The 143,803-nt window shown below is 42.1% G+C and overlaps 7 protein-coding genes across 7 annotated transcripts in view; 4 read left to right on the top strand and 3 right to left on the bottom strand.

Moving 5' to 3' along the window:
- The window catches only part of STAB2 (stabilin 2), a gene marked incomplete at both ends in the record, with an annotated part of 41,744 nt that extends 21,062 nt beyond the window's left edge, over nt 1–20,682 (top strand). Inside the window, 22 exons of the mRNA XM_081996739.1 lie at nt 3–149; nt 552–677; nt 1,021–1,080; nt 1,619–1,795; nt 1,879–1,968; nt 2,801–2,947; nt 4,153–4,209; nt 4,682–4,805; nt 5,836–5,985; nt 7,801–7,905; nt 8,273–8,380; nt 9,063–9,256; nt 10,303–10,444; nt 10,788–10,921; nt 12,059–12,224; nt 12,449–12,555; nt 13,194–13,313; nt 14,093–14,251; nt 16,088–16,195; nt 18,664–18,792; nt 19,912–20,031; nt 20,632–20,682. Coding sequence (XP_081852865.1) covers nt 3–149; nt 552–677; nt 1,021–1,080; nt 1,619–1,795; nt 1,879–1,968; nt 2,801–2,947; nt 4,153–4,209; nt 4,682–4,805; nt 5,836–5,985; nt 7,801–7,905; nt 8,273–8,380; nt 9,063–9,256; nt 10,303–10,444; nt 10,788–10,921; nt 12,059–12,224; nt 12,449–12,555; nt 13,194–13,313; nt 14,093–14,251; nt 16,088–16,195; nt 18,664–18,792; nt 19,912–20,031; nt 20,632–20,682 — 2,721 coding nt within the window. The remainder of the gene's footprint in view (nt 1–2; nt 150–551; nt 678–1,020; nt 1,081–1,618; nt 1,796–1,878; nt 1,969–2,800; nt 2,948–4,152; nt 4,210–4,681; nt 4,806–5,835; nt 5,986–7,800; nt 7,906–8,272; nt 8,381–9,062; nt 9,257–10,302; nt 10,445–10,787; nt 10,922–12,058; nt 12,225–12,448; nt 12,556–13,193; nt 13,314–14,092; nt 14,252–16,087; nt 16,196–18,663; nt 18,793–19,911; nt 20,032–20,631) is intronic.
- Nucleotides 20,683–23,957: 3,275 nt separating this feature from the next.
- On the bottom strand, nt 23,958–47,273 carry NT5DC3 (5'-nucleotidase domain containing 3; the record flags this gene model as incomplete). Its single annotated transcript, XM_081998532.1, has 14 exons — nt 23,958–24,899; nt 26,014–26,078; nt 26,450–26,590; nt 27,786–27,872; nt 28,221–28,302; nt 29,310–29,411; nt 29,548–29,650; nt 29,884–29,944; nt 31,434–31,571; nt 32,630–32,720; nt 39,374–39,429; nt 39,944–40,018; nt 43,613–43,797; nt 47,069–47,273. 14 exons carry the CDS (start codon nt 47,271–47,273, stop codon nt 24,638–24,640), a joined length of 1,653 nt encoding a protein of 550 aa, XP_081854658.1. The 3' UTR covers nt 23,958–24,637.
- Nucleotides 47,274–70,507: 23,234 nt separating this feature from the next.
- HSP90B1 (heat shock protein 90 beta family member 1) lies at nt 70,508–79,924 on the top strand (the record flags this gene model as incomplete). Its single annotated transcript, XM_081996621.1, has 18 exons — nt 70,508–70,556; nt 71,066–71,165; nt 71,823–71,964; nt 72,044–72,160; nt 72,553–72,884; nt 73,714–73,825; nt 74,483–74,599; nt 75,315–75,431; nt 76,121–76,258; nt 76,348–76,425; nt 76,513–76,578; nt 76,834–77,103; nt 77,318–77,563; nt 77,846–77,982; nt 78,332–78,410; nt 78,511–78,666; nt 79,229–79,327; nt 79,895–79,924. 18 exons carry the CDS (start codon nt 70,508–70,510, stop codon nt 79,922–79,924), a joined length of 2,385 nt encoding a protein of 794 aa, XP_081852747.1.
- Nucleotides 79,925–83,979: 4,055 nt separating this feature from the next.
- UQCC6 (ubiquinol-cytochrome c reductase complex assembly factor 6) lies at nt 83,980–85,404 on the bottom strand (the record flags this gene model as incomplete). The annotated part of the gene is made up of 2 exons (XM_082008189.1): nt 83,980–84,075; nt 85,297–85,404. The coding sequence occupies 2 exons, from the start codon at nt 85,402–85,404 to the stop codon at nt 83,980–83,982; spliced, it is 204 nt and encodes a 67-aa protein (XP_081864315.1).
- A 641-nt stretch (nt 85,405–86,045) lies between these two features.
- TDG (thymine DNA glycosylase) lies at nt 86,046–97,589 on the top strand (the record flags this gene model as incomplete). The annotated part of the gene is made up of 10 exons (XM_082002322.1): nt 86,046–86,068; nt 88,480–88,628; nt 91,214–91,443; nt 91,943–92,012; nt 92,617–92,752; nt 92,833–92,915; nt 92,993–93,087; nt 94,617–94,788; nt 95,091–95,219; nt 96,293–97,589. The coding sequence occupies 10 exons, from the start codon at nt 86,046–86,048 to the stop codon at nt 96,430–96,432; spliced, it is 1,227 nt and encodes a 408-aa protein (XP_081858448.1). The 3' UTR covers nt 96,433–97,589.
- Nucleotides 97,590–99,008: 1,419 nt separating this feature from the next.
- On the bottom strand, nt 99,009–115,578 carry GLT8D2 (glycosyltransferase 8 domain containing 2; the record flags this gene model as incomplete). The annotated part of the gene is made up of 9 exons (XM_082007609.1): nt 113,755–115,578; nt 112,210–112,305; nt 110,893–111,061; nt 109,160–109,277; nt 105,938–106,022; nt 102,458–102,570; nt 101,749–101,915; nt 100,011–100,123; nt 99,009–99,181 (listed from the first exon to the last, which is right to left on the bottom strand). The coding sequence occupies exons 1-9, from the start codon at nt 113,771–113,773 to the stop codon at nt 99,009–99,011; spliced, it is 1,053 nt and encodes a 350-aa protein (XP_081863735.1). The 5' UTR covers nt 113,774–115,578.
- Nucleotides 115,579–117,967: 2,389 nt separating this feature from the next.
- Nucleotides 117,968–134,032, top strand: HCFC2 (host cell factor C2; the record flags this gene model as incomplete). Its single annotated transcript, XM_082014036.1, has 15 exons — nt 117,968–118,133; nt 120,320–120,468; nt 120,841–121,001; nt 122,032–122,240; nt 122,711–122,795; nt 123,853–123,956; nt 124,536–124,724; nt 125,977–126,162; nt 126,583–126,683; nt 127,687–127,849; nt 128,855–129,055; nt 130,278–130,348; nt 131,588–131,725; nt 133,078–133,263; nt 133,718–134,032. The coding sequence occupies 15 exons, from the start codon at nt 117,968–117,970 to the stop codon at nt 134,030–134,032; spliced, it is 2,424 nt and encodes an 807-aa protein (XP_081870162.1).
- Nucleotides 134,033–143,803: the final 9,771 nt, after the last annotated feature.

The following is a 143,803-nucleotide window of genomic DNA, read 5'->3' as shown; positions in this document are numbered from 1 at the left end:
AGGTCAAGGACTGGATTGCCAAAGGAGTGATGGCTCAAGTCCTCCGGTACCACATGGTGGGTTGTGCCGGTCTGTTGTACAATGACCTGACAAGAATCACCAACATCACCTCTCTCCACGGGGACCCGATACACGTTAGCTACTCTCAGGTAACAGAGCAGTAAGAGGCAGGGGACAGAATAATAAATCAGTCTGCTCTCATTCAGCTTTTTTTAAAAAAATTGAATGCTTCACTTTCCTCCTCTGATGCACAAAAATAAATAAATAGCATGAAAAGAAGATTGCCCATTCAGCTGAAGCGTTCAGCACTTATCTGCTATGCAACGAGAGGAGTTGTACAACCCTTGCTTTGACACAACTTATTTTATCCTCAGATTCTGGCTTTATAAGCATGATGAGAGTTCGAAAAAGCAAAGGGAATGTTATTAAAACTGAAGCTACTGTTTGCTGCAAAGAAAGGGTGGTCTGGGCTCACTGTACCAAAGAAATTTGGCATCAGCCTCACACTCCCACAAGGTTCCACAGAAAACATGTTTTTGTTCCCTTTCCAGAACTTGCTGGTTTTGAACAACAAAGCTGAAATTACACTCAGCGATGCTGTAGGCACAAATGGTGTGATCCATATCATAAACCAAATTCTGGTCCCATCACATATGCAGGATTTCCCCCTTAAGAAGGTATGTGCAGGTCATTGCCATTCTCAACATAGGGGCTTCTCCACAGTTACTGTTAGATATATAAATCATGTAAGTTAAAAAAAAAAAAAACCAGTGATGCTAAAAAGACCTTATGCAAACATCGTTTGACACTGCTGAATAAGTTAAATGTTATATTTAAATTTCTTCCAGGAATTACAGTTATACTAAGAACAGTATAAGAGGACTTCTGCACAGGGCTTTTACAGTGGCATTGATTTCATAACAAAGAGTGACTTACAGGGGAAAGCAAGCTAATATCTGCGTTTGACACACTTATATAATGCATTTTTTAGAAAAGTTACTGAAATTTCTTTCTTTGTAGGAAAGCCTTAAAATGGTTGCAGCCAAACATGGATACATCCTGTTCAGCAGTTTGCTAGAGGTAAGGACGCAAGAGACAGCAGCCATTGGGCAAAGGTTTTAAGCACTTGTTTTAAAGGCAAAAGTACAGACATGGCACATGGCATTACTGGCAGGATGGTGTTCACTGGAGCCAAAGGGCTCACAACACAGCACACAACAATGCTGGTCACCATGTGGTCCCTCTCCCACAGAGCAGGGGATGTCAGGCAGACCCATAGCCACCTTTTCCCTCCCCACTCAGCTCTGTCCTACCATATCTCAAATTGCATGACCAAGGTTGGACCCAAGTATGACTTTCTGAGCCCAAAGTTGGGCTGTCAGGCTGGTTTTCACTAGGCAGCCCTGGGTAGTGAAGCACTTCTGAGAATTCGGTCATGTAACTCAACTGGGGCAGCTCAGCTCAGGCATCTGGTTTTTAAAGTCAGGGTGCTTGAAGGCTGGTGACCAGGCAGCCCCCAGACCACTGCATCCCAGTTATACTAGACATTCACTCCATATGGTCAATGTCATTTTAGATGGAGCACTAATCCTCTGCCCCAATTTTTGGTATGTTGCAGAAAAACAACCTGCTTGGGCTGATCAATGATCCTATTCACAAACCCGTCACACTCTTCTGGCCCACAGACACAGCTATCCGTGGGCTGCCGCAGGAGCAGCAGGACTTCCTCTTCAAGAAGTCCAACACTGACAAACTGGTGCAGTACCTCAAATTCCACATTGTCCGTGACGCTGCGGTAAGCCCTTGCTTTTTAGGAGCATTGTCAAGGCCAAAAACGTGCAAAACCAGACATGTGCATTTCCCCTGTTTCCTTCCCAGGTGTTGGCCTACCAGCTCCCACGCTCCACCTCATTGAAGACCCTTCAGGGCTCCAACCTCAGCGTTAGCTGTGGGGATAACAGGGAGATCGTAAGTGTTCATTCTGCCAGCACACTTACCCCTTGCCCCTGCTGCAGGATCCATTCATGCAGACCCCACTGTGCCTGTGCGTAGCCCCCAGAAAGGATCAGTCGCACCAAAACTCAATTGGTCTTTGCCAGTCCATGCCAACAGCCACAAAAGCAGGGCAGGCACCCCAACAGATTCATCAAACTAGACGGTTTGCAAGACTCTTTGGAGCTGTCATTTTCTCTGTTGTATGATGCTGTTTGTTCAAAACAGTTCTCAGCTACCTCAAAACTGAAGTACCAGCACATTTTAACTTCTCCTACAATGAAATATACAATGGAAAACTATTTAGGTGAACGTGGCTTTGGCAGAAACCTCACAGAATCACAGAACCGTGAAGGTTGGAAAAGACCTTTAAGATTATCAAGTCCAACCATCAACCCAACACCACCATGCCCACTAAAACCTGTCCTCAGAAATGCAACATCTGCATGCAAACTCTGGTTCGTAAGCACTTACAAGCTAAGACTGCAGGCATGCATGCAGCCTGTTAAGCCAGAAGAGCACTTTTTTCTTTGCAAATGTATCAGATAGTACCTGGCAAGCACCTGCCTCTGAAAACGTGACTAAGCCTAAACGTGCATAAGGTAAACCTGTGTACATAGGGCTGGCATACTGTCCCCGCAGGAAAGGCTAAAGATCTGCCCATCTGCGATGTTACAGCATTCAGCTATAGGTCCCCAGGGCGAGGTTTATCCCCAGCACCCATGCGGGACCTGGATTCAGCCTGGCCCCAAGTAAGACTGGCTCATGACTTGTCACCCCCACCCTGTCTCCCCATCCCCTTTCTCAGGGTGCCCTTTTCCTGAACGACAGACAGTGCAAGATAGTGCAGCGGCAGCTGGAGTTCGACGGGGGCATCGCCTACGGCATCGACTGCCTGCTGACGGACCCCAGCCTGGGGGGACGCTGCGACAGCTTCTTCACCATGGATTTCATGGTCAGCCCCCTTTTTTGGTCCCCCACCCTGGCAAAGGCATAGCCCAAGGGCCAGACCCTGTCCTCACAGAGACCAGGGCAACCCTCATGGCAGCTTTGGCACTACCGAGATTAAGTCCTACCACTTCGGGCTGGCTTTGTCTGCCACGCTGGTTAGAGGTAAGGTTAGAAAGTGCAGCACAATGCCTGAAAGATACACAACAAAAATCCTGCATCCACACTACGCACACAGGACAAGTGGTTTCAGTTAGGACGAGCTTAGTGAGCCCTGCCCTGTTTTCAATCAGAACAGCACCTTAGAAATGTAAGCATAAATTTGAGGAAGGACAGATCTTCCTGTCATCCTTTTAAATTAACACAGATTAATACTATGAATTTAGTCTTAGCAATTGCATCTACAAAATTCCCAATTACAAAGGAACAGCGGTGCTGTCCCAACTGCGCAGGGTGTTAAGGACACAAGATAAAAAACTGCCTAGTCTGTTAGCCAGGTTCTAGATCTCTCACATTTCTTGCTTTCACAGAAATATCCTGAACAGGCACTGTTAGCGTGGAGGAAGTTTTCTCCATGAATTTTGAACAAACAGGAAGTTTTGAAACCCACTTTGAAATGGTTTCAAGACCAAATTTTCTTCAGTTTAATTTGAATGTATGAAAAAATTACCTAGAAAAAAATCATGTAGTCAGTCTTCAAAAAAGCTTATTGACATTTACATGTCAGTTGTAAAAACAACACTTTCTGTGTATCCCATCTGCTCAAGTTACCTTTTGTTTCATGATTTTGTTAAATAAAATAGATACAAATTTCCCCTATCTAGTCAGCGCTTCCTGAGAAGTAACCGTTTACCTCTACTCCAAATTAGAGACCCAGATCTCATGCAGCCCACATCAATGTTTGTTTGAAGAATATACGCCATTTTTCCCTGCTTGTCTAAATCCAGAGCAAGGTTTCTTCTTCAAGAACTTATATTCTGTATCAAAACCAATTCCTTGCACTTCATGGCATTAAATTAATACAACTATTTTGTTGTCATTTTCCTCTCTTCTTTCTCCAGAGTTCTTATAATCCGTTTCTAGCATAATAAGCCTACACTCTTCTCTGCTCATATTTGCTGCTCTCATAAAACAGGCTTTTTGTCTATTTCAAATAGCTTTTTGTTGCCATTATTTTAATATACTTTTTTTCTTTTCCATTTTGTACAACAGGGGCATTGTGTTAGCTGTTTCAGTAATTCTAAATGCCCTCCAGGGACAAAACCAAAGGTAATACATTGCATTTAAGCAGCCTAACCTGCTCTTCTCTGTACTTCACCGAAGCAAACTACAATAAATCGCTTTGAAAAAAAAAAATTAGAAAGAGAACGCTCAAGAGTGAGGCCACACTGTTAAGCGACGCCATAAAGCTTCCAGGACAAAGCCGTCCCTGGGCAAACAGCCAGGCCCTGGCACTGGGGGACGCTTGTCGGTCTCATGCAGCATCCACGGCAGTGAGCGCTTCAGCTGAGGTCGGAGCAGCCCCTCCATCCTCATTAATGGTGCTTAGCAAGCCGGGACTCAGAGAAGGTGGGGGCCTCACACCTGCACTCTTCACACATCATATTTTGATACAATGTACACCAGAAACTGTGATTTAAAGAGGGGGGAAGAAAAAAAAAAACAAACCCCACACCTCCACATAGCACTCATCTTCCTGTGTTTCCCCCCGCTTCTCTGCGCTTGCACGTGCGATGCCCAGGAAGGGATCGACCGGTGCACCTACGCGTCCTACGGGCTGCAGAGGGACGGCTGCCGTAGGAACTGCTCCGTGGTTGTCCACACGCCCAAGTGCTGCAAGGGCTACTTCGGGCCAGACTGCCAAGGTAGGACCCCCTCCCCGCGGCCGGCCCATGGCCTCCCCACATGGGCTGAACCGAGAGTGCTGGGACGGGGGCATGAGGAGAGGCCATCTGCAAGATGGGGGAACTCTGTTGCAAGAGCTGAAGTACACAGAAACTATTATTGATTTTCCACTCCAAATAATTTCTTTTTCCCCGTTTACAGCAAGTTGTAAACTCCATGCTAGTAGCAAACTAAGTTAATGCTATAGAGAGTAAAAGACTGCTCCTCTGTAACCAAACCTAGCGAGTCTTAATCAGTCAGCAGCTGAAAGTCCTTTCAATGCAAAAGCAGACATCGGGTTCCTGGCAGTGATACCAGGACATGGGGCATGGTTCCTCAGCCACCTGTACGCATGCACACCACTGGTGCAAGCTCAGAAATTGTAGCTTTAACCAGGCATGGGACAGTTTGGGCAGCATTACCCCCGGCTGGCCGTTCGCAGGCGCTAACGAACGGCACGCGCCTTCACCCGCCGGGCCCCACCGGGAGCGGTGTGGAGGCTCTCGCCGGGGCACATAGGTCAGGATCCGGGGTGGGATCTCTGCTGGCCGACGGGTCCAGGGACACGTGGGCCTGCCTGCTTGCTCCGTCCGAATTTCGCAAACGGACGCCTGGGCGTCCTGAGCAATTCCGGCCAGCCCAGCCTGAGCTGCCCTTGGGGCTCACCCCGGCAGCACACAGGCACATGGCTGGGTTTGGGCAGGGGCTGGGCAGTGCCGCCCACGGGTGGGTCTGAACAAGCAAGCACCCAGGTAACAGCACCCAGGCCCAGGGCTGGAAGAGTCCGCAACACCTTTCCGGCAGGAGTAAAAGTGTCTCAAGGAATTTGGAGGACGAGGCTTGCAGGGGCAAGTGTCACAGCTGCTTTTACACGCCCCAACAGAGGTGCATTTACGGGCCTTTCCCTGTTCAAGGATTTTTACAGAACAATGAATAATGAACAGTGACAATGAATAAACACGCACTGCAGCTAAACAGCCTTTTTTTTTTTTTTTTTTTAAAACCTTTCAGCCTGTCCAGGAGGCCCAGAAACCCCATGCAATAGCCACGGCTCCTGCGATGACGGGTACACTGGGACAGGAGAGTGCCATTGCAGCGGCGGCTTCGACGGGACCGCGTGCGAGCTGTGCTTGCCAGGCAGATATGGCCCCAGCTGCAGGCGTACGCTTAAGTTTCCTTTCTGTGCTGTTGCCCATGTCACACCTAAACTATTTTGCCAGTGGCAGGTTAAGTAAACCAAGGAATGCTTCCTCCGTTCAACACCAACACAAGTGTCTTCTACACAGAGGGAAGGCACAAGGTCTCAAAAGCGGGGCGGGGGGGGAGAGGAGCAGAGACTGACTTAGCTTTCTCTGCAAGGCTCCTCCTGTTCTTATATGGTACATAAGGAACAGAGGCAGAGCCTCTGTCAACAAGTGTTTTCAACTACAGCACAGCCTTCTCCCCCATCCCCATAAATAGCAAGGCAGCATTTTAGCAATGTCGTTCCTCAAGACTGCGGGAGACCAAGGCCATGCGCTGCTTTTGCGGAAGTGTAGAAGAAGGACACCGAGATGAAGGCAGTGTGTGAAGAGGGGTGGCAGCCAAGAAACTGCTCACATAATCCATGTTGCTGTGGCTTTAAATGTAAACTAGGTGGAATCAGGATCAATATCGCCCTTTAAACTTAAATGTTTTCCCATCATAAAGCCCTCAGATGGGAAGCTACAACATTAACCCTTCCATCCTAACCACATACACCTGTAGTGCTCACGATGCACATATGGTGTGTTTATAAGCTAGATATCCCGGTGGTGGAGGCAAGACACCAGAGCTTGGATACCAATGCTCAAGAGTATGCTTACCTGCAGTTTATTAATTTTATAGCACAACACAGCATAAACTATGTGAGCTAGTAGTCTGACCCAGAATGTAGTATCTAACAGAAAAGATGTTTTATAGCCCCTTCTCTTTAATGATTATTTATGTCAGCCAAAAATTAGATAACCAGAGGGTGAAACTGCTTTTCAGCAGCACCAGATCTTCACAGAATCAGTTTCCCCAATCCCACATTATTTTCCTTTTTAAACAACAATATTTCAGGAAGAGGGATAGGCAAGAAAAGATGCTACTTCATTACATTATAAAACAGAGACCCACCAATAATTCCTTAAGAAGAACTCAGATTGCAAGGTATTGCAGGGCCCAAAGGTGGGGGGGGGGGGGAAATCACTTGCAGATTAAATCAGTCCCTCATGCTTCGGTTTGTGGGGCACAAGGGGTAACATCCAATTTATAAAAGGAACAAAAGGAATTCAGAAGCATATAGTCATAAAAATGTCTAAAACCTGAAAAAAAAAACCAACCACTGCTAATCCACCCATGTTTTACAGCAAAGATTACTAACCTCATATTTGATTTCCTTACTCAGCCCTTCTCCCAAGCAGCAACCAAACACTCTGTGCACCTTACTTCTCTCTGGCTAAAAGGCTTCCCCACAGCCAGCAGCTGCTGCACATTAGGACAGGATCAGGCTGGGTCTTCAGCTCAGCCATTAGCTCCTTCCCACCCAGTTCTTTGTGGGGTTTGCTACTCTACCACAATGCAGATCAACGCTCATTTTCATATTCAGAGGCACATTGAATGAATGCCAGTTATAAAATCATAGGATCACAGGATCATTCATTCAGGTTGGAAGGGACCTCAGGAGATCTCTAGCCCAACCCGCTGCTCAAAAACAGGGTCAGCTCTCAGATCAAACCAGGTTGCTCAGGTACTTGCAAACCTCCAAGGATAGAAATGGCCCAACCACTCTGGACAGTCTAGCCCAATGCTTGACTGGCCTTGTGGTGAAAAACCATGAGGTTAAATTTATCTAAATAATTGCTAAACAATATTGCATCTAAACTGGCAGTCTAGAAGATGTTTCTCTAGGGAAAGATTTCCACCTTTCCCAAAGGTAGCTCTGTAAGTGATCCCTCTGCCTTCCTTTTGCAGCCTGCGAATGCAAGACCAAAGGGCAGTGTGATGAAGGATATTCAGGAACGGGACGATGTTTCTGTGAAACAGGATGGACTGGCCGACTGTGTGAAACCAAGCTAGGTCTCTGCCTCCTCTCACCAGACTCCGTCGCATGGACCCACCTGCCATTCAACAGAGGGTTTGCGTAGAGAAGAGAGAGAAAGGGTTAATAATGTCAGAAGCCCTCACTGGAGGCTAAGGGACTCTGCTCTGGGCTCTGAACAGATGCCTTCACTTCCCTGTCTCCTCCTTTGTGCAATGAGAATATGAGGGGCTTTGGGCTACATGAGGGAAGATATCACCTGGGAGCTAAGCCATCAAAAAAAAAAAAAATTCTTACATGTTTTCCAGTTAGCAAGACTGATATGAAGGCTTTTCCTTCTGCATGAAACAAGGGCATTGCAGTATAAATAGCATCTTCATCCCAGCTGTTCTGCTTTCCCCACAGCTCTGCAGCCTGTGTGTTCCCTGGGCTGCTCCGCCAACGCCGTCTGCACGGAGAACAACACGTGCCAGTGCAAGCCGTTCTACAACGGGGATGGGCTCACATGCACAGGTGAGCTCCCCTCTGCGCAGCCTGCCACGAGCAAGCAGGTTGTCCCCTCTCGCACAGGCACTTGCACGCAGTTACCGTCCGGTATGAAATGTTGGCTATCAAACCTAAAAACTTCCACAGTGCAGCAAGTGAAACAAATTTAGGGTATATACAGATCAGGTTTTTTTCTGAAGCAAGTGGCTGGCTTCACCAGGCCCTATCAAGCAGGATTATGAGCAAGAAGTGCGCTTCAGGAGGGTTTTGGAGACAGCAGGGTTTTCAGCAGTGTTTCACGTACAGGATTTTCTTTGATGACCTTAGGCGAGGCAGTTCTCCAGTCACACCACTGCAGAAACACTCATTCTTTCTGAGTCAGGTGTCTCGTATCCTCCAAAGTCACCCTGGCCCGAGCAGAGTCCCCAAGAATGCAGCGCTCTCGGGCTGCTGAAAGGCAAAGCAGAATCTCTGGGGGGTGGTGCCATGTCTCTTAAATTGAGGCTATCCTGACAAGGGCTTCAGAGCCCTGAAGGATAGCCTTCGTGCAAGTTCAGGAATGCCTCGGGAAACTCAGACAGTTTTTTCCCCCAAACAAGAGTTCAAGTATTTTTAGTGCACCTTAAAAATCTGGAGGTGGTTTGTCTTCATGAAGAACATCCTCTTTAAAAGCAGACTTTACTCACCTGTTTTCTTTTCCCCTGTGCAGCTGCAGACCTTTGCCAACAAAACAACGGCGGGTGCCATAAGGCAGCCGAATGCACACAACTCGGGGTGAAAGTCTTCTGTAGCTGCCAGAAAGGATACAAAGGCGATGGCTTTACATGCCTTCCAATAAATCCTTGCGCCGATGGGTTCAACGGAGGCTGCCACGAGCATGCCATTTGCATTGTCATAGGACCTGTAAGTCAAATTATTTCAGTCACCGGCAGGGAAGTCTGAGGCATTTCTTCCTGCTGCCGGCAGAAGTCGTTTCTCTGGCTGGGTCACACATGCTCCATACCTCTCAAAGTCCCTGTTTTCCAAAACAACCTTTACATAGCTCCAGCCTGCTTTCCACATTAGTTTGGTATCCTTTCATCTGAGGGGCAAGAAACAGCTTGAAATCTGTCCTCTGGGGCAAGGGGTACTACAGCAGGTGGGATATTTTGCATGTGTAATTTTTCTGTCCCCTTCTTTGCTTTCCCTAACTGGATATCCCTATTTGCAATAGGAGCTTGTTGGACTGCAACTGAGTATGTTTTGGTAGCTAAATCTAGGGACAGTTGGGGGAAGAGTGTCCCTTCTTGGTTGGCCGAACTTAGCTTAAAAAGCTCTGTACCCACGTGATACAAATTCCTTGGCCCCCACAGTCAAAGTTATTGAGGAAAACATGTGCGGTGACTCGATCCAGCATTTGTCCTGGTGCTTTCGGGATCACCTGTCTATTCCATTTTGGTGGCTTGCCTGATGTGTCTTCTAGGAGCTATCTAGAAAAGCCTTGCCACTAATCCGTTCCAGCTGCCAATCATGGCAATCCCTGGATGTCACCAACTCCTCCTTGGTTTATAGTTCTCAATTTATTACTATCAGTGGGCTGCTGAATTCTGTTCATGCTTCCATGCCCAGTCATTTAAATATAATTTTGATAGGTTTGCCATCCACTTTGATTAATTACATGTCATATAATTCTCCAATGCATGTTATTCACTTCGTGGATGGCATTATGCTTTGGTATTAATTCAGTAAAACGCCCAAGTGCATGTGTAAATGTTTTGCTTAGAAGAATAAATGTCAGTGTCAGAGTTTGTGGTCTGTTGAATCACAGTTGTTAGTAACAACTTTCCTGTTTGTCCATTCCTGAATCTATCAAGTGAAATTTTTCCAACAGTTTAGAATGTTGCTTCAATTACCAACATTTATGTCAGCTAAGTACTTGGCTTGGCCTTTTCTATTCTCTCTCTGACCAGGACAAGCGCAAGTGCGAATGTAAAAATAACTACATCGGTGATGGGCTGAACTGCTCGGTGATGCAGCTTCCTCTCGACCGCTGCTTGCAAGACAATGGGCAGTGCCACCCCGACGCTGACTGTGCCGATCTCCACTTCCAAGGTGAGGATGGCACACCGTGCACACCACAGGACAGGGACATCCTCGTCCCTGCGCTGAAGCCAGTGGCCAGGATCATTGTCTCTGTAAGCTCATTCAGCCCTCTACCTATGTCTCCTTGAAACAATGAGAAGATTAAAGCTAGAATGTGTGCTTACATACTTTGCAATACCAGATTTACAAAGCAACAGATGAGGGCATTCCAGGTAGGAATGTTAACCCTAAGGGGTCAATCTGTCCTTACTCCATTTCACAAAATTCATGGGTATTTGTGCGGCACAAGTTGACTCTGCATGCAGACCTGGAAACCCCCTCAGGAAGAGCTGGTTCTTCTCTCTCTTTGCAGATACCACAATTGGGGTTTTCCACTTACGGTCCCCACAAGGGCAGTACAAAATGACTTATGAGAAGGCAAAGGAGGCCTGTGCCAATGAGTCGGCCACCATCGCTACGTATAACCAGCTGCTGTACGCACAGAAGGTGAGGTAGCCTCACTACGGGAGGAGATCCCCAGAGCAGACCAAAATGGGGAGGGATGAGCAAGGGGGCTGCTCTGTGCTAATAAGCTTCATTTTCCCTCCTTCCCTTCGCCCGTGCCCAAGGGTATGTTTGGCCGTGAGCAGATTTCAGGCTGTTTTATTGGTTTCATGACTACTCATACAGCACTGACACCAGCTGCCAAGTTCTTGTTTCCAGTGATACTGGGGTGAGATGGTAGAGTCAGACATACAGAGTATTTTCATGGGGGTTTTAATTACCAGCTCTTCTTAAATAAATGTACACTTCAGAATTATGCTTAGATTATTTTTTTTTTAATGTAAGGATCCAAGAATCTTTTCCGCAAACGCTGTTAAGTTAGCACATTCTTTTCCTTGAGTGTGTTACAGATGATGCATGGCTGACTCCAGTGAGGTGAGCATCGCACCTGGGGTTCGTAAAACTTGTTTTAGAAGAGTGAGTCAGACTGACCATGCCTTTCTGTCTCCTTCCCACCTGCGGAAGGAAGATGCTCACCGTTCAGAGACACCTTTAGCAAAATGTGAGGCTGGACCACAGCCAGCATGTAAACCTCCTTCTGCTGCCCGAGGAGATTCAGATTGCAGCCGAAGCTGCATGTGCCCTGTGCCCCAAAGTCTAAATTTTTTTCCCTCAGAGCAGCAAAGTCAGCAGTGGGGCTGGCTCCAGTGCTCCTGGAGACTTATTTTCTGTGTTGGGCTGGTTTGTCAGCCCTTCCCACGCTGAAAAAAGGTGGGCTGGCACACAACGGGATCGCACATCCCCCCCGGCTTTCACACCCACCTCTGATCCTTCCCGGCTTTGGAAGCTTTTCTGGGGAAAGCCTCCTTTGGTCTGCGTGGGGAGCCACTGGCTTCCCGAGGGGTTCCTGTCTCCACAGCCCTGTGACACTGAGCTCCGCACAGGCAGGCTGCAGGACGGACGGATGGACAGAGCCCCCTCAGACACGCAGAAAGAGGACTGGCGGGTCCGGTGCTGCCCGAGCGCCCGGACAGGAGGGCTGTGTCCGGGGGTGCTGTGTCCATTTTATCCACAGCACCCCAGCCCCACCACCCAGCTCTTCCCCCTGTGTTTTTTCCCTCATGGCTCTGCCGGCTGCAGGCCCGGTACCACCTGTGTGCTGCCGGCTGGCTGGACGGTGAAAGAGTGGGCTACCCGACCGCCTTTTCCTCCCCAAATTGCGGCGCCGGGTATGTTGGCATCGTGGACTATGGGAGAAGAGTCAACCTGAGTGAAACCTGGGACGTCTTCTGCTACAGGGAGAAAGGTAAGAGGGTCCTTTGCTGCTTCCCTCTGTGCCGAGGGGAGCCGCAGCCCGGACTTCAGTCCCTTCGGTCGGCAGCAGCCTGCTAGATAACACGGCAAGAGACTCTGCCTCTGCCTGAAAATAATACTCTTTTGCCTGCAAGTTGTTTTTAAGGGCTAGAGCAGCCTAAAGCCTCCTCGGAAAGGGCGTTTGCCCACGTGGCGCTCTGTGTTTGTACCTTCCAGAGGTGAGCTGCACCTGCAAGCCAGGCTACGTGGGGGACGGCTCCTCCTGCAGCGGGAACTTGCTGCAAGTGCTGACGTCCTTCCCAACGCTGACAAACTTCGTGTCGGTACGGCCCACGGCCGGCGCGCTGCTCGGTTGGGTGAGCGGGGCGAAGCAGGCTCTGCCCCTGGGTTGTATCCCGGTGTTTGCTTTACCAGCGGGTAACACCACCACGCCAGCAAAGCAAGGTGGAGCGGCCTAAATCTGCACCGTCAAAATGAGGGGGGAGGGGGAATCTTTTTAATGACTTTCTCCAAAGAGGTTTTGGGGTTTTGAAAACTCATTTGGAAATTAAATGCTTCTGCAGCTTTAGCTTAAAGAGCATTCTGTGCTCAACTGCTCCGGGCTTTCTAAGCATCACAAGGAGAGCAGTGTTTTTTTGTAATTTTATCAAATTGCTGCTGGGGAAAGGCAAAGCATTAAAAGGGTCGTTTTCTTGCCACTTCTCAGATAAGTGTAAGTAGCCTCAAAGACAACAAGGGCTCAGCTCCCTCCCAGCTTCCTACAAGTTTAAGATATACTTGATGAATCAGCAGCTAAAACTGTGTTTTAATACAAACTTCTTCCCTAATGTCTCTCCAGAGATGCTTCATGGCCAATAACAGAAAGCCTCTTTGTCTTTATTTATACGGTCTCGTCTTTTTGGCTCCCTGCACAGGAGCTTGCAATGGCTCTTCAGTAATGCCAGATTTTGTTTCTGCCTAGGACATCATGGCTTACTCCAACAGCTCTAGGAAGGGGAGAGAGTTCCTGCGGTACCTCATGGACCTGTCGGTGCACGCCACTCTCTTCGCTCCAAACGATAGCGGGTTAAGGGAAAATGAGGTCAGGGTTGGGGTTTTTTTGTTTTCTTTTCTCGTTTAATAACGCTTTTTAAACATTATGGGTTTCTGTATTCCGGTGAAATTTAAGTATAAAAAAAAGAAATCTTAGTATGACATGACTTCTGTGTAGCCCCACGTAGTTTAAACTGTGCTTCTGAAAGAGGCGAGTTCATCGTTTCCATTTCTCTTCCACATTAGGAGTGCAAGGTTATTGAGCGTTCGAGTCACTACAGAGAATTTTCCGTTAGGGATTTTAGTTACGCAGTTACAAAGGAGTCTGCCTGACATGAAGCCTCCTCTGGCTTATTAACATCAAGCACAGTTATTTGAAGAAAGCGGTGCACAGCTTTGGTATTTCCCACAAATACATTAAAGGCATCTGTTCCTAGCTTCACTTCTATGCTTACGCCTTTTTTCCTTCCTTTCCTTCAATCAAACATTGTCTCAAACAATTCACATGGGTTTATGCCCTGGCTTGCATCTTCAAGCTGTCTGGAGTGTCTCTGACACTCATTACTTCAGGTCATCATATGAAAAAGTAAAACCCTTTGTCCAGCCAGAATCAAGGTGCTGCCTGCTGCAGGCAACTGTCAGAGGCCAGCACCGACAGAAGATCCCACTGTTCACATCCAGATTTCCCCAATAGCCTCTACCCCATATTGCACTTGCTGCAGCATTAATAGCAAAGAGGGAAAAAGGTCACAGGAGCTCAGTCTAAGGGTAAATCCAGTGGATTTATGAGATCAGTTAACGTTTGTTGAATTTTGCTCTCATTTGCAGACTCTTTCGGGGCGAGACATCGAGTATCATTTATCTAACGCCAGCATAATGTTTTATGAAGACTTGACCAACGGAACCACTCTTTTAACTCGCCTGGGGGAAAAACTCCTCATTACAAACACCAGGGGCCAGGAACACCATGCCCCCTCCACTGAACAGGTACCTTTCTAATAAATTTCCCATTTTCACGATTTTTCCCCCCATTACGCTATACCCTGTAATCAGGTGACACACTGATCTGGAGAGCACTTCGGTAAGGTTGGAGTGGGCAGCAATGAAAATTCAAAATCCTTTGAAAACACAGCCAGCTTCTCATTTTTTATTAAGAAAACACTCGCTGCCCAAATGACCTCTGTGACAGCAGCCCCCAAAACTGTGGTTGGGACTCTGCTGTGGGAGATGCAGTAGAGCTGAATATGAAAATGAGAAACCCAGACGCCGGTGGGCTTGCAGTTAAAAAGTGCTCTAGAGGATGGCGCCGGACCCAAGGAAAGTTGAGTGCCCAACATGCCAACTGCCGTGGGGAATTTTCAGGGACCCCAACAAGAAGGAAATAGGCGCTGCAGGAAGAGGTGCACAAATGGCTCCTCTGTTGCCTTTGCTCCCTTCCTCCTTTGCCTTTCAGGAGAAACTCCTTTGGCATGAGAATTTTACGCACTTGATTTGTATGTTTAAAACCACCCTATACTGCAAACCAAGCAATCATGTTAATAAGTATATCCTCATGAGAGATCGAGTGCACCAGCACAAGGCTTACCCATATCACTCACTAGCATGCTAGGAGCTCTTTTGGATCGCTTTGATCTGATACTTGAGTTAGAAGAGATTCTCCTTAAAAAAAGTCTTCCTCTCTTCAACAGCCACCAAGGGGAGGCTCTGAGCCCATTAACACAAATCTTGCTCCTGCCCTTCAAAGCTGGTTGGAAATTTGTAGCTTTTCTTCTGGAGGACCTGAGCAAGCCCCCCTGTTGCCCTGGCTGCCGTAATGCACAGCGGGGTGCCAGGGTGGGAAGGAGAGGTGGAAGCTGCTTTCCACGTGTGCTCCAGGTAGCCAAGCACCCATCCCTCCAGCACACCAGGTCGAGGCCCACGAGCTTTCCCCAGGACCTTGGCAAGGCAGCACAGGAGTGAAGGAGAGGGAAGAGGACATGGTGTGACTCCCACACCGCTCTGCGGTGCCACCACAGCTCAGCGCCTTTCTCCCGGTGTGCAGAAAGCCGCTGTGTGCTCCAGCTGGTGCAGTGTGCGTACCACCTTGTGCCGGGGCAAGAGCGGGCAGCAGTGCTGGGTCCTGCGCAGAGGTGAAACCATTTTGCTAGGACGCAATTTAAAGCAGAGCTTGCAGTAGCACAGACTCCCATGCACCCGCCCTCCCATGCACCCGCCCACTAAAATGCGGGAAAGACTCGGGACGGGCTCGGAGCAGTCAAGGACTCCCTTTACCAGCAGAATGTAGAGAAGGGTTAGGGTGGCAATGACTGATTCCATCCCTCACCCTTTTCGCATCCTGATGAGCTGCCAAATGGGACCACCTTCCAGGCCACCAAATAACCTGCGGGCAGCAGCTCCCTGTCAGCGCCAACCCAGCTCCCCTGAGTCAGCAAACCCCACGCAAGCGGTGTCCTGAGCACAGAAAGCAGTTCTCACAGAGGCAGGCTGCAGGCTGCCTGGCACTCAGGAGTAGCAGCACTCCTAGGCAGAGCTTGGCAATTGCAAAAACATCACAAAAACCTTTATCAAAAAAAAAAAAAGGGGGGGGACAAAGAAATGTCTGAAGGCCATATGCAGGTAATGATGATGGCTACTTCATGTGCAGGAGAGCCATGGCCAGCCCCAGCCCATCCCAGGCTGATGCCCAGGGAGGCAGCAGCCCCCCTGTGATTTTTCTCCATGTGTCGGTAACTGAGGTGGGGAAATAATCTCAAGGTTTCAGTCCCCAAGCGAGGAGAGGAAGGAGGGTCACAGCTCAGGTCTCATTGCTCTTTCTCCTGGCAGAGCGAGATCAGGTATGTGGACCAAAGTGCTATTGTTGAGTGGGACATAATCGCTTCCAACGGGATAATCCACGTCATTTCAGAGCCTTTAAAGGCTCCGCCAGCACCTGTAAGTACATAGGGATTTTTTTTTTTTTTTGGGTGGTAGGAGGTGGCTGTGGCTTGTATCATCCCAAACTCATAGCTGACATTCATATATTGCCAGTTTCCCTCCCATATATGCAGTTTCAGTTATTTTGAAGGAAAATTAAAAGTTGAGAACAAAGTGCCAGTGAAGCTTGTTCAAAATGTTTCTGTCTGAACAAGTTCTTTGCACATTTATTTTATCTAAAATAAAAGCTCCGTTTTATAATAGAGTTCATTTTTGTAATGGAGGTTTTCTAAAGCTCCATTTCAGTTCTTCCAAAGAGACCTTTCAAGCTTCTAAGGAAAATTTTCGCTCTTGCTTTGCTTTCATTCCTATCCAAAACAACAAGGTGTTTTGAAAATATGTATTTGCCGCCTACATGAATCCCTGCAACGGTCCCAGTTATCCAGTTCTCTCCCCCATTAGAAAAAAACAAAGCAAACGGTGCATGGCAGAACAGCAGAATTCAGAAGGGGGTGCTATCCTTTCCACGGAGGCAAGTCGAGGTGGCAGCTGCACTGCTTCAAGTTGGAATCAAAATGGTAAAGGGCCCAGCAGCAGGGAGGCAGGAACAGGGTTCTGTTTATTTGCCACCAGAAAAGTTTACTGTGTTGGATGAAAGGGAGGAAAAACATTTTGTCCACCTGCAGTGCAACTGGGATGTTTCTCAAAAGTGATCCCTGCTGCCACTGGGAGCGGTGTGCAGTGAGCACCTGTTTTTCCAGTACAAAATGTTTTCCTTAAAGTAAGTGTTAGGTGCACAGTGTTAGTGCTCCCCAGCCCTGTTCCACCCAGGGTGCTCTGGGATGGCCCAACACAGGCTCAAGCTGACCTTGCAAGAAGACCCACCACTTATTTCATCTGAAGAACTTCCCTTCTGTCGGGGTAACTCACTCTGATCCTTCTCTCCGTGTGCCGGAGGGGCCTCACTCACGTTTACACCCCATCCATCCCAGCTCTGATTTCGGAAGCAGCTAACCAGCTGTTCCTCAGTGCACAAGATTAATCCTGTTGATACCCTGTTTCTCACCTTCATTCTGTCCTGAGCAACCCTTTCTCCTTTACAAACCAGTCTTCTTGTTCCTCGAAGCTCAGTGATGTGCCTGCACAATCTCAGTTCACAAAAATCCCTTGCAGCCTACAATCCTCAGAACTAGGAAATGACACACTTGAGTAAAAGCATAAATTACTGAAAATTATTCAAAATAACAGGCAATTTCTGACTGTCTACAGCAGCATGATATTACAGTCTTTATAAAACCTTTCACATGCTAGAGGGCAACTAAATGTCTTCCAATATCTCACTGTCCAGCTGCACCATGCAAATAACTTTGTTTTCTAAAAAAATTAATGGAGAGCATATTTTTGCCAGGGTAAGTTTAATAATTAGTTTTCTAGGCAGGAGGCCACGGAGCTAAGGCAGCACATGGAAAAGCAAGAGTAAGAGCATACAAAACACCTTCTACTCATTTCCAGACCCCTCCTCGCCTCCTGGCCTGCTAGCAAAGAGCACAGTGCTTTGGGGAGATGGCAGCCTGAGTGGCTGCATGCACTGGGAACCCTCAAACTTATCATTACCCCAAAATTGCTGGCCATCTTCATGATATCAGTCTATCAGGCCACAGAGCTGCAGAAGGCAAACCAAAGTCAGATTCTGGCGGCATTTCTCCCCTTTCGATTAAATCCAGATCACTTGTGAATTTCTCTCAGTCCTTCACCTACACATTTATTCAAATACTTAGAAAATATTATATTTGGGTGGGCACTTCACCTGCTTGACTGAAGAATGATTTCAGGTTAAAGGCACTGCATGCTTTGGGGCAGAATGACCTACAGAAGGCAGGCGTTGGGCCACTGGCGGAGCCCCGCCCTGCGCACCCACCGCACAGGCTGGCGGTCCCTCTAACCAGCGGGAAGATGGGCCTCGTCCTAGACGGGGTTTGGTTCGAGCCCTGGTAAGCGGGGCTCAGAGAGTGGTAGAGCTGCCGATAGCTGGCAATAATCAACACCCCTCCGGTGCACAAAGCAGTGGGGAAGAAGCTTGGACCTAAACACAGCCCTCAAGGGTTTGTAGCACAGGTTTCCAAAGCTGCTGAACAGAATTTGGTAGCCACTTCTCAGGTCAGTGAGGTTTCAGGCTCGTCAGAGCCTCTATTCCTACTTTGAAAAACCTGACCAGAAGAGATCGCTTCGGCATGCTCTGTAACTTCAAAAATCTAAACAAGGTGGAACTGTACTACAGCCAGTGTCCAGTACCCTGAAAAAAAACCTTATTGTAATTACTATCAAAAGGCCATGTTTAACTGTCCTTAGGGCACGCATACCAGGGAAGTCGAGCACAAACACAATTCAGGACTAGGGCGTATCTCAAATGGGCACTGCGTGTGCTCGGGTGCTGGACAGTGACCAGCGCCCGTCCGTAGCGCTCTCATCCTCTCTCTTGCTTCCAGGCTCCTCTCCATGCCAGTGCTGGGACAGGAATATTCTTTGGCATCTGCCTGGTTACTGGAATTGTGGCTTTTATCGGATACTCTTACCTCAGGTTTAGGAAGAGAAACACAGGTTTCCAGCACTTCAAGGTAGGTGACAGATGCGAAGTGGGGCGGGCAGCACTACCCCAGACCCACCACACCCCCCAAACTCGCAGCCTCCAATTTCCCCTTGCATTTTATTATGCTAGAAACATTCCCCATCGCTTCCCACATGAACCATTCAGACTAAGACATGGAGAAAGTGGGGAAGGCTCACAGGCTTGTCTTGACACGAGCTTACATTTGCCTAGTGCTCTCCCAGACCTCTCCCTCTGGGGTGCCTGATGGGCTCTGGCTCTCACAGACACTTCCAACCCCAAGGAGACTGGCCAAAAGCTTGATTGACTGCACAGCATTGGTGTAGAAGTCTTTGCCTCACCAGAAAGCTCACCCTTAGGGAAGCAGGTAATTGCAGACACTAAAAGGGTATCTGTCCTCTTCCCCCCTCCACCATGGCACTGCTAATAGTTTTGCTGCTCTGGAGGTTGAAATGTTTGATAGGAAAAAGGCCAGATTAAAAAGACAAACAAATTTAAATGATTGTCAGGATTGAAAAGTGCGAATTTTTATACTGATGCACTCTCACGCTTGCTTTCTCTTAACTAACTTTGCTAGCCTTGCGTAGTATCATGATGACGCTAAACCAGCCAGCAACAGCCAAGCTACTCAGAGACGAGGGATGACAAAAAAGTGTTACAAAATACACAAAAATCAATCCAAAAGAAAGTCTACCTAGAAGTAACCAAAAATCCCTTCCTATTCTAGACGCTGCATAATGTGAATCATCTTCTAGGAAAAAAAACCAAACAAACAAAAAACACAGGAGTTCTGAGCCAGGGAAAATGCTGTATTTTTATATAGTTGCAACGAGAGTGCTCAGGACCAACCAGCTACCTTTTATCCCAGGCAACGTGTCAGGGCAACACCACTTCTCCTATGCTTTGCTGAGGCTTTAAAATAACAAGGGAAAGGAAAGGAAGGTACCAATGTTAAGTGACTTGGGAGAATGCAACGACCCAGGACACAGTTCATGCCCAGAGACCCTGACTGAGATAAAGCCAGTTCAGTCACAACACTGCACCAGTCGGTAGTGAAGCTTAAGTGACCCACTTAACACACTGTTAGGAGGAAGATGGATTTTAAGCAGGTTTGTGTGATTTTACATAGTCAAAAAGTGACACTGATGGAACGTCGCTGGACAAGTCACAGCCTTCAAATATCACCAATCCCTCATACGAAAGTTCTTCTGCACTGACGCCACCAGAACCTACTTACGATCTTTTCTCGGTAAGTGTTCATTTTTATTTGAGATTGAGACACAATTAAAATAATGGTAAGAGGGAATGACTTTATGAAAGGAAAATGTCTAGTTGGAAAAAAAGAATAATTTGGGAAAACACCATTCAAGTTCCTGGCTTTCCTGTCTCACCACTGCTAGAAATAGGGTCTGTGGTCCACAGCTGTATCTCAAGTCTGTCTTCCAAAAGAACTGAATTAAATTGGACCTCAACTGCCACTGGATGCCAGTGATATGTCTATAGGAACTTAAAACACCTTCCAGTTTTGTCTTCCCTGCTCTTTGCTGCAAACACAGCTGAGTGCCATGCCAGCACTCTGCAAAGAATCTGAAATGCAACAGGAAGGGGGCTGAGAAACGAGGGAAGGAAAAATTGAGTAAAGCCAGAATATCTGAACAGCCGCAATGGTCCAATTTAGCAAGACCCTCATGTACATGGAGAGTCTAAAAACCAAAATACTTTTCCACATCCAGTAAAAAGACTTGTTTGGTGCAAACTCTGCTACCTGTGTGGACAAATTTGCCAAAAAGTGACTTTCATTCCTTAACTCAATGTTCAAGTCTGATTTTCTTTTTCTTCTATTTTATAGGATTTGGATGACCAGCAGCTTGTGATGAGTGGTCCTCATGATCAGAATTAAAGACTGAATTTGGCATTAGTCAATTATAAAACACATTTCTATTTACACTTACTGTAAAAAAACAGCACATATACCATTCAGGGAATAAAATCTCGTTACATATTAAAAACCAAAAGAGCACAGCTTTGAGAAGATGCAGTCTATAGGGTTCACGGAGTTACCAACCTCAGAAGCGGTGGCTGTATCTGAGCAATACCGACTATGAGTGCCAAATGCAAAACGGAGTCTCAGCTAACCCACCCACAAACAGACACTTCTCTGTGAAAAGCATGACTTTCACGAGCCTGCTATTAAACTGCTTTTCTTCTTCTGCAAAGACTTTAAAATGGCCTCAAACACACTGCTAACTTTGCAAATAGCCTACATTTGCTAGTACTCCGGCTCTACACTTTCATTTTGGCTCGGTTACAACTACAACCGGCAAGTGTGAAACAGAACATGTGTTAAACCTGTGTTTTTAAACTTAAGGGATTTTTTTGCTAGTATACTTTCTTGTAAGGATTTCAGCAGCAGGAAACGTAAGCACTGCATCTGCCCCACTCGCTTCCTCCAACTTTTCTGTCTTTCCTCAAACTTGACTGTGTTTTGTTTTGAAAAAACACTACAGAAACCATAAAATATTAAGAAAAGGAAGATTTTCTTGCTGGCAGCAGTAACGTTCCCCTAGGACACGCTTCCTGGTGTCTGCCACGTGTGAGGGGCAGGAGGGAAGGTGTCACTGCAAGAAAGCACGAGTTGCCTCTGAGAACACCCCCAGGATGCCTCCTATCAGAACAAGGTACTGCAGGCAAATCCAGGGTTGTTGATGCAGCAGTCGGTCACAACCGAGGGAATCTAATGTATAAATATGCCTGGATGAGACACAGGCTAAAGTAATTTCCCTAACTCCCTTGCTCCTCTAGACATGCCTGCTTGCTTTTACCTATAAGATATTAAAAAATTTAGAACACACACTTAAACACACACACAGAGTTTTGCAATTAATACAACTCACGTTCTTTCCTTCTCCCCAGTCACCCAAAATATTAAGGCTCATAGGGACCAGAGATAAAGTCCAAGCATTTATTTTTTGTAATAATTAAATATTTTTGTCACAAAAAAGTTCCACAGTTCATTAAACTCTTCTTTTAGTGACATACTAGTCTCTTCCATGTTTTTGATAGAACAGAATGAAAATTTCTTTTTGCTTTGGTGTTCAAAGTAACTATACTCCCAAAATTAATATGAGACGCTGCCCTTTAAACATGTTCAAAAATCTCTTTGAAGTCAGTAACATAACAAGGTTAAAATAAGTAATGCAGAGCGTGCCAGGGTGAAATCATTACAAAAATACAAGACATTTTTAAAAGTTAAGGAAGAGCATTCTAGCACTGAAAAATAAATAGTACACTTTAAAATTCTCACTTAAATTCATATCATATAGTTGGGTTGTTTTAAAGGAGCATAACACTCCCATGTATTTTTTTGTCATGCAATTTAATGTTGTTTATTTCAACAAGTCATGCAACATAAACAAGATTTTACTTCAGCTGGGTGTTGTAACATAGCTTTGTACAGAAGTTTGATTTGTAAGTTAACAGAAAGGAAGGGGGAGAGGAAGAAGTCATCTTGAAACAAAATGTGTATTCCGTGGGTAACATCATCCAACCCAATTAAACTGTTCCTGCTTAATACAGGAAAATCAGGCAAACAAGCTGACTCCTAGCGAGCTTTAAAAAAAGAAACATCACAGAGCTGTAACCAACAAAACGTTAACAAATTCAATAATGCGGAACTGAGTAACACAATATTCTTATTTGCTGGTAATAAGATGGAGAATGTACAGTGGTTTGGGGTTTTGGGTTTTTTTTTTAAACAGTGCATTGAAATCTCTGGAACATGAGAGGTGCTACACACGTGTAACACCAAGTTCAGTTCCAGCTGAGCATTGGGATAAAGGACTGAAGGCAAATCGGGGACATTTCCATCCCCACATTTCATTATCAAGTTATGTTAAATATTTCTTGCACAGCCCCACCAACAAGTGTCCCTCTGATAAAGCCAACATAACTTCCTGCAAAACATTATCTTCTTCTTCCAGCAAAACAGCAGGACTGTCAGATGATTTTACTCATTTCAAGTATATTCATCTGTTTAAATAGACACACACACACTTCAGGAGTGTTGCACGTCAAGTTTGAAACAGGAGCACAAGAAGACCATGAACATAAAACCTATAACCACCTCTGAGGACTTCAGACTGATTTCAGGCATACAGGAAAACTACTTATGAAATTGTGCAGGCTAGATTAGAATACATTCTTTGCAAACATGCTTTTAAAAATATGAAAGATACTGCATACGAAATTCGGTATAGGTACTTGCACATAATACAGGTTAAAAAAAAAACAAACAAGAAAACTTTTGGTCACCAAAAGTTTGTTTACCTGACAATCATGGTAGGAAGCAAATGATACCCCAAAACGAAGTGAAGAATATCAAATGCTATATATTTTGTTAATTATATGCTTTTAAAAACAGACCCCTTAATAACTAAAATTTGAAAATTATTAATCATATTATGCTTTCTAAAATGGCTGGGGTGGGAAGCACCAGTTAAAAAAAAGTTTCCTTTGGATGCAGAGAAAGGAAAGCATCCTTATCTAAAAACAACTATATAGCAGTTCTATAAAGTGCCTGTTTGAGGAAATACATCAACAGACGTTTTCCTTGTGCAAAATAGACATTTTTCAGCTCAAATCTTTGGAACATATATGCTACCCGGAGTCTGGGTTCATGCATTACCTGTAATTTCAATACTTCAGTATAACTTCTAATCTGCACTGCCAAACTTATTTTGATTGATGCAAACTGTCTACCACCCCCAGTTTAGCTTTGAGGGCTTGAGCTAAAAAAAAAAAAGCATCACCAGAAAACTCTGGGTCGTGTTTTCTCATTTCTTAACTTTTCTTTCAAATTCATTTGCCCATTGTGCGTGTTTACTTTTGACTGCAAAAGTCCATTACTGAAGGCTATATAAAATACATTCGCTCCTAGGGAACAGCAAAACCACATTGCACACCACTGTAAGACACTGTTAAAATTTTTAAAAGCAGCATTTAAGATCAATCTAAAGCCTGGCAGAGACTGGTCTCCACTTTGAAATGCAAAATGCAAGACCTCACGAAATGGCTTTATTATCGGAGAGTAGATATTTAAAGCGTTTTGAAACTCAGAAAGAAAGGTGCCTAAAAGGTAACAGAAAGGGAGCTGAAGCAGCCCAGGTTACTGCCACTTTCAGTTTTAGGCTCGGGTCCACCTTCAGCCAAGCACAGACGTTACCAGAACAGAAACTGCAGAGACAGGAGGTAAAGCCTGAGCCCGCGGTGGTCGTGGTCGCCGCGGCGCGGAGCCACGCCGGCGCTACGCAGCTCTTGGTGCAGTTACAGGTAAGGCTCCGGCTATGGCAGCAAGGAGGTTAAAACGTGTACATCATCCCTCTCAGTCTCACCGTAAACTGGCTACGAAGTGTCTATCACTGAACTGCCAATACTGGATTTAAGCTTTTCAGTGCCAAGATCCACCGTTACAGGCTCCAGCTGGAGTTCTGATCAGCGCCCGAACAGAGAGTATAGGTATTTCTTTGTAAACCACAAGGCTGCAGACCGAAGTTTCCAATCAACAAACAAACAAAAACAATCACCCCAGAACACCAACAGTCCTTCTCCTCAAGTTTGATCTCCCTCCCAGCCCACTACTATTTTGGCAGTCCATCATCTCTTCCATGTGTAAAGAGGAGTTTTCACATTTCCGAGCAGGAGTGGAGAAAATGGGTACAATGTTTATGAGAGCAAGTAGGAATTACACCTAAATCAAGATAACAGATTTTAAGTGACTTAAATAAAATACACGTACATTCAAAAAAAAAAAAAAAAAGGGATATATTTGCCCATTTTAGAGAGAAGCAGCCAAGTACTTATTTGATCTGAACTGTGTCTTGTAGGAAAGGTATTCTGAATGTACCAGTGCACAGCTGGTCCGACCAGCCAGGAAGTTCATGCTGCAAAGGAGTCCTCCTTGGATAAAACGTGTAATCAGGCTCATAGTTCAAGAGACAACTCAGTGATGCCATATAGATATCTGCAAATCTAGAGAGACGTCTTAGGAAATAAGTTGGATTCTCATCAGTTCTGAATAAGCTTCCAAACTGTGCGTTGAAGAAATTCCTGTTCATCTCCCTGTCCCCCCCCAAAAAAAAAAAAGAGAATGAAGTGAACATACCCACACACATCTCTTTACAGCTAGCACCCAGAACCTGAAGCAAGCAGTTCCTATAATCTGTTCTATGCATTATTCTCTTGCCATTGCACTTCAAACCACTTAAATGCACCACATAATAAATTTTTGCACCTCTTGCACATACGTAGCCCAGATCTAGAAATCACAGTAGTGAACAGAAGAGCTTCACACTTCTCCCACTAAAACCAGTGACAAGTTGCTTCTTACTTCAGAACCATGACATCTCAAGCTGTCCTTTCTAGACATTGTGAAAGAAGACTTTTGCCTTCATCTAAATCTTAACGCTTGTCCCAAAGATAAAAAACTTTCTAAAAAAATGCAAAGATTTGGCTTAATGTACACAAAAAGCTTAAACACATCTTAGAATTACCTTCTGTTATTAGTCATTGCCAAGTATCAGTCCCATTTTGTTTAATTCCACGCTTGTGGGGAAGGCTGCTGGTGGTACAGGTGCTGGCCTTGCCAACTATGCACTTCACACACCCCGCATTTAGGGATTGCTCCTTCATAATAGTAGATTTTTAGGAGTTTTAGCACTGTTATCTATCTCTGTGATGAGTCTACTGCTAAATCCAGTCTAGTGCAGAGCACAGTTTCTGCATATTCTAAGATGTGTTGTATGTAATCTGAAGAAACCATCTAAAAAAACCTGAAGAAGTGACCTAAGTCTTGATACAGAACACATTTTTAAATCGTGCAGAAGCTAAGCTGCGTGATCAGTAGCAATGGTGACAGCTGAACACAGAGGGACAGAAGAACTAAGATGAGAAGAAAAAGTATTTGATCTGATGTTACCTCTTCATGCAGAAAACTAACATCTGTTCCAAAGAAGGGGAACGGGGAAAAGGGGTTCATATGTGCAAAGGGTCAGAGGGGAGAAGAGCTGCACAGGTCAAATATTGCTTTATGTGGATAATTTTAGAAGGTCTGTAACTACCAGGGAATATAAATCAGGGATGGATAGAAATTCTGAAGAAACCTGTGGAAGATATCACATAGAACACTTGGCTACCATGAAGCATATTGCAAATTCTTCGTCTCCCGACGTCTTACCTCATCTCCTTTCTTTCCTTCTTCCATTCTTCTAAAATCATTTGTGAATCAGGATCACGGTGAACCTGGAATGTAAAGTATGGATGACAGGTAACTAAGGATGCCCTCATAAATGAGCCTTTCCATTAATAAACCCTTATCAGCTAACAGGACAAGAGCAATGCTTCAGAGACCGGTATACAGAAGTTACCCACAGGCATTTTAAACAACTGAAAACAGGAACCAATCCAGTCTGACATGTGGAGAAAGGGAACAAGAACAAGATTTTGGTAAAACTCTTATTAACTAGCCACACAGATAATTGCATTTCTTTCTCTCCAGTCAAACTGGTGAACTTTAATGAGACAAAGCACTTGCAACGTCAATGTCCAGAATTTAGAAACTTGGCTGGATCCCTTCTGCTATACAGAGACAATTACACACACACGGAACAAACCTGCATGTGTTCCAGTAATCCTGTCAAGGTTTGCAGCCAGGTCATGGTTTGAATGTATTTCTCTGTGTTCATGATTTTAATCTCTGATCGTAACTCTGGAATAATTGCACCAGTGCGCCAGCCATGCTTCAGGGTCAAATCCTATTTACCAAGAAGAATTACAAAATACAAGTATTAAGTCTTAGAAAGAACTACTTAAAAGAACCGAAGAATTTGACCATTGTTTATCCCAAAGGGGCACTAATTTAATTGCTTCTTAAGTATAAGCAGAAATATTTAACAGTGGGACTTAACTGTGCCAACAGGCAATAGAATTTCGTTTCAGGGTAAGCTTCAAAACCCACATTTTTAAAGAGAGAGATAAAGAACACATAAGCACTTGCAAATAAGCACTAATTCACTAGGTTTAAAACAAAGAGCAGGAAATTCCTCTTGTGGACGAGTCCTCTGCTGCTTTCAGAAGTATCTGGGGGAAACCACGTGTTGGGTTTGTGGTATTTACCCATACATTCAGCTGACAAAAGGGCCCTATCAGAGCCCCAGCTACTCAAGCTCCTCCTGACAAGCACAGGAGGAGGCAGCTGCCACCTGTGTTCTTTCCTCCATTGCGCCAAAGAACTGAGCTGCCCCGTCCTTCCTTCGGCCCTCAGCCTTCTGAAGCACAAAAATTTACTCTTCTTCTTCTTCAAAGCAGATTGGGGCAAAAATGTTAACATCTGCTGCTGCTGAAACATGCTACCACAGCTTGGCAGCAGAAAGTCATATCCAGGCATTCGTACGCAATCAATTACAAAAGAGACTTAAGTGGTAGTGACTTAAAGTAACAGCCAACAGTACATTTCTTTGTAAGGTAGTAAGAAAACACCTGGACAGTGGGCCTACAGACGAGAGCAAGTTCTCAGGAGGAAAGGAAGTTTACCATTAGTGACAGGAAGATTGCCTCCTGCATTCAAAACTGAAGTTCATTCAGCTCTTATTACACTTGGTAGTAAATGTCATCCAGATCAGCCACATCCTGTACATGTGGATCTCTGCTTACTCTCCATTACATCTGACACAATCAGTATCTGGATCAGGAATACAAACTCACACACTCCTGAGCGCAGCTGGTAAACAAGTTAAATGCTACAAGTCAGGTGGAAAACATGGTCGGCCTTTTACGGCACCAATTTTCTTCACTGCAAGAAAAGCAATATGGCTTAACTACCAACTCAAATTTTCTTGTATTTAGAAATCTCAAATGCAAGCGTGTTATGTTGAATAATTGGGGAGGAAGAGAAGAAAATTAACGAAAAGCGTCATCTTTTACCCTGTTTAGTGAAAGTAAACTACTTACTGCCAAGTCACTGTAAATGTGATCACCAAAGTAGAGAACCTTAGAGCCCCTCCAGCCAGTAAGCTTCAGAAATTCGTACAAGTTACCCTGCAGAAACAATGACACATACATCGTAGAGGCATGAAACTTGCGCCTTCACAGGCATGAAAAAAGGAATTTAGTACACCCCTAAAAACATGTTCGTATCAAGAATCTTGTCCTCAGTTTATGTATTATGAATCTCAAATTTTACAGGCAATTTCAGTAATACTATCACTTCAAGAGACAAGTAAACTGCAGTCATACAATACCAACAATGAATTTGTACCACCATCATTAAAACAACTCTTAAAAAAACATATCTACCTTTTAGAAGCCCTTATGATGTCTAAAGAAGCCTCGGATTCTAGGAAACAGATATTAATTTTGAACTGAAGGAGTTTATTGAAAGCATACCTGTTTGTAAATCTGACCTTTCTGCAGCTTGTGAATTTTGTCCCAAAGCAACACTCCCCTTTCATTCACCTTCCGAAATGGTCTAGAATTGAATTATATACAATTGTTACATTGCTGTAGAAATTATGTCACTTTTTAGGAGGAGATTACAATTTTAAAGATTAAAAATATTTGTCTTTCAAAAGAAAAACACACTCTCTAGCATCTGAACATTCTGTAATAGACAGAAAAAGCAAAGCTCCAAAGCTTCAGCTTTAGCCAGTGAAATGCAACGGATCATTCCAGTATACCCACAATGTTTATAATGGGCATTGAGAATAACTGTTGAGAACTAAGGCAGGGATCCCAGACAGAGGGGAAGAAACAGTGTGAATTGTCTGCCATTAAGGAGGAGAGAAGAGAACACAAAAGAAGTGAAGACGAGTAAAAATCTTGCCCAATACCTCATTTTGTATAACTGAGCAACTGAAGAAAAAGGAGGCACGGGACTGTGGACAAAACGTACAGCAAAATTCTTTTTAAAACTAAATGAAAAAAAGGGAAAAAAAAAAAATCCCACCTCCCTCTATCTCACTTTCAAATCATAAGTACACATAAGGGCATAGGTCTTTTTCAAGTGTAAAAGTAGCGCGTATGCATTACAGATGTGTTTATTTAATTGAACAACTAGTCCAAATACTCCAGTCTGTCAGCCAGTCTGCCCTTTAGATATCACGTGACTGAAAAAAACCCAGAAGCAATGAAAGACGTTTCCAAATCAGGGACTAATTCTGAAAAGCACCAAAATTTCTCAGGTTTATTAAGAAAGGAACACACTTCACCAACTTACAACTAAGATGTTAAAAACAGCTTCTGTGACCCTAACTCAGTCCAGTAGCCCTGAAACTACTGGAACCTTCTTAGGTAAGAAATGGTAAATATTTGGACTTCAGAGTTGGCCGTTGCTGCATTCTGTAACGACCTTAAACAGGATTTCATCAAATACAATTCCATCTTACATTGCATCCAAATTAAAATATTTCATAACACGCTCTATGGCCTTGTATGGAATAAGCTGCTTGAATCATTCTTTACTGATTAAATACCCACCTTCGCTTATCATTGAAAAAGTTCGGCTTATCAGCCTGTACAATAACCACATCAAAGAGGTCCCTCCAGTCCTTGCCGACTATGAACTTCATGCCTTTGTCCCTAAAAAGGACAGCGGGATATTAACAGTGAAGCGTAACAGAAGTGCAGTTATTTGTGCAATATAATGAATTTGAGAACCCCATCCTCCCCACCCTTTGAAAATGTATAGTTGAACAGTAAACAACTGTTCACTTACACAAAGCTGCTGGGACTGTTTGTGATGAGAAACATCTTCTTGCCATGATCAGCCAGCTTTGCTAGCACTGCACGAGTTTGTTCGGCGTAGCAGATGTATTTCTCTGTGAGGATTGGGGAAAACACAGTATTAACTGAAAAAGCTTTTCACAAGAATTTTCTCTGCATTCAACCAAACGTTCAGAACACGACGTTATACTTAAAGGCACCTCAGACAAGTGGAAATAACTCTTTCAAGCTTTAAATTTTCGACTTTGTAATCTTAAATAAGGAATCCAGAAAGATCACTATACCATCAGTGAAAAAAGCTTTGACAGATGATCTCATTAGTACTTACCAATATCTGCTTCAATTGCTCTGTACATTATTCCTTTGATGTGGACATCCCTGATTGAATCCTGTCAGGAAAGCAAGAGAGCACTAAACTGAAAAATCTTTTAAGCTACAAAAACCCTGCTCACTGCATAGCAGTAGTAATTTGTTTTTAAAACAATCCCTTTCTATGAATTACACTTTCAACTTCACAGAAACGCCACGTGATGTTCATTACGTTAGACAAAGAGTAAACCTATCCTACAGGAAACTAACTTCATACTTTTGGGAAGTACAACACTACGTAGCACACGGGCTCTTTTATGTAACAACTGTGAAAGGGTGCTCAGAGGGGTGAAGTGGGGTGAAAGGCCTCCGCAGAAGCAGAGTAATCACAGATTTCTAATGACCTTTGGAGCAGAACACATTCCTTTCCTCTTGCGGGGGGGAACCTTTAAGTCAGATAGATTTTAGACTATGATCAGTCCCAAATCCCCTGGTTATTTAAAAAAGAAATTTACAGCAGATGAAAGAAGCTGAATGCTTAAGCAAAGTACCCGTAAGGAGCTCTGAGGGCATTCAGCCGCTCTCCTGAGTCAGCTCTGCACCAGACCGCTTTGTTTAGGACAGTGCTACTGCCATTTTGGTACTTACCTGGGGTATGTCCTAAAAATCCTCAAAAAATGCCACTGTAAGACTTCCAAAATGTTGGTAATGCTGAGCCGTAAAAAAGTTTCTACAAACACTTCAGCAAACGAAACGACAAGAACTAGCCTTCTGGCTCTAAGTAACCAGAGGCAGAAGGGAAAATTACTCTTGAGGTCAAAAGTTTCTTAAAGCCTATCTGATCTACTTGGGAAAGTGAGAAATTCAACATTCAGGTGCATCGGATACGCTCAACAACTACAGAAGTTTAATACACATCAACAAGGGGCCAGGAAAAGGTTTTGGATAGAGAACTTGTGCAGACAACTACCATCAACTTGAGCACGGCCTCTTCTGTTCTTAAATAACCATGACATAAAACTGCCTCTTCTGCAGGATATATCCTGAGGAATCAAGAAGGTCAAATTACTCTAGCCATTATTACTAGATTTTTTTGGAGACAGAAGAGAGGAAAACAGGCAAAATAGATATGCCAAAAGCAAGAGACAGCAAATGATCATATACCAGCAAAGACACAGAGGCAGTAAAACTGAAAGTTCCAAATTGGAATCCCCTATAGCCTCTTACAGTTCCTGCTAGTGAGAAAAGTATAGCTTTAAAAACAACCCAAAGAAGCTTTATCAATGTACAAGAGCTTCTTCACTTTCCCCCGATCCATCCCTCAAACCCACAGAAAGCAACAGACATAGAATGTCAAATTTAAAACAAAATTTCAAATTATTCTGTGTTTATTTTTCAAGGTCTACCTTCATTTTACTTATGTTTTTACGGTTGTATAGCAATAATTACTCTGTGCAAAACCTAAAGTTGAGGTACTTCACTGGAGCTGACACAACAGATTGTAGCTTCCTGAGGCACTCACAGAGATGCACAAATGTAGTGGTTTACCTAAATCTTCAAAGCTAGTACCTTGACATCTTTGTACAGATGAACAGGCTCATAGTCGATGTTGTTTTTCAGAAAATATTCATTCACACAGGAAAGAAGTGTCATTTCTGGCAAGGAAAATATATCCATGAATTGCTTCATTGTATTTCCTTGTGAGCTCTACAGGGGTGGGAAGGAAAAAGAAGAAAAAAGGTCAGGCATTTCTCAGATAAGAACATTTTCATTCATTCAGTATAAAAACTTCAGCTTAGTTGCAGGTATTCAGCTTTTGCCATGGCTTCTGAATACCTCCAAGGATGGAGACGCCGGAACTTCCCCCGGCAGCAACCTGTTCCAGTGCTCAGTCATCCTCACAGTAAAGGAAGTGTTTCCTGATGTTCAGAGGAAACCTTCTCTGTTTCAGTTTGTGCCCACAGCCTCTTGTCCTGTCACTGTCCTTTCCAAGATCAAAGAAGGCATAGACCTGCAGAGACCAAGGCATCCCACAGGGAGTGCCAGGGTGATAACCAGAACTGCTGCAGAGACCAGATTTGGGAATTCTAAGTTGAGCTCCTTTAAAATAAGAACAAGTGCGAGAACAACAAAAGTCTCCACAGCACAAAGAAGGGCATTTCATGTCAACATGGAATTAACATCCATAAGTAAAAGGGGTAAAATAAACTTGTTTTTTACTAAAAAGACAGCACCGTTCTTCATTTGGGAAAGATGGAGGAACCTACCAGAAAGATCAACTTTCCCAACAAAGGCAAATCCTAAACTTAAATGCTTTATCTTTTATCATTCATCTTTTGTCAAATCCTCTTACCGTCACCCTGCCAGCTTGTATGCAAAAGGCACCTCCATACGTTTACTTGCTGCTACATCAGCTAAGCCATTAGACCACCGGGAAGAAGTACATAGCTGGGGTAAGGCACCAGATATGGTTCATTTCCCAGCCTTTATCAGATTTGCTGTGCAACACTGAGCAAGTCACTTGATTTTTCTATGTTCCCCTTCTCTGTCTGTATGACTGGGCAAGGGAACAGTGAAAGAAGTGGGAGTAAGTGGGAGGAAGAAAAGATATTTGTCACTTTCGAGGGCAAGTCACATCTAGCACTCTAAGTCAATCACATATTGAGAAAGCACAACTGTTGGTAAGAACAAGAACAAAATGCAAACACCACTACCTCCTACCAAAAAGAAAAAAAATATTTTTAAAGAGCAGTTTGTGGTTTTACCTTTCCATAAAAGTCACTCATTTGTTCTAGAGGGACATGGGAACCATCATACATTGCAATGACTTCTTCATCTGGGACAACACTGAGGCCTCTGGAAAACAACATTAGCTTTAGTTCAAAAGGCAGATTAAAATTTTCAAGTAATTACCGAACAGAAGTCTGACAGATTGACACTTGGACCTGGAGCTTATTAAAATACTAATAATGTCATAGGAACACTTTAGTCTGTAAGTTAAAACAGCGTCTTTCCTTACAGAACAAGTAACTTTTTAACAGGCTGACGCACATGGAACACATTCCAATTTTAAGTCCTTTTTACTTTCTTACGGGAAAAGAGCTAATTAGTCTCCATTGAAACTATGCCTGAAGGGTTTGTAAGAAGTACCAGTTTCTTAACACAAAGTAATTCCTCACTCTGCCTTTGTTTCATACAGCACTGATGATGCGATAGTGTTTAAACCAGATTATTCTGCAGCATGACCTTGAAGATTCAAGGCAAAGAAACACATGCACAACCTTTAACTAAGTAAGAATTTATTTTAAACTGTTTCAACAGTTCAGTTTCCCCAAATTTAAGATTACTTGAAGGATTGTTGGCAGGTAATTAAAATATTAAAGTACAACGACAAACGAGGAAGAAGTAGACACCATCTCTCTCCATAGTTTCTTTTTTGTTTTGGTTTGGTTTTGAATATTTACAGTATTAAGCATCTTGCACTAAAGCATCTAAAACACTGCAGGCATGCAAACATCCTCACCAGAAGACACAGAAGTGTTGAGGCTTTGCTTAAATTAAAGAACACAAATGAAAACCAGATTATCTGGTCCCTTTTTTCCAAGCCTGTCTACGGTGTTTTGCAGCCTTGTAACGCAGTCAGTTATTTCAAGTTATATTGTATATATTCAGTTATTCCCTTTCTTGGTCTTACCCAGAAGTGTTGTGGGGCATTAAAAAATAAATTAATTAATTAATAAGCCTAGTACTTTCAGGGTTTAGCATCCACACCAGCTCTGCAGTGGAAGGGCACGATACATGAACTTCCTCAGGGCTGCTGTGGTAGCAGAGTCCCACGTTAACTAGCTCCTTTACCGCACTTCTCAATGCTACATCGACTTGTACATAGTTCTCTGCTCCAGCATTCAAGTCAGTATTGTGCACAAACAGGGCAGATAATAATTTGCTTTTGTAACATAACAGAGTTCAGCGTCACCCACTCCACAGGAGTAAACACAAAGAAACGCAACCAAAATGTTAAACAAACACCAAGTAATACGATCAGAATTGAGGAGGACTGACTCATCTTCTAGTCTGCAGACAACTATGCCGAGTGGTATTTGAATACTTCTAAAGAAAGCGCTTGTGGATGAGGAGCTACTTAAGCACAAATCAAGAGAGGACAACAGACATACATGAAATCCACAAAGGAGAGACGACTGTGTAGGCAAAGCTATAGATTAGTTTTACCAGAAAACCTTGACGAAGTTCACAGTCCAGCTGTGTAATGACAAAGTTTATTTTATTCCACTAGGAGCAGCGACAGACGGCACTAAAAGCATCACAGTTCACCTACAGCACTGCTCCCACTGCTGCCTTCGGAGACCTGCATTCTTAGAGGGATATCAGAATCGCTTACACCTCTCTGTGAAAATAAGGCCGTACGCTTGGGCAAGCCCTGCTAACTATATAACTAGTGGTATAACTGACCTACACACGAACAGAACACACGGAAGGTTAAAACTAAGAGCTACAGATATGCAGCAACTGACAGCAAAGCTCAGCATTGGTACAGAAGAGAAAGGTAATCTTATTTTAAACAAAAGTAAGAGAAAGTATTGAGTGAAATGGTGGCTTTCACTCTCTCCCTCACACACACAAGTACCAAGATGTGTGGCCTAGCAGTCTGTCCAGAATTACTCTGGGTGACACAGAGAACAAGGGACACCAGCTCTTCAACAAATCTCAACACCTCTCTGGTGTTTTCTTCACCAGTCGTCATGTTCTGGCTTTGGATGTGCCTTTTGTACTAGGAGTTGACAGCAGCTGTGACCTTCTGCCTCTTCATTCTGTCCCGCTCTGAGTCACAGAATCACTAGGTTGGAAAGGACCTTCAAGATCATCAAGTCCAACCATTAATCCAGAACCACCATGGCCCCTAAACCATGTCCTGAAGCGCCACATCCACACGTTTTTTGAACACTTCCAGGGATGGCGACTCCACCACCTCCCTGGGCAGCCTGTTCCAATGCCTGACCACCCTCTCAGTGAAGAAATTTTTCCTAATATCCAATCTAAACCTCCCCTGGCGCAACTTGAGGCCATTTCCTCTTGTCCTATCACTAGTTACTTGGGAGAAGAGACCAACACCCTCGTCGCCACAACCCCCTTTCAGGTAGTTGTAGAGAGCAATAAGGTCTCCTCTCAGCCTCCTCTTCTCCAGACTAAACAACCCCAGTTCCCTCAGCCGCTCCTCATAAGACTTGTGCTCCAGACCCCTCACCAGCTTCGTTGCCCTTCTCTGGACACGCTCCAGCACCTCAACATCCTTCTTGTAGTGAGGGGCCCAAAACTGAACACAGTATTCAAGGTGCGGCCTCACCAGTGCCAAGTACAGGGGCACAATCACTTCCCTACTCCTGCTGGCCACACTATTTCTGATACAGGCCAGGACACTGTTGGCCGCCTTGGCCACCTGGGCACACTGCCGGCTCATGTTCAGCCGGCTGTCAACCAGCACCCCCAGGTCCCTTTCCGCCGGGCTGCTCTCCAGCCACTCCTCCCCAAGCCTGTAGCATTGCATGGGGTTGTTGTGGCCAAAGTGCAGGACCCTGCACTTGGCCTTATTAAACCTCATACAGCTGGCCTCTGCCCATCGATCCAGCCTGTCCAGATCCCTCTGCAGAGCCCTCCTACCCTCCAGCAGATCAACACTCCCACCCAACTTGGTGTCATCTGCAAACTTACTGAGGGAGCACTCGATCCCCTCATCCAGATCATCGATAAAGATATTGAACAAGACTGGCCCCAGAACCGAGCCCTGGGGAACACCGCTTGTGACCGGCCGCCAGCCAGATTTAACTCCATTCACCACAACTCTCTGGGCTTGGCCATCCAGCCAGTTCCTCACCCAGTGAAGAGTAAACCCGTCTAAGCCACGAGCCACCAGTTTCTGCAGGAGAATGCTGTGGAAGACGCTGTCAAAGGCTTTACTAAAGTCCAGGTAGGCAACGTCCACTTTCCCTCATCCACTAGGCGGGTCACCTGGTCATAGAAGGAGATCAGGTTGGTCAAGCAGGACCTGCCTTTCATGAACCCATGCTGGCTGGGCCTGAGCCTTTGGTTGTCCTGCAGATGCCCTGTGAGCACTCTCAAGACCAACCGCTCCATAATCTTCCCCGGTACAGAGGTCAGGCTGACAGGCCTGTAGTTCCCAGGATCCTCCTTCCAGCCTTTCTTGTAGACGGGCGTCACATCGGCAAGCCTCCAGTCTTCTGGGACCTCCCCTGTTAACCAGGACTGCTGATAAATGATGGAGAGTGGCTTGGCAAGCTCCTCCACCAGCTCTCTCAGTACTCTCGGGTGGATCCCATCAGGCCCCATAGACTTGTGGGTGTCCAGGTGGCTTAACATGTCCTTAACTGCTTCCTCCTGGATTATGGGCGGGTTATTGTGCTCTCCATCCCCATCTTCCAGCTCAGGGGGCTGAATACCCTGTGGGTACCTGGACTGGCTATTAAAGACTGAGGCAAAGAAGGCATTAAGTACCTCAGCCTTGTCCTCGTCCTTGGAGACAATGTTCCCCGCCATATCCAGTAGGGGATGGAGATTCTCCTTGCCTCTCTTTTTTTGGAGACAATGTTCCCCGCCATATCCAGTAGGGGATGGAGATTCTCCTTGCCTCTCTTTTTGTTGTTAATATATTTGTAAAAACATTTTTTTATTATCCTTTACGACTGTGGCCAGACTGAGCTCTAGCTGGGCTTTTGCCTTTCTAATTTTGTCCCTGCTTGACCTAACGAGATCCTTGTACTCTTTGTGAGTTGCCTGCCCCTTCTTCCAGAGGTGATAAACTCTCCTCTTTTCCCTGAGTCCCAGCAAAATCTCCCTGTTCAGCCAGGCCGGTCGCCTTCCCCGCCAGCTCTTCTTACGGCACATGGGGACCGCCTGCTCCTGCGCCTTTAAGATTTCCTTCTTGAAGACTGTCCAGCCTTCCTGGACCCCTTTGTCCTTCAGGACTGTCTCCCAAGGGACTCTCTCAACCAGTGACCTGAACAGGCCAAAGTCTGCCCTCCGGAAGTCCATGGTAGCAGTTTTGCTGACCCCTCTCCTTACTTCGCTCACAACTGAGAATTCTATCATGTCGTGGTCGCTAAGCCCAAGACGGTCTCCGACCACCACATCTCTCACCAGTCCTTCTCTGTTTGTAAACAGCAGGTCCAGCAAGGCATCTCCCCTGGTGGGCTCACTCACCAGCTGTGTCAGGAAGTTATCCTCCACACACTCCAGGAACCTCCCAGATTGTTTCCTCTCTGCTGTGTTATACTTCCAGCAGATGTCTGGTAGGTTGAAGTCCCCCACAAGAACAAGGGCCAGCGAATGTGAGAGCTCCACCAGTCGCTTATAGAATGTCTCATCCGTCTCTTCATCCTGGTTGGGTGGCCTGTAACAGACTCCCAGCAGGATATCTGCCTCATTGGCCTTCCCCCTCATCCTTACCCACAAGCACTCTACTTGGTCCTCACAATCTTTGATTTCTATGCAATCAAAACACTCCCTAACATACAGAGCCACCCCACCGCCTCTCCTTCCCTGCCTATCCCTTCGGAAGAACTTATAGCCATCTATTGCAGCACTCCAGTCATGAGAAGCATCCCACCATGTTTCTGTGATGGCAACTACGTCATAGCTGTCGCGCTGCACAACGGCTTCCAGCTCCTCCTGTTTGGTGCCCGTGCTGCGTGCATTGGTGTAGATGCACCTGAGCTGGGCTATCGATTTCAACTCTGGCACGTTGAACCTACCCCTAGGTTCAACTCTAGTGAGCCCGGTTTTATCCCCTCCCCCCTCCAAAGGTCATAAGGTAACTCCAAAGTCATAAGGTAACACTGCTGATGGACTCACCACCCATTCATCTTCTCATCTAGGTCACTATACAGTTCCATTCATACCACTGTTCTTCCTGACATCATCTCTCAAAGCCTCTTTTTTGCTCCCCCCATCCCCACATGGGTGTTTGGAGAAACAGCATGCAGATGTGACGATATCTTGATCGCCAGCTGATCCAGGCACCACCAACACATGCCATCCTTTTGTCCCTTCTATCAGCATTTCTTCCGCTGCTCTCACACACACCCGTTCCCATTCATACCAATCTTAGTATTTCTACTACATACTTCTACAGATAAATGTAGCTTTGATTATTTCACCTACCCTAGCCTTTAATCCAGCAAACTAGCATTTTTCACAGTGAAAAATGTAAAAAAAAGTGACAGCCTTTTTAAATGAATCTTACAATCAGCGACCTTCACACCGAGTTCTCTGGCTCCCTCCTAGCCCTGCATAAACGATTCCTTCAAAAACCACAGGAACAGGTTTTGTCAGTTGAAACACACAGCAATTATTCTACATCAGCGTGTATAAAACACACAAATAAATGGTATAACGTTTCAGTCAGACTCTGATTGTACATAGAGAACACATTGTTTTGGCAGCTTTAGATAGCTACTATGTTGACAGTATGAGCCTAAAGCTGGACCATGGCATCTTGTTTCCTCTTTCATTTTCCTTCCATTCCTCTCCCCTCTCCCAAAGGGCATCTGAGACCAAGTCATAAAAGAACAGATCAACGACTTCGGCCGAATCATCTACCTATCTGCCCGACTGGCAAACAAAAAGTAGTAATGAGTACATTATCATCATTTCATACTACCATATACAATCCCCACTAGCAAATCACTTCAGGGTTGCATTATCTTTTGGCTCCAAAACAAAACTTCTTCTCCAATGACATTAAGAAAGGTGCTGAGGCTTCCTGTTTAATTCAAAACCTGGTACCAAGTGCGGTGCTCCTGTCAGTCAAACGCGTACTGCTTCATTACAGCAAACTGAGCCACACCAAAAACCCTCCTGTCAAAGATCACACACAGCATGTCTGTATGGTGTAACAAAGCACAGCACAGAGGCTGACAATTCTACACCAATTCAGTAAACTCAAGAAGTGTCAGGCTGTGCGCACACAAAGCAGTTGCGCTTCGTTCTGCGAGTATGATGTGGCCGATGTGTCCAAACTTAAAAGCTCTGTGCAAACACGGCAAGACCTCTCAAGTGTCTCTACAACCACACCAAAGTCATGCAAACAGGCACTCTGTGACAACTATTTACATAGAAAGCAACAGCGGAGAAGTCATCAGCGTGTTTTTAGATGTCTTTCAGCACAATTTAACAGCCGGAAACAAAGTGAGTCAGCACTATGTGACCAGCCAGCTTGCCAACTTCCCCAGCTCTGAACTGGGGAGGCAGCTGTACTGTATCAGTCAGTAAAGGTGTGTGCGTGGCTGTGTGTGCACACAGTGGTGCAAAGAAACCCCCTTCCAGTAAGACTGCAATGTTCATCTCTGTGCTTTTCAGGGCACTGCTCCTGATAGGAGCCCAAGATATACACTAATAAATGCAACTAAGAGAGTCAAAAAAAAAAAAAAAAAAAAGAGTATATATTTTTATTATACATAGGAAATAATTTTACCCACCTGTAAACTGTCCCCAGTTGAATATAATGAAAAGCATCAATCTTCATTAATAATGCCTTGCGAGGGGAAAAAAAAAATATCAGTTTTTATCACGTCAACTATTTGACATGAAACTATAAAAATCAAAGCAATTTAATCTATAACCTCTCTGTCTCAAGAATGCCTAAGCACCTTCACTTCAACTTCCTTCATAGTTTCCAAAATACTTTTATCAATGGCTCTTGCCTAGGGCTTTCCAAATCACCAAGGAAACATTGTCCAGTGACCTGAGCCAAGTCACGAAGAAGTAACTTTTCCGACTAGCAGATGCCTGCTTCGGTTTATTCTGTTGCACTCTAAGTTGTCTTCCTCCACCCACTATGAGAACGAACACTCAAACTTTTATTTTTTAAATAGCTCTTAAGTAGAAAACAAAGTAAAAATCAAGCTTGCTATGAAAGAGAAAAAGACGAAACAAAATCCTTACACATCAACACAGAGTGAAAAGTTGGAAGACTTAAAAGCCCTATTTATTTTCTTTGGCTAAGTTCTCAGCACTACATAACTCATCACAAAGTTATTTATACATACCCGGTGCACATCATAATGAAGTCCTCTGATTGCAAAATTTGGATCATAATCATATTTTCTTATTTCTGCAGGATACTAAGAAAGACAGCAATGATTTGATTTTAAATTCATAACACAAACAAACAAAAAATTGTTTCTGCACAATTTTAAAAGCCTATGTTTTCTATGCTTCTCATTTTCACTAGTCATTAAGAGGCTTTTTGATAGATTGGTGAGATTTGCAAGAACATATGTATGGTGCAAGACAAGTCAAACATCCGACCAAAATCCAAGGTCAATGTTTTAAATCTAAGTCAAGTACAGCACTTAAAGTTGGACATCCAGGTACTCTGTAGTGATCACCTTTGAACATTAGCCTCTTGTTCAAAACATTGTTTTAATATATGCACCTTTGAAAACAAACTAAATTTCATTAACTTCCTAAAAATTAATAGCTGAGTTACCTTGCATTGTGAAGTCTCCCCATGAAACAGACTACACAAACACAGTTTCCAACTCAACCTGCTAGCTAGAAACCCAAGAACATGGCTTAATTTACAGAGATACCTGAACTTCACTGCTCACTTCTATTGAAAGAAAAAGCAATACCACATCATCAACATTAACAGGAGCAAAAACACCTCTTTGGCATTTTCAAGAAATAAAAACACAGCTATCTGTTTTGACTCCCTCAGTGAGGATCATACTCCTGATCCTAGGTTGTCACATTTGAAATGTAGACCCCAGAGGTGTGTAAAGATACACAGACGGGGAGGACGGAAGAATAGAATTCATAATGGCTAATGTCACCTGGGGAAGCCAGGGTCCCCTAACAGGGACTTTCCCCACGGTACAGTGCCTCACAAAGCTCAGACCCTGAAAGCAAGTGGGGCATTAAACGCCACCAGGGTAAGTCACTGCAGTGACCCAACTAGGTTTACCCTGGACAGCATTTGTAACACCTCGTCGCTTAGAGATGCGCTTGAATTGAATGTCTGTGTCACGCACTCTCTTCTCAGGTTCTTTATAGATAGCACAGGTAGCTCACACCACCTATTAGAGATAGGTGACGTTTTCTAACATTTTTCAGTACGAGCCCAATTTCAGTCGATTGTAAGTTTGTCCTGCTTTAAGCATAGGTTAGCCATGAAAAAAAAAACCCAAACAACATTACACGTGTGCCTTGGGCTAAGGGTTTTGTTCATTTGTTTTTAAAAGGTAAAATGCTTCAGTCATTTCTGACAAGGCCTGAGAAAACTATAATTTCTTCGGTTAACCAACTGAAAGGCAATCCTTCACTTCCCTCCCACAGGCTACAGCAGTCTTAGAACTTGACAAATGCATCTCAGGCATATCTTCCACCTTCTCTACAGCAGTCTCCATACATTATACGGCTAATTTACAAGCCTTTGTGGAAAAAAAAAAGAAGTAAATTATACAGCTTCAGCAGAGGCTTTAGCTAGTCTTACAAAAAAAAAAAAAAAAAATCGCAATTTCTCCACAAAGATTTTACCTATGCTGAAGAGGACTTGCTCTGCAACTGCTGTAGACTGTGCTTATATTGAGCACAGGCATCTACAATTAAAGTCCTTTCTCCTAACTTCTGAACTATTATCCCTACCACCATTTCCAGAAAACATGGGGGAAGCTACTGATCTGAATGAAGAACAGCTTCAAAAGCCTACAGATGCATTGGGAAGATGTATAGGTTTGGCCAAGGAACACGGAGCAGAAAAGGAGACAAGGGAAAACATCAGGGTATGATATAGAATGTGATTAATTAGAACGTACAGTGTACTGCACATGCATCAAAGCAGCCACGTCAAGCATGAACAAGGCAATTTATTTCTGACTTTTTCAAATTTCTGCATGCTCAATTTTTCTTCTTTAATTTATTCTACAAGAAGGCTGTCTTTGCATGCATGGCAGTACATATGAGAAACAGATTGAGCCTATCTTGGCACACAAATCAAAGCTTCCTTACAAGCCAAACAAAATAACGATAAAAATTGCACTGTTTGCTTACCCCGCTCTTGGTAGGGATAGATCTATCTGGACTGAAACAGCAGTTCAGATAAGGTGGTACAAGGCCCGCACATTAGGAAAGAAATAAACCCAAGAGCGAGAGTTTACATTCAATACCTGCTGCCACCTCCAAGATTAACATTAAATTGATGTTTATTCTCTTGGACACACTTCAAAATTCCTTGCTTCCTACACTGTATTTTGCAATTTCTGACGAATTACTTTACACTGCCATGACCAAAATTGGCCATCTTTTAGGTTGACTATGACAGTCATAACGGGCAATACTATCTACAAGCTTTTTCTAATGTTAAAGGCGAGAAAAACATTAGCAGTCCAAGCAGCTATTAATAAAACAATAGCATGAATAAAAACTGTCGTCCTCCAATAAATTCCAATAGGAGAGGATATATTTCAATAAGTTGTCTCAAAAAGTAATTACAGCTTTGCTTACTAGAACTCAAAGATATTTTAAATAAAGACAAACTGGAAAGTTATTTCTGTCTGAATTCATTCAAATAGTAAAGACAGAGCACCATTTTAAATAGTGTCTACAAGAATTAATCTTGACTCCTATGGTACTGTTGATTTTTGCAAGAACCAGATAGCTTTAATAAAGTGTATTTACACATTCTACAGAAATTGCTACCAAGACATGCCAAAATCTTGGGCGGATCGAATTGTGTATGCTTGTAGCACCCACAGAGTTTTGTTTGCTCTTCCAGAGATATTTATAGATGTTTATATATAGCTCCTAACCTTTAGATTCAAATAGGAAAGTAGACTAACACCACCCATTCAGATTTAGGTTGTATACAACACACAAGCAGTTTTATTAATAAAGTTACTCTCTGGACTTTTTGTCTTTTATTTTCCTGCAAGTCCTTCAGTTCAATAAATCTTGCCTCTTTCAGTTCACGTTTTCTTCTATCTTTTTCCCCACAGTGCCTTCAGTTTCCCGAGTCACCCACCTCCCCCCCAGCTTTCTGGCACTCAGTAACTTCTCCCATCCCCAAACCACGCAATAACCAGCTCCAAGCTGCTCGGATGTCAACTGGTCCCCGATGCAAACACACTGCTTGGTGAGGCAACAGGGCAGCGCTCCCTCGTCGGGGACGACGCAGCTGAACACTCACTTGGTTCTCCCTTGTCTCCAGCCTGTGATTAGCGTCACAGCAGGCGCTGCCCCTTCAGCTAACTCGGCTGAAACGCCGGGCGCGTACAGAGCACCTCGCAAGCACACAGTGCGATCAAAGCCCTCGTAAGAAGTCAGGCTAAAAACATTCCATAGGGAAATTAATCACTGCACTCACAGCAATGCATGCAACGGTAACTTTTAAGCTTCTTATCTATTAACTGACGATTCTTATCCAATAACTGGTGATCAGGAAAAAACAAAAAAACGCCCCACCACCACCAAATTAAACAATAAACCAAATAAAACTCTGTTCCTAAACGTTTGTCAGACTGCGCTCTGCTCAAAACTGCAGCTGAGAAAAAACCTGGACTTCCATGGTTCATATTATAACACATTTTGTACAACAGTTACAAGGGAGCCAAGCTAGGACTGAGGCACAAAAAGATAAGTTATGACCCCCTCAGTTAGAAATTATTTGTTACACTCTTTATTCCCAAGTTTATTGTTATTCCATTAATTTTACTTACCCGATGCTCATTAATAAGAAGATCTCGAGCAGCATTGAAGATCAGCGTGTGCAAATGTTTGGAATAAAAGACCAATGTGTAGTCGTAATCAAAACCATAAATTTCAATGTCTGACAGGCTCATTTCATTGTTTGAAAAAATAGCATCTGGATTCAGCATGTTACTCATAATTGAAGGAACCAGCTCTGGGAACCGGGGAGAGAAAAAAAAAAAAGTTACATCAGCCTTGTAGTTTTCTTTAAATGGATACATAGAAATCCATTAACAATTTCTAAATATAGATAAATGAGGATGGAAACTATCAAACTAATTCACACTAATCAGCTAATCCTTAACAATATGATGCTATTGAAAATGCTGTCCCTAACTTGTCTTGGTGACCCATAGTTTTTATTTGAAGCATACTTTTCTCTGTAAAGTTTGAGTAGAAGAGAAGATGCATTTCAGCATCTTGCTCAGCGAACCCCAGACTCAATACACGTAATTTTTTGCTAACTCCATTAACACATTTATTCCTGCTTTTGAAAATGAACTTTGGAGTTGAAGGGAATTATTATTACTATTATTGTTACTACTATGATCATCATCATCATCTTGTCTTCTTCTCCCATTATTTGATTCAGCTTCTGCCCCAGAAACAGAATTGATGTCGTTTTAATTTGAGATTGCTGTGATTTCTTTTGCTTCAACATTTCAAGGTTACCACATCACTCAATTTCAACTCAAATAAGTAAACTTTAAGTGATTGCCATACTTTCCAAACAACAGTTACATACACATTGCTATGCTTATTAACCTTCTAGCAAATCAGGAAACCAAAAATATTCTGCTTGTTCTCTAAACACATGTAGCTAGTGTGTGTAAGTCACTTCCATTTTTAAGGGTATATTTCTCTTGATATTTGTTTGAAAAGTATATTGAGAAGTTAAGACCACTTACATAGAGCCATAACATATTAAGTAACTTTAGGACCAACATCAGTATTAAGGATGTTTGTATTTCTTGTTTAGGAAACTTTGAAGAGCAACATGAGGAGGATAAATGCTACCCTCCTGGAAGCATAAAGCATGAGCATGTTTTCCTGCCTTTCCTTCCCATATACTATCTTTATAATCCAGCCTTCCTTACTAGCAGGAAAAAAGGGGAGATTTCATCTTAAATCCATGCTTGGAAGGGTGAGTTTAAAGGGAATGTGCTGTGTTTGGTTACTTTCTACATACAAGTCTAGAAGGAATTGGTCAAGCTTATCTCAACACCTTCAGCTCTGAGGACAGACACACTATGTGCTCCATCGTGGGAGGAAGCCATCTCAACAAGGCAGGTAGGTGTGGGGACTCCAGATCTGTTAGAAAGATAGTGCTCCATTTTGAAAGTAAGCTGAAACCATTCAAATTCACCAGATGCAGATATCCCAGTCTCTTAATTTTTGAGAGCGACAGAACAGCAATTTCACCGAGTTTAATTCCAAGTTTCAAATCAAGTCCAGCATCTCTTTCACCAAAAAAGATCACAGGAGTTCCCCATGCTTAAGCTGACATGAAAAGCTTTATCTTTCATTTCAGGGGATTTAACAAAATAAGCCTCAACGAAAACATTAGCTCCTTCTACCTCCAGAAACTGCTTCTAGTAAAACAGGAGATAAATGTATGCTCAGTTGAGGTAACAAAATAATCAAATGCAATCTAACACGCTACTGTTAAGGCAAATACTCTTATTCTCTAAAAAGGGCCATGAATCACTCAACTAACCTTAAGTCATAACCATAGTTGTGAGTGAACTTCCAAAATCATGTTACAACACCCATTTCTGTATTATAGTTAAAGTATTTTTTCAAATGTCAATTGTGTACCCTGGTGAGTCACCATTTATTCTAAAAATAAAGATATTTATATATCTGTATATAGATATTTCAGATTAAAAAAAGCTTGACTAGCATCTGCCTGAGAACAGATAGCATAAACACTTTGTTGCTATTAAACGTCCTGGCTGTCAGACAGCATCCCAAATGCTATAAACCTTGGGTCAAAAATCAGGACAGTTACAGCATTAAGATGACAAAGCTAAGTGAAACATCACATACTTGAAGCCATGGGGTGACTTCAGCTGTAATAAAATATTCTGAATTATTCTAGAAACATTTGCCTCATCTTTCACCAACCCACACCCACTTTCTCTTAACACTGCCCTACTCTCTAACATCAGCTCTGAAGTATTATTTGGGTGTGGTTTAGAATAAGAAAAAGTTAATCCCAAAAACAGGAAAAGAAAAAAAAAATTCAAAATAAAAGGGATTTACTCTCATCTTCCTATCCCTTATTCCACTCTCCAAAGTCCATAGTATTCTTCGGAGATCCCCAACACGGCTTATTTCACTTGTGAAATGCTGCCACTATTTTATGTTTGCAAACGCTACGTCTGCACCCAGCACACTCAAGCCCCCATTGACACTCAAGACTAAAGCGTAGGATAAGACCATACTTTTTAAAAAAAAAAAAAAAAAAAGGGGCAAACCATAGAAGACTAAAGCATTACCCACTGCCACCGCAGGATAAGCTTTCCCACTTGATGTTGTGGAACACACGCTGCCTCTTTCAGCTCTCTAAAAAGATCACATACGCAAGCACCTCAGTAATACTCTTCCCACCGGAGCAAGGGCAGCAGCAAGCATGCTCCAAGCAAGCGTTTGGCTCTTTTGGCCCGGCTGGGCTGAAGAACAGGGCTTCCCAGAGTCACGCACGCATTTTGCCCTGGCTTCAACGGTTCACGGTATTTTAACAGAAACGTTGGCAAAAAGAAAAAAAGTCAGCTAAAACTTGGCAGCATTTTAACTTCTTGGAAGAGCTGCCTATCGCAGAAAGCCCCTCGAACGGATGACCAATTCCTGATTTTCTTTTCACACTTGCTTGTCTCCACACAGCTCCGACGCCGGCCCCTTCACCGGGCCCAAGCTACGCTTCCCCAGGGCGCTTCCCAAAAGCCACAGCCCCGCTGGCCCAGGCGGGTGAGGGGCTGCAGGGCTCACCCTCTCTTCAGAGCAGGGGAAGGGGCAGCCGCCCCCACCAGTGGGTGTCCGGCCCTCGGGACCTACCGAGGTGACGGTCTGACCTGCGCTCCCAGTTTGGCGCTGGGAGAGCACTGGTGCCACCAGAAGGGAGAGCGCCTGGACACCAGAGCCGCGGTGACTGCAGGGGCAGACGGCGGCTTCGCCGGGCGCTGCGGGACGGACCCACAGCTGCTGTCCAGAACGACCCACGAGGAGAAAACCCCCGGGTGGGGCCGCGCCTCGCCCCCCCGACCCCTTCACGCGGCTGCAACAGCTCCCACCCGGTTCGCCGTTCCTCCTCTCCCAGCCGCCAACATGCGCCTCTTGGCTTTAAGACCGGCCCGCAGCAGCCGGAGGAGGACGGGCACGGCGGGGGAGCCGTGTCGCTGCCGCCCGTGGGCCCCGCCGCTCACCCTTGGTGACTCTCTTGGCCTCCTTGTAGCGCGACCACAGGTAGCTCTTCATGTCGGGCGGCGGCTGCCGCTGCTGCCGCTGCTGCGGGGCCACGGTGCAGTAGGAAGCAGCCCCCGCGGCGGGCAGGGCCCGGCGGCACCGCCGCCCGCCCGCCCGCGCCCGCCCCGCCGCCAGCAGGGACCGCACCGCCGCCACCGCTGCCATGCCCGGGCCCGGCGCGCCGCGCCGCCGCCGGCTGAAGTCACTTCCTCGGGCCCCGCCCCAGGGCCGCGCGAGGCGGGAGGCGGGGCCCGGTCCGGCAGGTAGCGCCGTCCCGCCGCGCTCCCCAGCCCCGCCGCGACACTGCGGGGGGCGCAGGGAGGCCGGTGTCTGGCTTCACCGGGAAGCGGCTCTCTAACCAGCTGACCTCAGCAGGCATGCCCCGGGGCCGGGGCTAAGCCGGGGTGCCCGGGGCCCCTGTCCTGCCACCCCGGCGCGGGAGAGCAAGCCTCCCCCGCCCCATCGGAAACCGCCGGCAGCGGTCTATCGGCAGCTGCTGAAGGTTTATCAGTTCAAGGTCAAGCGGAGCTGCGTGGGGAACGTACCCCGACTTCACGCCTCTGCTGCGGCTGCTCTGGTCTCTGGCTGTGCGGGGAGCTGCCTGGGATCCTTCCACAACCGCATAAACAGCAACTATTTACTTTTCCAGCCAGCGTGCACTTGAGAAGTGCCATATACCCCTCCTTCCATCCAAGACCAAAATAAGCTCAAAACATAAGCTGGACAGAAAATGTTTGATACAAAGAATACCATGACATCCACAGAAGTCCTAGAGCTGTTTTGAGGCCCCCATCTCCTTGTGAAACAATTGCTGCTGACAGCAGTAGACCGTGGCAGTCTGAGAACTTGAACCCTACTTATTCATACTTGTAAAAATCATTAGACAATGCATGGTGAAGAACAAAGACCAGACCAATTCCACAGCAGCAAAGTTACAAGCTCTACATGCAGAATTCCTGATGTGCTCAGGAGCACATCAGCAAAGGGAACGTATTCTTTTTCCAATAGTGTAAACATCAAACATAGCTTCTTCTTACGCCAAGGAGATCCACATAACCCACTGTCACTTGTACCTGGAAGTTACTCAGCCGTTCCTCCTCATGCATCTCTAAAGCAGCAATCCTATACAAGTCTGAAGGATTTTAGACTAAATACTACTCTGAGCATTCTCTTTTTTACAAAGAATGACATTCACTTCATTTTTACAGGCAAAACCACAACAAACTGAAAGAAAAACAATCCACCTGGAATTTCAAAGTGTCTATCAGCAGGTAGCTGCATGCTCTATTCTTCCCACTGAGGCTGAGGTCTTGATTGACATTACAATTGTGATTGCCTGAAGTCTGATACCCATCAGACTCGCCAGACTTGATTACTTGTGGAGATCAGATACAGTTTTCATCAGAGTTCCTACATTACTATTTACATTACATTGTCATTTCATTATTGCAGTATGCAGTTCTGGTATACATTACTATGAATTCGTCACGATACATTCTGGGAACAAGGGGAGAACAAGATAGTCAATACCTAGAAAATAGACAAGGCAAGAAGAAAGACAACTCCATAGAGAATTCCTGATGAGGTACTTGCTTTCTCTGATCTTTCTAGTCAGGGAAGATTTTTACAGAATGTGGTGGGTTGACCAGGGCTGGATGCCAGGTGCCCACCAAAGCCGCTCTGTCACTCCCCTCCTCTGCTGGACAGGGGAGAGAAAATATAACAAAAGGCTCGTGGGTCACAATAAGGACAGGGAGATCACTCAGCAATTACTGTCACAGACAAAACAGACTTGACTTGGGGAAAAATTAATTTAATTTTTTATGAATCAAATCAGAGCAGAGGTAATGAGAAATAAAATCAAATCTCAAAACACCTTGCCCCCACCCCTTCCTTCTTCCCAGGTTCAACTTTGCTTCCAATTTTTCTCCCCAGGCAGTACAGGGGGACAGGGAACGGGGTATGTGGCCAGTTCATCACGTTGTCTCTGCCACTACTTGCTCCTCATTGGGAGGACTCTTCATACTCCTCCCCTGCTCCAGCGTGGGGTCCCTCCCACAGGAGACAGTCCTCCACAAACTTCTCCAATGCCAGTCCTTCACACAGGCTGCAGTTCTTCACAAACTGCTCCAGCCTGGGTCTCTTCCACAGGGTGCAGTCCTTCAGAACAGACTGCTCCAGCGTAGGTCCCCCATGGGGTCACAAGTCCTGCCAGCAAACCTGCTCCAGCCTGGGCTCCTCTCTCCACAGGGCCACAGGTCCTGCCAGGAGCCTGCTCCAGCATGGGCCTACCACAGGGTCACAGCCTCCTTTGGGCACCCACCTGCTCTGGCATGGGATCCTCCATTGGCTGCAGGTGGAATCTGCTCCACCATGGAGCTTCACAGGCTGCAGGGGAATCTCCACTCCACTGCCTGGAGCACCTCCTGCCCCTCCTTCTGCACTGACCTTGGTGTCTGCAGAGCCATTTCACATATTCTCACTCCTCTCCCAGGCTGCAGTTGCTGTTGCTGTTTCCCCCCCGCTGCCCTCTTAAATCTGTTACCCCAGAGACCCTACCACTGTCTGTGATGGACTCAGCCTTGGCCAGCAGCAGGCCCGTCTTGGAGCCGTCTGGCACTGGCTCTGTTGGACATAGTGGAAGCTTCTACCAGCTTCTCATAGAAGCCACCTCTGCAGCCCACTCACTGCTACCAAAACCTTGCCACACAAACCCAATACACAGAACTCTCTCACTACAACACCCTGAAGCAGAGGAAATGAAAACTCCCGTTTACCTTTCATCATCAGACATTCCATGTACAACTAGAAAAAAAATAGTCCTCTATGAAATTAGGAGACTGTAAAAGTCGTTCTGAATTCACAGCATAGTTCTAGAGTATTGTAGGTTTTCTTATCACCCCAACTCCTAATTAATCAATCACCTTCAACAAAGCAAAAATGCATTAGAACTGGAGAGCTTTTTCACTCCATCATATGGGCTAATGAATCCCATGTGCAATTCAATTGAAGTTAATAGAAAAAGGCGCATTGTTCTTCTCCTGAACACAGCCTAGCCTGGTCTCCAAGTCCCAAGACTATAAATATTGTGAACAATAACCACATTGGTAGGCGAGGCATTCTCAAGGAAGAGTTACAAGAACTGCTCTGAATAATACAAGCCGGAGCAGTAACAGAGAAGCCATTTCCAGCAGTCAATGGAAATATTGCTGTTCTGGCAGAAGCAGTAAGAGAATATTGCATAGCCAGGGATTTATGTTTCCTTACTGTGGCACCAGCATTAAGGTTAGAAAACTTATCACTAATAGAAGTCTGGAAAAAGATAGTACAACGCTGTATAGCACTATCACTCACCCCTTGAAACCTGAAGGCTTTGAACTTTCACATTCTTTTTTTTATTCTTTCAAACTAGAATGACAGTACTTCTATTTCTTTTGCAAGCATGTGCAAGACAGGACTTTGAATGTGAAAGCCATTATAGTGGGTAGAAACCCCCACTTTTGCTACAGTCTGTGGTTAGCTCCCCAGATAGCCAGGACTAGCTTATAAAGAGAGATTTGTGCTTGAGTGTCTAGTCCCACTTCTTTCAAAGATAATTCTCCCTGCATTCCCAACAATAAGCTTTTGTAATGCTAGCATTTGCTTGATGTATGAGATACAAGTAAAAAGTTGTTTCCTTTATGCAATTGTTAGCTAGAGCAACTTTCATGCAGTGTTTGCTTCTGTATGAAGACCTGTTAGGCCAGTGGGTTATTCACACAAATCAAAGTAATGCCTAAGTGTTAGCAGCAAGACTAGAGACAGAACTAAAACATAAGGTATCAGTGTTTAAAAATAAGTTGTTGAACAACTCAACTTCAGACAATCTGTCCTTTCCTTTGTCTGCTGGTCTCTGAGCAATGACTCAAATATTGGAAAATATGTGACAATGTAAACTGGCATGAAGGACCATACATGAAAATTAATTTATCTTTATTTAGGGTTCATAGAAAATAGATGAAGATACATTCCTTATTCCAAAAGTTATCAGTTTTTATTTAAACAGAATGGGGTGTATAGAACCAGAGGAAGTCAACCTACAACTTTTTGCCAAAATTGCACTTAATACAAAAAATAATCCTACAGGTTAATGTAACTTTAAACATCCCTTCTTAATCAGAGCAATCCAAGTGATCCTAGCCGCAAGGTGACTAAGAGATAGGTATTTACAAAATGCACAAAAGAACCCAGACTTTCCCTCATGCTATTGTCAAAATTGACTACACCTATAACACTTACCTGGTACAAACTGAAACGGAAAGGTGTTTGGGCATGGCTGGCAATAAAAAAAAAAAAAAAACAACCAAAACTCATATCCAGCAAAGAGCTTCACAGAAGAATTATCCTTCAAAGAAGAATCCCAGAGGGCTGTCTTACTGCATGGATAGAGCGAGAGATAGTATGGACCTAAAACCAAAAAGGTATGCAGTTGTGTTAAGTATATACCACATAACCTGATTTATATCTGGCATCCTACTACTATTCGGGGCCTGTGGGATTAACTAGGGTCTGAGTGGGGATAATATATACAATTGCTTTCAAGAGAAACAGAATGATTATGAACCAAGTGTTTTACTTTTGGCTGCATTTTGTGACCAGGAGTAATTCAGAGAGGCTACATACTATCCTCAGTTTACCAACACCAGCTCTGTTAATACTGTTGAAGATTTAGGACATAGATGCCGTGTGATCTCCATATGCGCATACATAAAACACCTTTGAGAACCTATGAAGTGTTTCACATATAGTATGTATGACAAATTAGACCTATAATTACACCACTATCCAATTTCTTTGCTTTTCAGAGCTTTGTTCACACAGGAGAAACGTGCAAATTTCCCCACAGCCTGCTCAGCCCTGTCAGCTCCTTCTCACATCTGTGATTACTGAGCCCACTCAACACCTCAGAAGCCATTCGGCTAATAAAGACAATCCTGCACTTAAGTGACTGCAGGATGGATTTCTAATCAGTTAGTACAACCTTCAAAAGCCTAAGATTGGGCTAATAGATACTACAATTCATTAAAGTCCCACTGAACGAAATTAAAATGCAGCTCTAGGAAAGATGACGATGTCTTACTGCAGCTTCCACGGTACAACGTTCCAATTGCTTCGTAAGCAATAAAACCATTTGACAGATTGTATCAGACAGTTGTTTATTACTGAGGTGAATGACCTTGGACTGACAGAGAATGGGCAACAGCAACACAGAAACAGTCTCCTGTGAAGGAATCAGAAGTCTTTCTTACTGCCTTAAAGGATTCTGAGGAATGTTATTTTCTTCATCTTTAATATATTGCATGCTTACATAAACCGCCCTAAATGTGTTTATAAAAATTATTTTGCTTTAAAGGCCACAGAATCATCAGATGCTGGTAACAGTTTTGAACCATTTGAGTCCTCTTTGAAACTGTACCCTGTTACAGCCCCTTTAGCCAGCCAGTACCTCTCCCACCAACAAATGCTTCCGTATGGAAAATTCTTGCATACATTAAATTCTTATGCATTTTTCATTTTGGTGTTAGTATTTAAAAAAAATAAGTGGAAACATGTATATGTGCAACTATTTGGGAAAAGCATCTTTAACTATTTGGAGAAAAAACTTTTTTCCGAGCTACTTATTTGCTTCCTTCGTTCCTGTTGTGATAATACTAACACCATTTGAAATTAATTTGCCACATCCAATATGGAAAAGCAAGAATATAAGCACACACTACCTATGCATATTAATATATGGTTAAAACAAGAGTAGAAAAAGAAAGCAATTTAAATCAGAAACATTAGTCTCTGTACTGTTCCTCACAAACTCCAAGATAAACCAGAGCTGAATACTTTAAATGTTACACTTCCATAGTGGAGCTGGGTAGAGAAGATTCTGACTATTTATTTCTGCCTGCTGAGCATTTGTCAGCCATCCCTCCTCCAAAAGAAAATGTTTAATCCAAACAAGTTGTGAGATTTTCTGGTAGCCCAAGTGGCACAATTTTACCATCCACACACCTTGCTATGTGAATTCTGATACAGTATTCCAGGCATCAGATATCCTAAAAACAAACCAAAACTCTAAACATGTTTTAATACAATTCGAAATGGCACAGAAAATTTGTACTTATGGGTACAGCCTTAAGAAAAAAAAGAAAGAAAAAAGAGGCAGATTCAGTAACATCAAGCCAACCTAAATAGGGATGCAGGTTTTGTAACTGATTTTGCCCAACTTCCTAGCTTTGCAGCCTAATCTTGTATTGAGGGGAAGATTAAATGGCAATAAAAAAAAAACCACCAACTTGCTTTTTGTATGAAAGACATTTTGAACTATATATCCACTTAGGAACAGTCTTACCAGAGGAGTTAGAAGCCCATCATTCTTCTCTGTCAGTGCCATCTGATATAGTATATGATACCTTGTTACATGACAGATGAGCACTTAACCAGCATCTGGTCCAAAGGGAAAAAATAAACCACCTTGAATTACTTTATACCAGATCTCAAAATAATAATGCTGGCAAAGGACACACAGACAAGTGTGTCTCTACCTAAATTCACAGTGGACAGAAAATGCAAAGAAACCCAGTACAGACACAGCCAAACTGTCTGCAAGGAAGATGGGTCACATCCTAGACATCTCTGCTTGGCATTGCGCTCTACTACTCCCACTAGCTCTTGCACAAGCTTGTTTAACCCTCATGAAAAATATCCATAACTAAGACAAGTCCACCAGGCTCTGTTCTATCCCATGAAACTACATCTAACTCAGTTTTTCTTTATAAACATGTCATAAACACCCTGCCAAAGAAGTGTAGGTATAACCTTGTTTTGGCCAGGGCAGTCCCAAAATGCAGCTATCACTCCTATAAGAATCAGGACATGATTTCATCATGCCTTACACCTGGACAGAGGATTTTCTATCCCCACTTTCAGTATCTGCCTGACAGTTCATCCCCAACATGGCAGAAAGGAAAAAAATAAACCAGAAAACTATCGAATTCAGCACTTGCACCAGGTCACAATTTAATGCGGGCATTTTTTCCCCCCTTCAGCAGGAGTTGCTGGAGGGCCATCTCCTGGCTCTGTCACATAATAATGCTAGGGAACAAGCTCTGGTCAAATGACATTCCACAAGAAGCAGAGCCCACATATATCTAGCAAAAAAATTGGTTGCCCTGGCCTCTAGTGCATGGACTGCTTCCAAGTCATCCGAAAACTAATCCAGCTGCAGCAGCCCCGTGTTCCTGTGGGCTAATTTATTCCCCTCCTAGCTAATAATTCAAAATACCTGCCTCTGGACAGAGAAAATTAGCCTATACAGAACCTGGTGCTGTCACACCAAACTGCTTCTGGTCCTAGCAGAAATACAGGAAAGGTAGTTCAGGCATCTCTATATTATACCAATTAGAATAGCTCAACGAGCAAAGAATATTTCATGACTGCACAGATAAGCAGGCATGGGCCAGAGTGTCCTCCAAGTTACACGAGTTGACACTGCCCTTTCACTCTCAAAAAGTGACCACCAAGGAGTTCCAAGCACAGGAGTTAGGAAATTCATTGCCCAAGGGATGCCTCACCTTAGGGCTACAGAAAGAGATGATGTCACAGCATTTGCTATCTTGACTCTCCATCACTAGCACCCCCCCTCTATGCGACTGATTTGATTACCAGAATAACATGCCACGGGACTAAGCAGGACTGGTTTGGTTTCCCCCAGACATACACTATACCCAACGAAGAGCTCAGTAAACACTCATGCTGTGATCTTAGTTTCAATGAGTTTATGAGCAGGCAAGAAACAAGAGGCTGTACGCCATCAGCTGGCAGGATTCCCCCCAAACCTGGGGAATTGGGTTCTTTTCACTCACCCAGCTAGGCAGAGATAACACTGACAATAAGTTTGAAGAGCTTGGGGAAAATGGTGAACAGCTATCAATCTTTAAAGAGACTAATGAAACTTGAATAAGGTTTCAAATTCTTAACATATCATAAAACTTTATTTCCTTTACAGACAAATTTAGGTGAGGTGATCATATAATTATGTCACTTCTTGCACAGCACTTTATATATAGCCCTGACTTTTTACTATTCTTCAGATGACTTAAACTCTGCCAGCTGTCCTTGACCTATGACTAAAAGATTAATCTTGCCATGCAAAGCGTAACTTGCAAAGAAGCAAAAAGGGAAATACCCTTCACCCCCCAAAAAATCTCAAGCCCAAAAAAACTAGCAATAAAAAAACTACACACCACAAGAACCAAATTACTAAAAACATTTTTTTCCTGAACACAAGTAAGCAAAAGGAAATTTTGGCTCTAAAAAAAGGATCGTTTTTATTAAGGCAAACAAACTGTCCATCAAACTTAAGCGAACAAATTGAAACACGATATGAATACAAGCTTTGTATGAAAGTCACACCATAGCCCACTGGGCTCACTGTGGCTTCGCACAGTGGCACCCTCAGAGTGGTTTAGCCAAGTCCCAGTTGAGCACATGAAAACTGCAATTCTACAGAGACTTGCAACAATTTATACTTTTTCCTAGACAATCACTACTTGAAATTTCAAAACAAACAAAAAAAGCCTGTTGTAACAACCCTCAAATCCACATACTGAAACTTTGACAAGGTCAAAGCCATCTGAAAACAGTCTTATTAAGATCATTGTTTGATTAAGACTGATGTTTCCTGTTACTAAAGGCAGGGCCTGTAACTCAAAAAGCCTTTAAAAAGAGTGGATTTGCCTTCTTTTAAAGATCATCAACATCTCAAAGCCAAGAGACAATGTAAGGGTGTACAGTATTGCTTCAAACTGAATATATCATACATAGACTGTAAAAATGCAACCGCTCCTCATAGAGGCTTCCTTGAGAACAGATACTTTATTCAGAGAAAACAAATAGCAAAAGTTTACTCTCTAATGCCAGACCTGTTGGATTTTTTTCCAACCATGCAGTTCTATTACTTTGTCTGGTCTTCTGCATCTCTAAAGCTTTGATTCATACCAGAAAAGACTGGTCAACGTTTCCATCTCCATTGCCCTTTCAAGAATGGACAGAAAAAAGCAAAACAAACAGACCTAAGCACCTTTTAACATATTTTACCACAAATTAAGCTGGAAGCCTCAGCCCTGCAACCAGACCAAATGGTGAATCCTACTCTCCTCAAAGCGTCACTAACATGAGTTGTGCTTTACTCTGGTGGAGAAGTCTGTTCACTGAGCACAAGGATGTGGCAGACACAGACACCCATGTCATTGTTTAGCTGTCGGTTTGTAGAAGAAATAAATACTCCTGACCCGTACCCATCTCTGAGTTAACTCATACTGCTTCTCAGTAAAACTAATGAGTTGAACAACAGCCCACTGATAGCTGTGTGTCTGTTTTGACAAGACAGGTATGAAAAGAGAAATAGATATGATATATACATATCATATCTAATGTATAGAAATATTTCCTTCTTGCTTCTGGAGGCTTTAGAAAACTATAATATAGATCAGTAATATTTTTTACCCCCCTCCAGTTTCTGGCAGCCTCCTCCAGCATCCATTGCTCTTGCTTTGGAAAATCCCTAAGTTATCATCTGGTTACACAACCATTTGCCTGAAAAGCACGACTACTCTCACACGCTAATGCTAACTAGTCAGGAAGAAGAGTATGTTTTAATGTTATAAATAGAATTGCTCATGCTAATAAAAAATAAAGAGGAAAATTTCTGCAAGGAAAACAAATGACATTTTTTACCACTGGATTAGAATAAATGGGCTTCAAAGCAAGCATAAATTGTACTTTACACATTTCAATTTACACCCTGTTAGAGAAACGTACAGGTGATCTCAGGCCTCATTTACTTAGAAAAATTGCACTGGTTTAACTTCATCCAGTTTTCAGATGCTGTAATTAAAGCCATATAAAATTATTATGTTGGTTAAAGAATGTTTTATTGCCATTTACCCTGTATTAAGAAGCTATCTTTTCTGTCCTAAAGCAAAACATGAACTCACATCAAAGCAAGTGTCCACGCTGCTTAGTTACACTTGCGCAACCTTTTCATAGCCTTAGCACAAATGCAAATGAAAATGCACTCATCAGACTGCTGACTCTTCTCTGATCCTTATAATACACCTCATTTGATTACAATAACTAGATTTTGTTCTGTCTAAATCAAATTAACTGTTTGTAGTATCTTCTGCATAGGAAACTCTTGCCCTAACTTTATTCTAATTTGACTGTGTCTGAAACAAATAACCTTCTACACGGCTAGGGAAAAAGAGGCATTTAAAAAAAAAAACAAACCAACAACAATTAAAAAACAGCTCAGTGCTTTGTACCTGACAAGGCACTCTATTGCTGCAATTACAGTGATCTCTCAGATAAAATTGGTACAGCTTCAATCTGCAATCTAAGTAATTTCTGAGCCCTACAATCAGTTTTATTGGAAGAAGGGTTCAGCCTATTTCATTTCACAAAGACAGTTAACTTATAGTGGTTTTCATATTCTCTGCATTTTCTAATATGAAATTAAATACATATGTGCCTTCATTCTCAGTTTTCAGATACATTAAGCAACAGATGCCCAGCCAAGAAATCTCAATAACCTAAAGAACTGAACCATATGTTGTAGAACTTACTGCACAATTGTTGGGTTAATGACAACAGTCTCACAGAAGCACAGTAGAAATACCATCCGTGATGGCAATCACTGCCAGGTCATTCTGTAGTCAGGGAGAAAGCAGCCTGGGCAAACACTATGATGTCCAAATGCATCTGCTGACCAAATATGGCAAGGTGAGTTATATACTCTAATCAGCATAGAGCAAGAGCACCATAAAGCCAATCAGCCTGTTTATTCTGGGAACCTCTTACTAATAAGAATTGTACACAGAAGAAATATGGCATTACAGCCATACAGTGTGCCACTGTGCCATCTGGCAAGCTCATGGTGTGTATCTTGCATGAATTAAACGCTACATTTTTTTGTAAGTCTGCCAGGAAACACCATCACTCTTTAAATCAACGATAATTCACCCCACCTGCAGGGCCTTACTTTCTAGTTTATCCTTAGTTTCCAGTGTGTACAATTCAAGAATTTTTCATGGAAATACATTTTTGGCAAATAACTGAAGGTGTCTTCATGTCTCCTCTAGACCAACCTTTCAAAAATTGGAAGGGATACAAGATTTCTTGTGCAGTTCAGAGTTCAGGAAAATTCAGTATCAACATGCGAACACTTACAGAATAGCATATTAAACTATGACAGATCTCTGTCACTGCAGCATAACATATATTTTTGAGTGACAAAATTATTATGAAATACGATCTTAGAGGCTTGATTATGCACATCTGAAATCAACAAGAGGTTTGCCTCTTATTTCAGTGGGAATGAGCTGAGCCTTAACTACTATAGGCAATGTTTCCAAAACTGTTAAATACTTAGCAGCTCTCACTTAATAACAACAATAATAAGGAATTGCTGGGTGCAGATTGAATTTGAAGTCTGGCTTGAGATCTGCCTCTCACATCCTATTGAGTACTAATATCTTTTGAAAATCTGGATGCCTATTGATAGATCTAAATTCACATAGCGGGTCCCTTTGAAATTCTACTCCAAGATGTATACTTAAATCTGTTACAGCATATTAACATGCCATTCTTAAAACACAAAGTACTCAGAAAACTCTAAAGCCATAGACAGACACATTTGCTCTTAAAAATCTACTGCCAATCCTTTTAAGAGTTCATTAGTTTCATAAGATTGATAACTTCAGCATTCTGCTGCTTCTCTAAAACAATGGTATATTTAGCATTGCCATTAATAAAAACTCACAGCAAGCATTCGCTTCTTTAAAAGTGTCTAGGTCTTGTAGCTGGAGAACTTCTGAATCATTTGGTACAAAACTATTACAACAGATTTCAGCATGTCTCTTTTGACGGTTCCTGTCTTTTGGGAGAATGCAGAAGATTCACTTCCTCTTCTCTCCCCTGTAGCTTTAATGAGCTTAACTCATGCATGACAGCATTTTACCTTACACAGCATCTTGTCAGATGCAAAGTCTACTTTTCTATCCTAAATTTTATTACTGTCTGCTTTTGTTAATGTAATCATTCCTGCAAGTGTTTTCACAACCTCTTACCTGTTGGATACAAGCAGAATGAATAGTGGGGAAAAAAGTCATTACTATATAAAATTCTCAAAACTACTTCTTTATATTCAACCATCCAAATCTGTATTGTAGCTCTTGATAAATAACGTAGAGGTATAATGACTTTATTTTAGCATCCATCAGCATCAGATTGCTGACAATTACCTGTGACTCAAAAACTGCACAGTTTTTCCATCTGTCATAGTAGTTCTCATACACTCTAAAAATCATTTTGCTTTCAGAAGTACTGAGAGTTACAACTGCATGCTGACTTCCTACCTTTCAGACAGAACTGAATAAAAGATACCTTACAAAAACAATCCCCTCATAAACCTTTTTTAGAACTTTTATTCAACACATAGCTATAGTCTAAGCAGCATTGTATCCTATAGCTAGGTTTGCATAGCCAGCTCATCACCTAGCTACGATACTCTCATCCTACCAACACCATTTATCTTAGGAGATACACCCTTTCTCCTATTAAATATCCCTTCCTACTTCACACAAGACACTCAAGAGATAGACAATGCTGGATTAGATCTGCAGAAAGACTCATATGCTGACAAAAAAACAATTTCCAACAGCCGTGCCACCAAATGAAACACACATTTTTCACAAAATTGAAATTTCTCAGCCTTTCACAGAGGCTGAAAAAAGCTCCTAATACATGAGGATAGCGAGGCAGCTACAGATGAAACAAAGAACCAAATTAATTAGCACTTACACTGATTGAGAAATGCCAGGTCTTTTGAGAGATTTCATGCTTTGTCTGCATAGCTAAAACATCTAAAAGCCAGGGTGTCTCACTCCCCCTAACTCAAAGCAAGAAATACTGTTTCAGAGTCAAAACCCTAGGCACACAAATAGGTTCTAACCACCTTGAGCAGTCCGTAACCTTTTTTCTCTACAAAATCCTTCTTATTGTGGTCAATCATCCATCTACCACCCCCACCCCCGCTTCAGCTGCCAGCGTTCAAGCTATGCTCTGACAAGGCACAGCTGTGTAACCTGGACCAGGGTCCCATGAGGACAGCTGTAAGAAGCCTTATCTGTGCCTCCACCCACACACCTCACACCCGTTGGCTCCTGACCTGCATTTAGGCTCAGGCCTATGCCTACTTCTCAGATATCCTGTACTCTAGGTATACCTGGCTTGCTCAAGGTGACTTTCTGGTGATACTCAGCTCCACCTGATCCATATAGACTATGATCATTCAAAGTCTAGTAAGGAGAAAATTGTAGTCTCATCCTTAAAATACATTTCACGGTCCCAATATAAGGATCTTCCTTCTTTTTAAATACATTTGGGCATACAATTAGTACATAGGTTTTACATTATAAACCTGGATTTTGTGAAATTAATTACAAAAGAAAATATTTTGCCTTACCTAAGAAAGCTCAAATACTTTTATCTAATTAGTATTTTTTTACTACCTATATTCCAGGTATGCTAGGTTTGACCTGACTTATAAGAAACAAAAGGCAGAGATAACAAATAAATTATACCTCCAGCTATTCACTGAGATCCTTGCACTCGTTTCTGTACAGTCAACTAGTCTAGAGTTCACAGGCTACAGCAGTTTCCTTATGATGTTTCTGACTGGAGGAATAAGGACTGTTTTTCCTGACACAAATGAATGTTGCTGAAAGGTTGTCCATTAACCTTCTCTGGCAGTACTGCAAAGAGCTGCTTTCTGGGACACAAGAAGAGAGAAATTATGACATATTTGCAAGGGGTGGAAATTTGTATAACCAAAAAAAAAATACTTTCCCTATTAAAAAGTTACATAAATACTTATTTTAAATACATGCATACACACATATGTATGTGCAAAGAACAGTTGAAATATTTGAGAAATGGCTCTTTCCAGTCCTAATGTCTCTTTATGGGGATGAACATATAAAGGCAATGCAAAAAGCAGAATACGGTGGTAAAATATTTCTTAGAAGTAACGGGAACAACAAACGTAACCCAGCCGTTGGCGTTTGCACTTAAGGGCTTGGCAGGGATGATCACCTGAAAGGAAAAGCTCCCTGCAAGCCGCCAGGGCGAGCTCTCGCCCCGCAAATCCAGCCCCAGCTCTGCAGCTCCGCCACTTCGGGCCCTTCCCTCCTCCCGTCCTTTCAAGGCAGGGGAGGAGAAAAAAACCCACACGTTATTTAAAGCTTAATGCTTTCTATTCAAAGCTTTTTGTATCCTCCTGCCTCGGCTCTTGCACAAAACATGAGTGCCAGTGCACAGAAATGGCATTTCCCACGGATAACTAGACAGTCAACCTGGTAGACACGGGTTCTACTCCAAAAACTTTTGACATCCACTTGAGCAGTAAGAAAGCTGGCTAAGCTCGCATGAACAAGCTGGAAGCTATACCGATACGTCTGGGTGACACTATGCAAATAGTAATGCCAGCCAGCAGCTCCTCAGCTGCCCTATGCTCCCTGAGCCCAGCTTAGCCCTGGTGACCTGCACCAGCTGAAGGTCTGACACCTCCTTACCAACAGTGCTTCTGCTGCCAGGGGCCCCCAGTTGTCGTCCTCATGGCAGGAGGAAGCAGAAGTGATACTCTTTACACCACAGGTTTGCTGGGCCCATTTCACTGACAGGCATCGACAAGCTCCTCTTCACTTAACAGAGACGTGCTCTCTTCCACAGCCAGAGTATTTGACCATTTCAGCTTTTCTCTCCTTCACTACACTAACGCTTCAGCCCAGCATAGCACATGAGCATGTGCTTAACTTCAAAGATGTGAATGGTTTCCTTGATTTTTAATTGAAACATCTGCTCTGCCGAAGTTGACCCCCTGCATCCAATCATACACCACAAGGTGGAAGCTGCTGTGGAACCAAAGGGAGCTTGCAGCAGATGCCATCGCTTGAGTACTCGCTGTGGCCAGCCATTTCGACCTAAGACATTCTTTCAAGCCATGGAGAATAGTAATGACATATCAGAGTAAGGCTTAACTTTGTTCAGAAGAGTGATATTCCCTGTGACATGTTTTTTATTCTTAGCCACAGAAATATGTTATGTTGCTGCAGGTGCAGATTTCCAGTGATACTGAAACTTACAGAGGTTTTAGTTGTTTGAAGAGTTGGGAGGGTTTTATAATGACCAAAACATGGTTATTTTATCTGTACAAAGACTCTTGTTACAGTTCTTCACCTTAACAGTTTTTGCGCCTTATGCCAAGCTCCTTAAAACTCATTCCCTTCTGTCAATTCCTCTATTATGAGACTACATACCATTAAACTTCAAGGGATACCTTGCAAACTTCAAAAATATTTGATGGGTGGGGGGACAACCCCACAGATTACTGACTTTTTACTTAATGCCAGCTGCACTGTGATCATGACCTGCTTCATGGATAAGGGAAAGGCTGTGGATGTTGTCTGCCTAGACTTTAATAAAGCCTTTGACACCATTTCCCACAGGATTCTCCTGGAGAAACTGGCTGCTTATGGCTTGGACAGGTGTACTCTTCGCTGCATGACAAACTGGCTGGATGGCCGGGCCCAAAGAGTTGTGGTGAATGGAGTTCAATCCAGTTGGTGGCCAGTTACAAGCGGTGTTCCCCAGGCCTGAGTATTGGGGCCAGTTCTGCTTCTTATCTTTATCAATGATCTGAACGAGAGGATTGAGTGCACCCTCAGTAATTTTGCAGATTCAAGTTGGGCAGGAGTGTTGATCTGCTTGAGAGTAGGGAGGCTCTGCAGAGGGATCTGGACAGGCCGGATCGATGGGCCAAGGCCAACTGTATGAGGTTTAACAAGGCCAAGTGCCGAGTTCTGCACTTGGGTTACAACAATCCCATGCAACACTACAGGCTTGGGGAAGAGTGGCTGGAGAGCTGCCTGGCGGAAAAAGACCTGGAGGTGTTGGTCGACAGCCAGCTGAACATGAGCCAGCAGTGTGCCCAGGTGGCCAAGGCGGCCAACAGCATCCTGGCCTGTATCAGAAATAGTGTGGCCAGCAGGAGCAGGGAAGTGATTGTGCCCCTGTACTCGGCACTGGTGAGGCCACACCTTGAATACTGTATTCAGTTTTGGGCCCCTCACTACAAGAAGGACATTGAGGTGCCGGAGTGTGTCCAAAGAAGGGTAACAAAGCTGGTGAAAGGTCTAGAGCACAAGTCTTCTGAGGAGTGGCTGAGGGAACTGAGGTTGGTTGTTTAGTCTGGAGGAGAGGAGGCTGAGGGGAGACCTTATCACTCTCTACAACTACCTGAAAGGAAGCTGTAGTGAGGTGAGTGTCGGTTTCTTCTCACAAGTAACAAGCAATAGGGCAAGAGGAAATGGCCTCAAGTTACACCAGGGAAGGTTTCGACTGGGTATTAGGAAAAATTTCTTCACTGAAAGGGTTGTCAAACATTGGAACAGGCTGCCCAGGGAAGTGGTTAAGTCACCATCCCTGCAGGTATTTAAAGGACATGTAGACGTGGTGCTTAAGGACATGGTTTAATGGTCAACTTGGTAGTGCTAGGTTAATGGTTGGACTTGATCTTAAAGGTCTTTTCCAACCTAAATGATTCTGTGATTTGACTGAACATTATAGTGCCCAAGGCTCCCTGTGGATCTGGTTCTGACTGTGTCCTACACTCACAGCATTCAGGCCCCTAGGCATTCAAATTATTGAAGCTGATGAAGCTCATATAAAATATATGTAGTTCCTAAGAATGGCCACCTCAGATCACCCAGTATCTTGTCTCCAGCAGTAGCCAACTGTGGATGCCCTGGCAAGAACAAAGGACAAGAGGACAACAAATCAATAAAATCTCAGACTGTTCCTTCTGATGTGTACTTAGCTCACTATTCATCTACTGACTTAATTGGCTTTTTCATAAGTAAATAAAGAGGATCTGTCTCAATACTAATATTGAGACCAAAAAAAAAATTGAAAAATTAAAATAAACCAAAGGGTTTCTCAAATCTTTAAATAAAATGAATGATGCTGTGTCATACTAGAACTCCTCAGGATCTTCTGGTCTGTGGTGGGTACCAATGCTATTTCATACGCTTTGTTATTTTTTCTCCATATTGTTCCTCAGGAAACTAAAAGTAAAATAGGTAAAGCGAGAGCACTGATATTATTGTAACAATTAGAAAGCAACATTCCAATTTAGTGTCTTTGTTTAGAGTGATGTCTGCATTGATAAGCAAGTTTTGGTAGTTGCAGAATACTTTGTCATGCTCAAAGGTTACCAAGGGGGGGGTGGGTGGTGTGTGTATATATATATAAATGAGTGACATCTAATAACATGTCACATTACAGACACTGTATCATAACTGTTACAGTTGCACCAAAGCATGTTGCTTCCGCCTAAAGGATTTCACCCAGCTACTGATCAGAGGTGAATTCTCACTACCATAACCTCCAGATAGTAACAGGATAAACTCGCCTGTTGCTCCAATCTTTAACCTAAAAATGAATGCAATAAGGAATCCAGCTCAGCAGGAAGCACCTGTTCCTGTGCAAGTGGGTGTTTTCATAGTCCCTCTTATCTTGTAGTCAGTCCTGTTGTACCTCATAAAATCTTTCCTTCCACTCCACATCTGACTGTGCCATCTACAAAGGTATCTGTCATATCTATTGCCTATTTAAGTTGAGGTCAAAAATTCAAAAAACTCCAGGAGGGATTTAGAGGAGGGAGAGCTGGAAAGTAGGCTCATGCCTAACTGGAACCAGGACTCCTATGCCCTGCTGCAGCCCAGCAAGCAGCTCCTTAGACAGCAGTCCACCATCATCGTCCATTGCCAGAGTTCAGCGAAGATGTTGCTTCCCTCAAAACTGTCCCTGTTGCCCATGATTGGGTCAACGGATACATAAAAGTATACCTTCACACGGTAAGGAAGGTGCTCGCTACAGCTCATGGTTTGTGGGCCCATGACCAAATATGTTTCATACCACTCTGTGATGGTGAGTATTACTCTCTGGAAAGAGGGTTTACACATTTGCTAACATCATCACATCAAAAAATGATGCATCTGGCAATCTACCATACTACTGATACACTGTGGGAAGAGTCAGATTCACAGCCCCATGGCAAGATTAGCTCTGTGGATCCTTGGCAGCTTTCTGGTAAGATTCACTGATATTCAGCTGCACATGCTGCCAAAGTTCAGAAACCCAGGAAAACAGGAGCAAAAGCAGGAGGTGAAGCTACTATTGCTATTAGAAATCTACTAAACAGCTGTATCAGGGAAGCTGATGGGCCTATATTTACTGAAAAAAAAAAAAGGTTATTAATTTGTCTTTTATGTGAGCATCAGTCAGACACAAGCACTCCAGGCTTACTGTTTTCTTTCACACATGTATAATTGAAAGTACCTCAAGTCTTAAATTCCACTTTGGCTACCTTTCTCATACAGCACTCTGCTGAGTCCTGGAAACACTGAATGTACCTATACCTAGCAAGTTACATTAACTATAACTGAGGAAAAAAATTATTCATAAAATAAACTATATTATCATTTCTTTGCAAAGAATAAAAGATTTGAAGACACAGGTCTAAAGATGTTCATACATGAAGCTGTAGAGTATTTGGCTGCATAGCCTTTGCCAGTACAGGAATCAAAAAGTCAACCTTTTTGTTAGGATTCTTAACTCTTAAAACTAGAGTACAGCTGGAATCCCTCTTTGGTGCAGATTAATAGTTCTGAGACTAAGTAAGTAGGTAGTGGATACAGGATGTATTTCTCCTAACCAGAAAAAGGTTGAAGTCAAAACATAGTATTTTGGTCAATAGAAGTTCTTCATAAAAAGAGAGCAGGTAAGAATAACTTATAGCATGGGCATTTAATAAAGCTATCACTGTTCACAAACAGTAGTATTTTAATCTTGCTTGTATGTAGTTATTGTTAAATTTTTCTAATATTTGGATAATCAGCTTGAAAAGCTCACTAATGGCAGCATTTTTTTGTTTTATATTCACACTGAGTCCCAAAATATTGTAGAGTGTCTTAAATAAGTGGATACATCTTCAGTTTGTGCTGTACGTACAATATTTAGTCCCTGAAGCAGACATTGCAGAGGAAGAGACTACTAACTCTCGATGTATTCTTTTACAAACATACAAATGAAGCTCAAATTACGGAGAATGCAGATAAGTAGTTTTTCATATTTCCAATGCGTTATCCCATAAGAAAGACTTGACTCAATTTGGTGGTACAAACTTCAGACTGCATTAATTATTCTCAAATAAAATCATTTACACTTCTTTATCAAAAACAGTATGACAGTAAATGGCTAGTTAGCGGTGACAGCATTTTTGTTATCCATGAACAAAAATGGAACTTGCGTTAGTTATAGAATTCAACTTAACTGTGTATTAAAAGAGGTGATATTCTGACAATGCAAACTCATTGTTGAGTTTTATGGCTTCCTTACATTTGCACCTATGTACAATGCCTTTGTCCTATGTAATTTACATCCTAGGCTCAGCCTACCACCATCAAAACGAGGATATCACCTTCTCCTAGCCATAAACTTCTGCTCTTTAACATGCTCTAGTCTGGTGCATCCTGGGCCTGATATAAGCTGATTTAACTGCAGAGTATTCTGCTGGACTAGAGAGTTAAATCATCTCAGGAAAGTGTCTGACATATGCCAAGGCTAGTACAGTGAAAGGAGGACTGTCTATTACAGATGGAGCCTAGGCAGATTAGCTGGCTAATTTAGCTGGTTAAGTCAAATACCTACAGTCAGGCCATGTGAACTCCTCTCAGTTTACCTCTACAGCTATTTCTGGCAAAGTAATACTTCTTGCTGGTTACAACCTACAGTTGGAATCATGTGGCATGCTTCAGTGAGTTGACTTCCCCACGGACACCTGGATGAGCTGATAAAGTTGCATTCAGAGGACTGACTGGAGAGGAGTTTGCTCTACGGTTTCCATGGAAATAGGCACTACCTGTGTTCCTGTTTCTCTTACCACCACATGCCCCTGCGCTTTTAGTTTACAGAGCAAATACAGCACTTACATACACTATTTCAATCTTTATGCACACAATCATCAAAGTATATCCAATTGCTTTACAAAAGCCTTTAATGTAGCTAAGCTGCTGAAGAACTATTACCTGAAAGGTGATACTCAGACTTATTTTGAATGGCAGTAGTAGTCAGTGCAACTAGGATTTTGAAAAATCTCTTAAGTTTTTTAACCAGAAATTAAGCTGAAATTAATACATTTTCAGTGGAAATTCTATTCAGATTTGCTTAAAACATTACCAGCAGTATTTGACAGTGGTATGTTCATAGTTTTAAAAGAGATAAAATAAATTCTTTTTAGAAGTTTAATATTCAAAGAAGATATTTTCTTCAATTGCCAACCCCCTTGTTGGTGGGAGATCAAACTTTCTTTGTGAGAGCATAAGTACTCGGCTGCTTCATTGTTGCCTATCAGTTTTGTCCTGGGTAATCCAGCTGGGCTTTCATGAAAGCAAACAGTATAATCTACATAATGCCACTAACTACATTACACTTCTTACTAGTCTGACCTCTAAATTCAAAAGCACAGGTTTATCAGGTTTCATATCTCCTTCAGAAACACTATTCTACTTTGTATAATCATAAGAGCAAAGTAACGAATAAAATTTGGATTCCACCAAACAGTCTAAAATCTCTGTTTGTTTAGTATAGTTAATAACAGAATTGGTTTGCATTCCTACTATTCCAGTTGCCAAGTTCAAAAAGATTGTCACAATGTATTACATTTTCCCACTGCCAGCAAGATGACTGCTGAAACAGAACTGCCACAAAAACCTGTTAATGAAGAATTCTACAAGATGGAGAGAAATTTACTCTGTGAATCCCCGTGTCTCTCAAATGCCTATTCAGTCATACAGCAACATATCTCACTCTGGGAATCATATGGACATAACTAGGAAATAAAAACCTGAAAGCACTTCTAGGTGAGTTCTAGAAAAAGACAAACTTTCTCTGCTTGGACTCCTGAATAAACTGTATTTTCTATTAAGTAAGAGTACTCTTTGGAAAATAATACTCTGAGTTCACACAGGTCTCCACAAAAACCTGATAGACAGTTTTTTACTTACAATCCTGACACTGACCTCTCATACTTACTTTTCATAGTCATTCTCACATAGGGTTTGGGAGAGTAACTTACTTTCTTATTTCTCTTATAATCTGTGATCAGTGAAGCAGGAGCTTCTGAAGAACAGCTATTGAAACTGCAAATCATACAGAAAAGCTTCATGATTATGTTTAAATGTCACAATCAAATCTTGGCTTCATCAAGCAGAACCCAAAGATAAGCATTATTTACTGTAATACAGAGGCTCCTTTCCAATTCTATAAACTTTAATTATCAGTAAAACAAAAAGGTACACATTTAAGTTTTAGGCCAAAAAAATCTATCTATCTGGCCCACTGTATAACTAAAGATGATAAGCCTATTTTTGGCAAGATAAAATTTTAGCTACTGATAGTCTAACTTCAGCATTTGTGAAGTGATAAACACAGCAAAGGGGGTTTTTTGGTGGTTTTTTTAATGTCTCAGATCAATAGCTTTCAAATACATTCCTCTCCAAGTACAGAGTTCATTAAATCATTGCTTGCCAGGTATTTTTTTTTCCCCAATCTAATGTTGAGTATGTGTGAACACATTGAACAGGTGGCTGGCACATGAAATACAGGGCAGACTTTCAGAAAAGTGACGGGGGACCACAAGAAATTTCAAGTAGCTTATTAACATACAAACTAAGTGTATTTTATTTAATCACTTGTCAGCTTTCACGACTTAAAAACCTGAAGTTAAAAGTGATGCACTGCAGAATTTGCATGCAGTGTTTCATTTTACAAACTGCAGTCCCTGAAAGGGACACTGGAAAAGCATGGGAACACCCCACCTCCTGAGCATGAGGCCTACCTTTTACTGTTCCACAAATACTAGTTCCTTTTCACACTGACTCCCTGACAGGGACATTGGAGGAGCTGATTGTGTGCGTGCTCCCCAGTCCCCTCACACCATCCGTGCATGAAGGCAGCTGAGGCAGATGTTACCCACAGGGAGTAAGGAAAGACCACTAATGGATAAATAATGGCCTCAAGGGTCGGCTAGGGAGTGCTAATAAGCTCACTGGAGGATGTTCCCCCTGATTAGCACTAGAAAGCAGGAAAACATGGAGACCTGCTAAGCTCCCAGCTTGCTTTATCCTCCGTCAACACTGATAGTCCCCATAGGGGACGCCACAGGGCAGCTCTGCTGAGGCCAGCCAGTCTCTCTCGCGGCATTAGCATGCTAGAGGGGAGCAGAGAGCCAAGGCCTGGGCGACAAGGGCAACGGAGAGGCCATCTCGGGCCCCAAACACCTGGCGGAGGGGGAGGCCCCTGTAATGGCACCCCCCTCGTCCCGCGCAGCTCCCACATTGCACCGGCCGGGGGCGCCGTGTGCGCTGCCGGTGCGGACTACAGCTCCCGGCATGCAACGCGGCGCAACAGCGCATGCTCACAACGTCGGCCTCGCACTCGTGCCTGCCCTAGGGGGCAGAGGAAGGGATCCCCATCCGCCGGGGCTGAGGGGAGGGACTCGTCAGTGCCGCCCCGCCTCTGCCGGCGGCTGTGGCGGCCCAAGACTCGCGCGGCTCCCGCCGCTCGGCTGCACTGCTTGTGGTCGCCCTACCCGTAACTGTTCGCTCCTCTTTGGTACCCAGGGTGCAGCGGGCCGGCAAGACCGGAAGCGCCCGTTGCCATAGCAACCGTCTCCCCGGTAAACATCCCGGGTGCCCCCGGAACCGGTCGGAGCTTGCCTCCCATGTAGAGATTGTCCTTATCGCTCCTGGACGGCGGCCGCAGCGGCTGCGGCCCACGTGGCCTCGGCGTTAAAGATTAACGGCTTATTCATTAAAACATAACGAGAGGCCATGCCGGTTAAAACCCTCCGCAAAAACGATTGGCCAAGCGCCCCTCCGCCAGGCCAATCGGCGCCAGCCACGCTCCGTCCGCAGGAAACCGCACATGGAAAGCCACGATTGGAGGCGATCGCTGCAGACCCTCTCCCTTCCAGGCTTCCCATTGGCTGTATGTTTGGCGTGGTACGCTCCAATTGGCCAGTGGCGGAGCGGCTTCTCCCCCCCTCCCAGCACCCCGGGTTGATAAGGCGGAGGGGGAGGGCCGCGACCGCGCCAGTGGGCTGAGCGGCGGTGGGAGGAAGGGGCTGCGGCCAGCGGCGGGCTCGGGAGCGCCTGGGGCCGTTCTCTCCTGCGACCGCAGCCCACGTCGCCATGAAGTCGGTGTGGGTGCTTGCTCTGGCGTGCACGCTGCTCCTGGCCGGTGAGTGCCTGCGGGCTTCTAGAAGCTTCTGGGGGTTGGTGGTTGAAGGGGGGTGCCGGGGTCTCGGCCAACAGCCCCCTTTCCCCCCTCTTTACTAGGGTAAGGGGGACGGAGCCCGACGAGAAGGGAGGTGGGGCCCTTGGCGTTTGGGGCACCTCTCACTCTTTCCCCATCGCCGCTTTCCTCCGTGCGGGCGTATTGAGAGGGGGAAGGCGGTGCCCGGCCTCCTGTCTTGCTTTCCCCGGGCTGCTGCTGCCGCTGCCGTCGCCACTCTCCAGGGAGTAGGGGGGAGGGGAACTGTACGCCTAACGCGGCTCATGCGCCGTCACGGGCGGGGGCGGAGGGGAGGGGGTGTCCGTCCCCTTCCCCCTTCTGTGATGTCTCCGGTTGGGCTGAGCTTTCCTCGGGGGGGTGGGGAGGAACAGAACTGAGCCTAAAACTGTGGGGAAGGGTAAACGGAGTATGTAGTGGGGATCAGGCTCTGATCGTCGGATTCCTTGTTTTCCCAGTATCCGTTAAAGCCGATGAAGTGGATGTAGATGGGACCGTGGAAGATGACTTGGGTAAAAGCAGAGAAGGGTCTCGAACAGATGACGAAGTTGTTCAGAGGTTAGTACGTGCGGTTCTGGGTAGGCAACTTTTGAAACGCTCAGGCTTTCCCTTGCTTTTGAAGCGTCAGCTCGAGCATCGGTAATGCCTAAAGCCTCAGAAATAGGGAGGGAACACCATTAGAAAGAGAATTATTCAGCTGAGAGAAGGAAAATATTCATGGAAAATACTGTTCCCTTCTAAATAGAAGTGAGCCTGAGAACTTGGGTTTAGAAATACTCAACTTGTTTTTGTCAAATATCAATAGTTGTATAAATAAAGATACAATAATAGGGGTTTATTCTTGGCATGTGCTAAATGGTGTCAGTTTAGTGTCTACTGATGAGGTAGCTCTATGCCTATGAACCACCTCACCTCCTGTGAGGTATACCACAAGCTGAGGATTACAGTGGATTTAACATAACTCTATTCTTCCCTGAATTTCTCTTTAGGAAAAAAGTCTTACAAGTATGGATCTCCACTCCGGTTTTTAGATTAAGGTTATGCAGTTGAGGATAGCTACTGTTGCACTTACCTCATTTGATCATGGAACGTTTGGGCTCTGTCAGCGATTAAGGGTATCGTTCTAACTAGACTAATAGTGCTGTTGCTAGACGATAAAATTAGTGATACTGTTTGTGGACAAGACTACTTGACAGGTTTTCTTTGTCCTAACAGAGAGGAAGAAGCTATCCAACTAGATGGCCTAAATGCATCCCAGATCAAAGAAATCAGAGAAAAATCTGAGAAGTTTGCATTTCAAGCAGAAGTGAACAGAATGATGAAACTTATCATCAATTCTTTATATAAAAATAAAGAGGTTAGTGCTTTTGTCAGTAGAACGTGTTAGAACTGTTTGTGTGTGTTCTGGAATTCCTGACTACTGGTTTCTATTTCAGATTTTCCTTAGGGAACTTATTTCAAATGCTTCGGATGCTTTAGATAAGATACGGTTAATATCCTTGACTGATGAAAATGCTCTTGCCGGTAATGAGGAACTTACAGTCAAAATCAAGGTAAGAAGCATCAGGTACAATCATCTCTTAGGGAGGAGTGGTGGGAGGAATGTAAAAAGATAGTGCATTGTTAGACCTAAATTTTTTGGCTTAATACTGATGCAAATACAAATTAGGACCATGTCAGGACCCCTGCAGTTAACTATATCAGACTATATCAAAGAATACTCTTCTTTTAATGGTGAAAATATATTTCTGATTCTATAAAGAGAAACTGAAGTATTGAAATACTTCAAAGGTAGGTCTTCCTCATTTCTGTAATTACTGCAAATTCAAATTATTTTAGCCAGGCATGTGTTAATTTGAATAGCTGCTACTCTACTTACTACTTTTTCCATGGCAGAGTATTAAAAGTGAAGTCAGACTCCATCTTTTTCTTTTGTTTTTTTCAGTGTGATAAAGAGAAGAACATGCTTCATGTTACAGATACAGGTATTGGCATGACAAAAGAGGAGTTAGTTAAAAACCTGGGTACCATTGCGAAGTCTGGTACAAGTGAATTCTTAAACAAGATGACTGAAATGCAGGATGATAGCCAGTCAACATCTGAGTTAATTGGCCAGTTTGGTGTTGGCTTTTATTCTGCTTTCTTAGTAGCAGACAGGGTTATTGTCACATCGAAACACAACAACGATACTCAGCATATTTGGGAGTCAGATTCAAATGAATTCTCTGTGATTGATGATCCAAGAGGAAACACTTTAGGACGTGGCACAACCATAACGTAAGTATTTTCTTTGTACCCACACTATTTTTTTATATTTAAACCCACTTTGCTTGTTGGAGTATGTGGATGACTTTAGCATAGTGACTCATTGTTTGATTCCTATAATACAGCTTTTTCCAGTTTAATAGAAACATGCAAACTATTAACTGCATCCAGAATAGATGTGGAGTGATAATGTAGTTCACTTTACGTTCCCGTAGATGAGCTAACAAAACCATGAGCATCTTGACAAGTAACTGTCAGCAAGTAATTCCAGACAGTTCAGCTGCCTGCAGACTCATTCAATTCCTCAACACAGTTGTGGCCTGTCAAAACCTGTACAGGGGCTGTAGAGCTTCCTCTTGGAAACTGACTGCTGTTTATATACCAGTGAGACTGGTCTGATGCAAATCTAAAACTAGAGGTAGTTTGAGAGTCCTATTTGCATTGCTTTCATGAGCAGATAGACTTACTTGATTTGGGCTTAAAGGACTACTTCCTGAAGAAGGTGCTTAGTATGAGAAAGTTTGTCTCAGTGTTGTAGTTCCAAGTAAAGTCAGTGAGAGTGCATCAGGGTCCTGATAAGTATCAATATGGTTTGAGGTTTTCATTTAGATTCCTGGATATTGTGTTCTGCCCCAGTTGTTGAAAACAGTTACCCCTTCTCGTTGGAGCAGTTTAGTAGGGATTGTATTTTTTAATAACTTGCAGCTGAACTAGTAAGAGATCACTTGCATAAATTTGCATCCCTACAGCTGCATCAGTAGGAAAATGCATCTTGTTCTGTAAAACTATTTTGAAATACTTGTCCAGCACTTTGATTGAATGTGTTTTTTATTTTCCTTAGCCTTGTGTTGAAGGAGGAGGCATCTGATTATCTTGAGCTGGATACTGTTAAAAATCTAGTAAAGAAATACTCACAATTCATAAACTTCCCCATATATGTGTGGAGCAGCAAGGTAGGTACATTTAACTGAGCATTGCACAGTGTGAGCTTTGGTTGTGAAAACTGTCTGTCCAGATCTTTTAGGAATGATAAGGGCATACTATAGAACTTGTCTAAATTCTTCTGCTGATGACTCTTACGGACAGTATTCTAGTTACTTGCATTCCAAAAGTTAGTGTGTTGCAAAAATCACAAATTTTCAAGAAACTTTGTTTTATTCTGACTCAACTTTACCAAAGGAGAAAGACTGTGCTAATGATGAAGAAAGCTCTTCTTCCATGGGCTTTGGTAGCTGGAAGCTTTGATAAGCTCTCAAACAGGGACATGGTTATGTTACCTCTGAAAATAGGGCAGTGTCTTAACTTTTAGGCCAGCTGTTCTGAAGTTTTCTTGGTGTAGCACTAAAAATCACCCAAGTCTCTGATCAGCTTTACACATAATGGTAATGTAAAACTAGGAAAAACTTAAATTTGAGTACGGTGACCTTCAGGTACGTTGAAGGAAAGCATGTATTCATGAAAAATGCAATTAAAAAAAACTGTAGCTACCTATAGAGAAATACTTGCAATAGGTAAATAGAGCACTAGTTTAATTTGTGTTGAGAGAATACTAGAACATACCTGTTAGGAAGCCAAGCAGTCCAAGTCTCCACTTTCAGTTGCCTCTTTAGACAGAGACTGTTGAAGAACCCATTGAAGAGGAGGAAGCAAAGGAGAAAGAAGAAGCAGATGATGATGAAGCTGCAGTTGAAGAGGAGGAGGAAGAAAAGAAACCAAAAACTAAGAAGGTAAGCTTTGTTAGACTTGGGGTTTGTAACTCCTGTCAGATAGTTCAGCAGCTTTTGTAGCTTTCCAGAGACACACTCCTGTAGAGTGTGTGTGCTTTCAAACACAATCCTGTTTAAGTGCAGTTAGACCTCTTGTCAGGGAATAAGATTGTAAACAAAGCAGACTTGATTGAAATCAATCTGACAATAGCCTTCTGAGGCAGACCTAGACTTGATTGAAATCAGTCTGACAATAGCCTTCTGAGGCAGACCTATGACCACTTGGTCATAGTTAAAATCCAAAGTTAATGTCTATAATTATATAGAATGTAGTTAAAGACTATTTGGAGTTCTGGTCTCAGAACTAATTGTAAATACTTGAATGAAGTGCTGGAAATGGTAGTTGACTTCAGTCATCTGACACTGACTAGTTTAAATTGAGTATGCTCTGCTGGAAATCTTTTTTCAGAATGGCAGTAGACCAGAAATACTGATACTTGGTGAATGTGTTAAATGTACGTAGGACACACTGTAGTGTAGAATTAAGCTTTGTTCCTATGTGTTACACTACTGTGTAATACTTGAATGAGAAGTAGGCCGTTGCATAATTTTTGTAGATTAGAAAGAGCAAGTATTTTTGACATGCTATTTTATGACTTTAAGACAGTCCACTGAGGCTGACTTAACCTGAAGTAAAGAATGAGTGTTCATTACACTATTGTGCTTACCTACCTAGGTTGAAAAGACTGTCTGGGATTGGGAGCTCATGAATGACATAAAACCAATCTGGCAGAGACCATCTAAAGAAGTTGAAGAAGATGAATACAAAGCTTTTTACAAAACCTTTTCCAAGGTAAGCTCTGACCCTCAAGATTGTTCCAAAGCAAGAAACTTGCTATAGTATCTCTTGCTGTGTAAACAAAACTGAGTGCTTATAGGATAGGCTATTTCTGAAGAAATAATTAATTGCTGTCAGTAGATAGACTGAATTGCAGAGAACTTAGGAAGATAGCATCTCAGTTAGGAGCTTAATCTTTTTCCCAGAGAGAAGATATGTCCACACAAGTGCTGAGTGGCCTAAGTTTGAGAAGTAGTATGTTCCAGCTCATACTTTTTAGTCTGAGAGTGGTGGTGCTTGTGTTGTATGTGGTGTAAGAAAGAGGAAGATCCAGCTTTCTAGAAAAAATATTGTCTATGTGTAAATACAGTGTAATGTATTACTTGGGGGTCTTTTACTGTGCTGTCATGATAACTGTACTGTATTGGTTACTGTCCAATTGGTAACTTTTTAGTAGTTGGCTTGTAAAAATGGGAAAAAATACTTTAAAAAAAATCCTAGTAGGTCTCAAGGAAGGTTACTTCTATGTGAGTAAGTCAGCTGAATCTGGAACTTCTGTCTCCATAATAGATACTGACAAAACATGGTTAGATAGTTTAATTGTAAAATAACTGCACTTATTTGGAAAACCCGTGTAATGACTGGAAACACATTAACTCCCTGATATTTTCCCCATGTGACTTAAAAGAATTCTGTCTTCACAGGAACACGATGACCCAATGGCTTACATCCACTTCACTGCTGAAGGGGAAGTAACTTTCAAATCTATCTTGTTTGTTCCTAATTCTGCTCCACGTGGCCTCTTTGATGAATATGGATCCAAAAAAAGTGATTTCATTAAGGTAGGACAAGCAAGTGTTTAGGTATGATTGTGTGGAAAAAAAACCAAACCACACAAGTAATGTGGCTGCTGTTTTCTCTTGTAACTCAGCTGTATGTTCGAAGAGTGTTCATCACTGATGACTTCCATGACATGATGCCCAAATATCTTAACTTCGTTAAGGGTGTTGTAAGTATTACAAGTCTTACTTGCATTTGAATTTTTTTAATCTTCGAATACTGTTAGTTATACTTAAGAAGTTTCTTCCTCCTTTAGGTGGATTCTGATGATCTTCCTTTGAATGTATCTCGTGAAACACTTCAGCAGCATAAATTGTTAAAGGTAAGCTAATTGATCTTATATTCCTTCATTGTAAACACATGACAGTAGCAAGGTTTAGAAGAATAACTTGATTAATTTTACTTTATATAAGCAGTATGAAACTAAAGTATAGGAACCCAAGCATTGCTGTTTTCAAGCTACCTCTGTTCACTTTAAATCAGAGACATGAAGTGTCTTGAAACCATCCTGTGCAGGGGGGTTGAATTGAGGATTCTTCCAAGTGCTTATTATAACTTGCTATTGCTGCTTTTTTAGGTGATCAGAAAGAAACTTGTTCGCAAAACTCTTGATATGATCAAGAAAATTGCAGAAGAAAAATACAATGACACATTCTGGAAAGAGTTTGGTACTAATGTAAAGCTTGGAGTTATTGAGGATCACTCCAATCGTACACGACTGGCTAAACTTCTTCGCTTCCAGTCTTCTCATCATGAAAGTAACCTCACAAGCCTTGACCAGTATGTGGAAAGAATGAGAGAGAAGCAAGACAAAATTTATTTCATGGCAGGTGCCAGCAGAAAGGAGGTATGTGGGCATGGAAGAAAGAAGGAACAGGAAAACATTAGGCTCCTAGTTAAGGTAGAACCATATTTTTGCTGTAAATGTGGGGACTCCATGCTTATGTTATACCAGAGTTCAGTTTTCCTTGTACCAACACTTGTCAAATAGTTGTGCAGGTTTCAGTAGCTGTTGGTACCAATGTAATTAAAGTGGCATCTTATCTGTTTTGTCATCTTAGGCTGAGTCCTCACCATTTGTTGAACGTCTCCTGAAAAAGGGCTATGAAGTGATCTATCTGACTGAACCTGTAGATGAGTACTGTATTCAGGCTCTGCCAGAGTTTGATGGGAAGAGGTTTCAGAACGTAGCAAAAGAAGGAGTTAAGTTTGAAGAAAGTGAAAAGTCTAAGGAGAGTCGTGAAGCCTTGGAAAAGGAATTTGAACCACTCTTAAATTGGATGAAAGACAAAGCTCTAAAAGACAAGGTAAAATGTTACGCTATATGTAATGCTTATTTGTAAATGCTGTTGTACTCGCTACAACACACCTTCCAGATTCTTTGGGCATAGACTTGACAGTAGCTTCTCTGTCTTTCTATGGATAAACAAACATGTTTAATACCTTTATTACAGGAAGGTAATGAGTTAGAATGTCATCTTAGAGCCTTTAGAAAATAGTAATGTGACAGGAAGTTTCAGAGTTACTTTATTCCCTGTATAAGCTACTAGCTCTGTGAACTAACATTAAGGCTTTCTTTTTTTCTGCAGATTGAAAAAGCTGTGCTATCTCAACGTTTAACCCAGTCTCCATGTGCTCTTGTGGCTAGTCAGTATGGATGGTCTGGTAACATGGAAAGAATCATGAAGGCTCAAGCTTACCAAACTGGGAAGGATATATCTACAAAGTATGCTTTCAGTTATGTAGCAGTAGATGTGAAATGTAGCTGATGTCCTCCCTTCTGTCTGGTTCAGATGATCCTTCATATTTTTAGGTCACTTAGAACCAAGTTGCAGTCTCCATCATAGTCTTCCATTGTTATTTCAAAGCCCAGTGTGTAAAAATGCCTGGTCAGCAAGGCTATCTGTCACTTGGTGACAAGAGGAGATGAACTCTCTTAGTAACTGAAATGCTTTTTAGACTTAAGCTAGTATTAAAGTGGGGCAGGGGGAGGAATACAGTTGTTACTGTGGGTTTAAAGATGTAGCTGGGTCCTGTACTTCAAAACTTAGTGATGTAACTTCTGTTCTTTTCAGTTACTATGCTAGCCAAAAGAAGACATTTGAAATTAACCCCAGGCATCCGCTGATCAAGGACATGCTGAGGCGAGTCAAGGTAAACAAATAATAGTAGTGAAACACTGACTACTTGGCTGTATACAACCTAGTTAACAGTTCTGCTTATTGTTTGTTTTTTCAATGCTCTTTCACATCAGGAAAACGAAGATGACAAAACAGTTTCAGATCTTGCAGTGGTATTGTTTGAAACTGCAACTTTGAGATCAGGATATATGTTACCAGACACTAAGGAATATGGAGACAGAATAGAAAGGATGCTTCGTTTAAGTTTAAACATTGACCTGGATGCAAAGGTTAGTTTGCTTCCAACTTGGGGCTGATACTTGACTTATTGCTGCTACATCTTAAAAAGCAGATGTTCCGTAGGCTTGCATAAAATGAAATGTGTCCAGCTTCCTACACTTCAACTGGGCTCCTGGGTGGGAAACAGAGTCTGTGTCTTGATGCTCATATCTTCCCTTCCACTTTTCTTTCCACACTCTTCTTTCCAGTTGCTTGGGATTCTGCTCTTCCATTACACCTTTCAAGTATTGTCCTGTCCTTAACTGAGTGGTGGTTCTGTGGGAGTAAATCAGGGGCCAAAGGCACATATGCCTGCCTCATTAATGGAGAAGTTCATAAGTGTGTATAAGTAACATGGGTTCTCATAATGCTGTTGGGAGAACTTGGGCCGAGTACCTTGCTGGAGGAGGCATGATAGTGTGTCAGGGCTAAACAGAACTTGCCTTCTTCAGGTAGCTTGGGGCAAATGTTTGGAACTAGTAGTGAATACTTCTATGGCCTGTAATTAGCTAGTCCACAACTAGTATAAATGTCCTAAGCAAACAAAGCAAATTGCTTGTGACCTTCCTACAGGTGGAGGAGGAACCTGAAGAGCCTGAAGATGCAGCTGAGGAAGCAGAGCAAGATGAAGAGGAGGTGGATGCTGATGCTGAAGACAGTGAAACACAGAAGGCAAGTCTCAAGTTTGACACTTTTCGTACCAATATTTATGTGTAGTTTGTCTCTGGTGCTTCCTGGCACCAGACTTGTTTACTTTGCTTTTCCTGACACCAGTTTTTAGTGTGAGGTTTTCCAAGCTTTTCTGGGGGGGAGGGAGTGGAACAACTGCAGCACAAATGACACTCCTCTGTATATTCCTCAAACTATATTGTAAAAAGAAAATAGGTAATGTTCAAAGTTGGAGCTAAATTAAGCTTTTAAGAGATTGTAACAGTGCCCTGTGGCAAGAAAACAGCAGCAAATCCTCTACAATGAACTTAATGCAATCTGTTGGATTTCTACAGCTTGTGGGCAGTAAGATCAACAAATTGGCAAGAGTATAGTTTCAAGTGCTTACAACACTACTGACAACACACAATAGTTGAACTGTTTAGAGGTAATGAAGTCAGCTTTCACTTAGCTAATGTCTGCAGTTTTAATGATGTCTTGATGGATACTTGGGTTCAGTTCTTCTGGGACAGCTCTTGTAATCTATTCTGCTTTCAAAAAGCAATGTTCCAATTCTGTTTGTCTCTACAGGAATCCACAGATGTGAAAGATGAACTGTAAGCTGCACTCAACTACCGTCCTGCATTGGGGGGTTAGGAGGGAATGTGAATTAGATTGTTTTGTTTTTTTCCACTGTAAAATGTTGAGGGATGGTACGGGGTTTAAGGGTAAAGGAGAATTTTTTTTAAGTTGACTTTTCTAAAAACATTCCTCATGAATGTAAATTTGTATTATTTAACTGACTTGGTGTAAAATCTTGTCATGTACAAAATAAAATGTTCCCAAACACCACTAACTCTTAAACTTCACATAGTAAGCTCATCTTGTGGACTACCACAAGGAACTGAAGGGATTGTTTTGAGTATTCAAGTTCTTTGTACAACAGGCACTCTGCAGTCCTTGTGCCTTTCCACACTGGGACTGTGATGTATGGCTGTGGCTGGGTTTGTTTTAACAAACCTGCTGTGCTGTTCAGCCAAAATATACCTGGTATGTGAGTGCTATACTGAACTTGCTAGTTGAAATAAATATTAACAAAGTTACGCATCTACTGACATACAAAGAAAGATGAGATAGGGCATTTAAAAATAGTGTTGGAACTGAAGTCCTGCCAGCTTGCACTGGACTACCTGACTCCACTGTACAGAATGGGCAGTGGTAGTTTTTACAGCTAAGCTGAGCCAAAAAAAAAAAACTTACTTTAACTAAAGGTGTGACCAACAACACCCAGAAGTGGTTTACTGCCTGTGAGCTGACACAATCTTCCACAGTATTTGGTAACCCTGCCTTTAACTTGCATAGCTTTCCTAACAGCTACAGCAGTACTGCTTTCTGCAGTTTTTTAAAGGTGGAAGCTCTTGTCTGTTACAATTGTTCCTTAATGTATTGTTCTTGACATTTTCACTCTTGTCCTATGTCTCTTTAGTACAGCAAAGCACTGTAAATACTTAATCTAACTCAAACTCAATCTGTTGATTTGAAATTGTAATGTAGGCAGGTTAAACTGGAGGCACCACTGTCTCCTAGTCATTGTATTGGCTTTATGTGGTGTTTGGATGAAGCACTGCATTTTATCACTGGTGCCTCTACTTTGAAACACCTTCACAAGGTTGGTAAAGTGTTTATACTGAAGTTGTGTTGGTTTTGCTGCCTTCTGTGGAAGAACTACATAGGAGTAGTACTTCTATACTGTGACTCTACTTAAGAGCTGCTCACTTGTTTTGTTAACAAAACTTCCCTGGAGTTTTACAATCTGAAGTGAAACAAACTGTTTCTAGGTAGGCAAGGGCACTAAATGCTGACCTGAAGCATTTGCTTTCCATTTACTTTCTCTAGGCTTTTTCTAGATTGCCTGACTACTGTTTCCATGCAATAAATACAAGTGCTGTGAATCAGTGTGGTTATTGAGTTAGGGCTTACACAGAGATGTTTGCTCTATTGAAGTATACTGTTCAAGGAACGGGAGCTTGGTTTTGTTTGAGGGAGTTTGGGGTGGTTTGGTTTTTGCTCACTGTAGTAGTAGTTCAGATGTGCTGTGAGAACCTTTTGTTACTATAGCATGCTGTGAGTGGTCTAACCCTAGCGTGTAGTTTAGCAGCTAGCAATAGCAGTCCTTTGTTCGTAACTTACTGAACAGAGCCGATACACCACTTCTTGAGGCATGGTCCTCTTACTATGGCAGTGCAACTTCTGTGCTCTGTAGCAGTCAGCTGCTGCTGAGGTCTTGATTTAGTACTTCCTAAAATACCATTTACAGGGATATGCTTCCAAGTATATCCTTACTATGCACCCTGCTCTGACCAGCCTGAGCAGCAAATGCAGCTCAGGCCTACTGTGGTTAAGAATGCTTCAGCTCACAAACTGAAAATGACTGTTGGAAGCATAGGCTTGTTTGCTACAGTATTCTTAACCTGTTAATTACTTGTAGGCTTAAGCAGTTTTTGCTCTGTTATGTAGCTTAAGTTCTCAATGGCTTTATTGATTTTTAGGATGGTATACCTAATTTTCTATTTCAGAAAAATAAAGAGCCCACTGGAGAGTTATGCTTTGTGCTTCATCTTCCTCAGCTGAGGATACCATGTGTAACACAGCTGTGGTCCGGCTATTTTGTCTACCATGAAGTGACAAGTGTTTGCTATTAATAAGCACAAAATGCAGTTGGAAGCTTGGTTTGTTGGGGTTTTTTTTACTTCATAAAGCTGACAGAATAGTGTCAACTCTGGAAGAAGTGTCTCCCAGTTGTACTGAGGATATTTCTTTCAGTGCCCCAGTCATGCTGATTCTGGGGATGTCACCTCTGCTGTTAGAAACCTGGTGTATTGTCAGCCTTGCTCTTCCTAGATGGACACTAATGAGAACAGTGCTAGCAAAAGCTGGGCTAATAAGCTGTTCCCTGTTGCTCACTTTCCATTAGCAGCAGGATATGTTTAGAAATGCAAGCTAAATTAGTAGTAACTTCCCTCTGCAGCCTTTGGATCTGAAATAGGGAGAAATGCATCTTTTGTGTCAGAAGTCAACATAATGACAGAGGTCATACTCTTGACACAGCATGAGTAATGGGTAAGAGTTGGTGAATCCTGGCTTTCTAAAGGGATAACTGAAAAACTGCTGTTCTTGGTAGAGCAGGAATGAAACACCGCTGAACTGCTCCATCTTGTCTCTTCAATAAACTTCATCTTGTGCTGAGGTGGAAGGTTGTCAATCAATCAGCTGTGTTTAGGTACAGTAAAGGAAAAAGTAGTTTCACTAGGATTGAATTTAGTAAAATATTCTCATTGATTGATCTCATTTGGGCATAACCTCTGAGATTTACTTGAGGCCTTTTTATTGGTGATGGCTGTCAGTGATAAGGGGATCTAGTAACACAAAGTACAGGCTGCAGCCTGAACACCCCCATGGACACCTAGGAGTGGGAGAGGATCTCATCCCACTTCAGCTGCTCTTCCACATCAGCCAATAGTTGCAAAATGGTGTGAGAGCAGAGGCACATACACAACATGTTGAGGAACTACAAACCTTTCTTCCTAGGAAAAATACTCCCAACTTACACAAAATAACAGCTTCACAGCTGGAACAGAATGTAAAAGTAGCACTTTCAGTGATCATTTCTGCTATTACAAGAGCTCCAAGTACTTTGCTAGTAGGAATTGCGGAAATTTTTTATTTCCTCAATCTGTCAGATGGTGGTTTTCTTTCCCAAGTTAAACCCGAGTAAGAACAGAGGGGAAAGCCTGTGCCTTGTCTTGGTACCTTTATCAAAGGAAAGCTCTCCCCAACCTTCACAAGCTCTACCACATACCATTAAACCCTGGGTTGTCACACCATCTTGTGGTTGAGATGATCTTTATGTTGAGACTTTGTGTATCTTCCCGAGTTCCTGGTGTGAGCGTTTTGTGGCGATCCTATTTTGGGACTGGAAGGTAAACCTGCACTTGTTATTTCAGTTTTGTATATTTACAGCTGTCAAAAGTAGCTGTAAAGAGAAGATGCCCAAATGGAGTACAAACATCCATCAGCGTAATCTGTACTTATTTGCCCCATTTTAACTAATACAACCAAGTTGCAAGATCCTCCCCAGCCTCACAGTGTAGGTTTCTGTTAGTAATACGGATAGAAAGCTGCTGTTAGAGCAGTTGGCCAGCACTCAAAGGGGTCCAGTGCGAGAAGTGCTGCAATAAGGAATCTTTCTCCTTTGTACAGACCATCACTTTCTGGGTTATATCCAGCAAAACTGAGTTAAACTTCAAGAAGGGGGGGAAATGCCCACAGGTAAGAGGGGGTTCTACAGATGAACAGGTAGGTTTATTAAGGCTAATGAGTGGCCATAAAAGCTTAACTTTTCAATATGCTAAACCTGTTCATCAGCTTAAAATTTTAAAATTCCATCAGACTCGCCAATGTGAGTTTACATAGTTTATTCTGAAGAATACTTACACTGCAATCAATATTAAGAAATGAGCATTTTGGTGCACCAATAATTGGACTTTTAGCAACAATATTCATCATATACCTATTTTTAATGCTGCTACAGATTCTTCACACATGGATTTCTGCAGTTGAGACAGCTGAACAAGTATTTTATCAGTTCTAGTTTTCACAATGTAAGTAAATTCTGGTCACTGTTGTGAAGTTTGAACTTTGCTTGATCTTGCTTTTAGACCCAACAATTCTGTTTTCAGCTCTCCAGGCTTAGGAGGGATTTCAGGTATACTCTGTTAAAAACAGAGAAAGATGTCAGTGTTGTGGCAGAAGAAAAACAAAACTCACAAACCAGTAAATTAGCTGTAAGAGACAGCATTATAGCCAAATTGTGATTATACCACCCTCTTTTTTGAGCAGAGTGTAATTCTTACATGCTAAACATCTTAAAAATTAACCTATTACCTTTCTGTAATTTGACTTTCATTTAAAAGGAGCAAAACATGATTTGAAAAAAATGAAGAAAAAGGAAGAATGGGCAGTTTGTTTGAAAGAACAACGCTGCTTTTTGCCATTTAAGAAATGTAAGTTTGGTTGAGATGTCTACTATTGCTTTTAAACACCAGTTGAAGTTTTCACACATTCCTTTTCTTGGTGACAGGAAAAAAAAACGTTTCACTGCTTCTACCTTTCTCTTTTAAAAGTTAAGCACTGAAACTGGAGATGAAATTTTTTAAAAAGCAAACTTTGACATTTTAAAAACCGTAACTCCTCAACATTTGTGCTGGTTTAAAGAGGTGTAGGTCATTAAATCACTCTGAATAAATATGCCTATTTGCCTATAATGAAGGCTACAGTAGAGACTATTAAAATACACGAATTCTTATGTATATATCAATGATTTAAGCCTCATTGCTTAAGTTTTGACATGACAGCTCAAGCATGGTGATTTTTTAACTTATTTCTGATTTGAAAATAGCATAGCGTTTTTAAAAAAGCAAAAAGTGTACAAAAGCAGGAGGATGAGGTAAGGCATACAAGTTCGAAGGCCTCCAAGCAACCACATCAACCATTAATATCCCGGGTGGATGGTCTCAGTTGGAGCCCAGTTCTGTGATTGGAACTTTGATAGTCCTGACTCTCAGCCTGCTATTGTTTCTAAAGTAAACTTCTGGTCACCTTCATTGCCGTTACTGGAGGAAAAAAGTCTATGTACATCTAATACAGGCTTTTCTCACCACTTTTGCAAGCTCTTTTCCAAAAAATCAACTTCTCACAGTAGAAACTCCTTCTTGCAGAGATTTGTGTGGCTTTTTCGGTTTTGGTACCACATCGCCGGTTTGAAGGCAGCTGAAAGAGAAGACCTGGCCTCCCCCGCTTCAGAGCCTGATCATGCTCTGCCGTCAGACCGGAGACCTCCCCACACACAAAGCTCTACAGGAGACCCTCCACCCGGCAGACACGCTACCGGCCTCCGTAACGCGGCCAGCGACCGGAACCCTCCGAACACTTACAAGGTCAGGCCTGTAGTACCTGTGCACCACCTCGGCGCCCGCGAACATGGCCAGCATGCTGGCCGCCAGCGCCTTCAGGTAGGTGGGCCAAGGCACGCCGGCGGGCATGGCCGCGGGGAGGGCCCGGGAACGCTGCACCCCCGCGCTCCCTCACGGAGGGGCGGCACAAGGGAGGTCGGAGAGCCGGGTACGGGCCGCGGCCCCAGCGCCACCCGCCTTGAAGCGGCGTTGGACACCCTCCCACACCCCCTCCATACACGTTGACGCGCCGGACGTGCGTCATCTCCTCCGCCTCCAGGGCGGTCGCAGGATGGTGCGGGGGTGCCGGCGGGAGTGGGGGAGATGGAGGCCCGCCCCTCTCGGAGGGGTACTGCTGCGGATGACGCGATGTAAGTCCTGACGTACAGCCCGAGACCCTCAGGCCGCGAGGGACTGAGCGCGTGGCGAGAGGCTCTCCTGCGGCCTGCCGGGCGCAGCTGAGCCGCCCGCCTCCCCCCGCGCTCCGGCGGCTGCTCCGGTCCGGGGCCGCGGGCGAGACCGCGGGGAGCCGCTGGCACCGCCCTATCGCCCCTCCCTCGCCGGGCTGGCCGGCCGGCCGGCCGGCTGCGCGCTCCCATTGGCCGCCGCCGCTCACGTGACGCGGGGCTGCCCGGCAGGTCGGTTGGGGCGCTGAGGCGAAGGGGGAGGGCGCGGCGGGGGGCGGGCGGTGACAATAGCCCCGTCGGCGCTGGCAGGCTCCGCGCCCGGGCATGGAGGCCGAGGAGTTGGGCAGGTACCGGTGGCGGCCCGGAGCCGCGCTCGGGCGTCGCTGTTGTCCTTCTCCTTCCCCCGCTGCTGGGAGGAGCCGGGGCCGGGCTGTGGCGGCCCCGCTCCCCTCCCCCCTTCCCCGAGCCCGCCATGGGCACGAAATGGGGGAGGGGTGAAGGGAGGCGTTCCCGGGTGAGATGTGGGAGGGGGCGCGGCGAGATGGGCCCGGGGCCATGGGGTGGCCTGTAGGGGAGCGGGGAGGTGGGCGCAGACGCAGGCGTTAGGCTGCGGAGAGCGTGGGGCGCGATGCTGTGTCTGTGTATCCCGGGTGGGCGCCGGGGGAGGTGCCCGGAGCGGGAGCTCTGCGTGGGAGGGGGCGTCGGGTTGGTGGTCGTACGACGGGGACCTGCGGGCGCTGATGTGGGTAAAATGGGAGTGACGCGCTGTGGGGGCCCACGGGAAGGGGGTACGTGTCTTTATTAGGGGATGGGAAAAAGGTGGAAAGTTGGTGCGTATTCGCGGGGGGAGCTTCGCCTGCTGGCGGCCTGGGGCGAGGGGTGCTGAGGCTGGGTGGGGCAGGTGAGGCAGCGGCCTGTTGGAGAGCTCTGGGCGCTGGGCTGTGTGGAAGGGGCAGGCAGCCCCGCTGCCGAGGGGCATCTGAGGTGGCTGGGGCTGCAGTGGGGACGGGACTTGCCGTGGATTCAGACAGACATGCATGTGCATGCATGCGGTGGAGGCCTGTCTGCCTACAGGTGGATTTGTAAATGATTTCGTGTTTGGTTTTGTTCCAGTGAATGTATCTTCTGTCTTTCAGTTTTCTCTCATTTTTTGCGTGAACTTAAGGGGGGGTTAAATCACCACTTTTTCCTCATGGAGCTGAAAGTATTTACTTAAATGTTCCATAATATATACATCAATAACAAAATACTGTGTTTCTGAACCCATGCGAGCAATATGATCTAAGAAAATGCATATGAGGATTAGAGATGGGGGTAAAAGCTCTCTTTCATCTTTTCACCATGTGGTTAGAGGAACTTGTCCATGATATGGTGCAAATTTTCCTCTAGAGGGAATTTTATACCCTTTATAAGGGGACTTTATATATGCATAAAATAAGAAGACATCTATTATAAGAATATACCTTGTTAGGCACTGTTCTTGGGTTAGACGCTTTCATGTCTTACTTGCTCTGTTCTGCTCTGTATTAGTAAGCATTTATTACATTATGAACTGGATTCTGCGTGTCTCAGTTGTGTTTACTAATACAAATCTGAGGATCAGTTTTGTTCTGTGCAGTAACTGCACGAGTGTTTTCTACAAAATGGAACTCTTCCAGTGGGGAGGGGGGGGATGTGGGAAGTGAGGTATTTACTGTACTCTCAAAATCTCCCATGACTTTGTTAGGCAACTTCCCCAGGAATCTGAGAGACCTATATTCAAATTTATTCTTCTTGATTGAGGGCAGGTATTTGGTTCAAAATCAATGGCTGGATCACAAGACTATGGACTATTCTGGCATGAATCTGATTTACATTGGAATTCTTAATTATTCTTAAATAGCCATTGCATATGGGTATTTAAGAGAATAATCCCCTCTTTTGAGGTATTTCTATATAGCTAGAAATTATTTCATGTTTTTATGCATAGCTTTGAGATAATAAAATATTTCCTGCAAATTTACTGTTCATGCAATCTTTTCTGTGTATTTGTATGGCAATAGAATCTATGGACAAGAAGGTGGCTGCGTAGGTGGAAGGGAATGACAGTATGAAGCAGAAGTTTGTGTTGGGGTGTGAGGGTTGGATGTGACTAACAAATGTGTGGAGCAAAAGAGCTGTATACGGAAAAACATCTTTATGCATGGAAGGAGGCTGAATTGGTGTGTGCACGAACACTTTATATAGAACAAGTGAAATATTTGTGTTAGGATCCAGTGTGGGATAACTGGACAAAATCTGCCACGCTATTTGTTAAAGCTGTTTAATAATCTGCATGGTAGCTAGTGCTGTGTGTATTCATAATGCTTTGTAGCCCCGAGTGATTCATCCATTCTGTATTATATCAGATAAAGTAACTGATGTAACATTAAGAAAATCTAAAACTTGGGAAAGTTGAAGAACCAAGAGTTTTAACTTGCTTGGGTTGTAAATTGTCGGTATGTTTGATGACAATTTGCTTCACTTAAAAATGTTGTGATTCTTCCACATTATCATAATCACGAGAGAACTGTACCATTAATGTTGGGTTTAACATCACCTGATACCAGCTAAGCAGTCACACTGCCTAGTGGGTTTGGGTAACAGTCATTGGAGAATGTAAGTGCAGTACAAGCCAGCCTTGATAAAGGTTGATATTTACAGTCTATCTGGTACATCGCTAAGTTTCTAAATTGTTGATAAATTATGTCTCTCTTTTTTTTCCCCCTCCCTTTCTAAGATACTACGCATATCTTCAGCAAGCTCAAGCTTTTTACACGTTTCCATTCCATCAAATGATGACTGCAGCGCCTAATGTGGAAATCATGACTGAGCAGCCGGCTCTAGAGGGCGTTCCAGAGCCAAACATCGCTCAGGAGCCTCCAAAAGGTAGTTTGGCGGGGCTGTGCTAAGTGAGCTAGAACATTAGTCATCAATTGCGGGGGGGGGAAATTACTGATCTTAAACTGCTTCTTTGGACCTATTGGATTTCTTGATGCTCTTTGAGGAAGTCTTGATTAACCGTATTCTTTAAGTAATATTTGTTACCAGACAATTAAAAAGATGCGAGGTAAACCCAGGTGATAGTATTCACGTTGTTCAGTCTCATAAAATTACCTTGTTGCAGGAAAAGCAGATTTTTGTTTTAGTAGATAAATGCATCATTTTAGCTGATTTCATGGGTTTTAATATTATATTAGAGAAGTTTTCTTCTTTCAGTCTGAGTTAAGGGTTTTTTTTAACTTCTGCAAGAGAAGTACAGTATAATACTGTTTATTTGAAATATTTTTGTTTAAATGCTGTTTTAGTGTGTTGTAGTAATAACAGTTAATTGCTTATATACACTAAGGATTGTTGGTTTCTAGTGAGGCTTATTTAAACAAATACTAACAGTGCTGGAAAGTGTTGTGTGTGTCAGTCACACAAGTTTCGTAGTGTATGCACTTGTACGTTGCCTTTCTTTTCCTTCACTAGGATTTTGTACACTTAGACTTTACACTAACCATGCCAAGAAAAGATCCCTTGTTCTGTGGCTTTTATGCTTGCTCTTTATCACATAAAAAGGCAGTGGTCTCTGCCAGGCTCAAATCCTGATTCACACACTGAGTTTCGTCTTGCTTTTAATATTTAAGTCTAGGTCAGAGCTCTCTGTACCAAGGTACCCCGTCAGCCAATTTATGCAACAACATTGCTTGTTTAAGTGCATCCTTTGAAAAGCTTTGGTTTTTTTCTTTTTCAGTTGTAATGCATGGCCAGATGAAATCATAGGAAGAAAACCTCCAGTTTGAAATAGTTGCAACTGCTCTATTCATTCACAGTATTATTCACTACAGTTAGGATGTATCTCAAGTGCTATATAGTTAGGCTTCTTTTGCAGCTTTATTATTGGATAACATGATGTCACCATGAGCACGCTGTTTGGCTGCACTTTCAAGTATTTTTAGACCACCGTAATCTTCTGTTATTAAACTTTTCCCTAATGTTTTTGCAAGAATTTAAAATTGGGTAAAACCTTCAAAGGCAGGGCTTCAAGATTTGCCACGTGTATGAAATCTACAGGAGCATATATGAAAGGCAAAGATTTGGAGTCCAGCTACCTGCTGTGATGAAAAAAGTAAAAGTTTTAGGATTACCTTCTGAAAGGCTGCCCTGACATTGTTCATATTTCATGGCAGTGTCTGCTTGGTAGGTACCGAATCAGCATGAGAGTTAGAACATGATCCTGCTTCCTTTGAAATACATCCAACTCAGAGCAATTGGAGTATTTGTGGCATTTTTCTGTCACATGAAAAACCTCCTGGTTCTTCAAGGGATAGAAAAGAAAAGCTGCTTATGTGCCTCACCAAGTCTGGGCCCTTCTAGTCTCTTCATTGTAGCTAGACCATAGCTTGAGTATGGTTACAGCTTTCCTAAGCAGTTGCTCCAATGACATGGTGGGAATTTCACATGACTTTTGTCCTTCTTGTAAGAAAGCTGAATGCAAACAAAAACAGGTCAAAAAAAGCATGCAGACTTGGGGCAGTGCCATGGTATGCACTGTATTTATTTCTTATCTGAGGGAGAGTTTAATCTAGAAATTTTGCAAATAAGATGAAGTCTCAATTTTCAAGTAGTGGGTTACCTCGGCTCTTTGCTGATTTCTGCGAAGTATGTTTTCATATTTTTCAAGATGTGTTCTGCAACTCAACATTATTAATGAACTAGGATAGAGAGCAATCTCTGGGTGGTCACGTCATGGCCAGTACCTGTGCTGATTGAATGCCTAAGCTCTAGGGGACAGAAGATGAGGAAGTTTCAAACGCGTGAATGGCAACTACTTTATGTTTGCGTTTTGTAAATAAAAATTAACGTTTGGTGTCACCCATTCAAATGGAGATCCTGAAGCTCTCCTACGTTACCTTGCACTGGACAGTATCTATTCCGTAAACAATAAATTGTGACTAGCTTATGCAGTGTTCAGCCTATGTGTTTGTGTTCCTGACAAGCTCATACCTGACACGGTAGGTGATCTTTGAGACCTTTTGATGTTCAGTTTCTTCAATATGTTACATAATCTGTAACAATCAATGTTCATCCTTAGAAGCTGAAGTGTGACTAGAACTTACTATCGCGTTCCTCAGAACCTAAGCTTTGGTGTTCTGCCATATCCTCCAAAAGAAATGAAACTGTTTCCAAAGGGTTGTTGCATACAGCATATAAACAACATAATCTAGTTATGAGGTTATTCTTGGTTTGTATCCTAAGTCAGTGTAGTTGCCTGTGAGTAGTGTGTGTGTCTGGGGCACAGAGACACCCAAGCTAGCTCTATGTTGAGCCTGCAAAACTGAGATTCATCTGGTAATTGTTTAACAAATTTTGAAGGTAAATTTATCTGTCTGATTTCTTTTTGTATCCATACATTTAGTTGAGTCTTTCTGAATACCCACACTGCAACATTAGAAATGTACAAAAAGAATATTTGCTGTGTGTTTCAGAAGTTAAAAAAGGAGGAAGGAAAAGAAAAGCCAAAGCAACTGAGCCAAAGCAACCCAAAAAGCCTGCTGCTAAAAAAGAAAAATCAGCCAAGTCAAAAGGCAAACAAGAAAAGATCACAGATACTTTTAAAGTCAAAAGAAAAGTGGACCGTTTTAATGGTGTATCTGAAGCGGAACTTCTGACCAAGACTCTACCTGATATTTTGACCTTTGATCTGGACATTGTAATAGTAAGTAACTCACAAGATTAGGTAAAAAAGTGAATAGTTTGTACTCACTGGTTATGATTTACATTCCTTCTGGTTACTTATCTATAGTGCTTATATGGCAAGATCTTGTCAGATAAAGTATATAAACTGCTTCCTGTGTGTAGAGCTGCTTTGCATTTTCTGTTAAAAATCATAGTAACATAGTTCTAATTTCTGAGAAGTCTAAGGCTGTGTATAATACGTAGTCATGAGAGACCGTTACTAGACGCTTTATTTACTGGAAGCGCCACACCAGTAGCTGTAAAACACACCGTGAGCTGCTCTTTTGACATTGCACATCTAAATGAAACACTGCTATAAAATTCTCTGTTTTTTTTAAATAAAGATGGAAGCTACCATTAACACAGTTTTGTTCATTGACAGTAACTTAAAGAGAATTGAGTGTCCTTACTGTAACTTGATTAAACTCCTGACTAGCAAGCCATATTCTTATCGTTAAAATGGACTGGTATCTTTGTAGATTGGCATAAACCCTGGCTTGATGGCAGCTTACAAAGGACATCATTACCCTGGACCTGGAAACCATTTTTGTACGTTTTTCTTTTCCTTTCTTCTTACAGAATTTGCAGAACTTTGTAACTTTGTTAAAACTTGTGGCATTTCAATTAAACTGTCATTAGGGGCTAGCTGTGGTTAATTTGTCCTTAAGAGATTGGCAGTACACATCACCCAAACTATACTTTCATACGCTAAGTATGAATGTAAGATGTCAGCAGGTTCTGTCAGAGAGGCCTAGTGCAAGGAGAAGCAATGCCAAAGTTGTAAAAGAAAACTGGTACTTGTCTTCACCACATTCTTTCCCACAAAATCATACTGGTCACATTCACTAAATGAATCACAAAATCTAAAGCTCTTTCCTGAACTTTTAGAATAAAAGTCTGGTTTCCATATATATAGGATCATGGTGAGGAATTCCTGTTGTTCACTAGGGATTTTCTATCCTCCTGCAGTAGATAAAGTAATTTTGGCTGTTTTAAACTTTTCTAGATAGGGCAATAGTCTTACCAAATCAACTGATTCTCTGTCAACATACTCCTCCTTTAGCATTCCAGTACTCTGATAGTCGAGGTGGAGGGGTTGGTTTTGTTTTCTTTTCTTTAGAAAAAGGCAAATGCGTATCTTCCTACTTCACAGGGAAGTGTCTCTTCATGTCTGGTCTAAGTAATGAACAGCTGAACCATATGGATGACCATACCTTGCCACATAAATATGGGATTGGATTTACAAACATGGTTGAAAGGACAACACCTGGAAGCAAAGACCTCTCCAGGTAGGATAACAAGGGGGAATATCATGCTTGTTAAACGAATTAATAGTTGTGATTATAATTGTCAGTACTTTCTTTTTTAGCAAAGAGTTTCGGGAAGGAGGGCGAATTCTGATGCAGAAGTTACAGAAGTATAAACCTCGTATAGCAGCTTTCAACGGAAAATGTGAGAACCTTGATTTTGAACAAACTTGTTCTGTCAGTAGGGTTTTTTTGTCCACTTACCATATCTTCTCATTTTAGGTATTTATGAAATTTTTAGTAAAGAAGTTTTTGGAATAAAAGTTAAGAACTTGGAATTCGGACTGCAGCCACACAAGGTGCCAGATACAGAAACTGTAAGTATTGATGCTGAGAAAGAAAGAAAAATGGGGCACTCCGTTTTGGTTATTTCAAAACTAACGAAGTCTCAGGGCTTGCACACGTTCACGATAACGTCAAAGTTTGCCCAAAGTACAAGGGATGTGAAAAAGGCTTTTACTTAAACAGAGAAAATGGGATAGTGCAATTTCCAGACACATCTTTAATGCAGCTTCTTCAGACTTGCAGACTTCATTTGGGAAATGGCATATTACGGTTAGTAGGTTAGTGCATTCTGTGATGACTATCTAAAATATGAATAAAATACACATGCGTTTATGATAAGTCACCTACTTTCATCTGCTTCTCTCTGTCCAGTTCCCTGTATTTTTGTATTACTGAACTTTGATACCGAACACGGCCATGGTGCTACTAGTGCCACAGTGGGGGAGAAAGACCAGTGAATCCATCATTGTGCTGTTACATGCTACAGCTACAGTATTACTGGATCTGGGCAGGCCCAAGCACTTCCATCAGACTCAGTCATCTTATGCTGATTTGCAGCTTGAAATTAAATTGGATACTTAAGATAAACAGTCTGACGAAGAGTGCATTAGTCATAGACGTCTAGTGCTGGCAGATATCTCAAGAGACCAGCTACGCATCATCACAAATAGGTTTGTTTTAACCTGTTCTTATAAACAGGTTAAGGCAGAGGCAATTACACTACCTGCCAAGGTGGCTTATTCCAAAGCTTCGTTACCTTGTCAGCTGGAAATTTTGGGTTGTTTTTTTTTCTTCCTGCTCTATCCCAAATTACTAGTCCTGCAAGTTTAAGCTGTCCTTCTCTAATGGTGGAGCGTTGCCATCAGAGCCTGAAGAACAACTGATGATAAAGTGCTTGCTGCTTAAATAGCTCTTTTAATACATCTACTGCAGAAGTGTTTTGTAAGAAAGATAAATAATCCTGTTTATAAGTACTAGTTCATAAATATTGTACAGTAGTAAAAGTATTGGCTACAGTTCCTTTTTCCTGAACTAACTTTACGTACCTGGCTAGGCCTGTTGGCAGAGATAGAGACACTTAAGTTCTTCAACCACACCAGAGTTTCAGTCCCTGGTGAGCGTGATGCCGACACACTTGGCCACGAAGCCAGGCTAATAAACCTGTGATGCCTCCCTCCCTGGTTTGGGGGATTTGCGTGCTATCATGTAGTCCTCTGTGCACTTTCTGGCTCAGACCTCCGCTTGCTCAGGGAGCTCTGGAGTGTGCTTGACTCTCTGGCCTACACCTGTACATTGTACTTCTTGTAACACATACCAGCACTGCTTCTCCTGCAGCACAGAAACAACTGGTGAAAATTGTTCTCGCTTCAGCAGCCTGTAGGGCAAGACTTCTAGCTGGCCAAGAAAAACGAAAGGCTCCTTTTATCCTCTCAAACAACCACCCATGGCATTAGTTGAAGTTTGTACAAAGGGTTAAAACAAGGAGCTTAACTGTTAAGTTACTCTAGATGCTCATAGTTCAGGGACCAGTAATGCTATTTTTCTTGACCTTTGTCTCAAGCTCTGCTACGTTATGCCATCATCCAGTGCAAGATGTGCTCAGTTTCCTCGTGCACAAGATAAAGTTCATTACTATATAAAGCTGAAAGACCTAAGGGATCAGCTGAAAGGCATCGCACCGAACACAGAGGTGCAGGAGGTGCAGTACACATTTGACTTGCAACTTGCACAAGGTATTGTGATTATTTTCTTAGTCCTTTATTAAAATGTAGTGTAATGTACAACACAACTAGCAGTTTCCCAAGCAAAAAGAAATAAAGTATTTAAGGGGAGGGAAGAGACTTGCCATCTTCTTTAAATCATGTGGCTGAGAATTACAGATTCCACTCCCCTTTTAGTAGAATCTTAATTATCTCAGGGGAGCAGCAATTAGCTTGTAAAATGTGTGGCTGTTTTTTCAAGTGTTCTCTGATAAAAGCGTTCTTTGATCATTTTTGTTCTGAATAGTAATACTTGAGGTCTTCTCTTTTGGCAGAGGATGCTAAAAAGATGGCTGTCAAAGAAGAAAAATACGATCCAGGTTATGAAGCAGCATATGGAGGAGCTTACTGTGATCGTGCACCGTATGAAAGTGAACAGTGCAATTTCTCTTCAAATGGGACTGGTAAAGTGTGGTGCTGGGGGCATTCGGTCTGTAAACCTTTGCTCATGAACAAATACTCAACTTCCTACTCTTGCAGCAACTTGCACAATCCATACAATATATGTCAAGTATAGCAGCAGTTAGAACTCTTCCATAATTGAGGGAAGGTGTTGGTTTTGAGGGAGGGAAATAAAGAAAAAATTACTTTATGTAAAACCAATTGTCTGCAACTTCAAACAGTTTTCCCAAATTTGGGCTGACTCCCAAGATCTGACAAACAGACACAACTAGTGACTTACATAGTAAATCTCTCCAACTACAATGACCTGTGTAATTGCATCACACTTTTCATAGCAAAAGAGAGGGTTGGTACTTCTTTTTTCATTCCTAAGGAAAGCAAAGCCAGAATGGTGGAACAGATAAAATAACTGCACTTGAGGTGGTTCTGTTGCTGGTGGGCCAAATGAAGGAGCAGTATTAGAAGGATAAGTGTAGCAATCTAGCTGTAATTAAGAAGCTGGGAATTTTACTTCCCAAAATACCACCAACTGTAATTAAATATGAATTAAAAAATACAAAAAGCAATGGCAGAAGCAGTAATTTTGGAGTAACCACCTTCCTCTGAAGTAGTGAATTTTCAGTCCTAATCTCATTTATGTTGTGAATTGAGATTTGCATTGTCTACCCCACTTTGTCAAAGAGAATGGCTGTTTGAGAAGAAATTTATTCATAGGAACCACTGCTAAGGGAAGTATTCTTTTAAACGTTTAGACTCTTAATTTATATATATACAGTCACCCTTCAAAGAAATTTGAAGAAATTCTAATTTGAGGAAATGGTCTGGATCTACAAAAGCAGATGCTCAAATTAGTTTGAACTGCAGCCTGAGTAGGTGGTTGAAAAATAGGGAGGAAAGATGGAAACTGCAAAAACCTTTTTTTTATTTTTCTAGGGGTTGTTTGAGGGGGTTGGTGTTTTGTGGATTTAGAGCTTTTCTGCTAGTGGAGTCATCTGTATTTTAATCGTTTCGTTTCAGTTAGTGGTATCAACTGCATTTTTTTAAACTGTATTTTATTATTTTTTGTTTGTTTAAGCAGGAGGCAATCCTCAGTACTGTGAGGGGTCATCCTTCAGTGAGGTTCCTAATGGACAATGGATGACACAGTCCTTTGCAGACCAGATTCCAGAGTTCGCTGCTGGTGTGACACGGGAGGAAGAGGGAAGCAGTGCGTAAGAGCTGTTCCTTCTCGGCTATGCATACATGCTGCAGTTTTAATGCAGTGGTCAAGATTGGTACCTCGGTTCTCCAACTGAAGCGTTTTAATAGTATTTTATCTCCACTAGTTATTTTATTATAGTCCAAAGTAAGTGTGTGGTAGGCTGAAATCAATGAACTAGATAATTTTAAGGAACTGTCCAAACTTTTTAAAAAAAAGTTAGCCCTTTTTTGTATATGAGTTTTATATTTAATGTATACCATTTCTTGCAGTTTTTGACAAGTTGCTTTCTCATTTGTGAAGACTTCTTTGGGGCGTTAATTTTATTCCATAAATGGTAATGTAGTGGTAGCAGCAGCAGTATACTTTTTACTGATGCCTCAATATTTGGATAATCTCATAATCCTTTTATATCTGGAGGGGAAAATGGGAAGTGTACCCTTATATTACATGAAGTGGTGTTTTTAATCATGCAGAGTTAAGCAAATTGTGCTTTTTAAGTCTGCCTTTTACCTTCTTAAAAAGTGCAGAACTTGTGTTCTGCAGCTGTGAGCACTGAGTATTTTCTGGGTGGGAAGAGAGAGCTCTGTCTACTGAGTGACTGGGCCGTATTCAGAATTAGTGGAGGCATCATCTCAAGTCACAACGCTGGGGAGGAAAATCTGTGTTGTGCAGGACAGGGCCTAACTATGGTAGCTGAGCTGTTTTAGGGTAAGGTGTCCCTACCACTCCATCTCTTTTCCCCCTTAAAATCAAATGTAAGGAACTGGAATTCCTTAAAAAAAAAAAAAAACAAAACCCCACAACATTCTTAATTCTTAAATTCTGTGGCATTTAAACTCTGTCATTTCTGTGTTATTTGTCTCTTCACCCGACCTTTACCAGGGGACAACCCCTTTGAGCAGATTACATTGTGGGGAATTGAAAGACTGTATTCCCTGTGAGAATCACGTACAGCTACATTGTTTACATCAGGGACAATTAGCACAGGGGTGAAAGAGATTTGCAATTCAGCAGTTTTAACATTCAGCTCTCTTCAGTCTGTAAGACCTTAAGCGGGTGTTCTCATTCCTCTTACAAGTGAAAAATACGAAGTTAAATATAAGGGCAGCTGTTCCACATATAAGAGGTCCACTGTAGAAACTACAGCTCTCTTCTGAAGAACTTTACTGAAAGGTACATATTTTTGGCCAATATTAGTGACTGAGAAAGAAATGAGATTCCATGCTTGTGCCTAACCATCATCTTCTTTCTCTCTTTTACCATGTGAGGAAGAGATGAAGTCAAAGCAATAAGCTGATCAAAACATTAAAGTTTTGATGATCTTATGACAGTAGGTGCTTCACATACTTGAAAAATAGATACAGACAGTATCTCTGCAATCCACGCTGGTCAGAGATTCCTGTACCAGCATTTTTCATCCTTTCCTCACAGCCAGTGACAGTTTTCATGCATCAAGTGTGACGAGTTAGGGTAGATTCTAATCCTGCCATCACAGCTCTCACAGAGATCACACACTGTCAACCTGTTGTGAGGCAGGCGTGATGTTTACAGTTTTCTTCCCAAATTATGTGGCTTAATTCTGAGCGTCTTAAGAAAGTGTGCATTATGATTTCAATTGTGTTTATTAGCTTCAGCATAAAGCTCTTAAGTATATTGTCAAAAAGGTGCAGGATTTGTCTTGTCTGTTATTTAAAGTGTACTGTATCATGTATTGCTGTTTACATGGATGTTTTCCTGCAGGTGCTCAAAGTATCTTGCATCAGGGATTCGTTACAATTCAATTTTATTTTTCAATAAAATTAGAAGCATGTAATTAGCACTGCTGAGTATGTAGCACAGTAGGATATAACTACTGTAAGGCTGTCCAGTTTGATTGGAAGGGAAAGGTCTCTTCTCTAACAAAGTCACCTACTCAGTTATCTAGGTATAAAATACAGTGAAGTGTACAATAACCATTTCACTAAATATGGCAATTCTATGTGTACTCCCTCAGAACTGGTGCTCTTTTTGTTACAGTAATACAAAAGTTCTTCTGTGAATGTTTCCCAATAAAATCAGGAACTGTATTACAGCGTCTTAGAATGTGCTTCTGCATCATGCTAGTGGAGGTCTAATTGCACTACAGGGTCCGTAATACACAGAAACACTGCAGAACAGTCACCGTGCAGCAGAACTCCACTCCTTAAAATGCTGCATAAGGTTTCATTTTGGGCTGTTTAACATAGGCTAGACAACTAAAGACACCTCGTACGTAATACTGCAGATATTTCCTGTATAGCTTTCTCTACCAGCAGAACTTACTGAGTGCCAGGGTGTTTTAATGCATCACCTCTGTAAACGTTTAATGAAAATACTTCATTGTCAAGTAAACTGTTTCCTCACCTTACATGAAAGTAAAGATAATCTCAACTGTGTAACTGTCACTCCAGCCTCCCTCTCCAGCTGTAAGCACACAAAACTGATGGTCATTTATTCACATATTTAACAAATACTTAGTTTTCTAAAATCAGTTAATTATAAAACGCGTTGCATCTCAAACTATTGCATACTGCAAAACGTAGTGTATGAATGCATTTAAGTGTTTTCAGTATCAGCTATCAGGACGAGTTATTTTGAACTTCCCTGAAGGGTCAGGAATAAACCAGTTTTCCCAGAGATCAGTGTGAACACTGGGATAGTCCCAAGGTTTGTATCTCCCATTCCAATGAAGTAATTTAGCTTCTTGAAGAAAATGCTCTGAGTAACGAGTATCAGGACTCCAACCTGCATGGGTACATTAAAAGAAAAAAAATCCAGTTTTTAATAATTGAAGACACTGTGAGGCAAATTCAGGGGTTTTTTAAAGTCTGATTAGTATGGTTTCACCTGTTAATAGACAACTAGTTATATGATAGACTAGCTTTTTTCAACTACTTGCCTCTTTGATGCAGAATTAGAAAAAAATCTCACCAAGTTTCCTCTCTCTTAACACTTTTAACATCTTGGCACAGCTGAGGTTAAAAAAAAAAAATCCTTTTACTATTCATTTCACTGTACCAGCTAAGCCATTCTCTTTTTCCCAGGATAATTCACCATTCCCAGGTGAATGGTAACTATGTCCTCCACGAACGCTGACAATGCCAGCACTGCCAGGCATCCCACCACCTTCTTCTGTGCCTCTTAAAAGTGTCTGATTTTTTTCAGTCTCTCACTACATTCAGATCTTTCATGCATTCTTTCCCTTGTTTATGGCAATATAGGTTAGGTGTTCTTCAAACATGTAACTTCGTCCTTGGTATTTTGGGGGGTTTTTTAATCCAATTTAATGGCTATTAAGGGTTTGGGTTTTTTTTTTTGCAGGGTTCAGCTATTTTGTTTGCTTAACTTGTTAAGATATTTGCATAATGACACCCGTGAGGAACTCCCACATTCTGCCCTACACTGAAGAAGGCAGGGCTAATGAGCGCTGGGGGAAGCAGGGATTACATACTGTGGCTCTGAGGTATAAAGTAATGCTTCAATGAGGTAAAGTAATGTAAGGTCCTGTATAGGAGTCTTACAAACTGCTCACTTTATCTAGTTCCAGCTGCAAACGGTGGGAAGTTAAACTTACCAAGATGCCTTATGTGCCACATAGGATTAATAGTGGAATACTTTCCATGAAATACAATCAGCATTGGAGAGGTTGCCACACCTCCCCCAAGGGTGCTGCTATAGAGGTTTTCCCTGCAAAAGAGGTGGGGGGGAAATGCAAAAAATGTTCAAAACCTCAACCAAAAAGTCTTCAGTACAAAAGTCACAAGATTAAAAATAAGTATTCTGCAAAATTCAAAATTACTTTGAACGGACCAGTTTTCAGCATACTCCTTCCTAATGCTGTTAACTGGTGGTATCTGCAACTCCAGTTCCTGTCCAGTAAACCATTGCTACCAAAGAAAATAGGAGTCGGATCCAACATGAAGCCAATTACTTCTACACACTGCCTACAAGGCCAACAAAGTTTACAGTACAAAAAAAGCCACTAACATAAAGGTATCAAACTTATTTTAGCCTGGTTCCTTAAGAAAATGTAAACGTTTCCATGTGTTTCATTCTCTCTGTCCTTCTTCCCCCTCCCTCCCAGCTTTTAGTCCCATAAATTAACTGCAAAACAGATTTGCCAAAGTCTAGTTAGTGTAAACTAACATCTAAGGGGTATCACTGTCCTATGATTCTTGTGATAAATCTGGGGCTAGATAAAGCCAAGTTACTGTAAGGAGAGGCAGCAGGAGGCAGCAGCCGGGTGTCTGGCCACAGCATGCTCAAGGTCCTGCTGGCCAGTCAACACCTGGGCAAAGCCACCACACCTATGGGGCACTGTGCCAGCTGCCAGCCCAGCAAGGAGGAAACCCGAGGAGTACCAAGAGGTGCTTGGAGGCTACAGCACACAACAAAACCCATACACTCCCCTCAAAACTAGGTTTCAACTGCTAACCCATTCGTTTCACTGTTGTTTCAAAATCCAGCTAAAAGGAACATGAATGTTACTAAGGTGTAAAAATTTTATAGATAAAATTTGCAGTAAGATTCATGGAGGTTTAAAAAGCATAGCAGTAGCTTGTCAGGATACGTTAGATAAGCAGAGTAAGAAAAAGCACCATTTGGGTTTTCATTCCTTCAATGTGTGTATCATTTGCGTCTCCCCTCCACTTGTTCAACAAGTAGTGGACCTAGTCCAACAGCACAAGCTATTTGGTTTCAGTTTAGCCTTACTAAATTTAAATTTAACCCTCTGCAGAGAAAGAAAGTACATGTCAAGTTTGCAAATGCAGGTTAACAGTGAACCAGCATTAAAAAAAAAGAACAGTGATTGTTTCACTGTCACGACTTATTCATGGTCAGTACCAAAAAGGTATCTTTCATGTCAAACTTGGTTCATCTATAGAAGTGGCTTCTACTGGTATTTAAGAAATATGGTGTCCAGTTACAGATTGGCTGACATTACAATAGGAGCAACCCCACAGAAACAAGGAAACACTCCTTTAAGCCACCCTCAGGAAGGGAAGATCGTAAGTGGTTTGATCCCAAGTGAGGTGGGTGACCCAAAACAAAGAACCACGTGTTCTCAGTGTCCCACAGGATTAAGTGTGGCTTGTGATCAAACACAACACTAAAATTCCAGGTGGCCATTTCCAGGTACACAACTGGTCAGATTTAAGCAAATGGAAATTCTGGAACACGAGTTACATTGCTTTAAGAGATCTCAGAGAAAGACTGCTTGGATTTAAAAACTTTTAAGAGCTTTTAAACAGAAAACGAAACTGTAAACTGAATATTAAAAGTAAACTGCAAAGCTAGATTTCTACACATACTCTACATTTCTTTGCATCCACTTTTCCAACTGCTTTGTAATCCGCTGACGTTTCCATTCAGTCATGTTAGCAACAATTACTCCAGGATTAAAGGAGCAGGTGCTGGGGCTGATGCCAAGATCTCTAACTGCTTGCTTTCTGTAGTCCAGGAAGCCCATGTATGTGTTCTAAGAAATAAAAAAAAAAAGTATGTTTATCCCCTATGAATCTCTGTAAAGATAAGTGTAAATGCATCTCTCTGCTTCTCACATGGAGACTAGAAACACGCTCTCAAAGCTGAGCTACTAGATGATGGCTACCTGTCTTTATTTACATGTGACACAAGGCTGAAAGGCAGGATGCTTCTAGCTACTAAATTACTTTTCCCACAGTATTGTTCCGTGGGAGTTTGGTAAGGCTCTCCCCTCACCACATATTTGCCTTTCTGTGGCTTGCTCTGATGTGTCACACTTGTGCGGACACAATACTAGAGGGACTCACTGACAATTCTGGGGAGCTCACCTCAGGAATTAGCCTTCAAACTAAGAGCTTCAAATCCTTCAAACAGAGCTACTAAAAAAAATTTAGTTCTTTATTACCTGTAAAGCTATTACAAAACTATAAAAAAAAAACCCAAAAAAACTTTCATTTTGGGGAAAACATACAAAATCATCTTACATTTGAGGGTAAAGAATACATTCCGGATTAGAATTCCAAAATGGCATCTTACCTGCATCCCTACACTTCTAATCATTTCATGTGTAGAAGGCAGATCACAATCATCTGAAAAAGCTGCAGCATGTCCAGGAGCTAACTTAGTGTCGTAGAGTTCCTGGATGTCACCTGATTACAGAAAGGTCAAAAGCATAAGAAGAAACTTGCTTCACTGCTACCAAGTTGATAGGATAACTTCTGTTCTCATGTATGTTTACTTAAGAACATACCGATTTTAGGGGACGGCCCAGGTATTAAGAAGGCTGAATTTTGTAATAAGGGACAATTTTCAAATTTGAGTCCTGTACCTGGATGTCCAACATCTATCTTTAGATATTATCATCAATATTCAATACATCCATATTCTGGTCTGAATGTCCAAAATCAGCTACAGCAGAAGCCAATGACACTGCTGAGAAGCCTGGTTACCAAGTTATGCATTCATAGGGCTCGCCTTTGGAGAAGGAGGGCACAGGCAATTTTTCTGAGCATCTTCAAGTCCCACAAAAGTGCCACTTCAGTCTCTCACACAGATCAGGTTTTTCCTGGTGTTACTGTGTTTATACCTCATACTGAGATACCTGCATTCTCAGCACTAGCCAGCTGAAATATGCCTGTCACACTTGACCATCCCTGCTGGCTTTACAAGACCACCCAGCATCTCACCCATCACCTGGCTAGCAGGTACCCATGATGTGCCAGAACAGTTTCTGGGCGGGTGGGAAGCATGGCACTGCCACAGCCATTGAAGGAGTCTGCATCCAAACCCCCTACAGCTACCAGCTTTGCTGCTGGGCACAGGTAAGATGAATTATCTTGGAAGGTCACATATGGCCCAGTAGCCTGAGGTGAGCTCATTAAAAGACTAGCAACTAAAACCAGTCCACATACTGCAAACACTGGAACTACTATTTCTGGAATAAGCAGAGATTATTTATTTGTCTGAACCCATCAGCTGGTTGGAAAACTTGGTTTAGGACTCATGTCCCACCAAGAAATAGTATTTGAATTAATAATATTTTCTCCTGATTCTAAAGAGCTTCTGCTTTTTCAAGAGAAAAGCAGAAAAAGGAAGGAAAAAAAAAAATCAAACCAAACAACTCTGGGCTGACACCCCAAGTTCAGTATGTTTCATTCTTAACGCTTTGCAGTAATCAACAACCAATAAATAAACGATCCCAAAATGCCATTCACTCCCACTGCAGAGGCATCTGACAGAAAGCAGTCTCACATTACAGCTAAGACATAGGGAGCGGCCACTGGAACAGGCATCCACCTGCCCTCCACTCCACTCCCGTATGTCCATCTTTATTCCCCTTCTCTGGGCCCTATGACTGTGTGGCCCAAGGTTGAGCAAGACAGGCTGGCTGAAGCAAAGGGAAAAAAAAAAAAATACTAAAGGTTTGGGTTTTGTTATGGCTTTTTGTACTGCTAGTCTTCTGCCAGGTCAACCAGCTGAATCGGCTTACCCTGCAGCCGCACCAGTGTAGGCATGACACAAGTAACAGGAGCTGCCTGAGGACCAAGAAACCACTTCCCTCAGCAGTGGCCCACCATGAGCTGCAACATCAAGCTGCACCACTATCCTGCAGCTCCAGAAAGACCATCAGCAGACATAAGGTAGCACCCCTAACGAAAGAGAAAGCCCTACCTCCCCTTTTCTCCTAGCCACGCTGCCTTGACTCCTACCAAGGAACTAATTCAGGCTGAAAGTAATCGCGTTTCTGGTGAACGCCTGCGCAGGGGCAAGGAGGAGTGCAGGGGAAGTGATGAGCTCAGCTTCGAGCACTTTTGAAACTGGAGCGTAAATGAAGACTTTAAGAACCTTTCAAAGAGTTAAATATTGCTGTTGTCCATTGATGACAAACAGAGTAACAAAACCAAAAAGCAGAGATAGCCACAGGAAACACAGATATTGAAGAAAGTGTGATATGAAGTCTATTGCACATTAAAATGAGACAGGCAGAGCAGACTAATTGTATTTTATAAAGCAGCTAATAGAGGCCCCTTTAAGTGCAGATGTTCTGAAATCTGCCACTAAAGAGACAAAACTATAAAAAGGTGCAGAGAAGCAGCTGGAGAATAAAACTGTACTTCTGTCATGTGTAAATTCACTGATCTTAATGTTCTTACCTCAAAAGATTAATTTAGGTAAAAAATTTTGTTATAGTTACACTCACTCCTTTCCAAAAGGAATTTTCATCGGAACATCCCCTTAATGTTTAACAAGGCTAGGTGAAAAGATTTTCTTCTCCCTGTGTACTGGACCTGGCTAGGATAGAGTTAATTGTCTTCACAGCAGCTCATATGGTGCTGTGGTTTAGATTTTTGACCAAAACAGCACCGACAGAACACTAATGTTCTTGCTTTTGCTGAACAGCGTTTGCACAGCATCAAGGCCACCTCTGTTCCTCACTCTGCCCCCGCAGTGAACAGATGAGGGGGTGTGCAGTAGGCTAGGAGGGGACATGACCGGGCAGATGACCCACACCGACCAAAGAGATGTTCCATACCATGTAACGTTATGCTCAGCACTAACAGGGAAAAGAGAGGGCCTGGGGGGGGGTTAGCTCAGGAACTGGCTGGGCATCTGTATACCCACTGGAGGTGGTGAGTGATTGCCTTTACATCACTTGTTTTGTTTTCTTCTCTTTTCTTCCACTTATTCTCTACTTTTTAAATACTTGTTTGTTTTATCTTGACCATCAAGTTTTCCTGCTTTTGTTTTTCCTTCCCTCTTGCCCCATCCCACTGGGGGTTAAACCACAACACTGATTAAAAAAATGTTATAAAATAACAAGAAAACAATATGATAAAACAAGGGAGGACAACAACTCTACAGAGCTGTAAAAATACACTTGGAAAGAAGAGAAAAAAATATAAATTAATCTTTAAAAACTAATTGTTCCTCCAATTAGAATTCTTTGTATGAAAAAAAAAAAGACATTTTTCAGGAACTGAATGTTTTCTAAGTGCTCACATTTGTGTAGGAGGTCTGAAATCTTTGCTCAAGATTCTGCAAATTGCTATGGATTCTGAGCTGAAAATGCTCAAAATCATATTTCGAGTGTTTGGAATTTAAACCCTCTTATTTGAGTAGATTCCTCTTGCTCTCAAGAACAGCAGTTCTGGATCAGGAAATGCATTTGTGGGAATTCATATACTAGCAGGAAATGCATGTCACATACTTAACAATAAATATTGCAGCATCTAAGTGAAATCCATTATATGTTTCAGCAATTAACGAGATTCAATTAAAATGAAATCCATACATACAATTTTGATCAAAATCAACTATTCAAAAGATATATGGAGAGAAGATCTACTTCAGACTTTCCTTTACATAAACAAACAGATTATTTGTAGTTTTCCTGAGAGGAACAATCTGAGAAGCTGCCTCCATTTCTATTATCTCTCATAGTTCCAAACAACTGTAAAAGCTGCAATAACTTTGACTTTAATTCTGCTAGAAGCTGCTTTTTGGATGACAGCTTACCTTGAACAATGATATCATCATCCAAATATATTACTTTCTCATGTTTCTGGATAAGCAAAGGAAGATAAAATCGAACGAAGTTCAGCTATTAAACAAAAAAACAGGTAAAAACTAAATGGTAAAGCTGTTTAATGTAGTCTCAGCTTCTGTAGTTAATATATGATAGTATATATGTACATAAGACAGTAGTTTCTGTCTCTATTAATGATCAGTTTTAATTTCTCTCTTCACTGAGTACTAGCCAGTGATCATTTGCTTCCTCCCCCATAACTTCAATAGTATCCTGAATCCATTATTACTATTATTATTTATCCCTACTTTACTTACTATGGCCCTAATCAAGCAGCCCAAAACAGCTGCTTCTTCACAGAATCATTTAGGTTGGAAGGGGCCTTTTGAGATCATCTTGTCCAACCCCTCTTCTCAAGCACCGTCCACCCAAGCAGGCTGCCAGGGACCATACCCAGTTGGGTTTTGAGTATCTTCACAGATGGAGACTCAGCAGCCTCTCTGGGCAACCTGCTCCGGTGTTTTGACTACCCTCACCATTAAAAAAAGTTTTTTCCTGTGCCCAGAGGAAATTTTATGTATTTTTATTTGTGCCCATTGCCTCTTGTCCCTCCCCTCTGGTATTTATACACATTGATAAGATCCTCCTGAGCCATCTCTTCTTCAAGCTGAAGAGCCTCAGCTCTCTCAGCCTCTTCTCATATAAAAAAATGCTCCAGTCCCTTAATCATCTTTGCAGCCCTGTGTTGGACTTACCCCAGCAAGTCCATATCTTTCTTGTACTGGGGTGCTCAGAATTGGACACAGTACTCCAGATGCAGCCTTACCAGCGCCGAGTAAAGAGGAAAGATCACCTTCCTGGACCTGCTGGCAAGGTCTTTCTAATGCATTTTTACAGCATACATCATACAAAACACTTTAAATTTAATAGTGTCATCATCCCACTTTATAGGAATTATTTGACTGGTGGCACAGACAATGACTTCTACAATGGCAATGAAGAACACAGCAGAGGGAAAAAGAATATAAGAACCACCATACTGATTCAGACCATTTTACCCAGCACCTGCCTTCACAGGGGTCCTAAGCAGATGCTCAGTGAAAAATAAGAATAGAGTAAGCATACAAAAACTTGTTCCAAGTATTCTCCTAGCTTTCAGTTATTTTCAGCTCAAGGGATTTCCTGAACCAGATGTGATCTCTCTAAATATAAACTTCAGTCCTCACTGAATCCTTCTAAATTTTTCCATCCACAAGACCTTTCAGCAAGGAATTCGGAGGTTTAGTACCCATTGCATGAAAAATGTGCAACATTTCTTCTTTGTTCTGACTGTGGCTCCTACTAATTTAATCTAATGGCCATTAGTTCCTGCATTGGGAGAGACAGTGATCAACCATCACCCATCCCGTCCTGCATGCCACTCAGTTCTGTAGACCTCTACTATTTTAATGCTAGAAGTCACATTTCCAGGCTGAACAGCTTTAACTCACTGATTTCTTGCATGAAATCTTTACCATATGTTAGAAATGTCAAAGGCTCAGAGAAGGCAGCAAGAATAAACATTCTGAACAGACCTGAACATTTTCCAGTGGTGCTACCTCTTTTTCAGATAAGAGGACAAAGACTGCACATAATATTTAGGATGTGGGAAAACTATGGATTCATATTGTGGCATAATGATGTTCTCCATTTTGAACCTTACTCCTTTCCTAATTAATTTCTAACATCTGATTTGCCTTTTCTGACAGCCAGTAATATTAGTCATTAGCCTGTGAATTAACCCTGGACATGAGCAGAATGCAGCCAACTCGGCATCATGGAGGCACAAAGAACACTATTAGATCTTCCCTCTAATAAACTCTGAATATATTCTTAAAGATACAACCAAGTTTATGCCACCAAACAATGCGGTCTCAGCAAGACAGACAACTTGCAAGGAGCTTGTTATAGTGCTTTGGGGGTTGGACTAGATGACTTCTAAAGGTCCCTTCCAACCCAAACGATTCTATGATAGTGCACTTTTACTTTTTGAGTGAGAGCATAGCATTTAGATCTGACATGGCTTCTCTGGCTTGCAACCCTCTGTGTAATGGAACAGAGAGCTAGGACATGAGGAACTGGCTGGATGGCCGAGTCTAGAGAGTTGTGGTGAACGGCGTTAAATCCGGCTGGCGGCCGGTCACAAGCGGTCCTCCCCAGGGCTCGGTTCTGGGGCCGGTCTTGTTCAATATCTTTATAGATGATCTAGATGAGGGAATCGAGTACTTCCTCAGTAAGTTTGCAGATGACACCAAGTTGGGTGGGAGTGTTGATCTGCTGGAGGGTAGGAGGGCTCTGCAGAGGGATCTGGACAGGCTGGATCAATGGGCGGAGGCCAACTGTATGAGGTTTAACAAGGCCAAATGCAGGGTCCTGCACTTTGGCCACAACAACCCCATGCAACGCTACAGGCTTGTGGAGGAGTGGCTGGAGAGTTGCCCAGCAGAAGAGGACCTGGAGGTGCTGGCTGACAGCTGGCTGAATATGAGCCGGCAGTGTGCCCAGGTGGCCAAGGCGGCCAACAGTGTCCTGGCCTGTATCAGCAATAGTGTGGCCAGCAGGAGTAGGGAAGTGATCGTGCCCCTGTACTCGGCACTGGTGAGGCCGCATCTCAAATACTGTGTTCAGTTTTGGGCCCCTCACTACAAGAAGGACATTGAGGTGCTGGAGCGTGTCCAGAGAAGGGCAACGAAGCTGGTGAGGGGTCTGGAGCACAAGTCTTCTGAGGAGCGCCTGAGGGAACTGGGGTTGTTTAGTCTGGAGGAGGCTGAGGGGAGACCTTATCGCTCTCTACAACTACCTGAAAGGGGGTTGTGGTGACGAGGGCGCTGGTCTCTTCTCCCAAGTAACCAGCGATAGGATGAGAGGAAATGGCCTCAAGTTGCGCCAGGAGAGGTTTAGATTGGATATTAGGAAAAACTTCTTCACTGAGAGGGTGGTCAGGCTGCCCAGGGAGGTGGTGGAATCGCCATCTCTGGAAGTGTTCAAAAAACGAGTGGATGTGGCGCTTCAAGACATGGTTTAGGGAACATGGTGGCGCTGGATTAATGGTTGGACTTAATGATCTTGAAGGTCCTTTCCAACCTAATGATTCTGTGATTCTGTGACATTTTAAAGCCTGTAATAAGCGTTAAAGATCCTGAAAATTTGTTATGCAGTGTTCATTTACTCACAGGCTGCAGTAGCTCAGGACGTGATGCATCTTGTCTGATTTTTCCTTTTAGTACCATAGGGTTGAATTCCACAACTTTAAATTTTATTTCTTTCAGTTTAGAATTTTCAATCCATTTTCTGTCATAAAAAAGAGGAAATACTGAGTGTGTGGCAAGTACTTCCAGTATTAAATTCACAGACTCATAGGAGAATAAGAGACCTAGAAAGCTCACTCGATCTATTCTATCCCAAGATAGAGTCACTTATGTCCACAGCTATTGCACACAGACATTTGTTTCACCTGTTCTTAAAGAAACACACAACAAAAAACACCACCCCAAAAAACAACAAAGCAAACACCCCACACCACTGCCAAAAACAGAGGCTCCACATGTTGCCCAGACAACACATCTTTCACCATCGCTAGCATTAAATGCTATTTTTCTAGGCTTTCTTGCTATAGTTAAAGACCATTTTTTTCTTATCCTATGTACCGTGTTTTTAAAGCAGATGTTAGTTTTCTCTCTTTTACAGTTTCACATCCCTCAAGATGACTACCACATCACCTAACTATATTTTCTTTAGACTAAGCTAATTTTTTTCATTATTTTGTCAGATTTCTTGACACCATTGCTTATTTCCTCCTCTGACCTGTCTTCTAAATCATTCCTGAAGGCACCTAAAACTAAACATCACACTTTCTGATGCATTAATAATGTCTGCAAGATCATAAAAAAGTTTCCTCACATCTCCTGTGGTCATATGCGTCAACATGTATATCCACTATGATGCATGCCTTCCCCCCCACCCCTTTTTTTTTTTAATCAGTGTGGTCAGTTATCAGTCATAATTCTGTATTTTTCCAAGTCAGTGCTACCAAACTCCTGCTTCACTCTGAGCCAATACAATCAGCTATTCCCACCTATATTACTTTGTCATTACCTCTACTGAATTTCATCACATTTTAAAGTTCATTTTTCCAATTCAACATGATTAGTTTATTTTCAGCCCTTGCCCTCAATGTATCTGCTGCCTCTTTTCCAGCTTCATGCCAGTTGCAGATTCATAAAGAACATTTTCACTCTATTATCTAGGTTAGTGATGAACAGGATGGGAAAAACTCCCTCTGGAACCCCACTCATTACATCTTTTCACTTTGACTCAAATTGTGGGTACACAGGCTACAGAAGTGCAGTAGCCAGAGGTGAGAACTGCTAAGAAATCTGCTTTAGTTTTGATTCACACTTTCCCCCTCTTTTAGACAATGTTTGCAAATTTTAACACCCAAACATACTTGCATTACAAGCTTCTTTGGGCCTCTATTTATAAACTTTAATACACACTCTTAGCTGAAATTAACTTTACACAGAAAGTTTTTCTACTCTGAAGCTTAAGACACAGCACCAGATGAGAGGTTAAGCGCAGTGCCGTAAAGTGGGCTTGTGACAAGTAAGCATGTATATACTTACCTTACTACAGACTCTTCTGCAGCCGATCTACAAAAGGCAAAGAGGCACAGGTGTGGGCATGGTCTGGCTATTTCACACCCCTTTACACCAGTCAGTGCCTTGCGTAGGGCAAAATGGTCCTTTTTCCTACATGTTGGGAATCCTGTGGATTGCTACCAATAGCACTACTTAAATAAGAGAGAGAAAGATTTCCCTGAAAAGCCCTCCAAAGTCTATGTCCATGCTAAGGAGAACAACAACGTGGTCCTAACTATAGCATGAAACAAAATAAGGCTGGTATATACCGAATATGCGGGATGGTGGTCTTCAGCCCAACTATGTAGAACAAGACATTAGCCTCTGTGTTGCTGTAGATGCTGCTGATTGCTGCTACAGCTGCACCCATTCTGCCCGCAGCAGCACAGATTACAACTGGGATTTCTTCTTCCATTTCTTCAGGACTCCCCAAATCAACTACAAGAAACAGAACTATGCATTATAATAGAAAATCAAGAACCTTTTTGTGTCAGATCTGGGTCATAGGAATGAGTGTGTAGTTCCGTAAGCAGTGGAATCGTATCACAATCACCCCATTTTCTTACCACATCCTATACACACCCTCATTGGGTAAGGCACACAGCATGAGCTGTCGCTAATCCAGAACTATGTGCAGGTTGACTGGACTGTTGGATATGTAACCGAGCTCTTGGCATCTTCTGCTCAGCAGGAGCACAATTCAGCCTGTCCGCCATGTAGCTGCTTATTCACATGAAGCCTGAAGAAGTTTGAGTACGTTTGAGACTTCTCAGTTATATTTAGTACAGATTGAGCAATAGGTTCCAAAATTATCAAAGGAAAGAGGTAAGTTGAAGAGATGGTGCAACTGCATGAGCTTCACTTCTTTGGTAAGCAGGCTAGAAAGGAATAGTGCAAAATTTTGTACCAGCAGGAAGTTGCTAATCATAAAAGAAAAAAAATCTGAACAATACTGAATCAGTTCACATTACTGTTAAGGAAGCTTTTTATCCCTAGCACTGATTAACTTACAGAACTTACATGAATATATTTATGCTGGTTAAAACGTAACCATTAAACTCATAACAGCCCCAATGAAAATATACTGAAAAAATTGGTTTATACCAAGACAGTTTGCTTGTCCTGGGAACAGTGAATAGCTATTAGTATAAACATTAAATACCAGTCCAACCACATCATCCCTAGCAGGTTTCTGTGACTATAAAAATTCCATCAAAAATTTCTGCTCTAAATAGGTAGGCCAAGAACATTCCCAAAAGGGCAAACTGTGATCAAAGTTTATTATCACTTGACAACTCCAATACCGTTCAGCACAGATAAGGATGTACTCCAGCTTCCATCTACATCAGTGACATCTGGATAAAAATTGGAATCAGAATGACAATTCTTAGTCATTACTATCAATCTCCTATTTTATTCAAGTAATTCAAAAGCAAAAAATACCACATCCCATACCATATGCAACAGTGAGTAGCTCATCTACTGCAAGGCAAACAGGATTCAATAAGACAAAAGGCACAGTTCAAATGAAGAGATAAGGAATATAAAACAAGAACATAAATGAAACAGAAGTACAAGTCATTTACCTGTTTCATTCTTTATTGCAGATGGCACTTGGTGAACTTTGTTATACAGAATGGCGCACACAGTTAAGACAAGAAGTAACAGTAAGATCTGGTTAACTGAAACAAAAGGCAGAATTTGTTAACAATCAGTACAATAGTGAATTCCCAAGAACCTTTTTTTAAAAAAAAAAATCCAATTTGCAACCAGTACATATCATAACCTGTATTTGCTGTGTTTATCAAATTCTCCTTTCTCTTGTTATTTGATGAAGCTAAAATTTTTATGTTAAAAACACAATAGTATCTCACCCCCATTATAATAGTTTCCAGCTATCTGATTTTCAAGGATAATTTGCTCATTAAATCATTGAGCACCCAATATATATGGGTTACCCATACCAGGAAATTCACATGTTTCTGAATTTTACCAGGAACCTGGAATTTTCTTTTCTTGGCTAGTTTGTTGTCTGTTTAACATCACAGGACTTCGTGAGTTAATTATTTTTACCTAGCCCTTCCCTTATCTCACACTTCCCTGATAAAACTTCAAACACAGGAGAAATTTTTTTTCAATTTCAATGTATAGATCATCAAGATGTATTTGAGCAAAACTCTGCAAATATTAGAAAAACAAACCCAGCATGCTACTGAAACCAGACATGTTTCAAAATATTTGAAAAAATACATAAACATTTTGACAGTTACTTTAATTAGTAAATTCAAAACAAAGCATAAAACAGCAAAAACCTTACTGCATATTCTGATTTGCAGTTCCTACCAGACTGTCTTGTACAAGTTTACGTTATTCAACATAAAACAACCACAAGCAGGTACCGGGACAGTTCACAGAGTTCAACAGGGAAGGAATACATCATCGTCATCAACAGTGACTTTGATGATGGGAGTTCTTTATATTGGACTACTTTGTTACTCTGCACCACCAGAAAAGTTATTTAAGGTGGACAAAAGAGCAAAGGGAACAAGTTTTGAACTATTTCAATCAAAAGGGCCAACTGGCCAGAACTGGGCATGAGGATAAATTGAAATTGGTAAACATACATCACTGAACCTGCACTAATTTAAACCAGCTGAGGAGACAGCCCCTTGACTTCAGAGAAATTTTGGGTGCATAACTGAAGGCACACACCAGTCCATTTTCAGTCACTGACCCTGACAATTGATGAGGACCTCAAATTTCTTGCGGCCACACCTCAACTGCAAGTATGAACAGTATTAATGTGCAGAGTTCTGTAAAAAAGTCAGGTTCAGTGCTTTAGGCACAGCTCACATGAAACCAGCAGCTACCTGCACTCTTAGTGGGAAATTCCAGACCACCCAGTCTCACGCAGTAAAGCAGTGAGTAATTTCAAATTAATGGAGTTTATGGTCATACTTATCTGACCTCGTTAACAGGAAAAAGCTTATTTGTATACTTAGAGGTAAGCACAATTTAGCAAAACTAGAACTATAAATTTGCATGCAGCTGTGACAACAGCTGCATGAGAAATTGCATTTGACATTTCTGTCCCCTTTTAAAAATACGTATTTAAAATGTTTTTCTCTTACTTTTCTTTAAAAGAGCCATATGTCCTGTTGGACGAGAACTGTGATCTGTGGTAAAATAAAAATAAAAAAATAATTAAAAAAAAAAAAGCGCGAAAAAAAAAAATCACTAATACCAGCAGTAAATACTAGTTAGTTATTTCAGGGACAAGGTTTTGCATAATCAAATTTTACTGTTGACCTGGTAAAAGTAAAACTGAATTCTATCTTTGTAAACAACTTTTTTGGAACAAATAACTAATATTCTGGGCTAGAACTATTGCATATTTTAATTTAGGCTACGAGTATGTTGAAAAGAACAGAATTTTAATAAATTCTATCCAATCACCTACATCAGTAATAACTAAGATTTCTAAAAACTTTTTAAAGTAATGTGCAAAGAAGTATTAAAACACTCACTGATGCAATTTGTAAATACATTTACATTTATCTCTGATTTCATCTAAAACATAGCAACAATCACGAATACTAATCTCTTGCTGGAGTAAGTTCCCAAACATATGGGAATCTTATACTGGAGCAGTATCTTTCAGACTCAGAAAATTTCAGAGCAATAGTGAAAATATTTTCTAACAGCAGTATCCTTCCACTAACAGTAAGGGGAAGAGTTTGTGCAATGAGGCTGGTATCTGAGCACATTATTTGTGATGCTGAAGAAAATGAGGTAGCCTTCCTGAAAATTGTATTTCTAAACCAGGCCAAGAGTGGCCATGACTTTATACCCAAGAGGACAGAACATAATTCCTAAAATACAGGATTATGCGAAATATAACATTCACTTGAATTCTGGACCCAAAACTACTGTTTATGAAAAAAAAATAAACAAAACCAAAAAAACCTAACAGTAAAAAACAGCATCAGAAGTTGGGGCGGGGAGGGGAAAATACAACTATGTGGTCTAACCTTTATGCTATGGTAGCTGTACATAGGACAGAAACCAATCTTTTCCCTGTTTCCATACATACAGGTATGGACACATTACAGCACAGACAAGAATATATGACAGTTTCTATGCACACATAAAAATGAAGTTTATTCCGACTCCTTGAGAAGGCAGAACAGCAAGAATTCTTGAAACCTGAGTCACAAAACTGACTGCCTCTCATTGGATAATGCTCAAGTTCAGGCGGCATCCTAAATTAGTTTCTACTTCGACTAACAAGTTAAATGACAATAAAAATATGAAAAAAGCTAAGATGTGGCTTTGTTTACAAACCACTTATATTCGCATGTATTTATCTCCTAACAGACGACTAAATCATAGCAAGAGGAGTACTTCTGAAAGTCCTTTCACATCTGCAAAACTTATCTACATTCCAACCGCCCACTCTCTTCATGTGGCATTAATTTACATAGAGAGGAAATCAAGCTTATCAGTTAAAAAAAAAAAACACCACTGCTGAGAAAGCCCTTCTTTCATGCATTATACACAAGTATGGTCTTCTTATCCATTTAAAAAGTTTATTCATTTAGGTAAGCAGAGAGAAAACAGAAGCCCCTACACTCTTGGAGTAACTTTCTAACCCCACTTTAGCTAATCACAATCTTCCACTGATTTCCGTAGAGCTGACTACTATCTTTTAATGAACATTTGTAATGATAGTCACAAACAATACTGATGATCACTGCAAAATGAAAGTTGGATAGCCACAGCTTCATTTATGTTCAGAAATTATTAAATCCACACAAACTGAACCACATTTTAAACTTCAAAATCCAAACTCAGACAAACCCTCATACAAGTTTGAGTTCTAAAACTACAGCATTCCTAAGCCTTAGAAACTCAGATTGATTACTCACTGGTTTTTAAAGAAAGAGAGGAGTATTTCTTCCCCTGCAAATATTTACTCAGTTTTTCCTGACTGTAGACATTAGCTCCTGGAACCTGGCAGTCCCTAACTCAGTTGCCAAATCCTGTAACAAAATGAGGGGCTGCAGAAGGGAAAGCTCAGAAACAGTGACATTACTGCTCAGATATTTCCTGCTTAATTAGTCTTTTTACCTCTTCAAAGCAGCACAGTATTCGGAACTCCTCTCTCCTGAAGAGCTGTAGAGCTATTTACTTGGATCCTAGATAGCCCACAGCTGTAAGTACTCTTGCCAAAGCTTCCTTGACCATCATCCTCCTTTGAAGTCCCCTGCACAAGGGCCTTACAGGGCACAGTAACAGTTTTAAGATTCAATTCCTTTTTCAAACTCTTCAAAGTTTACTTTGGAGTTGTGCTGGTTTTCTTTTCTTTTTCTGCTGCTGAGGAACAGCACAGAGTCCAGACGCTGCACTGGAGGAATGAGAGCCCGTAAACCACTTCCAGATGTGCAGAACGATGATGCAGCCCCAGATCTGGCAAACTTGCCTCAGAGCTTCAGCTAGCAGATTGCAAACAAATCCTGTAAGACAGAAAGTCTTAAGGAGGTGAGGGAAAGAGAAGGAAACAAACCCTTCCAGGCGTTAATTCAACAGTCTAGTTGCAGGTTAGGATTCTAGTCATTATTTATGGTAAACATGAAGAGATAACTGGTGTGCAAGAGCCTAACAACATTCCAAAGTCAAACTGAAAGACAAAGTTTTCCTGGTGTCTGTCAAAACCTAAGGGAAACTTGCAAAATTCAACCCCAAGCAGGCATTTTGACTTGAATCACCTCATTTCCAAATCTTTGAGCAGTTAAGATTCCATGGGTTCAGTCTGGATTTAAAGGGACCTTAGATCAAGGTACCCAGCACATGTTGATACTCTGCCTCCTAAACTCTCCTGGAATGCTTTTGCAGTTTTATTTCAACGTAACTTCTTTTATTCAAATTCTCTCCCTCCCTTCTAGAAGCCTGTCTTCTATATGATAACATGCTGTTTTGTCACAAGACTTTAATGAATATTGAAAGGAATAATAATATTCAGTTCCAAACCATTTTTTGTATTTTCAGCATGAGGCAGTGCAAAACATATGAGGATTGTTCCGTCAAGGTTTTAAAAAGTGTTGTAAATGAAGACTGTTGTTCCATTTGCAGGAACTGAAAATGTGGGTTTTCAACTGTATGTCGCAAACATGCCGTAACTGCATTATCTGTGTCTGATTTTGTACAGAAATCCATCTTTTGCAGAGTTGCTTTAAGGAAAAATAAATGAAGTTATACGTAGTTATGTGCTTCATGTAGATGGCCACAACTATTACTTTCTCTGTACTACAGTATTTTTTAAGCTGTATTATACTCATGTTCATCAAAATCCACCTATGCTTTGTTCATCTCCCATTTCTATGTGCATCCAGAACAGATGCAATATGCACACAGCTGTATGAGCCTGCAGCATTGGGACCATCTGCATCACCGGGCAGCAACCCCTGGATTACTGGCAAACCAGTAGCACCCTCTCCGGATTTCCCTCAGCCTCACATGTTTATGTTCTCACTTAACACCCCTCTCACACAGGAAAAGGAGCAGCTTCTGTCCTGCAGAATGACATCTTCGGGTTTATTCAGATCATCCGCAGCTAACTGTATAACTGAAACCTTGGTTTCTAGTCTCAACCTTGGGTGTTTAAACCAGCAACTCATTTCTTTCTCAGATGTATCAGGCAGCATACCTCGCCCACCACTTGCAAGTTTAAAAAAAAAAAACAAACTGCCACACATTTCTGAGGTTTTGAAGGCAGAGCTGGGTGCCCTCAGCTAAACAGCACACACCCCAGTCGCCCGGGACGGCAGGCAGCAGCCCCCCACAGACGGGGTGCGGTGCCGGCAGGCTTGCCTGCGCCAGACGCCCTTGACAGGACTCCCGCCGAAGCAAGGCAGAGATCGGGGGCTCCAGAGGTGCGGAGGGAGCCGTGCAGAGAGCAGCCTGTGGCAGAGGCGGCGTGGCACAGCCCAGGGGGTGCGCCCGGGGCCGCCGAGAAGGCGGCATCCAAGGCCCCGCGCTGGCCAGAGACACGACGCGGCTCCTTCGCTGCGCATCTCGGCCGGCCCCCTTCACCCAGGAGGAGCAAGCCAGCACCCGGCAGGCAATCGCCGCCTCCCCCAGCCGCCACGCAGAGGAGACCGGGGGGAGGGGGTTCGAGCTCCCCCTCAGGGACGAGGGTAACCGACGCCACCGGCTGCGAGCCCCCACGGGGCAGCCACCCCCCTAGCCCCGCGCCATCACGTGACCCACGGCAGCGCCCCGCCGCTCCCCCTTCCCTCCCGGGCCTGCCCTGACCGCGCGGTGCATTGTGGGAGTGGCGGTAAGATGGCGGCGGCCGCCGCTGGATTGAGCTGGAGGCGGGTGTCTTCCTTCACGGGGCCGGTGCCGCGCTCCCGCCACGGGCACCGCGCGGTCGCCATCCGCGAGCTGGTCATTATATTCGGGGGCGGCAACGAGGGCATCGCCGATGAGCTGCACGTCTACAACACGGGTGCGCGGGGCGGGGCGGCGGGCGCGGCCCGCCGCGGGCGGGGGGGGCAGGGAGCGCGCGGGGTGGGGCCCGGCCGGGGAGGGGGCGCCCGGGGCTGTGAGGCGGGGGGGGAGGGGGCCAGCGGTGGGGCTGTCATGTCTGTAGCCGCCCGTGGTACCGGCCGGCCGCCGCTGGGCAGCGGCCTCCTCACGGAGGGGTGGGACGGGGGGGGGGGAGGTCGTCGCCCCCGTCTCTCGAGCCTCCTGCCCTCTGCCGGGGCTGCCCGCGGGGGGCTCGGCTGAACCGCTGGCGCTGAGGAGGTGGCGGGCGGGCTGTCTGCCCCCGAGCTGAAAAGCTGCCTGGAGCTGATATTGGGGAGGGAGGCGGGAAATACGGCGGGGCGAGGGGTACTCCCGGGGTTGTGCTGCGCCCCGGCTGAGGAGGTGGGGTTAATGTGCCTTTCTGGCAAAAAGGAACCTGGAAGATCCCTTTCCGAGCCTCGCGTCTGCTCCGCTTTCCCAGCCCCTCGTCCTGGGGTGCGGAGTCTTCCCCTGCAGGTTTCGGCTAAATGACTGCAGGCTGGATTAGCCCCCGTCGAGTGTCCAGATCCCCCTTCTTCCCTCTGGTGGCTGCTCACGAGAGCTGAACACGCTGAAATAGAAGTCTTGGTTAGAAAAGTGAACATGTTGGCATTGGGAGCCTTTCCAAACAGGAAGCTGCCCAAGCCCGATTTTACTTGTGAAAGATTAGATGCCTAAATAGTTACTGTACGGGATGCTGTATGAGGCTGCAAAACTTTTGTGTAATTTCAGTGCTTGGGCTGAGACGAGAGAGTTAGGTGACTGATCTGCGCTTCTTAGTTAGCCAGTGCTGGCTGCTTGTGCACCATGCACAAAAGCAGCACATTAGCTAGCATTTTAACTTGCCAACTTTAAAGAATAATTCGGAATTTATTCTTATCACACCCCTCCCCCCCCAAAAAAAGAAGGTGGTGATGGTATTTTTGCTGAGTGTTTTTGAGATAAAATCTGGGACTGTGGGCATGTTTTGGAGGTAGGTTATTAAGAAGAGAATGCTTACTGTTAAGAGTTCTTCCAAGCAGATTTTTCTATGGTAGCTTAAAGATCTGCTGTACTCAATCACAGTTTTTGGGGGAGAAAAAAAAAAATCTCTTAACCTTTCTGTTTTGATGAGTAATCAAAAGAAAGCTTTTCGATAGTACAGTTATACTATCTGTCAGAACAGAGGTTCTGATATGTGCCTTTTGAGTGAGTCTTAACATCACGTTTTTTATATTTCTTCTCAGACTTTCCGCTAAAGGTGTTTCCCCTTTGTGGCAGTGACAAAAAAGATCACGACTCAGTTGTTCCACTTCCCAGACGAGTGTTTGACCCAAACTGACTTTTTTTTTGTCTGGGGGCTGAGATGCAGGGTTGTGACCTGGGCTGCCTGAGTTTGCAGTGTCACCCATTACTCTTGCTACGTGTGTGATGACTTCCAAGGAGCTAGCACACAGTGGGGACGTTTTAATCCCTTGCAGCAACATTCACTGGAAACTTCTAATTTCACACTTTTCCTCTTCGTGCTCGTGAAGAAAGATTAGGAAAAAGGAGACAATATCTTCTGTAATTCTTTCATTGCAGAACAGTTTAAACACTAATATGCTGCTGCTGGATCAGGCAGTCTCAGTTGTTCTTTCTTGCCCCTGCACCTCTCCTCTCCCATGTATCAGTGCAGCGCTCTGTAGATATTAACATTGGTCCTAGAACAGCATAATTAGTTTTTCAGTAGTGCTATTAAGTTCAGGCACACTGCCATGCTGCTGTAGCTCTAATCATGCTGTTTTTAGGGCTAGCTCCTTCTGAGTTAGCATAGTTATCTCTTTTGTGTGGAACTGCACTTGATGTTCCTCATTAGCCTCTTTTTTTGGCAAATCTATTAAATGGCTGGGTGACCCTTGGTAGCTGACTTAGTTACAGTGACCCCATGTTGCTCATTCATATATTGAGTATCATTGGTTTAACAGATGCGTTTGCTTTTCTTTTTATTAAAAAAAAAGTTTTAATCCAATTAAAACTGAGTGTTAAACAAACAGCCCATTCACAATTTTCTACAGGTAAAAGGTAATTCTTTAGAAAGCAGAGATGTTTAAAAATACACTTCCCTTCTCACTGTTTGACATATCTTCTTTTTTTTCTCTACTATAGTTACAAATCAGTGGTTCCTTCCTGCTGTAAGGGGAGATATTCCTCCAGGCTGTGCAGCACATGGATTTGTTTGTGATGGTACCAGAATACTAGTTTTTGGAGGAATGGTTGAATATGGAAGATACAGTAATGACTTATATGAATTGCAGGTAGGAAATGGATGAAGATATTTCAGTTTTGAAGGACTACTTTATCCACTTATGAACAAACATATTTTCTATTACCAATTGCAGATGAAATTTAGATGAGCTTTGCTGTGCTCCAGGAAGAATAAACTTTTTTTTAATAACTAAGTTATTTAGATTTTCTCCATGTTTGGAATCTATTTAAAGAGACTTCCATCTAGTTGAAATTATGAAGGTGATCTCTTATGTGCCCCTTTCGATGTATATCCTAAGAAAAGCCCAGCATTACCTTAAAAATAATTCAGAAAATATATGAGTGTTAATGTTATCTGAATTCTGTTGGCTATGAGCAACTATAAATGAAGGTATTTCTGATATATTTTTCTTGTCTTTAAGGCAAGTCGATGGCTCTGGAAAAAAGTAAAACCTCAAGCTCCTTCAACTGGATCACCACCTTGTCCTCGACTTGGCCACAGCTTTTCTTTATATGGTAACAAGTGCTATTTATTTGGTGGCCTGGCAAATGAAAGTGAGGATTCAAATAATAATGTTCCCAGGTACGATGATTTGGTTTGAATTCAATGTCTTTAAAAATAAATTACTAGATAGAGGAACATTCTAGGGAGGCTGTCCTGCATACCAAGTACTCACATTTGGATTATTTGTGCAGTGGAGGGGTTACATGCTAAGAAGCTTAAATATTTCTTCTGCTGTTCCAGAATATGTAACACTGACTGACAGTTCTGACTGCTTTGGAGGGAAACCTGAGTAGACTTTGGTATTTTTTCCTAGTATTTTGAGTGATGTTTTTAAGAATGGCTTGTTTGACAGAAGAATTTAAATCAGCAAAGTCTCATGAGTCATCAGAGAATTCACAATGGAAGTTTCCTCTGTAACGCTGTGGAAAACATTTAGGAATTCATCTGGAAATTTTTTTAAGTAACAGCTGAAGCTGCCTTTATTATCGGCAGACAGTGCTGTAATGCTGAATTTTCATATCCACGTTCACCTGCAGTTAGAGCGCTTGTATCCAGTGAGCCATAAACTGGCAATTATAAGCTCTGGAAACAAGAGGTATCGGTGTGAATGCCAAGATTCAAAGACCATTATCTAAAAATAACTTGCCGATAGATTCAGCAACAAATGGCTAATTGTCTGTTGGCTAGCCTGAAGTTATCAGAAAAAAACCAGCTGCTTTTCACCTTTGTTGCCTTAGAGTTGCAGAAATTAATCTCTGATGTCCCACGACATCATGTATTTCTCACAACTTTGCAGTTTATTCCAAGTTTGTCCATATGTAGTAGTTTCTGCTAAGAATGTTGTTTACCAATGTTCAATGTTTCTTTCATGTAATAGAGTGTATCAAGTCTGAAAGGATGTTTTCTTCAGAGGCAGCAAGTCATACTTTTTTTGTTTTAAATCCATTTAGTTTTGGTACTGTCCACAATGCCATCAAATGTTTGAGATTTTAAAATTCTACACTCTCCCAAGACAGAAGTCTATAATACTTGGAAGTGGTCAGGGTTTAAAGCCCATTGTAATCTTGCTTATAAGTGAATTTTTCATACTTTGATAATAATACCCTAGATATTTAAATGATTTCTATGAACTGGAGCTGCAACACGGTTCTGGCGTTGTTGGCTGGAGTATTCCTGTGACCAAAGGGATCTTGCCGTCTCCCCGAGAATCTCACACAGCCATCATATACTGCAGAAAAGATTTGGGAAGTCCAAAGATGTATATTTTTGGAGGGATGTGTGGCTGTCGGCTTAATGATCTCTGGGAACTTGACATAGGTGAGTTGATTTGCCAGTCGAAGTTAGTGCAGGGGCCTTACTGGCTAAGAGGAAAAATTATAGTATATAATGATTAATGGCTTGATGTGGTGCAGATATTACTGGAACTTACACCATAGTGTTAACCATTTGTGATTTTTGGAAATACGTAGATATAGCATTGTTTGCATATATTATCCTCACTGATTTTGGTTATACCATGGGGTTGTTTCTTTAGAATGCTTTAAAGTTGGATAACCATAATGAAACCATAATACATCTTTCTGATAAACAATTAGTTTGTCAGTGTTTCCCATGAATTTTAGAAGAAGCTTTAAGTGCTTTTTATTGCGCTTTCTTTCTTAAAATGGCCATCTTGAAAAGGTGAAATTTTGTTTTGTTGAACGTTAGAGGTATGTTCCCTCCTAAAATCCAGGTAGTGAAATATATAGTAACAACTTTTTTGAGGGTTTTTATTCTTTTTCTTTTAGAAACCATGACTTGGTCAAGACCAGAAACCAAAGGGACAGTACCACTTCCTCGCAGTCTCCATACAGCCAATGTAATAGGAAACAAGTATGTCTGTTGTTAAAAGCTCAACTCTAGAAAGGTACACCTAGTAGGAGAATGATGATGCTTATCCACTACTGCTCAGTATAAACCATCAAACACTGTAGAGTACTTTTCTGCTTCTGTTATCCTACCTCAGTGGAAATTAAAAAGTACCATTGTTAATTTAAGTGTATCAAACTGTCAGTGTTTCCATCCTGCAGGACAATCTGCCCAACCCACAAACAGCTTTCCAGGCTTCTTAATGCACCTTTGTGCATTCTGGGGCGGTCTCAGCTGGACCTGAGCTGGCTCTGTCAGGAGCCAACTTGAGTGCCTCTGTGTCTGTGACACAATGAACTAGCTACACAAAGAAACTGCCCAAAGAGTAGAACTAGTTATAGGCAAAACCATTCTGCATTTTTGTGGGCCAGTTTTTCTGTAGTCTGTTCCTCATTACTTTGCTTCTTGCCGCTATGGTTTGTTTTGGCAGATGGCATTGATAAAATGGACTTCTAAATGTGGGTTTCAGTCCATTTTATATCAGTTTACAAGCTGGCACAAGGGGAAAGAAGTGTGAAAGCTTTGTATCTTATGATCCAACAGCTTAGCTTTTTATTGTTTACTTAAAATGTTATTAGTTTGTAGCCTGCATTATGTTTTTAAATTTTGATATCTGCCTTAGATACCAGTGTTCTAATTGTAGAATGGTTTATTGAGAGGTCTGCAGTAAAGGGTTGTAGAAATTCTGTGTAAATGTGTGATTTTTGGACACTACTGGCAGTTTGGTAGTTTGTAAAAAGATACAGTATTCACTTCTGGGAAATTGTTTGAGGAGTTTGGGGGACTTTTGTTTGTTTATTTGTTTTTAATCAGTTAACCTACTCAGAAATTTCAGAAGGTAGATGTCTGCAACAGTACTTTCTAAAGAGAGTAGACACAAATAAAATCTGCTGTAAACCAGAACTGTAAAGCACTGGAAACTTTCTGTTTTGTCCTAGCTTGAGAGAGCACATGCAGCACATCTGGATGTTAATTGGCTTTTCTTTTCTTTTTCCCTCTTCCCTCTTTTCCTATATTTCAGAATGTATGTTTTTGGTGGATGGGTACCACAGTCAGCAGGAGGTGAAATTTCTGCTCATGATGGTGAATGGAAATGTACCGGTTCATTTTCTTATCTTAATTTGGGTTAGTGTTTCTGCCTTTCCGGGCGTGGGCATTTTGAATTAATACTTTATTAACAGAGTAGAATAAAAATTTTGAAGACCTGAGAAAAGTTTTAGGATACACAGTTGTAATCCTAGCTGACTAAAGAAGATGCCAGGTTTTTTACATCTTTCTTAAGAAGTGATTTTTTTTTCTTTGAACATTCAGCAGGTTTGCTGATGAAAATCTCTGTTAATACAGCTTTAATACTAAGTAATATAAATACTGCTTCTTCATTTGTAGAAGAACACAAGGGGCAGATCCTGAAATGATTTTTTTCTAAATGTGATAGTACTATCCCTGAATCCTCAGTTTCTGATCTTGTATTTGCTTGAGAGACTAACCAGAGGTCAGAAAATTCATCCTCTGTTAATTGATTGTACCTTGCAAACTAACTGGAAAGCGACCTTCTCCTTGTGGTATTGCAAATTTGAATGCAATAGTCTATAAAAACAGAGGTGATTTATTTTCATTTTCTCTGAGCAGTTAAGTGTATTGACATCTGTATTGCTTGTTTTGGAAAACATCTAGAAACTAAATTTTTTGAGTTTCATTTACTAGATACCACAGAATGGATAGGTCTGATCTCAGATTGCCAGGAGGACAAAAGTAACTTGTTACCAGGGCCAAGAGCAGGACACTGTGCTGTAGCAGTTGGCACTCGTCTGTATATCTGGAGTGGTAGAGATGGTTACAGAAAAGCTTGGAACAATCAAGTTTGCTGCAAAGATCTTTGGTACCTTGATACTGGTGAGTCAGAAATACATAAGAGACTTGTACTCTGTTCCATATTTTATTAACATATGGGAAGCTGGCATCGCTGATGATCAGAACATCTAAAACTGTAGCAAACTCAAAGATTATTTAAATTTTAGAGCTTATTTAAATAAACTATGCTTCACTGTTGATTGTTTGAAGGCTACAGCTGTAACTTAAACAGAAAAAATAGGAAGGCTTGTATAAAGCCTCTGAAAGAACTTTGTGGCTAGATTTTGCATTGCATGTCATAGTCAGTAGATACAAGGTGCTAAAGGGTGTTTTACCTAAACTCAAGATTCCTGGCCTCTCTTCTTTGTGATCTTTTCTGCTGCTACTTACTCTTTTTTTACCAAACCCCTCCTTCTCTTGGGATCATTGCTGCTGCTGCTTCCTCATCTCTTGGACTGCAAAAAGATACTGTCGAATCTGAGAAAGGACCAGGGGCTGATGGGAATTCTGGAGCACTAATCACTCATTAGTAGCTGGCTTGATGGCAGGACACTGAGATGGTATTGGGAAAGAGGGAACTAGAATAGTACTTGTGAGAGAGAGTTGTTGGCCACTCAAGCACAAGTATGAGAATGGTTACTGGAGATTGTGAAACATGTAGGAGATTGTGTTTTCTTTCTTTTTTTTCCTTTTTTTTCCTTTTTTTTTTTTTTTTAACTTCAGGAAGGTCAGAAGATGAAAAAGAGTAGCAGGGGAAGGATGTGCTTGAGAGTGCAGCCTAGTAAGGCATCAAGGCAAGTGAGAGGAGCAGGTCATTGATATTGAATCATGCCTAGGCCTCAGCCTCTGCAGAAGAAGTTTAAGGGAAAGCTCACTTTAGCTACGGAGAGCAAGCAAAAAAGGAAGTGCAATCTTCTGTGAATCCTTTCCAGGAACATGTAAAGCTTTAGGAACCAAAGAGCTGCATGCAGCCTTTTAGGAAAGGATGAGGATCTCTCATCTCTGTAATGCCCATAATGATGTATATACAACCCAAAGACTTACTGGCAGCAGAAAAGCCATTAAAAAAACAAAGCATCAAAACTTCAGCATTTTTGAACACTCTAGAATGGCACTTTATAGTTCTCTGACTTGACTTGCCACCTTTGACAACTGTTTCTTGTTGAATCTGGTATATATTGTACATAAGTGAAAAAGGAGCTATTGATTTTGCTTGCATTATATAGATATTTCTTAAACTGATAAAGGAGGGCAATTTCAAACATGCCATCTGTGTTTTATTGGTTTCTTGTAGAGAAACCTCCAGCACCATCACAGGTACAGCTGATTAGAGCTACAACCAACTCTTTTCAAGTGAAATGGGACGAAGTACCTACAGTTGAAGGATATCTTCTTCAATTACATGCTGATTCACCAGTGCCATCAGTGGCTGGAATACCTGGTACTGGGGTTCCCGAGACATCAGTGCTGAGTTCACAAGGTAGTAGTCAGATCACATTACGCTAATGTTTGTGCAAAGGTACAGTAGAGGATTGCATAAACAATTAATATGAGTTTGTTTTTAAAAAAATCATTTTGAAAGAGAAAGACCCTATTTCTTTGATTATTCCCAAAATGCGTGCATCGTAATTACGGAGGACTCGGCTTTTAACGTATCTCTCTCAGTTTTGGCCAGCTATCTGAATATGAAGATATTTATACAGTGCTGGACATGATTTGAGAAAGGAAATAGCAAGGAAAGGATTTTATCTGACTGGCCATGCAGTTTCATTTCAGTCTTGCAACCGAGTCTTCCTTCAGACAACTTCGGGTCTTCCTCTTGCTTACTGGAATAGATTCCAGCCAACACAATATTAAGTTTTATGTGACTGATTGGAATTTGCTTTTGTTTACCTGAAAGGTGGCTCTTCTGTACATCAAAGTCCGCAATCATTGCCTAATGTCCCTTATCCAGAAATGAAGGTGGATCATCCCAGCCAAACAAATGTCATTCCTAATAACGTAAGTGTAAACTGAAAAATGCCTAAGTGGCAAAGTAGTGTGGAAAGCGAGAGAACTGCCAGAACACTTTCTCATTTTTAAAAGTCCCTGCATATTTTTTAGGCCTTAGAAAAAGCCCAAAATCAAATGCAGAAAAAGACACCTGCTGAAGTAGTTGAATCTGTTTAGTTTTATGGTTGATAGACAGTCTTTAAAGTCCTCTTCCTGGCAATGCAGAAAGGAAACTGCAACTGTATTGACTTCCAGATTGCTAATTGGGAGCCTGATACCAGTAGAAATACTATTCATCCTGAAAATATTGGTGAAAATAATGTGTGAGGCAAAAAGAATAAAGCGTATTCCTCCTTTGTTAGTGTTTATATGCTAGTCTGCTTAGTTCTGGGTTCCAAATACAGTATAAACCTAATTATCTGTTCTGGTTGTGCAGTTGTACATGTTCCACTGTTTTGCCCATGTAAAAGAAAGAGGGAGGACAAACTGGCTAAAGCATTACATTTTTAGAAATTTAGACCTTTTCTTTATTGTGTAAGGCCTCAGGTCAGTATGGGATCCATAATGTATTGTTGTTGAAGACACATGTAGAAATACTATACATTTTACTAACGGTAGAAATATCTTAGGTATGTGCCAGGAAAACAAAGGTTGAAAGCCTCCGTAATTGTGATTTTTTTTTTTTTTTTTTTTTTTCCCCATCTCCTCAAGTCTCCCCAGTAGACTAAATGTATGCATCAGTGAACTTCCATGTCATAACATAAGAATGTGAGCTCACTGTCAGATAAAATGTACTATGTGTCAGGGGCACTTCCAAGTCAACTTAGAGTTTGAGTCTTTGTTTTATAATGGATAAGACAAGGTGGATTGTGAGGTTGGTTTCTTGTTTTAAAGTGCTAGGGGGATTTGTTGGAGGATTTTTGTTTGTTGTTTTCGAGCAAGCATTTTCATGCCATATTTGCAACTGAAATTTCTGAACTTTGCAGTTTAACAAATGTGTTGTTTTGGTTAGGTCCAAGTTTCCGTTTCATCCAACTCATTATTAAAAGTAGAAGGAAAAGAAAAGGTTGCAGCACCTGAAAACAACATTACACAGGAGACTCTGAAAAACCATGCAGATGCTACAGGATTCAAAGAATCAAATGCCCCTTCTCTTTTGCCTGTTTGTACTTCAAGTAAGATAACTATAGAATAAAAACTGATTAGAAAGTGAGAGTTAAAATTCATCTCAGAAACATAAAATAAGATTATTTCTGTTCTGCAATTTAAAATTATTTTAGAGGCCTTTGTGTACTTTAAAGAAAAAAAGCTTGTGCTAGTTATTACTGTACATATTTTTGGAAGATATGAGGAAAAATGAAATCTTAAGTTGTTTGAAGTGTTGCAAGGGACATGAAATTCTCAATATATTAATTATTGAAATCTTTAAACATAAATAGCCATTTTTAACATCAAAGAGCAGACTAATAGGGTCATATTCATTTTACAACATTAAGGTGATAGTAACTCCAGGCTCTCTTTGACACTACTTCTGTCTGTTAATAGTGAAAAGCTATTAGCTGATGTAAAATTTTAGGCAATGTAGAGAGGAGCATGCTTCTTTCTGAAGAGGAAATAGAAGATACCCACTGATTTAGGCATTTTACTGAAGTGCCTTAAGTTCAGTGTGGTGAATCCAGGCTCAATCACCTGATCTGTTTATATTTTACTTTCATGTAATTTATAGATTGTTGGATTTTCATTTTCTTCACAGTGTAATTTAAGTATTGTGTGGAAATTTTGCATCTTAGTGCTAAGGGAGAAACAGACTTCCACAGTGGTTAATCTTAGGTTGATTGTTACAAATCTGTGATGCTGATTTGTGTGGATACTTTATATTAGGATTTTTTTTTGCAAATTCATCCTTTTGTAACCAAATAGATGTAAAATAGCAAGCTTAAAAGAAATGAAATTGCCATTTTAATATAACTGTTTACATGTATCTTTTTATGACTCTGCAGACAGACTTCTGTTAGGTTATATACCTAAAGAAAGCATTAGCAGTTAATATAATCAGATATATTCTAATGTAAGTCTGAGCTGAACTCTGGTTTTATAGGAAACTAAAGCCATTAGATCAAGTTGAGATTTGTTATGTGTTATCAATATTGAATTCTGGTTAATATTTTCTTTTTTTTAAGGTCCTCAGACTTCAGCAAATGTAGGTGAATTACATGACTTGGACAAACGAACTGTAAATCCTGATGCTTCTGTATCCAGTACTGTCTCCAGCACACAAACTATGGTAACCCAGCAGGCTGTTAAAACTGAATCATCAAGTACAAATGGGGCAGTTGTTAAAGATGAAACTTCACTAACAACATTCAATTCAAAATCTGAAGGTTTGAAATGTGTTTCACATACTGTATTTTGAGCCATATATATCTAAGGCCATCAGAGTTCCTCTAGTGTGGTGGGATTCCCATCTTAACTAGTATCTGAGACTGAGATAGGGCTTTGGGCATTGAGTACCTTGGGCAGCTTGGATGATCTCTGCTATGATTTAAATATCTTTTAAAAGCAGAGTGTTCCTTTTACACATTTGTAAACCACTTTGTTTCCTGTAAGTGAAAGGTCCTTTAGATCTTCATTTATGCAGAAGGCCATTTGCTGAATAGCAGGGGCAGCCAGTTTTGGTGCCCATAGCACATTTGCTTTTATTCAGTGATTGTCTGTTTATTTAGTCAGCAAAAGACTACAAATAGTAACCTTTGATGGATTTGGTTTTAAACCATTGACCTCTGTAACAAATATGGCCAGTTCATGTGGCTAGCTCACCACTAGTCAAATGTGGTGACCTCTTTACAGTCTGCTTGAAATACCTGAAATAAGCAGCAATGCAGAAACTAAACATATTGATAGTTCTTCACGTTTTGTTTTTCATGAATATCAACAGGCTGTGCTTGCTATTGTTTTGAGTGTTAACTAAAGAACTGTATTCTCTTATTGATGCTGTGTGAGTAGTGTATTTTTTACCAAACAGTATTGTATTTTAAAAGCAAAAACCAGACACACAAGTACAGAATACTAATATTCCCTTGTGTTGCTTATGTGCTTTGATTTATATATCTTTTTTTTTTTTTAAGATTCCATTTTCAATTTAATAAATGTTCTTTTTCCCATTTATTAGAATTGTTTAAAGATTAACTGCTCATGTTCAGAATTCAGGCTGTGTTGATGTCAGAAGCAATGCATTCACATTAAGATTTCATGCTTAGACTATTTATACAATGTCATCAGTATGTGTCTCAATCTGGTATTTAGATTATTTGTTCACAAATGTTTCATAATTCCATAATTTCTTAGGATTTTCTGAGTCCTGCCTTTTGTTTATATTATCTGTATCAGCCTGCAATACCAGGCCTTTATAGTTGTCTTGTGAATATGATGCAAGCCAAAATTAGTTGTTCATGTTATAAATAGAACTGCATGCGAAAGAAGTCAGACATACTTTTGCAACAAATATTTGTAAATGTCTATTGAGGTCAACTTTCATACTCTGTGGACTTTGTGTTAAACTTTTCGTATCACTTAAGCTTTTTAAATATAACTTTTTGTTTCTAGCTGCTGAAACTGCTTATATCACGCCTTCAACAAGGGGCAATACTGGACAGACAAATGATTCACACTCCTCTGTAAGTCTGAAAAAGTATAATCCAGTTGCTGTATTAGTTGTAAGGGCTCTTCTGTTTTCGTTTAATTGTATCTCTGAAAGAAAAGCAATGTATATTTAGGGCTTCAAGTGAGTAATACAGGGGTAAACATTTCTGTTGTAAAACTAATTGCATTGGATGGGTTTGATTTGAGTCTAAGTAGCAGTTGTGTAGTTGGGAGGAGATCCAAGTATGTGTTTCAGCTGTTGAATCATTTTTATTGGCTGGCACAGTGGACTGGTCTCTCTGCTGCACAATGTGCAAATGTAAAATGTTTTTCTGTATGCACAATTGAATTTAAAATTAAGCGTGTATTAGATCAAACTAGTGTTAGCTGCTGATCTATAGGTTTGAAACACAACTAAACTGACATCTTGATGTTTTTCCCTAGAGGAGATGGGGACTGGCTATGCAAGCTGTAAATACTGCCTGAAAAAGTAAATGCTTCCTATTTCACTTGCTTACAACTTAATACACAAAATCGAGGTGCCACTGTTGCCACCAAAAGAGAGGAACTAAGAATGGGAAGAAGCAGCTGCTACTAAAGGGTTAGGGTTCTTTTGCCAAGAGCAGCTGCCACTCCTGCCCCTTTTCCATGCCAGCAGGATCATGGCCTGTCTGTGCTGGGCCCACTGACCATGCAAGCACCGTCCCCCACACCTGGAGACAAGTAAGAAAGACAGTTTGTCTTTCTGGGTCAGTCAGGAACAGTTCCCATGCCCTCCACCACCATTGCCCCATGCCACAGCAGAGGCCCTGTTCTCAGCTGCAAGTGGGTTCAGCAGCAGCTTGAAAGAGAGTGTGTTTGGGGCTGAGGTATAGCTGAATGCCAGGTAGAGCTACTGATACCGGACTATTCTGTGGAACTTCTTGACCTCTGAGTGAAGTTAACTCACAACTACATGCTGCTACAGACACCTAGTTCTACAGCTTTAAACTTCTTCCCCTCCCTCTTTAAACTAGAATGTCAAGAGGTGACATCCCAGCTGTTGGTTGGGTTTTTTTTTTTTGAATGATGGACTGTGTCTAAATCAATGTATAAACCAGTTGGTTTTGAACAGTATTTTAATAATATATGCATATTCATTTGAAGTACAAGAAAGTAACACTAGCATAAAAGGGGGTTGTCTTACATATGCTAGAGTTGTCTTTTTTTTTTTTTTTTTTTTGACATTACGTTGAAGTATGGGTAGTCTACATAATATGTTCTTCAAATACTAGAAAGCTCCACAAAGACAGATGGCACCGGTGAAAACGAGAGACCGGCAGTGGTATGATGTTGGAATTTTTAAGAACAACAGCGCTGTGGTGAGCCAGTTCTACTTGCTGCCAGAGGAAACACTGAGCATCCCTAACAAGGTAGCTGCTAATTCTTCTCTGACATAAGTTGCACATACATATTTTGGAATCTGTTGCTCATATGGTTGACAACAAAATGTGGGATTTTCTGATGCTGGATCTGGATCTGGTGCTTGTAGGAGTTTTGTATTTTGTGACCAGTAGTTCCTCATGTATTTTGCTGACCTTTTTTTACTATTTCCTAAGTCACATGAATTTTCTTCTTTTGTTTTTGTATGATAATATGGAATGTCTTATTTTTGCTATTGCTAATTCTTTCCATATTTCTGTTTCTAGCCTTAGGAAAGATTTTTAAAATTGGTGAACTTTCAAACCAGTAAAAACTCTTAGAAACTAAAAAAAAGCCACAACTTTTTACTATGTTATTTCAGTACAGCATTGAAATGTTTCGATCAAGGTTTCTTCTCTGTTTCCAGAATCTTTGCTTACAAATGGTTAGAGACTAATAAGACAGGCTAGGCTGTTTAAAAAGACTAGATATGAAACTGTAGTGGGTTTTGTATTAGACTTCTCTAATTTAATGTTGTTGCACATGTAAGTTTATATAGGAAAATGTTATTCGTGTGAAACTTACAAAAATGCTGCAGTTTTGATGGTGAAAGTATAAATTAATGAGGTCCTAGTGAACTAGAAACAAAAATTATGGGTATATGTTTTCAAGACAGAAACAAAAGAACAGAACACTTTCTTTGGAAGCAATTCACTACAAATATTGTGTATCTTGGTTTTAAAGAGTGTAGTACACTTTACAGTGTTTACGTTGATTGTGGTTTCTAATACATTATTCATAAAGAAAATACTTCCATGGGAAGTTTCAAGGATGCATCAATGCATATTTTAAATGTGGAAGTACAGTAGCACATAATGTTTCAGAAACCTATTTGTTACTAACTTACAGTGCTTTTCTTTAAAAACATTTTGATTACCTACACATCAAAGCGCAACTACAGGAATAGGAATATAGAAATAACTGTTCTTGAAAGAAAAATATTTTTTAGAACAGAAAAGTATGCTAATGGAATCATAAGTTATACTGTTGGAAATGCTACTTTGCTTTTACTTACCCAAGTAAAAATAACCAAGAGGTGCAGTTTAATTTAAATGACTGAAAAATGGGGGGGTTGGTTAGAGATGTAGTCTCATATTGCATCTTGGAACAGCTGTTTTGAGGTGAGATAGTGTCTCAGTCAGAACCTTTTTGTAAATTCTGATTTAAGTACAAAAGTATTAGTTAGATTTTCAGTTTCAATTAAATATATTAATCCCAGTTTATCACTACCCACTTCATATTTTTTAGGCTAATTGTGCTTAGAATATTTTAAAAATTAAGACAAATGTTGCTTTGTTTTCAGATGGAAAGTGCAGATGTACCAGACTACAGATTACTTAAGAAACAGGATCTTTTTCCAGGCACAGTGTACCGGTTCAGAGTTGCTGCAATTAATGGCTGTGGTATTGGGCCTTTCAGTAAAGTCAGTGAATTCAAGACTTGCATTCCGGGTTTTCCTGGAGCTCCTTCAACAGTCAAAATCACCAAGGTGAGAAATATAGGTAATTCTAGTTCTGATGTATAAAATTCTGGTCACAAGCTTAATCTCAGAATTCTTGGTTTTGTTGTTGGGGTTTTTTTCAGGTAAAATTGTCATATAAAATAGTGTCAAATGCTTACTTGGTTAATTCTGCTCAATGTAATTATCTTTAAGAAATTTGCTATAAAGAATTATTTTAAGACTTTAATGATCATGTTACCAGATACACATCTTAATCATCTGATAGTTTCCCCATGATTTTCTCTTAAATCTATAGGGGTTTACTGTGCTTTTTTTTAAAGAAAAAAAAGTCAAAAGATACATCCTTACCTCCAAAGAGTGATGATCTTAGGTTAGAATTTTCAGATGGTCTTTAGAGGGTTTTTTTTGTATTTTTATATATATGTATTCGAGTATCTAATGGTTACCTACATGCTATCGCATTTTCTCCCTTTTCCTTTAGAGTGTAGACTGTATTCATCTTTCTTGGGAGCCTCCTGCTTCACCCTCTGGAAATATTTTAGAATATTCTGCCTACTTAGCAATCCGTTCCACACAATTACAGGAAAATCCAAGTCAGCTTGTATTTATGAGAATATACTGTGGTCTTAAAACATCGTGTATAGTGACTGCTGCCCAGCTTTCAAATGCTCATGTTGATTACACTTCCCGACCTGCTATAGTGTTCAGAATTTCTGCAAAGAATGAGAGAGGATACGGACCAGCCACACAAGTCCGATGGCTTCAAGGTAAAGTCAGTGTCAGATGCAGCATTTAAATGGGCTGTAGTTGTGGCAGAGGAAGTGGCATTACTGTGTCTCTAGAACGAACACTTTACTCAGCAGTGCATGTGAAGTTGTTGAAATGTTGTTTTGTTCCTTATAGGAGTTTTCTTAAAACTTAGTTGTTGAATTTGGCACATTTTAAAAAACATTTTATATTTGTTCACAAGCAAAGACAAGCAAGTACTGAAATGTTGGTTATTCAGTCTTACCCAGTCCCTCAAATAATAAAAGCCTGGTAAGCTTCTGATTTCCCTGGGCTTCACTTCAGCTCAAAAGTTTTTTATTCTAATAAGAAGTAATCCAGCTACATGCATGGGTGTAGTCAGGTGGGTTTTTTTCAATCTTTTCTCCCTCCTTATTAGAAAAAAATTTCATAAAGTGACATAAGGTGCATATTTGTGACACATGCAGACTTTGAAGTCTGCATTACAGCCAGAAGTTTTGTCATCTTGTCCCTGTGCTTGAATTTGTACAAGTTCATGATGAGTTGGGGATGGGAACTGATGAAAATAAAGTTTAGTTTTTAGCCTGATCAGTTCTCGCTCATGGTTTAAGCCAATTGAGGGGCTCAAAATGAGAAGTTTTGCTGGCTTCTCCTCTCATCCTACTCCTTCCCCTTTCTGGCTTAGCTTTCTGCTAGTTGGGAGCTGCCTTTGCTCAGCAAGAGGTCCTGTGAGCATGGAGGAGGGTTAGGAAGGGCAGAGCCAGGGGAGTGTGGCTACCCCTTCGGGGGGCAATGAACTGTTGCATGGGTTTAGCTGACCTCTCTGGTAGTGGGCTATGATTCACAGGGTGTGGTTGGAAGCAAACTGTTGAATATACCACTGCCTGTTTTTTAACATGTGTTTTCCGAAGGTGGAGAGCAACAATGAAGAAGTTGTCTTCCCTAATACTGTTTTAACCCTTTAACTGGGAAGGGCTTTGACCATGATTTGTATCCCAGAACTCTGAAACAGTAGCTGTTTGAAAGTGTTGGACCCTGTACAGGTTGTGAAATTAGGAAACGCTTAACAATGTCTCCTTCTTTTTGCAGATATGAAAACATCAAGCTCAAAGTAGAAACAACATAATGAATCTCAAGTTTCGAATGTAGTGTTTAATGTAACTGTTGTACTATTTGTAAATGCTACAAATATTTTATTTTTGCATTGTTTTTATCTTAAAAATATATAACCTTTTTTATGTTTGAAACATCAGCGTTACACAGCCTTGCTCAGGTATGAGTACCATATAGAAACTATATTGAAGATGGTGGGGTGGAGGACCATACTCATATCCAGTAGTGCTTTTTGGTAGTGGTAGTTAAAATGTAAGAAAATACACAATTTCAAATTAAAAATAAATAAATAAATAATTGGCACATGCCGTAATACTTGATGTAGAGTCCCCATGATTGCTACAGATCTTGCATAGATAATTCATAAGATTTGGTATATGAGCAAATTCTGTTTGGTTTCATTTCTTTATACCACATTCTTCACTGTGGTGCCTGAGTACAGGGCAAAAATTTCCAGTTATTATATAGTAACTTAAAATGTATAAATATTTTAATATATACTTTTTTTGTAAAGAAATGATTTTTCTACTATTTGTAACAAATACCTTAATCTTGACAGATATCCCCCGAAGATTTAAAAGGAAAAAGATAAACGTAGTCATTTCTCCTATTACAAAAACCATAAATCCATTGTAAATGCACTACTAATATTTAGAATTATCCTTTTGTAGTTGTACAAATCTTAAACTTGTAAATACCAATGTTTACAAGAGACCTTTCTGGTCTTGTATTAAAACTTCCATGAGATTAATTCTCTTTTTTTGGGTTATTTTTGGGGGTTTTTTTTTTGTTTTAAATCCATATGCTTTGCTTTTAGCATATGCTTGCTTTTTGCACTAATAATAACTTACCTCATTCCTGTGTTTGTAATCACTTGTGTTGCTTCCATAATGTTTCTGTAAAACTTCAATCTGAAAATTTTAACCAAAGTTTAGAATACATGGTAAGCAATTTTGCACATATTATATGGCAACTTTGAACATATTTATTCCAGTTAATCTTCTTAAGTGCTTGTTTGCTTTACCAGTATATTCTACCAATCAAATTCAGTATTTCCCTCTTACTATGCATCATTTTACATTAACTAGCTAGCTGATAATTCAACAAGCATTACTTCTAGGAATAGGTTGATCCATTCCTGTTCTAAAAGAAAAAAAATTGTTCACAGTAGTGAAATAAAGGTAAACATCTTAAATGCTATTTATGTATCTATATATAAACCTATGTTTACCAAAGCGTAGAGGAAAATGGCTGAGTTGGACAAGGTCACTAGGTGAATAGACTGAGGCACCTAAATAAGATTTATTTTAAAATAAAATCTAAATTATTTACTGTGCAATGAAGTTTATACTTTGCACTTTAATTTTGCCCCAAATGCCAAAAGACTGTACGTCAATGTAGAATTTCTTGCCTCTGCCAGTTAAATTTGTCTTAAGAGCATTTGTAAATATATAAACTAAAATAAATGATGTGCCTGGTTTGGTGGGAGAAGTATCACTAAAATATTAGCGATTTAACAGTTCAAGTATCCCAGAGCTGATTTAATGGCCAGGTTTTTTAGCTACCCTGAAAATCAGGGTTGTAATGGAAGTGCTGATACAGCCTTAATTTATCGCAACACATCCCATGCTATAATAGCATTTAAAAAGTGCTGGGGACCATAAGTTGCTACAGTAGTGTTAATTGTGGCACAGGAGTAATACACCTCGTTTTACTCCAGAGGAAAATGTTGTGTTTATGACAATGACAGATATCCCAGATTCACTTTAAACAGTGTTTATAGTATGAATGTATAGGACTTTTCCTGAAGTTAACTGGCTTTAAAATCTTTGTGTTTTAATGGTCCATCTCATCAGGTATGATCTCACTACCAATACTGTCTGATAACTAAAATACCATACACCTGAACTGTTAACTAGAAGAATAGAACTTGTTTTTTCTTATTAGTACTGTGAAAGAAGCCTTTAGAGAAAACACTTGTGGCTTTGATTTTGTTGGTTGATAGCTGTGATTGTAGAGTTGTTATTTAAGAATAAATTCTGTTGGGTATGTCTGGGTGGAGTTTTTTTGCACTTGGCTTCACATACTTTGCACAATTTCTTTTTCAGTGGGTATGTCACAACTACCAAAGGGTAAAACTGTGGCGTTTTCGATGAAAGTATAATTTCTTTGTAAGTGTGCTTTCTTCAGCTGACTTGACATAAGATGACACTTTCTCTTCTTTGTCCAAGTTGGGTGATGTTGAATAAGGATCATATGCAAATCTTCGGTTCCTCACAGTTTTACTTTAAAATGAAATTGTGGTACACGCTGTAAAATACACTTTGTGGTCTGTTTTTAGAACTGTATTTATAATGTTTAAATCCCACCTGTTTGCCTATCAACTAGGTATCAGACAAATATTGATTGTTCAATTTTAAATTTGTTTGGAAGACTGCTGACATCGGCTCTTTGAGAATCTGTGTCGTCCATTTATTTCATATATCGCTAAAGGACATGTAACAGAAGCTGAAATCTATCAGGTGACAGTATCCATATTGTAGAAATATCTAGGTTTACTAAACTCCTTAGGGAAGTTGTGACTGTGTAAGTATAGGACAGTCATGCCGGTTATGGCAGACACTGCTACAACTTCACCTTAAGAATGTTCTTGTGACAGTGGAAATGAAGTGAACAATAACCTACACTTTGTGTTTTCAAAGTAATTATAGCAATATTTTTTGAATGTAGTTTGGAGTAGAGCACATGATCATGCCATAAACTCTGAAGATATAGTAAGTATTACTGTTGTTGCCTGATATTTCAGGATAGCGAATTTGACGTGAACTTAGTCTTACAGCCTGTTACTTAATAACCTCTACAAGGAAACTGACATTTTGTACAATTCAAGTTGATCAGTCTTATTTCAAAGCATTGTTTGTTCTTTGTAATAAAGTGGTTGTCCTATCAAATGCATTGTAAACACTGAAGCGTGTCTGTTTTTTCGAAGGTATACGTGTACAAACTTCACATTTCTGCCCTTTAGAAAAGGGGATGATACAGAGAAGAGAGTGAGTATATTTGTCTTGGTGGGGGAGAGGGTTTAATTGTAAGCATTGTAATACCGAGTATTACTCTGCCATAAAAATGATTTCCCAAGTTACTTCTTGATTACCTCATGGGGATTTTTTTCTTAGTTGAGGTTCCCCAATTTCCCCACCCCACCTTCTCCTGCAGTTGCTGCATCTTTACCATCGCTCTGCCCCCTTTGTGCCTTTGTGCCGTGCAGCTTGCTGGCCACTGCCTCTGAAATGCAATTTTGAAATGACTTCCCCTGTCTATACTGCGGTTATGGTGCTGGTGCTCAAAATGAGTGACAAAGGGTTTGGTGTTGCCTTGTGACTGTTTGTTGAAAAGGTGTGAGCACTTACTGTGCTCAGGCAGCCTCTAGTAAGGGTATGAATTACGTGTGTGTCCAGCTCTGCTCAAAATGTCACAGTCTTGGGGCAGGTGGCTAAACTACGGCAGTTGGCTAAGGGGAACTCCTGGGGCAGTAAGTAATACACGTTTATAGAGGGGAGCAGAGGGGAGCGAGTGAACTGAAAGATCTACAGGATTGTTTCTAGGCCTCTAAGAGACTTCACAGAAGGAGCAGACAGCTTTTAGCAGTTTCAAATTGACTCCTCCTTTCTGTTCCTAGCTATTATAATAGAGTAAGTGGTGGTGTCTTATTTTCAATTATTTGTGGTCCTTGTATTAGTGGGAAACAAATGGGAAAACCTAAACAGTTAGTAAAGAATTCCTTCATTATGCTTTTTATTTTGTTAATCTTCTCAGAGTAAGAGTTATTTTCTCTTCAAGGCAGATTTGAATTTGCTGTATGAATTTATCTTAAAAATCACTTTTTTTTTTTCTTTATAGTGTTAGCTGGTTCCTGGTGTATTTTTATAACATTTTCTAGTCAGCTAGAGGCCAGGACTTTTATTCTGTGGCTTCCAGTTCTGACACTGAAGCATGTCCAGATTCCCAGGACAGGGGTGGAGCACTGACTGCTGGCATTGTGTTAGCAGTTGATGTGTTCCTCCTCCTGTTAGTCGTTGTGAAATCTTCATTTTGGTGTGTTTTCCACTGATCTGAAGCTATGTGGAGATCCCTTTTACTAGGATTTCCGGAAGTTAGTTGAAAGTAGCAGGATGGAGAGCTTAAAACGGATCCTCTTTCTCCACAAATGCGCTTTTAGCGTACTGCACCTCTGATGCTTCTTCCAGAGAGAGGAAATCCCCGAGACGTGGGGTGGGGCAGGGGGGGTAGGCTGGGCACGCAGCCAGGTCCCAGCGTGAACGAACGGTGTCGGGTCTCAGCCAGAGAATTTCTCTCTCTTGCACCTGCAGACCCCTGCTGTGGCCTTACACGGGCCTGGTTTGGGAAATACCGCTATGAAAATCACAAACCAAGCCCAGGTGCGTTGCCTGGCCCGAGGACAAGCGATGCGGCAGTGTCCATGAGGTGGCATCCTCCTGTCTTCCCCATGCCAAGGGGCCGTGGTTGAACCCACTCGAAACAGCCTCTGGCAAATGTCAGCCCCCAGCCGGGGTCCGGGGGGAGCCTTGGCTGCGAACAGCACAGGTGCTCAGGACCGTGGGGCTTGGTGCTGGAGACGCAGCCCCTCTGCCCCCTTCTCCCTCCCTTTCCTTGCCCGCACACCCCCCAGCCAAGCGGAAGAGCCCTTGTTTGGCCGTGCCGCTATCGACAGTAGCGGGAATTGCTGCCCTGAGAAAAAGAACGGATAACGGGGAGACTCGTGCCTGGAAGGCATGAGGCAGAGGGATGCTGATGTGTTTTAGGCACCCTGTTTAATTTCGGATTATATGAGGTGGTTTGAGTTTGCTCTGCTGGGCTCATCAGCCCCACAAAGAGGCAGGAGCAGTGGAGCAGAAGAAAGGGAGGGGAGGGGGAAGGAAGAGGAGGGCTGGGATGGGAGGAAGGCCCAAGAGATCGCTGTGAGCTAGTGGGCCCATTTGGCTAACACCATCCGTATGTACCTAATGTTAGGTCATGAAAACCTGGCCCCTAAAAAGGTGGTAAGTGGGCTCCTTGGTCTGTTCCTGAAATCCTTCAAAGGCCTGAAGTACTTCGTGTTACTTGTTGAACTTCTAGTCCTGCCAACAACAAAAAAAAACCCCAAACCCCAAAGCTACCAGTGGGGGCTGGGCTTAGTTCGCTGTCATTGTTTTATTGAGGGGGTTCTTGCCTCTCACAAGCATCTGCTTTTAATATATGATGTAATTGCTAAGTTGGTACAGCAGCTCCTTAAAATGAAAATTAAGGCTCGGTATGGTTATCTTCAAAGAGCAAAAGGGACGAAGCGTTTCAGTGTGTGCCAAATGGTAAGTAGTGTTCAGAGAGCTATATCTGTATCTAATGAGATTACAAAATACCGTTCTCTACACATGGAAGTTATCAATGTCCAATTATTTTCAAGTAATTCTTAAAAGAGGCACACAGGGTGTATGCCACCTTAGGAGGTTCAAAACCACCAGTTCCTTGGTTTTGTTGTTTGCATTTTCGCATGTAAATGGATTTGGCCAGGGACTCTTACCTGCCTTTTAGGATAACCACCTCTCTCTTCCATGCAGTGCTGACGATTCCCCTTTAACAAAAATTTATTAGGTACAAGTAGTAGGTCATAACTTTGAGCAGTATTAAGAAGTACCCCAAATTTTTCTTTTTAGTAGCAGCTTTGTAATTATTACTTCATTGGACTTTGCTGAGTAGGGAGGAGACTTATATGTTGACTTTATATGCTGTCTGCTCTGGAAGGAAAATGTCCGGAGCTTAGGAGCAATGCTCTGAAATAACTGTCTTGGGGGAGGGGAAAACAAAAAAAGGACAACTTGAAATCTCAATTGAATAGTTTGAGGTTCCACCTATTTATGTTACAGCATAAATGTTTTGGTATAAATGCAGACTATTTATGTAGTTATTATCCACAGATTAATTACTGAGATCAGCTGCTTGTATTTGTGCTGCCATTAGGTTAGGAAGATGCAGTTGCTGTAGGAAGGTGCTGCTGAGCCATCTGAAGCAACGTGGGAGCTGTCAAGCCAGACAAGACAAAATTGCCCATTATTGTCACGATTTCTTTTTCTGGTGGGTATAGAACTTGATCTCACTGCATCCACGCAAGAGACACTTTGGGTGAGTTTCAGTTGCTTGGCTTGCAAAACGTGGCTGCTGCTGGTTTTGAATAGAGAGCGGACTCGTCCTCTGATGCAGCGCTCCCCAGGCCCCGCAGTCTCCCTGTTCTCATCCTAAAGTGACGGGGCCTGTTTCACCGTAGCAGAAATGCTCTCCAGGTGGCTAGAGGTGAGATTTCAGATCCTTCCCCTTCTCCCTCTGTGCTTAGCTTTTCCTACCGGCTGGCTCCAGGCAGCTTCCTGCTCACCAGATTGCTTCTCCTGCTGCGTTACGTGACACAGGGAGCTCGGGCATCTGGGCGTGTTTGGATTTCATGGCTGGGGCCGAGGAGTCAGGCGCTGCAGAAACAAACCTGTGCATCCCAGAGTCCTTTACCTGCGCTACGTACTCCTCGCCAGTGATGGGACGTAAGCTCTGATGGGGTCAACTATTTGTCTTCACACAGGGTGCAGAGAGGAGTACGAATACTATATTCTCCTCCTAAATTGCTGTTGCGTAAAGTGGTGACCACATTTTAACTGTAGTTGTATTTTGAGGGATACAGCATTTGTATCCAAATAGTGACTCTTAGGTGTGCAGCTGGAAGTTGCTTTTATTTGCCATCCCTGGTTCTGTGTTCTTTTTGTGGGGGAGACACTCTCATTGCAGCAGTCATGTCACTTCAGACAGATTCCCTGCCCTTATTTACTGAATTATTTTGTTGATTTAAAAAAAGGGTCTTCTGTAGTTTTGCCTTTTGTTTCTGCCAAGCTAAAGACACAGCTGAAGCAAATACATCTAAGAAATTAGTTTTCTGTGGTAGTTGTCACTGGGCAAGCTATAACCAGTGGCGAGGTCCCTGCCCTCCCCCCAGTTTGGGGACAGCTGTGTGCTGAGGCAGGGCAAGGAACCGCTTGGAGTTAGAAACAACCCTTTTTTGTTCTTTTGTCACGCACAGAGAAGACACAGTGACAAAGTTTAGGAGCAGCAGGAAAGAGCTTTAGTCACTGTTGCCCCAGTGGCAGGGGAGGACTCACACTGCGTGCAGCGATTTCTGGAGAAAAGCTGTCTGCCTGCCAAACAGCAGCAAAAACCTGGGCTGCCTCTGACCGGGAGCAAATTCCTGCTAAAACTTTGTTTGCAATGCACTGCTGTCGATGTGCCTTCTGGGTGAGCACTCAGCCTCATGTTACCGTGGTTTGATATCAAGAAACCAGACTCTTTCCAGCAGCTCTGTCCTAAAAGTACAGCTGCCACCTCTGATGCTGTACGGGCTGGGCTAGATTAAGCATGAGGCACACACAGATTAGATTCGCAGCCTGAAGGATGCTCCTCTGCCCACCAGATTTAAACCCTCAATAAGTTTTTTTGTGCAAAAGCCAATGGAGCATCCTTGCTCCTGCTAAATGGATCCTCCGGCCCAGTGTGCCGCAATAAGGTACTGTGGGCAATGACCCTGGCAGTTTGCCTAGAAGATTTCCTCAGCCAGCATCACCGCCTCCCTCGGAGCTGCTCTGCGCCGCCTCACCCCTCTCCCTGCCTCCACAGCCAGACCTGGAGACTGCAATTTAACAAACACCATGCAGCTGGCACAGAGTTGGAACCTATCATGCCTGGGAGCAACCTGCCCTTGCTCCCCCAGAGCATCTGGCCTTGGATGTCAGCACAAGCTGAACTGGCACCGAGGTTCTAGAGAGCTTTCCATTAAATTTTTACATACTGAGGGTCAGAGGGGACGTTGCAGTCCATTATCATGCCAATTTCACAAATCAATAGGTAAACAGATCAATATTCAGTTGCTTAAGTGTAATTTTTTTTCAGCCTTTTAAAGGGCGGAAGTGTGAATGATTATGCCAGAACAACATCTTTTATTTTCAAAGAGGAAAAATTGGTCTATGTTTTCAACTAGGTACATGTCTTAAGCTGTACCATAGCCAAAGGGCAGCCTTCCACCACTGCTGTTTTCACCAAACCAGTTTGAAAGGGGAATATCAGAGTAACCACTGCCCACATTATCAATATTTAACTTCTTCCTATAGGCCTGCTTGGGCCCTATATAAAATAAGTTTCCTTATAGCATTATTCATCTCAATCTACATACCATTGGGTTTTTTCACCTATAAATGTAGGAAATTTCACTTCAAATTTAAGTGAAAAGCCCCCTTTCTTCTACTTTACTTGGTACAAATCAAAACTGAAGAAAGTATGGCCTGTACCATTTGGGAATGCAGCAACTTAAAAGCAAATTGTCTTATCGCTGTAAACATAACTGCAGCCACAAGTCTATGTGACTTAACTAGAACATTAATCACATTCAAAGCTCTGCAAAATGAAGAATTTTATAGCTAGAAGGAAGGCTGCTGCCAGCTTTTGTCATGACAGCAAGGTGCTGGGGAAAATACGAGCCCTTGGCTCTCCCCTTTGCTCTCCATGTTGCTTTGCGTTGAAGAATCTCCTGTGCGTGTGCGGTTGCCCATATGCTTCCTCTCCTGCCAAAGGCAAGAGAGAAATCACCTATATATGCTTACAGCATGCTAATGAGCATCATCTT

The sequence above is a fragment of the Phaethon aethereus genome, assembly GCF_964289735.1.
Source record: "Phaethon aethereus genome assembly, chromosome: 1".
Taxonomy (NCBI): Eukaryota; Metazoa; Chordata; class Aves; order Phaethontiformes; family Phaethontidae; genus Phaethon; species Phaethon aethereus.
This window is presented reverse-complemented; position numbering and strand designations above follow the sequence as displayed.